This window comes from Toxotes jaculatrix, chromosome 12 (genome assembly GCF_017976425.1).
Source record: "Toxotes jaculatrix isolate fToxJac2 chromosome 12, fToxJac2.pri, whole genome shotgun sequence".
Lineage (NCBI taxonomy): Eukaryota > Metazoa > Chordata > Actinopteri > Toxotidae > Toxotes > Toxotes jaculatrix.
Window position 1 is genome coordinate 6,910,970 of NC_054405.1, and position 141,668 is coordinate 7,052,637.

At 42.0% G+C, this 141,668-nt stretch overlaps 7 protein-coding genes across 10 annotated transcripts in view; 4 read left to right on the forward strand and 3 right to left on the reverse strand.

The window, feature by feature from the left end:
- Window positions 1-11,198: 11,198 nt before the first annotated feature.
- Window positions 11,199-74,070, reverse strand: spns2 (spinster homolog 2 (Drosophila)). Of its 2 annotated transcripts, none has more exons than XM_041050871.1 (13): window positions 73,613-74,070; window positions 54,800-54,865; window positions 40,168-40,304; window positions 36,350-36,501; window positions 33,569-33,635; window positions 30,406-30,548; window positions 29,526-29,678; window positions 28,994-29,183; window positions 26,640-26,705; window positions 25,987-26,085; window positions 22,535-22,698; window positions 20,027-20,063; window positions 11,199-14,008 (listed from the first exon to the last, which is right to left on the reverse strand). In XM_041050871.1, exons 1-13 carry the CDS (start codon window positions 73,842-73,844, stop codon window positions 13,997-13,999), a joined length of 1,518 nt encoding a protein of 505 aa, XP_040906805.1. In that variant the 5' UTR covers window positions 73,845-74,070; the 3' UTR covers window positions 11,199-13,996. The 2 variants fall into 2 exon arrangements, with proteins under 2 accessions (XP_040906805.1, XP_040906806.1); XM_041050872.1 differs by having other exon boundaries at window positions 20,017-20,063.
- On the forward strand, window positions 29,591-53,271 carry LOC121190278. The gene is made up of 6 exons (XM_041050873.1): window positions 29,591-29,718; window positions 29,803-29,889; window positions 44,192-44,263; window positions 50,832-50,959; window positions 52,790-53,033; window positions 53,128-53,271. The coding sequence occupies exons 1-6, from the start codon at window positions 29,685-29,687 to the stop codon at window positions 53,196-53,198; spliced, it is 636 nt and encodes a 211-aa protein (XP_040906807.1). The 5' UTR covers window positions 29,591-29,684; the 3' UTR covers window positions 53,199-53,271.
- Window positions 74,071-82,313: 8,243 nt separating the features above from the next.
- Window positions 82,314-89,255, reverse strand: spns3 (spinster homolog 3 (Drosophila)). The gene is made up of 13 exons (XM_041051492.1): window positions 89,153-89,255; window positions 87,888-88,134; window positions 87,722-87,787; window positions 87,224-87,360; window positions 86,583-86,734; window positions 85,945-86,011; window positions 85,715-85,857; window positions 84,844-84,996; window positions 84,556-84,745; window positions 83,844-83,909; window positions 83,652-83,750; window positions 83,352-83,523; window positions 82,314-82,660 (listed from the first exon to the last, which is right to left on the reverse strand). Exons 2-13 carry the CDS (start codon window positions 88,111-88,113, stop codon window positions 82,587-82,589), a joined length of 1,545 nt encoding a protein of 514 aa, XP_040907426.1. The 5' UTR covers window positions 88,114-88,134; window positions 89,153-89,255; the 3' UTR covers window positions 82,314-82,586.
- Window positions 89,256-92,878: 3,623 nt separating this feature from the next.
- ube2g1a (ubiquitin-conjugating enzyme E2G 1a (UBC7 homolog, yeast)) lies at window positions 92,879-98,876 on the forward strand. Its single transcript, XM_041051493.1, has 6 exons — window positions 92,879-93,078; window positions 94,861-94,963; window positions 95,120-95,217; window positions 95,948-96,126; window positions 96,400-96,519; window positions 97,589-98,876. The coding sequence occupies exons 1-5, from the start codon at window positions 93,033-93,035 to the stop codon at window positions 96,484-96,486; spliced, it is 513 nt and encodes a 170-aa protein (XP_040907427.1). The 5' UTR covers window positions 92,879-93,032; the 3' UTR covers window positions 96,487-96,519; window positions 97,589-98,876.
- An 869-nt stretch (window positions 98,877-99,745) lies between these two features.
- On the forward strand, window positions 99,746-111,970 carry ankfy1 (ankyrin repeat and FYVE domain containing 1). Its single transcript, XM_041052323.1, has 25 exons — window positions 99,746-99,794; window positions 101,765-101,972; window positions 102,298-102,416; window positions 102,718-102,853; window positions 102,976-103,099; window positions 103,716-103,865; window positions 104,033-104,198; window positions 104,468-104,672; window positions 104,778-104,846; window positions 105,234-105,436; window positions 105,543-105,640; window positions 105,940-106,141; window positions 106,270-106,368; window positions 106,489-106,642; window positions 107,048-107,216; window positions 107,738-107,856; window positions 108,117-108,273; window positions 108,422-108,622; window positions 108,743-108,919; window positions 109,012-109,159; window positions 109,923-110,013; window positions 110,395-110,519; window positions 110,627-110,773; window positions 110,900-110,990; window positions 111,117-111,970. The coding sequence occupies exons 1-25, from the start codon at window positions 99,785-99,787 to the stop codon at window positions 111,247-111,249; spliced, it is 3,501 nt and encodes a 1,166-aa protein (XP_040908257.1). The 5' UTR covers window positions 99,746-99,784; the 3' UTR covers window positions 111,250-111,970.
- An 891-nt stretch (window positions 111,971-112,861) lies between these two features.
- On the reverse strand, window positions 112,862-114,285 carry LOC121191198 (neuferricin). Its single transcript, XM_041052324.1, has 4 exons — window positions 113,953-114,285; window positions 113,677-113,817; window positions 113,352-113,538; window positions 112,862-113,189 (listed from the first exon to the last, which is right to left on the reverse strand). Exons 1-4 carry the CDS (start codon window positions 114,206-114,208, stop codon window positions 113,015-113,017), a joined length of 759 nt encoding a protein of 252 aa, XP_040908258.1. The 5' UTR covers window positions 114,209-114,285; the 3' UTR covers window positions 112,862-113,014.
- A 76-nt stretch (window positions 114,286-114,361) lies between these two features.
- zzef1 (zinc finger, ZZ-type with EF hand domain 1) overlaps window positions 114,362-141,668 on the forward strand; it is a 29,564-nt gene continuing 2,257 nt past the window's right edge. Inside the window, exons 1-55 of one of the 3 annotated variants that reach the window (XR_005895073.1) lie at window positions 114,362-114,891; window positions 115,550-115,694; window positions 115,812-116,006; window positions 116,128-116,311; window positions 116,438-116,637; window positions 117,378-117,588; window positions 117,753-117,869; window positions 118,850-119,028; window positions 119,359-119,457; window positions 119,541-119,632; window positions 119,728-119,873; window positions 120,148-120,253; window positions 120,563-120,781; window positions 121,154-121,245; window positions 121,367-121,587; window positions 121,727-121,860; window positions 121,943-122,013; window positions 122,102-122,216; window positions 122,369-122,534; window positions 122,773-122,894; window positions 122,996-123,118; window positions 123,542-123,711; window positions 123,816-123,897; window positions 123,993-124,194; window positions 124,302-124,435; window positions 124,527-124,767; window positions 124,911-124,990; window positions 125,088-125,178; window positions 125,287-125,773; window positions 125,857-126,021; window positions 126,291-126,410; window positions 126,560-126,721; window positions 126,908-127,040; window positions 127,668-127,806; window positions 127,945-128,110; window positions 128,224-128,486; window positions 128,825-128,997; window positions 130,105-130,300; window positions 130,423-130,586; window positions 131,543-131,823; window positions 132,503-132,677; window positions 132,773-132,905; window positions 132,994-133,220; window positions 133,360-133,668; window positions 133,752-133,852; window positions 133,994-134,129; window positions 134,351-134,710; window positions 134,854-134,997; window positions 135,171-135,339; window positions 135,473-135,571; window positions 135,726-135,891; window positions 136,841-136,991; window positions 139,301-139,372; window positions 139,574-139,732; window positions 141,437-141,480. Coding sequence is in view for 1 of the 3 variants with exons in the window: in XM_041052321.1 (XP_040908255.1) it covers window positions 114,478-114,891; window positions 115,550-115,694; window positions 115,812-116,006; window positions 116,128-116,311; window positions 116,438-116,637; window positions 117,378-117,588; window positions 117,753-117,869; window positions 118,850-119,028; window positions 119,359-119,457; window positions 119,541-119,632; window positions 119,728-119,873; window positions 120,148-120,253; window positions 120,563-120,781; window positions 121,154-121,245; window positions 121,367-121,587; window positions 121,727-121,860; window positions 121,943-122,013; window positions 122,102-122,216; window positions 122,369-122,534; window positions 122,773-122,894; window positions 122,996-123,118; window positions 123,542-123,711; window positions 123,816-123,897; window positions 123,993-124,194; window positions 124,302-124,435; window positions 124,527-124,767; window positions 124,911-124,990; window positions 125,088-125,178; window positions 125,287-125,773; window positions 125,857-126,021; window positions 126,291-126,410; window positions 126,560-126,721; window positions 126,908-127,040; window positions 127,668-127,806; window positions 127,945-128,110; window positions 128,224-128,486; window positions 128,825-128,997; window positions 130,105-130,300; window positions 130,423-130,586; window positions 131,543-131,823; window positions 132,503-132,677; window positions 132,773-132,905; window positions 132,994-133,220; window positions 133,360-133,668; window positions 133,752-133,852; window positions 133,994-134,129; window positions 134,351-134,710; window positions 134,854-134,997; window positions 135,171-135,339; window positions 135,473-135,571; window positions 135,726-135,891; window positions 136,841-136,991; window positions 139,301-139,372; window positions 141,437-141,517 (9,123 nt within the window). In the remaining 2 variants the exon portion in view is untranslated. Of the gene's footprint in view, window positions 114,892-115,549; window positions 115,695-115,811; window positions 116,007-116,127; window positions 116,312-116,437; window positions 116,638-117,377; window positions 117,589-117,752; window positions 117,870-118,849; window positions 119,029-119,358; window positions 119,458-119,540; window positions 119,633-119,727; window positions 119,874-120,147; window positions 120,254-120,562; window positions 120,782-121,153; window positions 121,246-121,366; window positions 121,588-121,726; window positions 121,861-121,942; window positions 122,014-122,101; window positions 122,217-122,368; window positions 122,535-122,772; window positions 122,895-122,995; window positions 123,119-123,541; window positions 123,712-123,815; window positions 123,898-123,992; window positions 124,195-124,301; window positions 124,436-124,526; window positions 124,768-124,910; window positions 124,991-125,087; window positions 125,179-125,286; window positions 125,774-125,856; window positions 126,022-126,290; window positions 126,411-126,559; window positions 126,722-126,907; window positions 127,041-127,667; window positions 127,807-127,944; window positions 128,111-128,223; window positions 128,487-128,824; window positions 128,998-130,104; window positions 130,301-130,422; window positions 130,587-131,542; window positions 131,824-132,502; window positions 132,678-132,772; window positions 132,906-132,993; window positions 133,221-133,359; window positions 133,669-133,751; window positions 133,853-133,993; window positions 134,130-134,350; window positions 134,711-134,853; window positions 134,998-135,170; window positions 135,340-135,472; window positions 135,572-135,725; window positions 135,892-136,840; window positions 136,992-139,300; window positions 139,373-139,573; window positions 139,733-141,436 lie in introns of all 3 variants that reach the window. The other 2 variants (XR_005895072.1, XM_041052321.1) reach the window with 2 other exon arrangements.

Here is a 141,668-nt window from a genome sequence, read left to right on the forward strand (position 1 = left end):
CCAGGAGACACAACTGATCATGTGGTCATTAACTTTCTAGCTGCATGAGAAAAACATTTTTTTTAAGATGTACAGAGGATGTGGGAGAATGAAGCAGATCACAGTCTAATTTACAGTAATGTATTATGTTTAATTTTGAACAGAAATAAATCTGATGTTAACATGCAGAGTAAGAAAACAATTCATGAAATTTGAAAGAGGTGGCCACTGAATGCATTATGTGTCACAGCAATAAAAGGTTATCCACAGGTCAGCCCACTCTGACAGCTGTTGTGCTGACTGTGTGAAGAGTTTGAAAAAGTATAAAGGACTAAGTATAAAGAAACATGTATAACCAACTGTAATATAAAAACGGTAACAGGTAAGTGACAAATGAGCCAGATGAGAGTTCATAGTACTTCTGAAATTACCACCACAAGGTGGAGCCCTAACACTACATCTGAAAAATGAATATCTGCAAACAATAAAACATACAAACTGAGCTGAGATAAATGTGAGCATGGCTCACAGCCTAAAAATATCTTCCTGTTCCATCACTTCATTTATTAAAGCTGTCTTACTGTATGATGGGTGTGAGCTTACTGTAAATGACTACAACTAGTCCACACCTCCATCTCACACCCAGTCTGATACACTGCAGGTGCTACCCGGCACACACACTCACACTCACACTCACACTCACACACACACACACACACACACACACACACACACACACACACACTGTGGAACAGATTTCCTCACAACCTGATTCTTTGGTACTTAGATAATCAGATGCTTAGTACTGCAGATCATCCATCTTTCCTTGTAGTGTTATTCCATTGTGGGTGTAGGACATGTTTAAGTCATCTGAAAATGGTTAACTGTTCAATCGTATCTGATGAAATGGTATTACATTTTAAAATATCTCTATATTTGTCCAACTTATACAACAAATTATAATTTTCACATGATAAAAGTGGTCCCATCACAGTTAGAGATCCATCAGACAGATCTTTTTATTGTCTACCACTCCAGATTAAAACTAAAAACAGCATTAAATCATAAAAAAAAGCATATTGCACTTTGTTGATATATCAGGAAATGTGCGTGTAAAGAACAAGGATAGAAACCTACGCAAGTCAGGGAGACTTACTGCAGGAGTTCTATTAAACCCACAGCCATACACCCAGACATGAATATTACCCTACAGTCCACTAGCAAGATGCTACATTTCTTTCAAAACCAATTAGAGTAGATTAATAAATTTTGCCTGCATAGAGTATGAGAGCAGTGCAGACTCTCTCCTACGTGAAAATGAATATTTAATGTTTAGTGCTGGTGGGAGAGAGTACTGTGTGGATTACCCTGCTGCCTGCATCCCATAAATCCTCCTCAGTCCCATGAGGCTACTGTTGGTTGCTGCCTACTACTGCATCTGATGGATTCAGTGGTTGGAGATTAAGGCTGGGATAAACTTCATGAGGGTTCAGTTGTTTGTATTGTGTGTGTGTGTGTGTGTGTGTGTGTGTGTGTGTGTGTGTGTGTGTGTGTGTGTATGTCACTCCTATACACAATTTACTTGATGTTGTGCTAAAATGTGGAAACATAATCAGAATTCAGAGAGGTGTTGGAGCTGAGGAGAATTACACACCCGGCTCAGCTATTTGAATAAACTTGACCTGAAGACATTTATTTTTCTTCAGTGTCATTGTGACTCCAAAGCATTGTTTGCAGATAACATTCAACTCAGCCCCTCTGGATGTGAGTTTTCTTGGATCTGTTCCCACTCTTTGTCTGCACACTACTGTCCACAGGCTACAAGGCTGCACAGCATGCTAACATATTGTGGCATTTTGCCTGCTGCACAGATTTGGGTGGCCTTTTTCTCCTTCACAGTGAGGCCATGCTAGCATTCTGCAGATTCTCTCGTTTAGAACCTTTTCGCTCCGTCTCTTTATAGACACATCTGTTATCACCGGCCAATATAATTCTACAGATAAGACAGAAATCAGTGAAGGACCTTTCAAACACAGCCAGTCTGATGACTTTCACCTGGGTCACTATTGACGGTGTCAGAGTTCATTGGACATTCATTTTCTTGTAGTCTAATGTGGCTTTCAGTATGAATGTCATTAGCTAAATGTGTCCATATCAGAATCACTTCCATCGGTCATGAAACGAATCGACTCATTGATCAGTTGAATTGATCTGACACATTGTCAGCTGAAGGTAGGATTAGAAAATAGATTCCCCTGTCAGGGTGGATTTTACCACAATATCCAAACGAGAAAATCCTGTTGAAATTCCCACAACATGAGAATCTAAGATGCTGCTAATATCTACAAGATTTAATTGTTTTCGTTAGCTAAAACACTGCTTAGTTACTGTAATAGCAAAGTCTTCAATTAATTAACCGATTGCACAATTCTAAATATGTGTAATTGTCTAGTGTTTAAGTTGATTGTTTGTGCAAGTGATCACAAACAGGCCCCATCCAGGAGTTTTATAATTCCTCTGAATGTGACTGGGAACTTTTTACAGTAGAACTTGTTCTGATTCACACGTGTTTACCTGTTTCCTGTATCAGTCTTGACTTCCAGCTCACACCTGACTCATGGCTTGACCTCTCAGATGAATGTTGTTGAGTGTTTGTGCACTTATCTGAGCAGGTACATAAATAAACAACTTCACTGTGAAAAAGAGGTCAGGACCAGACTCAGTGCAAGAAGATTCTAAGAAATACAATAAGCAACAAAAGAATCATATACGTTTATTCTGTTTTCACCCGTTTAGCACATTTTCTATACGTCCATCCTGTACTGTTTATTATTGTGTGTCTCTGTTGCCTCATTTTCTTTTCTAATGTCATAATCCTAAAATAGGGTTTTAGGATTTAAGCACTATTTGGAATGTGGTGCTCATGAACGGGCAGAATTCGAGTCCATTTCCTGAGGTTTCCAAGAAAAAATAAATCTTCATCCTCTCTCTTTTACTGCCATATGTGAAAAGGGAGAGCACGCAATTCCTGTGGTATAATTAGAGAATGAGGTCATGTGAAGTGCATCACACTGTGCTTTCACATATGGTAGTGTGTATATTTGATGTTGAAAAACAGGATTAAGTGACAGAATCGTGCTACATGAGATTTGATGCAAATTAAGGAATTATTTTAAAAGGAAATACTGATGGAATCTGAATAAATCTTCTTAATAACATAGTAAACAGCTTTAAAATAATTGAGGAAATTGGACTGAGCTGAGTTTTACAAACAGACTTTTTGTAGATTGTGATATGGCTCTTGTCAATACTTTAAATTAGACTTCTTTATCCAGCTCCAGGGACTTTGCAGTTAAACCGTAGACACCGTTTGACCTGTTATTCCAATTTGCTCCATGTTTTTAGATGTCAGCCAGTTTTGCAGTGGAAATTAAAATACACTCTTTTTTTTGGTATGGACTGATCTGAGTGATGGGTGGCAAAGTGCAGCCAGTTTCATTGTCCAGTATGTAAGTGCCTGGTAGGTCACCTGCCATCATGAATAATCTATCAACCCCATTTTCAGCCATTTCGCTGCACTCATTCAGAGGCATTCATTCATTTGTGGTTAACAGCTCTCTGCTCTTATTCCTCTGGTTGTGTAAGAGGTGAGGAAAGTGAGAGAAGGGAGCAGAGCATGAAAAGAAGCCTGAGTGAGGCGAACCATCTTAGCTCTGCTGAAGATGTGGAAAGGGGAATGCCTGGAAGCTATCTGATACAAATGAAGGTTGATAGATGGAGAAGAACAGGACTGTGCTGATCCAGTATTTATTTGGATGCTTGAAGTGTTAGGTCTTGTTAAAAGGCAACCAATTTGTTCTCTGTTGACATTTCAGTGCAGAATTAAACAACAAAACTGCGATTCAGGGTGATTTATCCAACAATTGGATTTTTCTGCATTAGAGAAGTCTCTGAGCTGCTGATGGCACTAGAGGAAAACTTAGGCCCATATAATCACCAGATATATTGGACTTCATCATTTGAGCACCTTGATTATCTGTATTGAAAAATAGCAACAAGTTCAAATGAAGAAAAAGCACTAAGCATGGCTGTGGACATGCGGGTCTGATGCTTGTCGGAGTGTTTTGGCACTGAGAGGTTTTGCTGTAATAATTCAGTGCTTTGACAAATGGGACGTTGAGCATAGGTATTCAGATCACATCCTGCAAAGTATTAGAGCATAACTGCTTCAACTCAGTTAGAGAGCACTTAATTACCCAGGGAAGTGCAATATTAGCTGTATGTGTAATATATTCCTGGACCGAAGCACTCACACGGCACAAAATTAAGGAATTTCCTGGATTCATTTTCATTTTATCTATCTATTTTTAATGATGAGTAATACTGAAATTAGCTCTCTTGACCTCCTGTTCTCTTGTAGGAGAGTGGTTATCTGTGTGCGTCTTAAATGCTGTGTGCTCCTCTGGGTGTGTGCTGTTTGATCTATTCGTGTGCATCATATGTGTACTTGTGGTCTCTCAGCTATACACACCTGTGCATTACCTGAAAGAGGCGACTGTTTGTTATGTGTGTGTACATAATGTATGTATACGGTGTAACTTGCTCTTCTGCTTCCATTCACACAGAGCTGTTGCCATTCACTGCCTCAGCCTGCTTTCTGCACTGTGCACACAAGTCATTCACAAAGCCGCTGCCCTGCTGCTGCTTCACGTGTGGAACACATGAATGCAGATGCTACCGTGTACACATGGGCACATGCATAAATAGCCTTTAGACGTTTTTCTGAATCAGTTAATGCTGCAGTGGAAACAGTAGGTCTAAATATGGAACCATGTGAGCTAAAAACAGCAACTCAAGCCGACCAACATCATTCACTGTTTGCCAAGTCAAGCTTAAGCTCATGTTTAATTCAGAAAACTCTGGTATTCATAACTCACACTTGCTGCACCCGTGACACTGAACCCACTGCGGCGCAGTTGCGGTAACACTATTCCACTGTCAATTTACATTACATCCTTGTTAGTAAGCATGCAAATCAAATTAATCCCTCATCGCATTGGGGACCCCACTGGCACAGTTTGAAATGAAGCCACCGCTTCAAGGCCTGATGGGAGACGAGGAGTGATCATTGGAACTGGCTGGAGGGTAATGACGTCTTCTGCTACTGTGGCTCCAGTGACAGCAGGCCTGACCATTACTTACCATTTACGTCGTCTTGAATCGTTGGCGTTGGTTCCTTCATTGACATTGCTCAGCCCACCATGAAGCACATCTCTTATTCATTCCACATGGGCAGACAGCAAAGAGGAAGAGGACATCTCATGCTTCCTCTGGAACATGTGTCAGCTTCTTTAATGACACAGTAAAGCATTAATGCAGACTCTGACAGCTTAAGGTTAGTTGGCTCCTCGGGCCTGAACATTCATTGACACACGAAAGCAGCGATGCTCTGCACTTGGAAAGGAGGAGGAGGAAAATCTCTTAGCTGTATGATATTCACTGTGGAACAAATCTATATCTCTTCTGTACAATAAATGCGTTGATGTATATTATTATTTGTTTGCTTTCTCAAAAAGCAGCTGCTGTTGTACTGACATTGGTTTTGCTGTGTTTCTTTGTGTTTCTGTGTTTTTTACTCTTGTAGGAAGTCACGGTGGAACTGATTGTTTTGTATGTTGTTGTGTGTTTAAATCTTTAACAGTGTTGCGTATGAATTTTTAATTTGCAAAGTAATTAGTAACTCTGGCCTTTAAAAGTGTAGTGGACCAAGTTGTATTCCTCTAAGGTCAATGTGCAGAGCTGCATAGAAAGGTAGTATAACACACACACACAAATGGCAAAAAAGAAACAAATACAGTTTGGAGTCAAATATTCACTACAACAATAAGCACAGACAAATTTACAAAGCAACTGGCATATTTTTGGCACAAGTGTACAGCTATCATGTCATCCTTGAGGAGTTTGATCACTTTCTGTTTGTCTTCAAGTGTAAATTTACTTAAAAGACTTAAGATATAAATGAAGTTAAAACACTGCAGAAATATATTTATCCCTCCTTCTATCGTTCTCATTTTCTCTGTCTCCTCCATGTCAGAGGTGATGGGACGATCACTCGGTGGTTTGCTTCACTGTGTCTTCTTGTAATGACATTGGTTGAAAACATGAGCACGTCCCCGCCTCAAGTGAATCTCTAATGGAGCAAAGAGCTATTTTTGCCTTTTCCCCTCAATTGCACTAATAGCCTGGAGACTCATTTGTTGTTCTTCATTCTCTGTTCCTCCTTTTAATGTTCAGTCTTGTTAGTAGAAAGAAATATGTGCTACATGGGCCAGTGGACGTCTTAGTTTGTCGGATTGCATCTTTGTCTCGCACGATACAGTGTGTACTGAAGTCTTTGCTCATTTGTTCATGTTTTATTTCTGTGGAATACAAAAATGAAGCGCTGTGAACCATATACAGAAAAAGCAAATAACGTCCTCCCTAAAATGATATGAAAACTCTTAGGGGACTAGATCAGTCAATGGGAAACAGATCATGGATCTCTCATTCACATACAGATCACAGTATTTCACATCCGATGAGTCTGGGGAAAACGACAGACAGAGACTTCTATAATGTTTCCACCACACTTGCTTTAGTGAAGGTAACTGTGGTTCTGCCTTGTGAAGCAGGTTGGAAAAGTCGGTTGGGTGCTAACAGAGAGAGGTGAGAGATTCACAGTGGAGGTGTGATACTGCAAACTGCAGATACTTCTGTTTCATGTGTTCTTCTACAGACAGACTATTCTGGTCCTGTGTGATCCTATGTGCCGTCGCTTCCTTTCCCTAATCCGACCTCTTTTTGTGCTGTGATGGTAACTCTGCATTAATCATCAGGTCCATCTAATTACAGGGGCGTCTCTGCCTGCAACAAAACCTTTTGTGAGGAAAATGCAGACATTTCTACAGAGATTGTGGCAGCAATACTTTCTGTCCCATTTTCCAGCTCAGTAGGTTGGCAAATCTTCAGGCAGAAACATATAAACTAAATAAATTACACTTTTTGTTGAACATGCATATTGACTGGCGAATAGAGTGAGTCAGGCTTCCTGACAGATTGTTATTTTAAAGTCTCACCATGAAGAGTCACACAGAAATTAAATATGATTGCGGTTGTCACCACAACATAAACCTATTGTGTTCTAATTTTATAATGAGATGCTGCCAAGATGAGATGAGCCAGTTCCGGTTCTGATTTGTGATAGAAACAATTTTAGGTCTTTAATTTAAGCCTTTACATGTTTTCAACTTGTTGACAGTCTTCGGCCTAAAACAAAACAGACGATTTTTGGTCACTTTGAATGAAGCACAACATAAAGATTTTAAGGAATGTTTTTTTTTTTCTTCGCTGTAGGACTGACAGAATGCTCTGAAGGTAAGAAACACCACAGCCTTCAGCAGCATACTGCACTGCAGCTGGATTATTCTGTTTGGATAGGTCAAGAGTCTAACATACTGATACATAATTTAAATTACATGTTCTTAATTATGTAACTGTTTATAGCTCTGGCAGTCCATGACAGTTGTACATTGTGTTAGCATTCTGGGTAACGTTTCATGTTGTAGTCTGCAAATTACAGTGTAAATATTCTGAACATAGCCTACAAGGTAACAGGAAAATATTTAGTACTGTAAGAGGCAAGTAGTACAGGGAATAAGAGAGTAATAAATCTGTGGAAGGACCTCAAAATAAATTACACCATTGTACTATTTAGTTACCCAGTAATATAATTACAGTATACATACATGATATATTGACCTTCTTTGCACTTTGCACACACACTCCTAAAGGTGCCACAGTATTTTTTATACTGTATGTTGTCCAGTAAACAGCCATGAAGACCACAAAGAAAGATAGCAACTAATTTTATTTCATTCGAGTCCTTCTTACACACAGAGTTGTTACACTCACATGCCCTGTTCTGTTGTCTTTTTCCCTTGGACTCCCTAAATATTTTTATTGGTAACGTGTTTTATTGATACTCTGTACATAGTAAGTAGTTACATAGAGTGGAAATATGGACTGTGGAAGTTTCTAAACTTTATGAGCATATGTGAATCTTTTACAGTCTTGAAGTATGCGCAGGGAATATGTGTGTGTTCCTTTAGTGTTTTGATAAGCTCATCGAAAATTCATGTCCTTTTAACAAAACACATGAACACATTCAAAGAAATAATGTTGTTCTCAGGTGTAACATACATGTATAGTTGAAGTTTAGCTTTTCATCTGAGAGCATTACAAAGCGAACGTATTTTTCTGCTTGAAGTGACAACTAACTTTATGCGTCATGAACAAACGAGAATTTCAAAACAACAGGGAACTGTGATTCAAAGTGCAGGCTAACATTTAAAAAATGGATGGCCTTAAACAATGCTGCTTTTAAACCCCGAACAAGCTGACATTTTAAAGCCTCACATCCACTGGCAACTATTTTTCAACCTAAATTTACCCTGCGTGTTGTACAAAGTTTGCTCTCTGTGAATTTAAGTGGCAAAGTGCAAATGGAAATTCCAGCGCTCTCTAGAATGGCTCCCCTTTTCCTGTCTACGCCCCAGTGTTTCCTGCCTGCTGCATGACTAGGTGTGTTGACTTTCAGATTGGAGCGTCTGACTTTGGGGTACATATTGGTCTAACTGTGGGAAAGGGTGTTGGTTTCTCTGGGTCACCAACCAAACACTAATTCTCCACTTTGAGCTTCCTCTGGCTCCTGTATAATCTTCCCCTCCTCAAACTGAGGACATGCCGGATAGAAGGATCCGTTTAAAATGTTGCTCTGCCTAATTAAAGGCCTCGCAGTCAACATTTCAGGTCTTCTTTTGTTCAAATGCTGTGTATACTTACTCCCCGTGCTTGAGCTGCCCTGTCATAGACAGGTCCATTAGTGCTATTAGCTGCCATGTTAGGTAACTCTGCCCTTTTTAATGAATGTCAGCACACAGAGAGCCTTTAGCTGAGAACTTCCTCACTTCCTGTGAAGGTAAATATTATGGGTTTTTTTTCACTGCATCCACAGCACGGATGTCGTGTCTGTGATGTGTCAGTACGTCTGTAAACCACTCCGGGGACTGTGAGATTATTTTACAAACGGAGCCTCACAGAGGCCTGCCTGACTGCACCTGAACAATACAGTACTTCATTCACAGACTCTGGCTTTCTCTCACTGTGATAAAAATCAAGCCTTTGTAAGCCTCTGCAGCTTCTCCTCTGATGAGGAGGAGAAAACATGTTGTCCAGTCCTCAAAAATAGTGTTTAGTTCCAAATAAAATAGTTTTTGCATTAATGTCATGCCTTTGGCCTGACATCCTTGTGTATCTTCACTGTAATGGAGCTTGAAGTGTAAAAACTCAGTTTTGACAACAACAGATGACTTACAAAGAGCCACACAAAATGTTGGCTAATTACAAAGAAGTAAATAAGGAACAAATATGAAGTGAGAATACCTCTCAGCAAAGATGCTTTGGCTTAGATGCTGATCACAGAAGTCAACATTAAGGTTTTCAGCCAAATTGGACAATTTGTGTGAAGTTTCACACACAAGAATCCACTATATCAAAAATTAACTTTATAATGTGGCGATTTTTATAGATTTAAATGCTTCACTATGAATCATATTTAACTGCTGGAGATCAAAACTGTACAAAAGTTACAAACTACTGCTAATTAATAACAGAACAGACCTTGAAATAGTAGGTTAAAGAAAGAGAGACAGTTAATAAATAATAAATAATCTGTGAATCAACATGCTGACCCTTTTCTTCATCAGCTGCTTGTAGTTAACTCTAAATCAGCTGCTGATTGGCAAACTAACAGCTTATTTATTTATTATTGACTAATTACTTAAATGATAGTACTTTTGTTCCTCCTAAAGTAAAGTGATGCATCATACTGAGTAGTTACAATCCCTTATTACTTCATGATCCATTATTACTTTATGTCAAGTAAAATAAAAAGTTTCATCCTACAAAACTAACAAGTAGCTCCAGAGTTTTTCCTCATCGTATTTAAATATTTACCATCATATTCAGAGCACATATAAGTTCATATTCACATCCATGTGTCAAAGAATGTACTGTTATACATACTGTATATTTCTTATTAATGATCAGTTAAGGACATTAATAATAGCCTGTTTTTCATCAGCCATCAGTCCATCAGCTGATTTCACCAACCTGATTTCTAAACCTGCAGAAAGCTCCTCAACACTGAAGCGACTGGAAATTAACTTCATTCTCCACTAAATCCACTCAAAGATCTTTGTTCTTGATCTGTAAGGTAACATTTTGAAATAGTTTGGAAAATCTCGCCCCTGAAATTGGACCTGGGAAAACAACAGAAGAGGACTGGTGTCTATTTATAAAGCATCAGCATCACTAATGCTACAGAATATGACACATGGATGTGAATATTAGAAACAATAGTCTCATCTCACACACTGAAGATGCAAGAGTAAAAACATTTTTTTTTTAAATACCACTGGACAGAATTATCTTTGCTCTGAAGTGAAGGCACTCCTGGATGTTGATTCATTTGGATGTGATGAATGTTTGACAGAATGAAGAGAAACAGACAACACAGCGGCTTGAAGTGATTAAATAGGTTTATTTGATTTACAGACATGTACATTTTCTATCAACCCCCAGAGGGAGCATCACAGTTCAGTTCTAGAATAATATCCTTTGATTTCTCTAACACCTTTCTTGTACTGACTTGCTCTAAAAATAAAAATAACCTCTGTTTTCTGCTCAACATCAGAAATAGGTTTCTTTATACACAATTCTTGTATGACAAGAAATAGCATATACTCAAAACATCACTTCAGTGATTATTAACATAGAATTACTTGATACAATGGACTTATACTCCTAAAGGATTGGTGCTAAATCAACTAAATTTGGCAAAGTGAAACACAATTCATGACCCATCTGACCAGAGCCAACACCACTCCTGCTGATAAATGACAATATGTCAGCACTTACTGTGAGCATGAAGTGACAGACCTCTGCGGTAGAGGCTGTGAAGTTGATGCTAGGCTATGGTTCAAATAAATCCCTGAACATTAAGTGTGCAAAATGGTTTGATCAGTTGTTCAATAAAACAAAAAAAACAAAAATACAAGAGCTACAAAAATGAATGCAAAAGTATTGCACCCCAACAATGACACCCATAGGTTGTTTTAAAAAAAAAAAATCATCACATTGCAGTTATGTATGTGAGAAATATGGGTAAGATGTCCAATTCATGATCACAGTAAACAAGATGAGTCTTAGTGATGCAGAAAGGTATTGTGTCGTTTCACTGTGATACAAACAGATGAATAAACAGGCATTTATAAACCCGACATACAACAAAGTGTAGTATACTCAAACCTTAAACTTCCCTTTATAGATTATTCTTCATTATGATACAACAAATAAATACATTGCATCCAAGCCATCATTTACAATATATTAAAGTTGCTGCGTGATATAGCTATATATATATCTCTCTATTGTAGTTATTAGAAAAACTCATTTGGTAACATTAAAAAAAACAAACAAAATAAAAAACCAAAACAAAAGAAAACGGATAAAAGTAAGGTAAGAAGCTTAATTCATTAAGATGTAGGTGTGTAAACACGTCAGGTTGGACAGAATCACATTCAGAGAGCTCCACGCAGTTGGAGAGAAGCTAAAGCTAATGATCTGGCAACAAGGACACACAGCCCACACAGCACCCCACACACAGCCAGTGAGTCACGCTCGCACATCAATGCTACAAGAACCACCTGAATGTCTCCCTTTATTCCTATGCTAAGGTCAAACCAATGTTTTCTTGGAGGCCTGCAAAGTGCTTTTTTTTCCTCTTTATGCACAAGTTTCAAAAACTTTGACAATGTTGGTGGCTTCAAGGTTTCAGTAAAACTGTATCCACCAGGTAATATACAACAAAAAAGATCCTTCAAGGTAGTTTCTAATGAAGCTTTTACCTAAAACTTTGTACATACAAGAAACTAGCTGTAGTCATCCTCTCAGAATTTGCATAATTACATGTAAGACACCGTAATTAATGCATAGAGTGATAAAATCAAATCCAGATTCTCTGTCTATCGTGCACTTCTATTTCCTGTGGAAACCTCTATGTCAATTTCTGGTGCAGGTATTGAAAGGGACATCTGAAGACATGCTGGTCTGCTTTCAAAAGGGGATTCCTTGCTTATCCTTTATCAATGATAAGAGGCTGCCATCAGTCGAAACCTGGGGCTGAGGGATTTCCTGTTCCTGTCTGGGATTTTGATTTCCCTCACTCATAAACTGATGAGTGTGACTGCAGCTCTTTACAAAGGTTCTTTCTTCTAATCGTGGAATGGGATATCTACAATTGCGAGGGGGAAAGGTCTCTTTTCACAATGCCTGTTATTGTAACCAGCATGGACTGGACTGGAATCCATCATTAAGAGTGACTCCATCTCTGTGTGGGTGTGTGTGTCCAGAAATTCAAAACCTACAATCAGAGAGCCACCCCATTAAAGGGACACCCAGCTCGCTGATAAGGCAGTGTGGATAACGAATGGTTGGTTTGCACGAAAAAAAAAAAAAATTGTATTGCTTCTTATGTACACAAAAACACAGGTGTTCCTCCTTAAAAGCCAAAAGAGTAGCATTTCATTTACTTTTGGGAAAAGCATTTACATTATAAATGATAGAATATATAATCCAGTGTCCACTTTTAAAAGCCCTGATTGTTTCATCATCCCTCTGAAACAATCATAGACAGTAACCTCCAGTTTCAAATCCAACATCACACAGAAAAACAGAAAGAAATTAAAATAAAATCACAAGTAACCTTGTGAAAAGTAATGTGCAGAAATCTCTCATCTGTCATGTTCTCTGGCACTGTCTACTCTGATTTAAGTGCTAAGAGCTTAAAATTAAAACATGTTTGTGGGGATGAAAGGAAACAGCTGTTGATGTGAACGCTCCAATTTTTAAGGCTGATTCACTGACCGTTAGACAGTAACACTTTTTGGCTCTTGGTTGGCGGCTATGTTTACATGCACAGCAGAATTTTGATCGATTATGAGAATACTGCATTCATCATGTAAACACTGTATTAATGTTTGAAGTTCATGTTGTTAATACTGCGATAAAGATGTGCAGAGTAGTCCGAAATTAGTCACATTATTGGATGCTTGTTTGAACAGATAAACAACACTGAGAATTATACTCCTGAAGCACATTTTAACAAGTTGCTCCACATAACCCAAAGTTTACAGCTACTGTCAGTGTCATCTTCCAAGTGTTGACAGGAAAATTTGCATGGGAGCAACATAGACACCCGTGGAGCTTTGTGACTGCAGATGATCCATATAAACAGTTTAATTAAACTAATTTCATAGCCAAAAGCTGAATTATAGTGTGCATGTAATCATAGGCAGCGATGAAGTCATGAGGGTTGTTGGTGGTCAGTGCAAAATCTGAAGGAATGTAATGACACCATGGCACTTGGTGCAGATTGACAGCCAATGTAAAGGACAGACAGAGACAGACTGTTGGACAGACAGGCAGACAGACAGGGCAGGTTCATGATCAGCATTCAGTAGTATGGCATCAGGAGTCGGAGGGGATCACGGGGGATTTTGCCACCCCACCTCCTTCCTGGAAGGTTCAGTGGATCCTCACAGACAGAGGTGAGGAGGACACCAGCTGTCGGTTGGGTGACTTCAGCACATCGCTGTGGGTGTTCTCACCAGCCTGTGATTTAGAGGCAGTTCAGGAAGGGGCAAGACGCTCCCTGGTTCCAGTTCTAAGCAGCCTCCATGAGCAGGTAAAAATGAAGAGCAGCAGCAGTCAGGAGGAGAAGGAGGAGGGTGATGATCATGGCGGTGAGAATAGGGAGGATGGCATGGGTGTAGTTTTAAAGAGGTGGATCAGCTGCCCTCACTTTTTATCTTCATTTTCTCATCCTTGTTGAGTTTGGTTGCTCCTTCATGACTCCTCATTAGGTTGTCACCTGAATGAGAGAGAGAGAGAGAGAGAGAGAGAGAGAGAAAGAGAGGGCGGGAGGGGAGGAAACAGAGCAGTTAGAGTCTGGCCTCACCGCAGGACATTCTCATGTAATTAATGTTGAGGTCGAAAGCTCCTGGGCCATCTGTTAGGACCTTCCTGATAACGCCTCCACACCAGGACCAGCCTGTGACCTAAATATTTTCCTGCACACAGCATACCAGCACATACCCCCCCCCCCCCCCCCCCCCCCCCTCCACCAACACCACCACCACCCTACTGTCTCATCAAATTCAGTATGTTATTACGCATCTATACACAAATATTAATGACGGAAATGGTTTGCTGAAGTAGCAAAAATACAACGTGCATGATGTTCACTATCTGACTAAAACTTTACTTGCAGTTAAATGTCTCAAAGTAATCTAATGAAGTAAAAGTGCTATCTTTACTGTGTGCCAGTGGTGGAAGACGCATTTAGATCTTTTGAAGTCCAGTAAAAGCAGAATGACTGCAAAGTACTTGTTATGCAGCTGAATGGCTGCAGTCAGTGTAATGTTATTATATATTATGTTGGAGTTGGTCAAGTTTGACCTCATTTTACCAGCTTACATATACTGTTGGGTAGTTTCATCCATAAACTGATCATATTGTATGTAAAATGTTAATGTTCAAAGTAAAGAATAACTTTGGGTGTCAAGTAAATGTAGAGCAGTACAAGTATGAAATAGCACAAAATGGAAATACACAAAAATTTCCTTAAGCACAGGACTTTACTAAATATACTTATGTGCTTTCCTTCACTGCGCTGTGCCTCATTTCCATGAAATGAATTGCTTTGCATGCTCTCTATCCCAAGGACAGACAGAGCAAATCTCATTGCAAATTTTCTACATTTCCATCACTGTTCACTTGCATTGCCCTCACTCACAGTATAATAAATGGATTGTTTTATTCATGTAAAGACATGAATACACTGACAGAGTATTATTTTTACTTGTTCATGACAATTAATTTAGACTTCTTATTATCTCAAACACATGAGCACATAAACCAAGCTCATTTGTGGGGGAAAATGTGGCGCCAGAGGGAAAACTATACTGCATTTGGAGATTAGACCATTAAGCGTCCATGGTGCCATGCTTCTGATCTCTTTAGATTGGATGAGAGAGATGGCAGGGCGTCCCGCTGTTTGTTGTGGTCTGTCATCACAGTGCCCTGGGTGCTCCACTACATAAGCTACTACTGCTGCTACAATAGGATTAGTGCAGGGAGCTCGACGGAGCAATGTTGTGAGCCAGTGTCTTGCACTCAAACCCACAGACCCAGAGACATCTACAGACACAGATCTAGACATACACACTTGTGCATATGTACACATGCAGAAAAACTGCTCCATACGGACAAAGGTAATAAGCTAAAACGGGAGGATTAGTGGATTTTGGAAACAAAGTGGTGTGGTGCTATAGATGCAGATCCAGTCCCTCTGTGGGATGAACCATTTTCCTCAATTATTAGTGCAGTTGTTGCTGTAATCTCTGTGAAATTGTTTATGAGCCGCAACTTAAAATTAAACTGCCCAAACGACGGCATGACAGGGATAATGAGAGCTGTGAATGCTTTGATCTGCACAAGATTGGCCTGCCTCCTCACTGCTTCACTATTACTGTGCTGGAAACTGGTGTCTTCTCAAGCAAAGGGGAGGTCTGATTGGTCTGGCAAGCGAACAAACTCTAGTCAAACCGACTTGTAGTGGTTTTGGCTGGGAGGATGTAAATCGTGACTGAACACTGGCCAAGCTGACATTACTATAGATGTGACTGCCTTCACATTGGAGGACAGATGGAGAGAGCAGTGAATGGGCCTGTAAATGAGACCGGTGGTGTGTTAAAGAGAGAGCGCTGCTGTGGTTTCTTTCTTTTCATTGATTCATCTGATTATGAAAGAAGATCTGAAAGTCAAGGGGCTTTCAGAGTGTATTGTAAGCTGGTCACATCAGAGCCTGGCTGTGTGTGTGTGTGTGTGTGTGTGTGTGTGTGTGTGTGTGTGTGTGTGTGTGTGTGTGTGTGTGTGTGTGTGTGTGTGTGTGTGTGTGGTCTGTGGTTTCTGCCCTACTCGGCTCCTTGAACCCACTGAGCACTGCTGACTGAGGACCCAGAGCTTTTGTTGAATGATAAGAGTGCGAAGAAGGAAAGTATGTGCCTGCAGCTGTGTAAACACTTTTAACAGTTAAAGTTTGGACTGCAGCGACCAAATCAGAGTTTTGCCACATGACATAAATTTCCTCCCGGAGCACTACGGGATTGTGGTTACTGAATAAATGAGTGTGAGGCTCTGCTATCAGATCCCACGCTGATCTTTTGACAGCTCCCTGCTTGGGGAGGTCCTCTAGTTATGGTGCGATGTGGGGCGTATCTGGTCAGCAGAGGCTATTCCTCCTGCAGAAGAAGTTAATTGGATCTCAGTGTATCTGATCCCCGTCTGGGATTGCATCGCCGGAGATTAATAGCTTGTGATGTATAACATCTTAGACGATTACTGCTTCTCCTCGTCATTTATTCAGCGCTTGTGTGTCTTTTCTCTCCTCATCTAAATTCCTCTCCTTCATTTCCACTCCACTTGTCAGGGAACATTTTTCTCTGCAATTTAAACATTTCCCTTAAACTGCCACAGCGTTTGACAATAGGCACCAAATATCTATATTTGGCTTCCTCTGTTTCTCTCTTAATTCTCTCTGCCTCTAACAGCAGCATGTTGTACCTCTGGGTACAGGTCAGACTGAATGTGAAGGGTGGACGTCTGTCATCAGAGAGTGGGTGAACTGTGAACTGTATTGATCTATTGATCTGTTTGTCAGACCCAAGAGAGGAAATATTGCTTGTCACTGATTGGATTATCCTTCAAGACAAATCTGCTGAAAATCAGTCACTTAAGAGCCATTCAGCAGTTGCATGTTGGAATCGAAATGATCAGTTCACAGACGTATTCAACTCTGACCCCATGAAGCTGTAATCATCTATAATTAGCAGCTTTTGACAGCATGGGGAGAATGCTTTAGCTGCTGGGTGTGACAGAGGACTGATGAAACCCTGAGGCTGAGAGCACAAACTGCCACTGAAACCTGAGTACAGTATGTGTGGCAGCCATGTGGGAGCCTTTCATGTCACCTGTCATTAGCTGTGAATGCTAATGTGAACCTGCCAGTGGTAATAACTGAAGTATTTTACAGCAACCACACCAGTGGTTTTGCATATTTTAGCCCATTAACTACAAACTATGTAGCCCTAGATACTGCAGTAGACTATTTTTCAAAGCATACCACGATTTCTAGATTGATTTCCTCCCTTCCAGACTGCCATCGCCTCACATTCATCAGTGCACCATGCAAATTTACATGCAGAGTTTGCAGAGCTCCTTGTGAAGGGCGATCCATCACACCATTTTTTTGCATCACATTTTATGTGGTGATGCAGCTGCAAACACAAAGTGTTTGGAACCCTCATTGTAGTATATTCGATTTACTTTGACACCGCAGATTAGAAATTTGGCCAGCTGTGTGTATTATCTGTGTAATCTAATAATACAAGAAACAATAAAATTCACATTACCCTCTCACAATTTCTTTCGTCTTCTGAGACAGAATTCCCAGTAATATATCGGACTGAATTATTATCTCTGTCTTAAAATTTAAGACTTAAAGATTAGGAATCTTTGTTTTTGTTCTTTTGTTTTTTTGTTCGCTTTCATTTCTATATTTTTTCCTAAAATGTGTTGTACGGGGGACAATCGTATTTCATTGTGCAGTTCAGTATTGTAATGCAATACAGCACTGCACAACTGCCAGACTTTTACCTTGAAGGCAATGCTTTTAATCAGCCGATGCTCAAATGTCAGATGTCAGACCCTGCCCTTGTATGCACAGAGGAACATCTTTACAAGGGTCAGAACTGAGGTATGACAGACCGATAGACCACCAGGACACTCCTGAAAGTGTATTATGTTTTCCTAAGTAAAACCCTGCTTTCCTTTTCTGAGTTGTTTTACAGTTTCCCAGATTTTCCTTGTGCCCAACCCAAAGTCTGTATAGCCTCCCTGAACTTCTCCCACACCTGGGTTTTTGGGTCTGTGACCACTGCATCCGCAGCCCTTTTGGCTTGCCAATACCCATCTGCTGCGATGGGAGACCCCTACAAGTCCTGAAAGGGCTCCTTCTTAAGCCTGATGTCCTCCTTCACTGGAGCAGGTTCTCAGGTTACTGCTGTGACAGGCAACGTCAACCTTCTTAATACAGCTTCGAGCAGCCGTCTCTACAATGGAAAAAAATTCCCCTAGGATACCTGAGAAATTCTTTCAGAGGAGGGAGTTAAGGACCTCATGGACAGGGGCCTCAGCCAGGTGTTCCCAGTTCACCCTTGCTACACATTTGGGTTTAAAAGGTCTAGCAGTTTCCCTGATCATCTGCTCCAACTCACCACCAGGTGGTGATCAGTTGACAGCTTCACTCCTCTCTTCGCCCGAGTGTCCAACACATACGGCCGCAGGTCTGATGATACGACCAAAAAGTCGATTATACATGGCCTAAGGTGCTCTGAAACTCTGAAAAAGCGGGTGGGCCCACAAAATGGCCAGGCCAAATGTTTCAGGCATTGCCTAACTAGGCTCCATGAGGCAAGACCTGGCCACCATATGTCCTCTGGTGAGCCCCTCTCCCAGGTGTGGCTCCAGAAAACACAGCTTCCAGGATCACAGGGATACACAAAGCCCTCCACCACGTTAAGGTGGCAATTCTTGGAGGGGTATTCAGCCAAGTGTGAAGCATCTGGGATGACAGTCAGCATCTCCGGGTTGAGAGCGAGTTGCTGCCTCAAATGAAAGAGGATAAATATTGTGGAGAGCTGGAGTAGAACTGCTGCTCCTTTGCTTTGAAAGTAGCCATATGAGTTGGTTCGGGCATCTGATCATGGTGCTTCCTGGACACGCAGGAGAGACTATGTATCTCAGCTGGCCAGGGAATGCCTTGCGAAGGCTGCAGGGAAGAGGGATGTCTGGACTACTGTCCTTAACTCGCTGCTACTACGACCTGACTCTGGACAAGCAGCAGAAAACTAATGGATGGATTTAAGATCCTGAAGGCATCCCCTCCACTGCTCACATGAATTTGCCCCTTCATACTTTTTTTCACCAGTGTGATTAATGCCCAGAAATAGTGTAACTAGATGCAGTTGTAGCAGATGATCACACTGGTTTTGAAAGAAATCTTGATGGTGCAATTTTATTGTGTACATTTGTGTACATACACAAATAAACTCAGATAAATAAATGCAGATAATGTTGGAAGGACATGATTAGAAAGCTGTAAAACCTTGACCTCTTGGCTAAACATGATAACCTTTACAAGTAAGTCGCAACAGTTTCCTTGTCCTTCTAATCAGTGAGTCGCAGTTTAATCTTATTATTCTTTACAGGCAACTACAGTAGGTCCCCATTGTACTGCCACACAGAGTTGTCTGGTGTGCTGCCAATAATTGTGTCTTTTTTTTTTTTCTTCAGTTAATAATTAGAGAAGTTTTGCACCATGTGTGTGAGTCTGATAAAGACAGGAAGGAGGGAAGGCAGCTCAGGTCCTGATAAGATGCCAGATAGTTGGTCAAATAATCACCACTCCAAGAATGCCTGATCCCTCCCTGAGCACAATAGGATGGGAAATGGATCATTCATCAATCATTTGTATATCACCATATCTATCACCCCCAACGTTTACTCCACCATAAAGCTCTGGGTAGCCTCCAGTCAAAGTCTGCTTTAAATCCAGAAAATCTTGTTTTCAGATCTCTGTGTCTCGTAATGAAAGGGGCTCTACATAAATGCCGCCTGCCAGGTAATGAGGAGAGAGCTTTATAAATGCTAATGGTCCTGGACCATCTCTTTGTTATCAACCGTGTAAAGTGCTCGTAGAACTGCTGATGTGAAAAGCACTAAAGTGCAACAGCTTCTTTATGGGAAAAGGCAATTTACCTGGTCATACCTTGACTGAGGAGGGTGGTCGCGTCAGCTGGTTCAACCTGAGGAGAGAAGAATAGTTTTAGGAATGAAGGGAACACAAAAACTTTTAGACAGCTATTTTAAAACCACATTCAGCATTCATTATTCGCCTATTCTGAGTCTGTCTCTTTTTTTAAACCAGGTTTTTCCTGATTTCATTCTTACAAACTGTTTTTCTCTGTCTCTCAATCAGGCTGCAGTGCTCAGCCTGCCTTGACCCACACTGGATGTGTACTGCATTGCCACGGCAGATGAGACAGTTCTGCCCTCACACATCACTAAGTGTAAATGTGGACTGGGTGAATGTGTGGGGAGGCAACACGCACTGAACCCAAGCTATTAATGGCAACCCTGCAGCCAAAAAAAGCTAACAACCTAGAAATAATAAAGCACTCTTTAAGGCTGGAAATAGACAAGCGCGCTCCAGTGAGTAACTCGTTCAGCTCCGTGCCTTTTATAAATAGAGCTGAGTATCTGAGGACACACTCAAAGCTGCAAAATCCTCTGTAAAGTCTGAGAGAATTTATAAATGCGAGCTTTATAGCACGAATGGAATCTATACATATCACAGTCACAGAACAACCGTAGTCGTACAAAGTTGTGGATGTTGTCATTTTTCTTGGTCCCCGAGGTGCTGTTTGCAGCTTGTTACATAAGAGCTGCTGCTGGTTAAGTTTGATTTATTTTTTTCTTCACTGGGATGTTTAGTACAAATCTGTACACTTCTATAGAGGCCTTTCATAGACTATGTGAGGTATGCAACAGTATGTTTGCTGTGTGTACATACCTGGATATAATCCAACAGGCTGGTGTATGATTAACCCATTTACAGGTGAGGTATACAGGCAAAGGTGGATGGGAACAAGTCAAGTCTTTTGTTTCAAATATGATACAATCAATATGATATATCAATTAATAAAGTTTGGTATCACTTTCTAATAAGGCAGATTATTAGCATTTATAAGTGCAAACTTGATTTTTACTACCATTTTACTATTAAATGATATATTAACCATTATAATGCCTTTATAAAGGGTGACTTATCATAATAAAGATGGTGTGTTAGCTTTGAAATGTAGCTGTGTAATCTCTAAAACACAAAGCCGACCTCTACACAGTAAAGGATCATATCTGTGAAAAAGGACACACAGGAATAACCTTCCAGTGACTTCATGCGTGTCTGTTTCATATCTGGACTTTTTAACTCCATCTGCTGTTCCATTAGCTTTGCCCTACAGCATGTGGTGTGAAAGTCAAGGGGTTGTGGTTAGATATAGTTTGAGTGAACGTCTGCCATCTGCCCATGCTGTGCAATAATGTGGTCAAATAGCCTGAACCACATATTGGACCACAAACTACTATCTATTACTGCCACGACGGCAAGAGTGTGACTTTTCTTTTAGTCATTGTTTCACATTTCTTCCTTTCCCCCCCCAGAATAGACCCAACAGAAACATGGCTTACTGGTGGCAGCCATGGATGTGTACCTTTGCAAAAAGCCCTTTAAATCTGTATATTAACATTACACTGAGGAAATATTAACAGCTTGGATGGTATCTTGACTGTATTATAAAAAAATTAAATCCTCCAGTTAGTGGTTCAACAAAAGTTCCACGAACGTTGTCTGATGGCATTTCTTTAGTTTTTATGACTACAAAGAAGCTCTCTCTGGTTAAGATATGCTGAAATCTCTCCCATCTCTCCTAATGAAGGGTTTTGGCGTGGGAACGACCAGAAACCAACTCCACAGGGTGAAGAAAAAGAGACTGCAGACAGACGTCAGACATCAGACTGCCATCCTGTCTAAAAATGTCCGCCATCTTCTACAGGAAGGAAGTCATTTCTGAGAGCGCTGGCACCAGGGGAGCAAGTCAATGTGATAAAAAAGTAGGAAAAAATAGTCAGAAGAAACAAGGAGTCATGTCTCACCCTCTGAAAGACGATGAGTAAGTTTGTTTTAGCCTTTTAAGGCCATGACCAGCTGCCATGCCCTCACGTGTTCACTTCTTGAGAGAGGAAAATATGAATGCATGAATAAGAGGGGCGGTAGCTAGTAAAAGTCTAAGTAAGCACACTTTAACAAATTGATGACTAGAACAGCTTGTGTCAGCTCTGGAGCACTTTTAGCTGACTGGGGCTTTCTTTTTGCTCAAGGGCCTTTCTGAGTCTTGCAGGGTTGGCACCACTGTTGGCATCACTGGGCAACTTGTCTCTGACATGCGTCACACTCCAGCATCAGGTTAAAAGAGCACAGCGTTGTCCAGAAATGTCTCTAGCCTCTTTGTGTCTGCATGGCACTCAAACACTTAAACCAATATTATTGCTGCTTCTTCTGCTTCTTGCACTGAGGTGGTGTGTTTGGATTTTTGGAGCTCTCACTCAGAAAGTTAGTGGAGGACAACTCAAGCAAGTATTAAATATTTAAAGAATGAATGACTAAATAATAAGTGAAATAATGACTAGTTACTGAAACAATGTCTGAGTCACTTACTGTTTCTCAGCCTTCTCTCTGTCATCCAGGAAAAACAATGCAGTGGCCAGGAAAAACATGCCCCCCAGGACGATGATAAAGGGACAGAGCATGAGGGCATAGCCCAAACTGAGGAACTGCCACAGCGCTGACGTTGCATAGCTCTCCTGGAGGGCGTCGGAGATCTGCACCCAGGCACGCCACCACAAATACACAATGACAAAACATACACCCACATCCCCACCAAAACCACCACACACACACACACACACACACACACACACACACACACACACACACACATAAACACAGTCACAGACACAAGAGAAGAGAAATTTGGTTCACACAAATTATCCAGCAAAAAGTCTTAAAATATCCTGCCATGCTCTGACACACTACATGATGCTATGCTGGATACACACTCACAGTAAGCACTTTACCAGAGTGAGTCCTGCATGTTTCGTCATAGCAACAGATAACACCGACACACAGCGTGATGTAAGATGGCCTGTTTTCGTTTTAAGCGTGGCAGGATTTCACAGCTAGGAGCTCATATTGCAGCTGAAGGCTTGAGTAACACTGGCGGTCAGTCTGTCGTGCATGGCGCAGATGAAAACAACAGCTGTAGAACAGTGGGTGTGATATGATCATTTCTGCCTCCCGGCATCACTCACAGGGCAGCTCTCAGACACACATACATCACTGTACTGACAATTGTACGGAGAGGGGGCTGCTTTTAGCAGGATTGTGTGGAGGTATGCACAGCAGGAAGAGGGTGGGTGGGGGGGGCGCTGAGCGGCCATAGGTCACCCAGGCTGAAGCACATTGATTATATGTTAGCATCAGCAGAATGAGATTCTGGAGAACTGCTGACAGGAGGATGTCGGAGGGAGCGTCCGCGTGCGTACAATATGTGCATGTGCAAGGTGTGTGAGCGCATGCAAGCATCATGAGGTGTGTGTGACAAAATCTGGTGTATGTCCAGCAGCTGTGTGTGTGTTTGTGTGTGTTTGTGTGGCCCGTGCAGTGTCTATTTCATCAGGTACAGTAAATTGCCTGCACAGTACAGCTTAGCTAAAAATACATAGTGAACTGCTGCAAGTCTAATTATCGAGCCGGAAGGCATTTCTTGGGAGATTGCTGAGAGATTGTTCCTGGTGTTCCCCTGCCACTCACTCTGCCTGTGGCCATGTCCTATGCGTGCAGTACAGGAGGAGTCCATTTTGTGTTCCTCGGGGGATTCTTATGTGACAACTGCCTTGGTCTACGTGCTGATAGAGGAGGATCTTGGCTCAAACACAGGAGAATTTCAGATGTACTAAAGCACAGGGAGTGGTAGTTGTGTGGCATGTGGACACCGATATCTGCAGGCGTTCCCTCAAAAAGCAACTGTGGTGAATTGGAAACACCACATTGCTTTGTAGAGCTGAGTACATCATCTGCAGGTCTGTTTGGTGCAGAACCCAATTGTGAACCAAAAGGACTGACTCACTCGTTCACTCACTTTCTCCCGTGGTTGCTTAGCAATAACCACCAGGCTGTTTTTCTTGAGACTGTCTACTTTGCTCATTCACAGGATTTGTGCCAGTGTGCACTGGTGGCTCTGTATCTGCCTGCGCTCAGTGTGCGTCACGACAAGTCCATCGCACACGCGTGCTAAACCTCAGTTCAGGAACGGAGGCAGTGAGTGGTGACGCACTAGGAGCATCCTGTGTATCGTCGCTCTGCGGTTTGTGGAGGAGTGAGAAACCTCCGGACATTCAGTATGTCACTCAGAGGAGAGTCATGACCCCGGAGGCTGGATGGAGAAAGCCGGGGTGACTGGCTAACTGTGGGGCCGTGTCTGGGTAACTCTGGTTGGCAGTGTCTGTGTGTGTTTGTTCTGTAGGCTGCAGTACTCTGACATTTGGAGCTTGGACTGTGGAATATTATTGGAATATTACCAGAGCAGTGGTATTGTACAGTAGCCTCCCTTTTCCACAAATGCTATAAGATTGAAACTCGAGCTGCAAATGACAATTATTTTATTTATTTTGTTATTATTATTAGTTATTTTGTTATTTACTTTATCAAAATCAGAAAATAGTGAAAAAAAGTGGCCATCAAAAGTCTAATCCAACCGGAAAGCACCAATTGAAACATTTAAATCAGCAGAATTAAAGTGATTCAGACAGCGTCAGACAGTTTTTTTTTCAAAGAAATGCATCTCTAAATATGTCAATAGAAAATTTGCACAATGTAAGATGACACTGGGTTTTATTTGATCTGCAGAAACAATACAGCCCCAGCCTTTGAGCCTGATTCCGCGAATTTGGATTCTTTTTCAGTGCCAGTTTTGTTCAGTCTTTTGAAGAACTTGTCAGTACTTGGAGATAACTTACAGCTCCCTTTATCTGGCTTTGACAACACTTTAACATTTCCATTTTGGGAGGGTGGGGGGGGGTGCAGGACACTTTCAATGTAGCTCGACAGGCAGCTGCGTCTGTTGCCAGCCTGTCAGGCCCCGACAGAGGATCTTGAGGATCGGTTTGATTCACTAATCAAAGACTTCAACTGCCTTTGTTATCATGACCTCGGCTGTGAGCCAGAGGCATGACAGTAAAGCACTATGTAAACACATAACACTAAGGCAGTCTGTTCTCTCTCAGCCATTGACTGGCACCAAAACCACTTATATCATAAATACTGATATAAGTATAGATTTTGATGTGTTAGATTGATGTTATTTCACGGCAGCATGTGTTTGTGTCTTGTCTATGTAAAAAGGTAAACTTATCCTTTCTCTTTATAGGCTCAGATCTGCCATACAGAGTGGTTACCTCCGTGGAGTTACTGTTTAACTTCAGAAATGTTCATTGTCTGTTGTCTGGAACGATGAGAACGCAGCTTGACAGTCTGAGGTGAATCCTGTTTCACACTCCATTGAATAGCGAGCAGCACTTGTATTCTGGCTTCCTGGATATTATTCTTAGAGTGTGTGTGTGAGGTTGGAGGTGGGGGGGGGGGGGGGGGGGGGGGGGGGGGGGTGATGGGGGCTGGGGGGGGGGGGGTGGTGATGGGGGCTGGAGGGGGGGCTGACTGTGACCTTGAGAGGCCTAGTGGCCCAGTGAGACCCACTCTCTCATCTGCTAACCAGTCACATACAGTAACACTGGCCCCTCCTTCGAACCATGAGATTTACTAGAAAACGCCACGGACAGCCTGAAGAGCAGAGTGGTGAAATCACGGCTCTGTTCACCAGCTCTCCTGAGACTTGTGCTAAAAGCTCCTCTTGTACCTCACTTTGCACTGGCCCACTTAGAGCAAGAGCTGAACTGGTATCTGAATGCATCGTGTGTGTATGAATGGGGTGCTCACAGATATTCTGAAGCAGTACGTTCCTGCTGGGATTTATGACCCAGAGGTAAATCTTAAATATATTCCCCTTCACCACCTGATCACACCACGCATTGCTGCTTCTGGGAAAGTCTTACCAGGCCTATCAGGTACGGACTTCCCGCGTCACCCAGGAGATGCGAGGTGAAGCTCTGAAAGGCGACTGCTGTTGCCCTCCGCGTGGGAATAACGACAAACTGCACAGAGACAGGAAGAAACAGAGGGTGAAAAATACATGACACTGTGTGACGTGATGAAGATACAGAGGCAGAAAGATTCAGTCAGCCATGTTAGAACAATTCCTGCTGTCGTCAATTATGTACAAAGAGCCCACCTCTTTGGGTCAGGACACCTCAGGCAGACCTGTCAGTCACAATAAAAGAAACGGTAATGGCCTGTCTCTATCTCGACATACTCACCACAGTCTCCAACCTCATTACAAATTAAGGAGCTGACTGGTAAAACCCACCTTACTGGAAGTCTTCGCTCACTTAACCTGCTGTTTTCGCTTTTACATACTAAAACATACATGAGAGAAAGGGCTCCTCTCCATTTGTTTTTTCACAAGTGGTATATGAAACAGATTCAGTCCAGACAGTAATTGTCAGCTCCACCCAAACTGTAGCCTACCAAGTCCACTCACCCATTTAACAACTCCGAACTATTCCTAGTTGGATCACCGCCATTTGGAATTGTTTGTTACAGGAATTTCCAGTGACCAAGCGAATAAGTATAGGTTCTCGGTACTTACCATTAAAATGTCTGCTGTTATTGCCCAGTTCAGGAAAAGCAGCGTCTCTCCTATAAAGATGCAAACCTAAATAAAGAAGTAGAAATTGCTCAGTTAGTGGTGCTAATTAAGATCAGCTAATTTGTGCTGCACAGAAGACTGGTAACTGGACGTGAAGCTGAAAGAGGAGGTTGCAGATATTGCTCCCGTGTGTGGGAATCCGATGCTGAATAAAAGTGCTTTGGCTGTGGTGGTTTAAAAACATGTTATTATGTTGTGGCCCAATTATATGTGGATGTGCAGGCCTTCATTTTGGTCCCACTGAGCCGAGAATTTAGCCTGAGAGCTGAAAAACAGCATAGGATGATAAGGATTGTTTATTCTTGTCAACGCTGTATATTCAAAGTCGAAACATTTTCACACTTCCTACAGTTAGAGCCAGCTGCGAGATTTGAATTTATGTCCTGCTTCTGAAAGGGTGGAGCAGAAAATGTAAACTTTAAATTACAGAGTGGAGTTGACATATTTTATGTACATGTGGGCTACTGTATGTACACTGTATGTACACAGGCTGGAAGCATCTGGTGTTTCTATTTGGCCACTTTCTTAAAAACAGGCCCAGAGGGATCTGGTTGTAGTGGAATCTCGTGTATCTGTATTGACTGGTTTTGTCTGGCACAGTTTAACACGGCCGGGTGATGTGTGCTTCCTGCTGGGGAATAACCCTTCTGCGAGTGTGCCAGACCTACAGTACAGTACAGAGGGCTACAGAAGGCGTCTGACAGTGGAGATGTAGACAGGTCTGTTCTGAGAGCTGCGAACTAGACACCGTGACCGACATGCTGCCTCTTAGAAGACAGAAGCCCAGCCTTTCCTCAGATTAGCTGTGTGTTGACGAGACAACAGCTGCGAAGGGTCAGTCGGCCTCGACAGAGCAGCACCCACTGTAACAACCACGTCACGCCCTATAATATAACACATCTGTCAGCTCTTTGCCATGAAACCTGAGTCGATCATTTACAACTGCTGCTGCATAGAGAGATGATTTAATTTTGTACAGTCGAGTAGTCTGAGAAGAAGTGAAGTCTGAAGTTACGGCCCGTTACAGTTAAAAGATCATTATTTTTGTACATTTTCACACAGTGAAATACTTTGTTCTTGGATGCTAATCAGACTGAAAACGCTCTGTAAGATATAAAACATTTGACAGAATTAACCATCTGTATCTTTACACTTTACAACCTATAAGAAAGAAACCAAGTGTCACATGATTACATGAGCAAAAGGTAAAGCCTATTTCTGTCACACAGTAATTGTATGAAATTGAGTTGGACAGATCTGTAATCGTGTAATGAATATGGATCCTTCCACACCTCAGGTCTAATTGGCTGAGTCATGCCTCTGTCAAACACTTGATAAACCTGTACCTCTGACCTCGTGGAAGCTCAGATAAATTTTAATTTGTTAAATCAAAATCATTATTTATATCGGTAATTATTTGTCACTTAGGAACTACTTTGCTTGGCAGCTGTTGAACGACTGCAGTATATTAACCCGAACATACAAACATCATTGCATTCATAATCGCACAACCCACGTGTACTGTAAAAGAAATCCTGCACCGATCCAGCAGTGAGGCACAGTAAAAAGTCAGAGGCCAAACTTGCTCATGTCAGCCAAGGTCACATATTTAGGATGTGGAAGTCTGTTTGTTATGTTCCTTTACACGCATGGGAAATATTTTCTGTCTTTCCAAGCTTTCCATCATTGGTCAACTTGTTGAGAGTCAGTTCCTATTCCTTTGTCTCAGATAAGAGTGAGAAATGTGTGCTTGGTGAGTCCAACAGCTCAGAGTGCATTGTTTCAGGGCAGTGATTGTTAAGTTGTTAAGCCCTTTCCTGCTTCAAAAGTCAGGCAATCAGACACACGAGCTCTCTGCTCATTTGCCTGAGACTCTCAACCTTTGGCCAGATGAGGTATGAAACTCAGGTACATGCAGCAGCTCCTGAGGACATCTCAGTCTAACCTGCAATTAAACTATTCATTATGAGGAGCGACACCCACTCTCTGCCTCTGGGCCTGAGAGAAAGTGGCATCCTGATTTAAACACTAACACCACCCTGGTGAGCTTTTACAAAGCTTTGTCTTGTTAGAATGGTTACCATACTTTGTCTTTTAATTCCCAGTCCCTAGGGCTAATCTATAATTAACATACTGATTTCACTCTTTGTCAGGGGGACGTCTCTCACTGAAGATCTGTTGATTCTTGGAAGTAGGAAAACAAAGTTGGACTTAATCACAAGGTTTGAAAAGGAGGCAACTTCCTCCTGCAGACACAATAAATATACACAACAGCTACAAAAGATGAGCCTTACGTAAGCTCCTACGATGCTCTTCTTGGCCACCACAAAGATGAGGCAGATGAAGATGGCTGAGCCCAGCATGCTGACGGCACATACGAGAGGGTCGGCTCGCTCCGTCTTCTGGCGACACAGGCGCGTGGTGGCCGCCCCGATGACCACGCCTAACAGCCCTGTCACACAGGTGATCGCCCCGAAGATTAGACTAGACAGGAGAGCAGAGAAGAGAGGAAATATATCTGTTACTTCATTTATGTATCAAGCAACTTCTTGTTGCATTCAACCACGCAGAAGACGTTCAGACTCAGGTATGAACCCTGAAGAAACCGCACTGTTCAGTAGAAATGGAGGAACATTGAAACACTTCCAAAAATAAATATTTCTATAGAATATAATGGCATAGAGCCAACTAAACCCAGTTCATCCAGCTTTTTACATGTGGTTCACAAAGTATGCTGGTATCTATTACAGGTTTCAGATTGCAAAAGTCAAACAGAAGCAGCAGCGACTTCAAAGCCTGCTCTCTGTTTAGTCATTAACCTCTCACCTGTTTGTGCTACTGCAGATCTCTTTTGTACAGGGCTCTATCGTCTTCTGCACCACCTGGGCTCGAGCCAGGTACAGAGGGATCCACATACCAAACGCACCTGTGGCGAAGGACACCGCCGCTGACGCCAGGGATGAAAACACATAGCTCCGACTAGACATGAAGAAACACACGCACACGCAAAATCAAACAGGTGATTATACTGGCTTATGAAAGAACCAAAAGTAAACATGCTACTGTGATCTCTAACACAATCTCAAACATGTCACTTGCACAGGCTTTCTCTTTGTGAGACGCAGCCACAAACAAATAATAAAAGGATTCTGGAAGATTACCTGGTTGGACAAGATCATTATTATCTCAGGGGAGAGTTTAAAACAACTCTGATGCTAAATGGTAAGTAAACTGAAGTGAGATGCAGCGAAGGTGGACAGTTTTAAAATAACAAGAATAACACACTGTTTAATGCTTTTCATTTTCCATTGGTGGTGAATGTGTTGCTAAGAGTCCCACTGTGATGGGAATGAACGTGTGGCTGCTCAACTGAAATAGCCCCAATAAATCTTCATGGCTACATGTAGAGTTAATAAGATTTTTTAAAGAAATGTAGCCCACAGGTCCTATAATAACACTGGTCTACAGAGTCATGGATGCATGACTCCCTTCACAGTTCAGCAGTACTGCAGAGTGAATGATACTTGTTCACCGTGTCCTGTTTTGACATTTCCATGCTTCTAATAGCTACAACAGGTTAACCATGAGTGAATATATGTGAAAATGTGTGTATTTTTGTATCTAGAGCAGCAGGATAATTTTCTTTATCTTAACCATAAATTCGTTATTAGCTTATGGATCCCCTGAAGCTGGGCACAGGCCTTACTTCTTGGCGAGTGCCTTCATGTCACAGAACCAGGAGGTGCGGGTCTTGATGCGTCCTCCCATCTGGTCAGCGCTGCCTCTCTTTGGCTCAGGTACGAAGAGCAGGATCAGAGCCCCTGCAGTGATCCCTAAAACTGGGGACACCTACCAGGACAGGAAAGATATAAGAGGCTTCAGATCATGATGAGACATTATACTGACCGGATATTCATACTGGGTCAGACATGGGAGTGGTTTGGAGGGGACAGATGTGAAATGCCGGACAAAGAACAGTGTGTTTACAATCTGAATGGACGGTCACTGTGTTTGCCAATACGCTTGACATCCTATATAAGCCCTCTGGAGCTGAGAACACTCTATTGGTGTGTGTGTGTGTGTGTGTGTGTGTGTGGGCTTGTCTATGTGTATAAGCATACAAAACTCAAAAAGAGTTTGTTGGCTTTGAGAGCTGCCTTGTGAAGGTAAAAACCTCATACATGCCCACCTGCTTTTACATTCACTATCATCTTTTCTTCTGTGGGTTAGGCGGTAGCATGTTTGTGCATGTGTGTGTCTGTGCGGGGGGAGGCAAAGACAAAAGGCAGGATGGGATGTGTGGGAGAGGATTTGTTTGAATAGGACAAATCGCTCACAAAAGCAAAACCAATTTCCTCCATCTGAAGAAATTCATCATATTATATTTTATATTTTATAGTTTATAAAAGCCCATTTATATGCAAAAGTACTGTGGTACTATGAAACTTGGTTGTGTCTAGGTGTGTGTATGTATATATGTGTGAGCGTGTCCGCAGGTTTTTCATTGAGGGAGTAATTCTGAGCTTGATGTGGGTCATTACATGGCTGATAATGTGGCTCAACACAATGGTTACGGTCTCAAAGGTGTGAGCATTACACCAATACTGATTATTTCCTTCCCTATATTGTGTCTTGTCTCCACTTCTGCTTGTGTCGCGCACCTTGGATCAACATCCACATCAGAATCTTACGATGTGCTTTCAGAGGGAAGCAGCTTAATGGAATGGACAGAGCAGATCTCATTGAAGAGGAAAATAAATGTTAGTTGGTTTGCTCTTAAGTCCCCTCATAATTATTCACAGAGACTCCAGGAGTCTGTGACCCTTTGACCTTGACTCCCACAGGGCCCATTGGATACTTCCTGTATGGATGGTTGGCAATCAAACAAATTAGCCACTGCCCTCTCCTGCTCCTCATTTCTATTCATCTCCCTTGTTGCTTCTTATCATCCACATTTTCAGGAAGGTGGCTGGAACACGTAGGGCAAAAACAACCGGAAGCGCTGCGGTGTTTATGTCCTTAAAGCAGGATGCAGTCGCACAGAACCTGTTTCATGTCTTGGTATTTGTTTTCCTCTGCATGCCACACCGGTGATTAATTGGCTTTCAGATTGTTTTATTGGAATGCCATTGTAGCTGCTTTGGAACAAACTGCCCCGCTCTTTGTTTTTTTGTTTTTCATTTTTTTAATGTACCACCAAGTTATGAAGAAATAGACTTCCTGTTTCCTTAAATCCAGGGAGCTGTCATGTCCAGGAATCTCTTCCTGCACCACTTGCTGAGAAAATGTTGAACGTCTTCCTTTAATTGTCAGTGGGTTCATAAGAAGAGTCAGGTCATAATAAGTTGTAAGGATTTTAAGAGCTGACCCCTGAAGTCAACGGCTCCTGGGGAGTCCTGTTAGAGCTTTCATTGGCCCTCTCCCTTATGGCTGGTATGTCTTATGGAGCTGTTCACCTCTAAATGTTTTGTTTCACATACTCAGTAGAGTCCCTGTAAACAAGTGCTATGACAACAGTGATTTATGCTCCTGATTCAACACCTGCGTCTACTCTACTCCTCCCACACCAATAAGTGTACTGCTGCAAAAAAACAGCCCTCTATGTTTTTTTTCTCTGGAAGAAATACCCTGTTAAACTGGGACAGATTCTACAGATTCATTTCTCTTGAGAGTTTGAAATTAGCCTTGAATTAAGAGACCCAGCTCAGTGGCCTTTGTGCATCTTTGGGGCATTTTTCAAGCCAGTAAAGAATCCTTGTGCCAGGTAAAACTAAAACCCTTCTCCCCTTTCTGTCGCTGCCCCACAACAAAGCTCAGTGCTCAGTGGTTTAAAAATTGACCCAGTGTTGACTCAGTGTTGGTCTTCCTTGCAAATAACTGCTGAATTTACTGGAGGCCCATGGCTTTTGGCTAACATTAACCCATTTCTGCACCGGTGCTGGGTTAATTCTAAGCCAGGGATTTTTACTATGAGGTGATTTTTTCTTTCTCTAACTAGCATCCTCTCCTTCAATGCTTACTGGGACTTGGACGTCATCATTTCCCTGCCCATTGTTCTCCTTGCCGTAACAAGCTGGTGGTTACTGTTTTGGGGTTCAACCTGTACTTTTTGATGTAACATAAGGACAATTGACCAATAACAATCCACAGCACCTATAAAATTACCATGTGCAAAATTTCCCTTCAGCAGCTTCTCCCCTGTGCATGTGGAGAACAATGAAAAGAAAAGCAGAAACCATGACATACGCTTCATTAAGTTCCTGCAGTAAAAAAAAAAAAGAACACTGTAACCAGGTTGAAGAGGCACTGAGTTGCTTTACAGATGCTGACAATGATCCCGCTTCACCGGAGCTGACCTCCATGGGTAAAGTGTAATGAAAGATAAATGTGTTTACAGCAACTGAGAAAGAAAAAGCTAGCATCAGCCCTGATGTTTTAATAGAAATCCACTCTCCTTGCTGCAGCCATCGGCTCAGAACTGAGCTGCTATGGCATTTGGCTTTTTAGTCTGAACACATATTTGAAGGTGCTGTAAGAATTTGATGCTAAAATTTTTAGAGACACTTTTGGAAAGGCTTCTGCAGCACGCTGGAGGCTGAGCTGATGATGATGAGGATGTGTGCTAGTGGTTCGCCCTTTAGCTCGCTCTCCCCTGTCACTTCCCTGCAATGTCAGGGCCTGGACCGCCTGTTCAGCCATGTGTGTCCCCTGGTGCTTCTTCCACCGCTGACTCCCTCTGACCCCAGATCCATGACAGGCCTCATCACAGAGCCCAGCAGGAAGGGCTCTTCATCTGTCTTTGTGTGCATGTTTGAGTGTGTATGTGCACAGTTGGAGGAGGATGATGATGATGATGATGATGCCCTTACCCTCAGTGCCCAGTGCCAGTCTCCTGCAGCCACCTTGGCACTCGAGCCCAGGATGTAACCCAGCCCACTGCAGAGAGACACAAAGATTGTGTATTAGCAAGATAAAACATTATATATATATTGGTCTGAACCACATTAGAAAGAATATGAGTCAGTGTCCTGACTAAGCTCAGTCGTTTCCATCACTTCAGCTTATGCCTACGCTGCACACATCCTGTTTGTAGTCTGATTAAAGCTGTGTTGAGTGTTTGGGTACTTGACATGAAGAGCTTATGACAGCGTTACTGATCAAAGCACCGGTAGCAACTTGGCTACTTGGTCTGTTTGCGGACATGTGATTTGTGCATGTAGTCACAAAAAGCAGGTGCAAAGTTACAGCTCAGGAGCAAACAGAGCGCAGCGCTAACACGGCTGCCTGGCCGAAGGCTGTGTGTTGTCACAGTGTAATTGAATTTCACAACATTTTATCTTGTGTGTGTTTTTTTCGTCACAAAGGGAAATAGCAGTAAAATGCTTTGAGGGTAATGTTGTGAGATCAGATCAGATCAGATAAAGGGGCCCCTATGTTGTGATTAGCCTCTGCTGTTAGATAGCATCAGCATTTAAAGGACAAAGATGATCGGGGCAGTAAACTGAAAGTATGAGAGGCAGAGATTCTTTAACTGACAGCTGTGTACGTGAACATTATCTTCAAAACAGAAAGTGAAGAGCTGGTTTCTCGTTGACATTTGTCAGCGAGCGCCATGACTTCAACGATCTTCAATAAAGCCAGTTCGTGAGAATCATCCTATTTTCTAGGCTACACCTGAGGACACAAGCTTTCTATGAATTTCATCAGTCAGACTCTGGATAGTTTCCTTGAGACATCCTCACTTCTGTATATTTCTGATGCACTCCGTATAATTCTTTCCTTTTTATTGCTCAACAACATTGTTTGCGAATTACAAATAATGATCTGTTTAGGCTTAAGAAAAGTCCGTCTTTATTTTTGCGAAACTGTTTAACTTGCATTTGACTAAATAAGAGTATAATTAAGACACACGTCCAGAATGTCTTTGTGAAACTGGTCTCAAACGAGGGACTATCCTTTGGAGAAACAATGTTCATTGCACAAACAGTTCTGAAGAGTCTTTGCCGTGTAGCATCGAAGCTGCTTTGGAGGACCAAACACTTTATTAAAACACTTTATGTTGATTTTGCCTTTAATTTGTCACGTTCTCGGTTCTTCCAACAGTTTGTTAAACCTCTCCACTAAATTTTGTCTCAGCCACTCTTCCTGATTTCTTTGGACTCTTTGAACCTGTTTGTCTGCTTGTGCAGAGCTTCTGGCCATGAGATGCAGGATATGCTTTCCATTAGAATAGCAGATTGGTGCAGTAGATTGATGATTGAATGTAGCCAATGAGACTTTAGATTGAGTTCTTATCAGCAGTGGCTGCTTAAGGGCCGAAACATGTCTAACTGGTTTTACACACGCGCGCGCGCTCACGCATCTATACACTCAGAGCGAAGAGGGAAACAGTCGACCGTTGTGCTTCCACGATTAGTTCTCCAAAAATAACACCCCAGTATAAACAGGCTCAGACAGCATATGATATTTCCAGTGAGTGACTAACAGCTAATCTTATCAGAGTCCACCCAGAGAGTGTTTGGAAAGTTCAACACCAACAATAAAACTTGAGCATGAAAAATATGCTCACATCAAACACCGGCGTCACACAGCACCCGGTCTGTGGGGCCAACTATCAAAACTACCGAGGAAAAAAAAAATGAGAGCAGGGGAATCCATTTCCTGTGAATCTGGTCTAATTCCTGAGGTCATTTCCTGGAAACGGTCAAAACACCCTCAGTAAAGACAAACAAGTGGGTGGCTGGATAGGATGTTTGACTGCACTTTACTGAGGCCCACTCTTTCACCTTCCATTGTCTGTGTTGCTGGGCAGTTTACTGCGACCCAAACATTTTGGCAGCTCATAACACAACCACTCAAAGGGCAGTCAACCTTTCCTTTGCTCATCTCTGTCCAAATAAACACATACAGATTAGTACACTACACAAGTTATACAACCATTCGTCACTGTATTGTTCTCTGCAACAACAAATTTAAGGGGCATGTAATAATTACATGGATTTAAGGTAATGTGAATGTTTACAGCGTTGGAGAGGCTGCAGCACGTTCTCCCCTTTTCGTTAGCCTTTTCCTTCCGTGTGATTCTCTGTGCAGAAGCTGGAAAACAGCGCAGCATGCAGCTGCTCAGGCACATGCTGTTAAGCACCGTATAGAACGATAAACCTCAAGTGGCTCCCGCGCCGCATCCACTGGTACATTCATCTTTTATTACTTGGCTTTGTTTGTTTTCTCCCTGTGGCCCTTTTTCTGATTGAATGAACTGAAAAGGCTGGAGATTTAAGCTTAATAATACCTCCTACTCCCACATCCCCACGCCACATCTCTAAAAAGCCTCCCACCCTCCTTTAAGCTCCACACAGCCAATTGTAAGTTCTGCTTTTCTTTTTGCAGAGGGCCTGAGCTCTTTGTGCGGCTGCTGATGGGAAAAAAAAAAGAGCCAGATAGGAATGAGCTGGCCTTCACTGTGTGGGGATAATTTCAATTATCCAAACTAATGCTTCTGATTCCTTTGCACCTTGGGATGAAGAAGAACAGGCTGGATTGGATGGAATGAATAATAGATTTAACGTCACCAAGTTATATTTTTAAATACATCCACATCTCACAGAACAGATCATATATCTGTTTCCCGGCGTCAGCCTGGCTCTTACCTGCCCAGGGGGATGGCCAGGTAGAAGACAGACAGCATCATGGTGCGGCTGTTATTAGTGAACAGGTCTCCTATGATGGTGGGAGAGATGGAGGAGTAGCTGGACTCACCGATGCCCACCAGTCCCCTGGAGAGCACAAACAGCCAGTAGTACTGCAGAGAGGAAGAAAGAAAGAGACAGAGAAGAAAGACAGAGAAGAAAAATGAGTTTTATTATCACACTGTACAGGGAAACTTTCTGTGAGAGCAGAATGAAAACCCAAAGGCCACTTTTCTTGTTCAGAAGTCCTTTTCTTCTCCATCTTTTCGTTATGAATAATTTCCATCGGGCAAAAACTAAACAGCTCAACTTTACTTTCAGTCCTCACAATACAGTGAATGTCTAAATCAGGCCTCCAATGCACATTTGAGGTTACAGTTATAGTTTTAAATCTTCTTAAGTTTACTGATTCACCACTGATTTTAACAACAAACTGTGCTACAGTCACACAGGTGCTGCAGACACACCTCCTCTGATGCATCTCCATGATATTGCTGCTTTGGTGCACAGTACATGAATATACAAGCTGTCACACTGAGCTTTAACATCCTGTAAACGCTGAGAGGTTGTTACACATGATCCACAGAGTTGGTGGAGGTTATCTTGATGAATCAAGATAATTTAAGTTCATGGAACTGTGAAATGGTATCACATCAGCATGGAAGAGCTTAATGTGTTCAGTCTTGTTTAGCAGTGTTGAATTAACCGTGGCGTATTATCATCTATTGCATGTAATAATCTGATAAATAAAAAACGATGAATACTTAAAAGGCTTTTATAGAAGCGTGCACACTGGCAGGGACACCTGTGTAGGCAGCTGGATTTTTAACTGTTTCCATGGCAACCACAACTCACTGGACACTGGCTACCACGTCTGCCTTTAAAGCTGCAAAGAAATGTGATTCCCCTACATGGTGCAATGATGCAAATTGCAAATATTGGCCACGAAAGTGTGTCTGTCGGTCCCGTGAGTAAAATTAGTTGCATGTGGAACAACGTGAAGTCACATTGTTTGATGGCGACAGATAGTGTGAGAATTTCCTTTCTTGATATTTTTCTGTTTCCACGTCACACATAGCAGACTGTGGGCTCTAATAATGTGAGGCTGTGCTGTGTGTGGGAGTGTGATAAGGTTACACTCTGTAGGTTTGTCAGCTGTGAAACGAGATTAATGAAGGTGCTGTAGGTAGCAAGAGCTGACCTGAGCTGTCAGCCGTCACTCCAAGCCTCATGTCATGAGGTCATACACACACAGCCATCAAACATCCTCTGGAGACCACACACACACACACACACACCTCACTGTAAGATGACACTCAAGGATCCCAAAACTTTCCCATACATATCATTTTCAGAATGTGTTTACTGTTGCCTGTATTTTTTTTTTAGCCTCTGGTTAGAAAAATATGTAAACTACTGTGTTTATGATTGATCCCAACTGAGCTTTCACTGCTTTATATCTTTGTTTTTGTCACTTTTGTTTGAATGATTCACAGGCAGTCTGTTTTCTTCTTTTAACGGCCTGCTGTTTAGTGGGATCATGATTCTAGCTCTTTTTGTGTGAGTGTGGTCACCACATCATCATTGCCGCTTGGAACAGAAACGTTCGTAGCAGTGACAACAACAAATAAAATAAGGAATGGTGCCAAGGAAGAGCCACGAAAAAAGAGGTTTAGAAACTGTAAAAGCAGACTGAAGACTATAAAGAGATAAAAGAGAATAATGAGCCTTAGGAAAATGTACTTCACCTTCAGCTGATTTGGGGCTATTTTCATAGGAGTTTACAGCCGTGCTTGCAGCTCTGTCAGGCTGAACATAGGCACAGCTGCGCTTTGAGATAAATGTAACATCAGCATGCTAACATGCTCGCAGTGACATGCTGATGCGTGTTCTTATCGCTTAGCTTTTTGTGCATTTTATAGCACATAGTCTGCTTTAATGCACTGAAAACATGAGGCATCCTGCACATTGAATTATGCAATTTTGACTAAAAAGTTATTAACATTTTTAGACATAATCCGTTTCTTCTGTGCATTTAATGAAATCATTTGTTATGAAGTGCTATAATTTACTATCCACTTAGCCTCTTTGTTATGTGAACCCACTAACCAAAGCTAAATTCTGTCAGTCTGCACATGGACAGAGGAGAAATCATTTCTTCTGCGGTCAGCCTGTGAGGGATGTAACAGCTACTATATTCATTCATTATTTCAAAAGTATCATCAGTCCTTTCATCAGTTCAGTGGTCATTATCCTTATTTCACCCTCTTAATATACATAAGACTGAATGAAATGACTGCTTGCCTTAGGATAAAATTCTAAACAGAGATGAACTTAGAGAAAAAGAGTAATACAGAAAATAAATGAATGGTATCAAAGAGGCGTAGGTTGTTCTACTGCAAGATATTCAGCTTTTTGGCTCACAGTCAGTGGCAGTAAGCCACGCACGGCTGCTAATGTGTTTCAAATTTCAGATGATGTTACACGTTATCATTTTATGTTAAGTACGTGGGGCAGTAAGTGCGCAGTTTCACGATATCACCGTGGCAAATTTCTCTTATGTAAGATCTAAATCTGCTGCAAATCTTTCCAAAATGCCCCAGAGTGTCTTAAATGCTTAATGACAGGACTCAGTTGTAAGTGGTCATTAACATTTCATTACATGTCATGTCTTTCATCTCTCATGTGCCGTAGAGCTGTTACGTAAGAGCCATCTCCTCTTGTCTCATTTGATTGGCAAACTCGGAAACATGCCTTGAGGATGGAAGTAAAGTTTGGGGCAAAGGAATGCGGGCGCAGAGGATCACTCTCCATCTCCTCATCAGTGGCCTTTGTGTCTTTTGTCCGAGAGGAAAAGGCCCTTAATTTTATCTTAGCCATAAGCGGCCTGAATGAATTTCCTGTTTAGGCAAATGGCTGCCGTCTTGTCTCGTAGCACACGAGTCTATAGGGGATTTAAGTCAGAGGATGCCCTCTTGAGACCATCAACATCTCTGAGCTGTCATTCCCTTCCACAGCTCTGGGCTGAAGAGCTTTGGCAGTGAACAGGCTGCGGGACTCCATGATGCTGCTCAGCAGACACGCCACGTGCTGCATAAATTTAAATAACGTAGCTTCTAATGCCACATATCCCTGCCTGCTGAGCAAATTGTCAGTTTGTTAGATTTTTATTGCGGCTGTCCATCAAGACTTTTACGGGTCTACACACCCACACACACATGTACAGAGCCTTTTACAGTAATGTGATGTCTGCTCTCAGCGAGATACCCCTCCCCCCACATCATCGCCCCCCCCCCCCCCCCCCCCCCCCCCCCCACCCCTAAGAATTATGTCATTGTTTAATGCATCTAACACCGCCCAGCACACCGAGGCTTTTAGAGATATCAAATCTAAATCCACTTGTCAAGGGGCAGTTAAACTTATTTTCTAAAGCATTGTAATTGAGACAGCTCTGAGGCATGGGCCTTCATTAGTCGATTGGCTAGTGGCCAGTGAGAAAGAGAGAGAGAGAGAGAGAGAGAGAGAGAGAGAGAGAGAGAGAGAAAACAGAGAGGGAGGGAGATATAAAGAACATCTACAAAGGCTACGCGGGTGTCTGACTTAACAAGCGTGTCATTTCATTTCACTAGCCTTAACGTCAAGCATATCCACATCATAACAGAATAATTAGCGCGGCAGTGAAGACCATTTCACAGGCACCGCAGCCTAATAAAATAATGTTGGGGCTCTCGTGCTGCAGATCTTCTAGTGTTTCTACCAGAGCGTATGTGATGCCGTACCTCTTTACTGATGAAGGAGCTCGACAGAGTAACAATAGACCAGAAGAAAATGCCACAGCTCAGGATGACCTTTCTGTTGAAGCGGTCGCCCAGGTAACCGAAGATGGGAGCTGCCACCATGAAGCTGCAGATGAAGACTGTGGAGGGAAAAGGAAAGGGAGGACATGTTATGTAGGGACAGAAAGTGACTGTTTCTGATGCAGACATATATTTGTCGGTCATATTTTTTAGTCTCATGTGTTAATTCATTGCGTTTCGCTGTAAAAACCTTGAATGAAAACTTGAATTCCAGCTGGGCTAAGCCAAGTATTTCAGCTCTGTGGTCTACATATTAAGTCAAGACCTGTCCAGATCAGCTGTGTGATACCAGTCAGCCAGAGACTCAGTGAAGGACTGCCAGAGGACACATTCAACTCCAACCAATTAAGATTTCATTATACTTCACCTGCCTTAGCTACTGGCAAAAGAATATTAAATACAGATGATACAGCAGCGGGTAATGTCACTGAGAAAGGTGATGTGGGTTTATAGGGTTCAATTTGTGAAGAGTGGGGGTGAGGAGTTGTACAAATGTAGTGTGGAACAGCTGGGAGGACTGTAAGAAAAGCTGAAGTACAGTCTGGAGCATTTCCAGTACAGTAGACCTTCAAAGAGACAGAGGGAGAAGAAAGTGGCAGAGACAGGAACATATGCTGTCAGTTAGCTGAGATAAAACTAATCAAAAAGGTGGTGGAGCAAAAGTAAATGAAAAAAAGGGCTTAATTTAGTTTTACAGGAATTACTATTACACTCATGTATGCAAGACAGTTAACAGCAACACGTCACACACCAGCTCTGATTCTGTCCCACTCAGTTGTAGGGACAGGACCGTGGTGGCTGTGGGGCCATGAATAATTCCTCCATCTTAATTTCTTACACTTGAACTTATGTCCCAGTGAAACTAACACAAGCACTTTAAAATGTGTTTGCCTAATTGCCCTACTGTTGACCAGACAACTAGGAATCATTCCCAGGGCTTTTATTCACTATTTATGAGGAAGACCAACCCAAACAGACCTGAATTTTTAATGCTCTCAAACTGAGTTTTGTGTCTTTGCAGAGGAGAAAGGGCAGAGATATGACTCTTGACAGGGATGAAGGGAGCTAGGGAGGCAGGCTGGAGTGTTTTGACACATCATCAGCATAAACATACAAAGAAAGAAGGGAGGACAGGAGATGAGAGAGGAGAAAAGAGAGGAGGGGTGTGTTATATAAGACAGAGGCATCACAGTCCCACAGCTGCTGAGTGCAACCAGCAGGATAAGGGACAGTAATCAGATTAGTGTAGTTTTGAACATGTGATACTGTGACAAAAGAAAAAAGTCCTTTCATAACCCTATCCTGGGGAAGAGTCACCCAAAAATAGTGTAAAAAGAATTATTTTATATAACTTTATATAACTCTGAGCATGTTGTTAAGTCTGTTATGCACTGAACAGCATTTCACAATAACTGGTCCATGTTTTATTTGATCAATTGGTCGACCAGTTGTCTCTGCTCTGATTTTAGTTAGCTGACTAATGCAGCTCTACAAAAAGCAGTAATATTATTAATAATTTAAAAAACTTCATTTATATAGAAATGTAGTTCAAAGTGATTACACACTGCTTATAGAAATGCAGTGTTTTCCTTTATGGAAAAACAAAGGAAAACAAATATTTATTATATCACAAAAAATATTTAATGTTGGTGGCAGATAACTTTTTTTTTTTAGTAAAGATTCACCTCCCGATGAAATTAGGTCTTAATATGTAAGTTAATTATACAATGTTCATTTATATAAAATCAAAACTATGACTTAATTTTTGTTTAACTGCTGTTTTATTTAAGACACACGTATGCAGGTATCTTCTGCTGTGACCTCACTGTGTCATTGTGAGAAAAAATAAATCCCATTTCACAGTCATGTGAAAATGTAATCTGCAATCTAATTTAAGTCTAATTTGCATTATTATTAATGAATGAATCAATTACAGTTTGGGTTTTCACGGGTGCTGCTATTACTGTATCGGTTCATTACAGCTAATGAGTCTCTCCCACCTCGTCCCTATGTTTCCCCTCTCTGCCTCTCGGTCTCACCGCTCTTCCTCTTGCTGCCTGCACCTCCCACCTCGTCTCCCTTTCTGCAGCCTCCATCACAAGCATTTACGTGGCTAAGAGCTGCAGGTTTATTGTGTAACGCTAAATTACTCTGATAACTTTTGTGTGCAGGTCCAGCCTCTCTAAAGAGGTTTTCTAACTCACCCTGCAGCCACAGCACTGCTGGAGAAACTCATCTACACACACACGAACACACACACACAGAGAACTGGGTGTTCTGCATTGCATATTAGAGATAAGCTTCAGGAGAGGTCTACAATCTCTCAGTACCAGCTTGTCCACCTTGGTTTTAAAAGCCAGGGGCCAATGTTCTCACTGTTTAACAGTTTGTCAAAAATAAATATCCTCACATCATTAACTGGCTTATTCTAAGTCATTAGCAGGACCACACGTAATCCTCTCTCTGTGTGTCCCATTCCAAGCAATTTTGTGATTTGTTGATAAGCTACTCCATTTTCTTAAGGCTCATTATCACGTCTTGGCAGTGTCAGCACATGGGAATGAAGTCAGGTGTTGACAGTGTGTTCACATTTATGTAAGAATTTACACTGTTTATTAACATTACTTCTTTCTGAGCAAGAGAAATGAGCCTCATGTATTTATTTGGTTTTACATGTTTGGTGTGAGTTTATCTTTAGTCTACACGTAGAAGAAGAGACTGTACAAAGTAGAGACCAACTCTTTGGTGCAAAACTTGGCAAAAACAAAATAAACCAAATGTTTCAAATAGTAGTTTTACTTTTAATTTGGTGAAAACATTATGAAGTGTATTTGGACCCAACTGAGTGATGCAGGGCAAGTGTGCAGTGACAATGCTAAACATTTTCTCAAGAAGCTGAGTAATATGACGATGAATGACTGTCACGCATAAGTAACAATGAGATGATAAGTCACAAAGCTTTACTTTAAACAAAGCAAAGCACAGACGCCTTTCCACAGAATCAGGGTGTGTTACTTTCAGTACAGTGGCATTTTTTAAAAATCAGCTGGCACTGACGACCCTGCCGGCCTCTATAGATTCACAACCGAGACACCTGATTCTTTGAATCCTTCATGATGCCATTTTGATGTAATTAATCCAATGTTACAGTGGATGTATTACAAGATGGTGCACATTCAGTGTGGCACGGGAATAATCTACATGATCTAAAACGTGCTGTCACTGAGACAGGATGCACACTGCTATCTCTAGTAAAATTTATGGAGGCTCATCTGCTCCCAGGAAATGCCCTGTCACTACAAACACTGTCTGTAAAACAATCCTGCTGTTCTCCTGCCAGTCCTGACTGAGGGCTGCAAATCTACAGGGGCCCAAATAAAGACATCTGTCATACTTGGAAACAATGCTGTCCTCCCTCTAGCATAACTAATTTTGAGAGATCCAGTATGTTGTCTTTAAAAATAAACCAATCACCAAAATTTTATCCATGAGACTTAATCACGGTTTAATTACGGGGTTCTGTTTAAAAGTTTGTTTGGAGTTATCTTTATGCAAGAAGTCTGGGCAGTGCAGACCAGCCCTTAGACGTGTGGCTTGATTAATGAGAATAGACTTATTGACAGTAAAATAAATGTGTTCAGTCTTTTTCAAGACACTGTATGAAGGACAAACAAACCACGGCTAAGAATAAGTCTTCACAGATGCTAGGTCTCACCCAGCGCAGGCAATGAGAACTGCATTAATAGGAAAAGCTCAATGATTCATGCAGGGTATGTGTTTGCAGTCTGAAAGACTTTAAATGGACCTGTTGAACAGGTAGCTGGAAAGGTTTGGCATACAGTCAGCAGCTCTTGAGTATCAAATATGCATAAAGTTTTGCTTGTCCTCATGAGTCACATTCCTACACTGACCACCATTGTCTCTCTGTTTATTCTTGTTTATACAGTGGAACACCACAATTGTTTGTGTGATCTCCGCTGTGCCATCAGAGCTACGCCCTGGCTGATCACCAAAGATGGTAATCTTTCATAAATAAAAAAAGTGTATATGTAACAAATATGAGGCAGGAAAGCCCCGACAGCGAGGAGCTGATGTCTGGTGAGTACCACAGACATCCTCTGTGGATGTTTACACTACAGGCTAAAGGGGAGGAAGAGTTTTCATAACCTCATTTAGTAGGACAATGGTCAGCTTTGACTACTTTTCAGACAGCGACTCAAGCAGTGTAGAAGCAAAATTAACCTCCATTAATGACACTTCTGTTTACACCTGGACACAATAATTAAGACTCATTCATGAGAGCAGAAGACAATACATGCACTGAAAGTGTCACAGATTAAGCAAAACCTAAGCAAAAGGACAGGATGTATTCCTGGTAATTACAGTGTTTGCTGTTGGTGTGTAATTATGATAGTTCTATATGACAATGACGGCATTGCATAACCATCTATGTCTGAGGGAAGTGACTCAACCGTAGACTGGAAAATACTTTAACAGGCCGAACACTATCAGCTCTGCCTGACATCCTGCCTTTATCATTAGGCTTATGTAACATATTCCCCTCTATGAGCTTAACAAACACAAATTCCTTTGTTTTTTTAAACCATTGTTTATCTCCTCTTTGCGAGTCCATTCCACTCCAATGGCGTAAGTTAAGAAAACAGTTAATCAACAGCAAAGACATTGGTGACTCGATTATTGTGTACAGTTATAACTGGACATAGCTGTGTGGTGATTATGGAGACGATTCGTTATAACCTTACTGAGCTGTCTGAACCACTAAGGTCACTTGTTAATGTTTGCTCATCTGACTGCAGGCAGGCCAGTCTGGCAGAAGTGGTTTTGTACTTTGAAGCCTCTATAGAGTAGATGAATTAATCATTATTCCTCCTTATTTCATACTCTCTTTGTAGCGAGGGCTGAAAGCAAAAGAACTCAGAGTCTCTCGAACTTTGTGTACTTCTGACAGAATAGATAACAACAGTCCAACGAATCAAGTTGAATTCTTCCCACAAAGAATACAAAGCATTCTAATTTCAGTCTTATATGCGCCTCAGGTAGGAGTGTCAAAACCGCAGTGATGCTTCTCTTCTTCAAATTCCACATAAGATGCTGGGCATATTTCTCACAGTCTCTCAGCGAGCAAATGACATCAATTACCATAGTCTTAGGACATTCCACGAGAGGACAATGCCTGTGCGAGAAGTCTGAAAGGAGAGACAATAACAGGTATACTGGAGATACTGAAGCCAGGTATTCAAGTGTAACATTACAGTGTTGTTAGTGCAATGTTAGACACAGGATAATCATACAATGCTAATCATTCTCTTACAGATTACCAAAGAAGGGTAAAATATGTTATGAGTAAGCCAAAGGCCTGGTGCATTGTTTGTCAGTGTGGTTGTATAATACACAGAACCTCTCCAGACCAAAACACATGTACTTATAGCTTATGGATATTTAAAACTGTCTTCTTGTAAAGTTCTTGACCTTTAACTACTACAGTTTTTCACTTGACGATAAGCTATTCATTCTACACTCATTAATGTTAAATGGTATATGACAGCGAGTCCTGACTTGATCATTTATCTTCATTTATTTTCATCACCATCATCATTCATTATCTATCACCATTAGTGGCACCTTATGAAACACCTCATGAAATATGCCTCATGGTGAATTGGTACCAAAGCCTTTTATCGTTAATAAATTATACTCTGAAAAATGTCCGGCTGGTTAAATTGGTTGGAATTGGTTGGTCTAATTATCCCTCTTCTTAAGGGTTTAGTTGATTAGTCTGATGTTGGAAAATTCAACATTTTTTTATCAGCACATATTCTCTGTGTAGGAAACATTATTTTAAATATAACTCGTGAAAATCCTTTCACGACACATGAGTCAGAGCCTCTCAGAAGCTTGTTGCTGGGTAGAAACACGGAGAGTCATGACAGTGAATGTAACTCAACTCAGAAATGGAATACAATTTAGCAAGCTGTACCCCCATGGGCAGATCCCCCCTGAACACACACACACACACTCTTCTCCTTCACATGCTACACAGATGGAGACTAGAAACACCGGAAATCCAGTCCTCTCTTTGATTGGCCAGCAGAACAATGCCCTTGGGATGACTCACCCCCTATGATTCAATACCACTGTGAATAGAGCATCAGGAGGAGATGCAGACACACATATGTTGAGTGTGTGTATGTGTGTGTGTGTTCGATTGATATTCACTGAGCCTGTACAGATACATTTCCCTATGAAACACTAGTTTCCCCTGAAGAGAGCACCTGTGAGGCTCAGCATCCAGCTGTGGGATACCAAATGCTCAGCAGCCCATTTGAGCCTTTTTCTTTTTTTTTTTGAATGGTTGTATATGGGACAATTCACATTTCTCTTGATGGTGAGCAGACAGTGATTTAGATTGAAAAAGTGGAAATGAAGTCTGGAGAGGCACAAAAATATAGTACGGCTTAATCCCCGACCAATTCAGATGTACTCAGAAAGTATTCTGCTCCTTTCAAGTGCTCCCTGTAAGCTCCTACCACTGAGATCAGATTTTTGAAGTAAATAGAGTTTGTTACGGCTTCAAGTTGGAAATAACCACAAAAAGCAATCCCTTTTTTATTTAATATAGAAATCATGAGGAGCAGAGCCACTTTGTGCTACAGAGGCAAAATGCTGAATTGAAAAGAAACTCTCTCAGGGACACGTTTTATCCTTTAAGTTATTGAAAATGAAAATGTCCAACAGTACTTGTTACCTATATGGGATGCAAATCAATATCATAGAGCAATAATAAATTTCATTGTTATTATGCTCTCTACCCAGTAAAATTCAGATCTCATCAGTTTAGATCTCAGTTCAATTCCTACTTTCATATTCTTTTTAGGTTTGTCATTTGGGTATTTCCCACAGTCGCTGAAGGCGTCGTCATCCTTGCAGCTGTGAGACCTGACAGTCAGGACATGCAGTCTAACCAAAGGGAAGCAGTTCGAGGAATTCCAGTGTCCGTCAGCTGCAAGAGACAGAATTAGAGGAATAGGAGAAGCAGCATCCTGGGGGCAGGTCTGTTCATGTCTACAGGCTAGGTGTTGTCATTCAGTGCCATTTACAGCAGTGTCACTTTGACCTGACCGCTGTGGACAAGGTGTGTGTCTAGGTGTTAGAGCTCATCACATCGTAAACACGCTGCTTTCATAAACACAACTTCCATCTTCAGTGTCTGTTGACTCTCCTCCACCTTTGTGTCTCTGCCCTTTCTGTCATTACAAGGTTATCTGCTGCTTTCTGCATATTACGGCTTTGTAACTATGTTATTGCTCTTGTATTGGCTCAGTCCAGTTAAGCTCAGGCTAGTATGGCCTCTGTTATCATACAGTTTAGATAATACATTTTATGTAGTTGTATTCAGCAACTACATAGTAGTAGTTGTATTGCATTCAGTATGTGATATTTTGCTGCTGTGATTTTTGGGTGACATCTCCGTGTGTCGCCATGGTGATGTGGTGGCCTCACCCGAATGATGATACAGCACATTTGTCATTTAGGAGTCGTCTTATTTAATAGCCTTAAGGTCACCAGTTCAAGCATTGTGTAGAGGGCACAGGCACTGCTGTGGAAACACGACAGGTAACCCAACCCTGCATACCACTGTCACGGATGTCATCACGGGCAGAATATGTGAGGCGCTCAGACAATATGTAACCCTCCTCAGAAAAAGAATACCATACAGTCTGTTACCTCAAAGTTTGACTTTGCAGCAGACAACAGAGATGAACGTACAAAGTGGTCCATGGACGCATGATCAAAGACCTCGAAGTAATCTGTCTACCATATCGGACAGCCACTGCTGTGTATTTAGCGTGAGCTGCTGGCAGAAATGTCTCTGACAACGCCGCCCACAAAATCTGGAGCAAAATCAGACTCTATTTTAGCTCATTCTTAACACGATGAGGTGATTCAGGCTGATCTTGTACATATATGTACACATAGGAGAGAACCTGAAGCTGCCCGCTGGGACATGTGAAGCAATGTTTCATGAATCACTAGGACAAAATTACAGAAAGTACAGGTAGGGGAGGCCTCGTTCCAGGAAGGAAGGAGAAACTCCATAGTTGGAATCTTTTCTTAGATGTGCACTTAAACAGAGACTTTGAAGAAACTCTCTTTTCTCAGCAAGATTATTGAGGATTTCATTTATGCTTACTCATGTTACAGTACAGCACTACATTTAATAGTACAGTATAATGCAAATTTGCAATTATAGTAATACAGAGGCTGCAAAGGCATTGTTATATTTACTACTGAATTGTGGCTGTGGAGATGTACTGGCCGGTATTTGTTTAACAGAATGCAGCCTGGAGGTTTAGACCGTCCCCTGGTGTATTATATTTAACACAACAGTAAATCTAACACTGTTTACTGGAGTTCTGGGCCTCATAAAGGGTCTGTGTGTATCCATATGGAGAAGAGCAATTTAAACTAGGCTTTGTCTGCTCGCTGTGATATTCAGATGAAATACAAATGAGAGAAAATCAATATTCATCACTAGAAAGGTTGGAAAAGATGTTACATATATTTTATTATCTCGATTTTGCTACTGCTGACTGAAAATTGTTTGCAAAAACAGAGGATAATCACCACAACACAGATGGTAATAAAAAAAAAAAAACTTAGACCGCTGGCTTCCTTTCAGCCATCACTAGCCATTCAATGGTTTCCAGTGCACTAAGGCTGCACTGTGTTGTGTTTTCTACCAGGTGTGCAGTACGGGGGGGGGCGTGGCATCTTTGTTTCTTACTCTAATGATTAATGAGACTGGCGGGTGTGACATGAGACTTTTTTTTGTCCGACTGGGACACCAGAGCCGACCAGTGTGTCTTACTGAAACTCAGACATTCTCATACATCACTTCTCTGCCTCCTGGATTCCCCTTCATGTGTCGCCCTAAACACTTCTGCATTCCTCACATTTCTGATCACCACTAATTCTCTGAGAAACCCCTGCGCTCAGACTTCACCCGTGTTGGATTACAGATGCATTGGCTGCTGTTTGATAAATGCCATATGCAGCCTAGGAAATACCCATGCAGCTCTCTCCTCTTGCCTGTTTCTGTCAAACTCAGCAGCTAATTCCTGCTGAAGCTGCCATCAGGTGCCACCTAATGCCAACTTAAACCCCTTTTATTTTACTCAGTCTTTCAGCTTCTCTGAGAGCTGATAGCATGATCTCTCCACTACCTGCTCAGCTGCAGCTGGGGAGAATTACACGCTACTACAAATACCAGCCGGGCTGGCAGGAGTGCCCTGGAATACGATCTTTTGCACATTACCAGCACATATTATAAGCAAACACATATGGAAAGAATAAAAAAAGGTGCTTGCTTTTTTTTTTTTTTTAAATAACAAGAAATAGTAGTCAGATGCATGTTCATTCATGTGCAAGTTCCACACTGCAATCCAGGCTGCACCATGAATAAAAACAACAGTTATTTTTCCCCAGGAATACTTTCCTGTGGCTGGTGACATGGCACTGAGCTGAGATCCAGCAGCAGAACACTTGAGCGCTGGGTGAGGAGGTTTTTTTTTTTTTTCTTTTCTGCCATTTTCCTGCAGTAACTACACAAGCAGCCGACTTAATGACAAGCTCTGGCTGAAATGACAGAGGGCCCTACTTGCCTGTGTTTGTGTTCTTGTACACTACCCTTGTTATTGGGACTAATGGGATTGGAAAACTGGCCGACACACACATACAGCACATGCACATTTCCCCTTGCTCACACATACACATGCTTATTTGATGCTGAATGACTAAAGACCAAATGAGCAAGTAGTAGCCGTATCTTTGACCCCGACTTGCTGAGGTATGCATGAATGGAAAGCATGCGTTTGACGAGGAGGGTGTGGAGTGTGTGCATTCCTAATTGACCTGGTGACGTCACTCGGAGCATAAAGAGTTGACCTGCCTCCCAGTGGTGTCAAGCAATCGATCAGAGTTCCGCCTCTGTTTCGGAGAAGCAGGAGGAAGTATCCGTACTGTTGCCATAAATACTTGGTCACTCCCACGATGACTAAAAAGGGTTTATTTTCAAATGTGTGTGTGTCTGTCACAACTCCCCATCTCTCCTTTGTTTGAGCTCTCATAGAACATTTAGGTGAAAAAAGGGTTGACAGCATGCTTGTTTAATTGGCCATAAAATCCTCATTGGATTGGCAGTCAGTCAGCAGCAGTGCTATTGGTTCGTCGACAGGAAGTGAGGGGGAAGGAAACGAGGAGCAGGGTGCCAATCATCACCCAACAGCTGCCCTCCTCTGAGACATGGCCTAAAAAAAAGTCTGAGATGGAGACACACACACACACACTCTGTGATGTTGATGCATCATCGGGTCATCTTTCTATTCTTGTCACAGCAGGAAAGCGGCTGCTGAACACCATCGCAATGCAATTATTTAGCTTTGGGAATCAGTAGTGGAGAAGATTAAACCTTGCTGCCATGCATGACCAGAGGGAGGAAGTCACAGGTGGCTCTTTCTTCTCCCTTCATTTCCCCTCATGCCTCTATCTCCTCTGTCTCCTATAAGGTGCCAGTGGGAGTGACAACAAGCCAACAACAGCTGCCAAACTGCTGATAGAGAGCGAGAGAGGGAGAGAGAGAGAGAGGACGTACCAGTGGACACCAATGACGGCTGGAGACAAAATAGGAGCAGCTGTGAGTGGCCAAAACAGCTGATCAAGCACTGATTACTGAACTTCAGACTGTTTAAAGGAAATCAGAGAGGCCTCCATTCAACAGTGGGAATTTTTGATTGACACTGACCATAAACCTATGCACTCGGCCACACCTCAGATCCAGTAAATAACAGGTTCCAGACCTCCACCACTACAATACGGCACGGGATAAACCCTCTGAGGCAAAAACCGAACTTCTGCTAAGTACAATGCTGACTTCTCGCCGTTTAAGCCTAAAGCTTTTTTTTTGTGTGTGTGCAGTCAAAGTCTGATGTGTTAGCGGAGCTCAAGTCGTAAGTCTCACACAGCACCTGTGGCCGCATTCTTCACAGTTCACATACTGGCTGAATGGCAGACTGACACCATGTTAAGACTGGTGCAATGTCAGTTGGTGTATGTCTGTATGTGTGTGTGTGTGTGTGTGTGTGTGTGTGTGTGTGTGTGTGTGTGTGTGTGTGTGTGTGTGTGTGTGTGTGTGTGTGTGTGTGTGTGTGTGTGTGTGTGTGTGTTCACCGGTGTCACATTTCAGACTAGGTGGGCAGCCACACACAGAACAGGGCACAGACAGTCTGCGAGCTGTTTTGAGCGCCGGCTCCTTATTAAGCCGCCGCCCCACTGTACATCCAGCCCGACTGACCCCAATAACTCTGCCTCCATGCCGAACCAGTGAAGGATAATTACTATGCCAGCTTCCATTATGGGAGATAATTCAACCCATTAAGATTTTTTTTTTGCCGATTTGCCTCAAAGCACTTGAATACAATAACCTTAGCATGTTAACAGGAAGAGAAAACCTTCTCTCAGGTTTCTCAGTCTGGTTAACAAAAGGGCTCAAAACTCCCCTCATCCAAAGGTAATACCATCCAGGTGAACCCCCTCTCCTCGTCGTCTCTTCCATTAACCTTTCCTGGCCCCTCCATACCCCTGAGGACTGGTCCTGTTCACAGCTGTGTGTGAGTGTCACTCACTTCAGATAGCCGCTGCCTAAGGGACATTTTCAGTGGGAGAGCTGAGCTCAGGCTGTCCCGGTGCTCTGACAGGTCTGCTGAGCACAGGTGAGACCATCTCCACTTGCTGATGGACGGATCCTGAGAGCTCCAGGCTTAAACAGCGTGCCTTTACTCTAACCTGAGTGACAGCTATGAACATCTCATCCTCTCACACAGACAGCTGAGACCTCAGCTCCTCAGGCAATAATGACACGCGTGCACACACACACACACACACATACACATACTTCATGTCAGTTTGTGTTGTGTAAGCTGCTTTTCAAAGGGTCAGTGTTGCCAAATAACAGAAATAACTGGTGCTGCGGAGGCTGAGCTCACCACAAGTTATTTTCCATGTGTTGTCCTTTAACATGTAAGCACCAGTTTACACCATCGCATGGCAAAAAGCATCAGTCTTACCAAGCATCTTTCTAATGTAAATCAAGCCAAGGGAGAGGGGCACTGTTGTACTGGAAAATGATAAAAGAGATAAAAATGCACTTGATTCTCATTTGGAAACACACAGTCATCTAATACTTCTCAAAAATTGACTAAAGAGAAATAGATTTAAAATAGGTTTTTTGCAGTGAAATAATCAAAGCACAAACACTGCAGCAGGTCTAAAGGGCTCCTCTAGTGCTCAGTCAGGCTAGAATTTCCCAAAAGCAAACAACTTGTCAGTAAAGTGTAGATATGGGAAATTTTTCATTCCAGTAGTTGTGATCAAGAGCCAAAGAAAAGGGTAAAAACTGTGCTTTTCTCAAACTGAACCAGATCAGAGTTCATAAAGTGATTCTGACTCAGACTTGTGTTTGTTCTAGGACTTGGATCCTGCAGCGTGTGGTCAGTGTTTTTTCATAAGTGTGAGGGTGACCTGGCAGCAGAGAAAGCCTCAGCGCACACAACGCCCACTGCCTGTAAAACACCTACGTGGGCAGTTTGTGTTCCCAGGTGCACAAAAGCTGCCAGGACAGAGGGAGCGGGGAGGGAGAGAAGGCAGAGCCGGCCTGGCCTGCAGGTGCTCACAGAGGCAGGGATTGTTCCCTCTGGAGACGGAAGTGGCTGGTAGGGGTGCACACTGTAAACACACACACACACTGACACTCTCCCTTCCAGCACCCTGATTACGTCAACCTTCTAACCTCCTCTTCACATCTAGGCTCCCCGTCTGCGCCCACCCGCTCTCACAGCTCTAGGCCCGGAGACCCAGCATTCCTCAGGCCGGTGTGAGAAAGAGGTCGCCTGGGGATCAGGGGCCAAGCGGAGAGTATGAGCCATGACAAGCCAGGACAGGCCATGAAAACCAAACACACAGCACCCTGCTGCCTGGACGGCTGGGTGCTTCCCACAGACGATGCAGAGGGCAAATCAGCTACACATGCCACTCTACTAAGGTACAGTGTGTGTGTGTGTGTGTTTAAGTGTGTGTGAGTCTGTGCCAGTGCGGTTGTGTGCATAACCTAAATAATGAGCCAACACAAACAGAATTAAGAGTCAAACACCCTTCACGGTTTCCTGTTCCTTGTTAAGATTTCATACTAACCAAGACATCACCTTGAAGTGTTTTCACAAATACAGGCAGCGGCTGACTGAAAGACTAATAATGCCCTTTACTCAGCCTTGTTGTTTTTCTTGAGTTAAGTTCTTGTTTTTGATTCCACACATCAGAACCAGTACGAGTTTGTAAAGGCTGCATATGAAAAAAGGTTGATGTGAAATTAAGTGTTATCAACTGCCTAATTATATACACCTTTTGATAACTGCTGCCAGAAAAAAAAATGACAAAAACGTACCTAAGAAGATGAAGGAGGAAAATGTGTAAAGGAGAAAGAGTCGCTGATAGAAAATATAGTTTCTTCATACTGTTGAAAACTGGGTGGAAATGAGATTTGGAAGTGATGAAATGGCTTATTCACTGAAAAGCCAACAGAAATTACAAGACTGATTTCTTTTTCCTGGTAGATATTTTTGTCCTCAACACCCCATTCAGCTCACCCAACGTTGGTCTAAGAACATCAAGTGACGGAGGAAACACTGGGCTGTATTCTTTCACCCTCGGACCTCAGACCTGCCTGCCTGCCCTCAATGGCACTTTGTGTGCACGTTTGTAGGTGTTTGAATGAGTTTGAGGGCACATGGAGACAAGAGTGGGTCCTGTCCTCCAATGAGAGGGCTTTGCAAGGTATCTCCCTAAAAGGTGAATTCATCTGGGGTCGTGAGTGGAGCAGGAAACCCTGCCCTGAGCCAGAGTCCTCACACACACACACACACTCAGGGTACATGCATGCAGGCTCTCAGGAGAACAGTCTGCCTGGCTCCTGACTTTGTTTTGCTTTCAATTGACCTGCCCTGCCACTGCTGCTGCCGCGGCTCCTGACTGTGAGGAAATGCTGCTCCCAAAAACACCCTGACTTAGGTCAGCCTGTGATACGTTGGTGTTAAGTAAATGTAACCGGCTTCAATTTTAATACATTTACAAACTCCACACCCTTAGACACAAAAGGCTTTATGAAACTTTTTTTCACGTGTGTCATAGTTTTTATGTTTTCCTCTGAGACAACTCTCTCATTTCTACATTTATAGCAGTTTAATACATATAAGGAAGAAAAAGGAGAGGAATAAGTAAAACATTAGTGTAAACTAACTCCATAATGCACAGCACTTCTATCTGTAAATTGTTCCATCAATATCTCTGCAAAAGAAAGCATGAATTTCCGTATTGTAACACCAAAACATCCCAGCTACACAATGATTACCCTCATTACTTGGAGAATGTGTTTAGCTGTTGAGCTAACATTTTTCATGTGTAATTATGGGATTAAAGGGGTTACCTGTTTGCAACAAGCCGATTCCACTGTCTGATACCTCGTAATTCCGCTGGATGTCGAGCACAACACCTGTAAACAGGAGGAGAGGAAAAACATAAATGTGGTTTCAAGACTTAATAATAATCGTAATCACAGGTACTGAAACAGTCAGCTATGTTTGACTTATGGCTAATTTAATTCTGGCTTTATGGTAGTCTTTTGTGGCTTGTGATTATTGGTGGATATGATGGATAGACAGTACTCATTCACTTAACATCCCCGAAGAGCAATATAACATCCCTGGTAAGTGCTCTCTTGGCTGCCATACAGTGCTAAACTTTAGTAAATGGCTGCAAAGATTTCACCACAGGGTGTTATAGAGTATAAGAACAGTTTCTAATGTTAAATCACATCTTCTGTTAAACACACGAAAACACTCTCATAGCAAACACATACACACACACACTTTCTCCACCACTGGCTCATGTAAACAGCTCGGGGGGGGAACAGCTCCAGCACGGTCGACTCTCCAGTGACTGGAGTCGATTTTGGTTTTACCAGATGACACTGCAACCGCCTGTGTGAGGTCAATATTTCTGGTAGCTCTCAGCAGTCACACAGACATGCAGCAGCGACATAACATTGCTCCACTGTCAGAAACCACAAGGTCTTTGAAGCTGTCTTATTCCTGTTACTGTAACCCAAGAGCAAATTCACATTCTGTGCATGCCTCTAACGTCTTAATGAAGTGCATGGCACTTGATACTCAGCCAAAGGTAGGACAGGAAGCATATGTGAACAGCTGAATACTGGCTCATCACAGCCTTATGACTTATGTTTGTTCAACATTGCTGGCGTGTCACGCATGCACAAGGAACAATCATAAACTTTTTAACACATCATAAACATCAGAGGATCAAGATGAAGAAGATCAGAGAGAGATAAATTAGGGTTTAACAAAAATCCCTTTACGGCTACCATACAATTTTAAGCATCAGTAAACAAGAAGCAACAAGTTTCATCAAATGAATTCTGCTCCTCTAGAGACCACCAGCTTGGAAAAGTTCAAAGTCTTATTTTATAACCCAAAAGAAGAGAGATAAAGAAATAATATATCTCTATCCTGAGATCCTGGCAGTCCAGATGAGTGTGGTGTGCTTGGTAGTGCTATCTGACTCTCTCTGAAACTGGCAGACTGGTCCTTGGGAATTACAACACAGCTCATGAAAATGGAACAGCAGCATGACTAACATTTTAAAAAGCTGGCTGCGTCTGATCTGTCTGCGCCTCTCCTCAGAGCCCAGCAGACGGGTATAACCTAGCATAACTTGACCTCTAGAATCGTGCACCTCTGTACGTTTCAGAAATAACTCGTGCATAATGTCCTTGTCATTTCAGAGATTTTGCCTCGGAGGATGATGAGGAAGATCACAGCCAAGCAAGTAAGGAACTGCACTGCAGCATAATAAATGTTGTTGATCCTGCTCTCCTCCACACTGGCATGGCTTGTCTATTTGTCAACACAGACACGCAGCGTGTTTCAAAGGCGGGTGCAGGTTGGACTGTGACTGGGAGCAGAGACATAGGTCAGATTCCTGTCATCTGAGTCAAACCACCTGCTCACATTCTCACACTAAGGGCAGCATTCTTGTTATGAGTTATGCTCACAACTCTTTGCCTTCTTTCTCTTTCATAATGTCTTGACTTAAGTGTGCTCTTATGCTATTTATCCCCCAGTTTCAGTGAAACCCACAGCTCAGTCACCTACAGCATCAGAGATGAGGAGAGCCTGAATTCCCCAAGATTAGCATTCTCCAAAAACACGCACGTCGATTTGTAACATCACCTCTGCTCTGACATGTGGTAACAGCATTTCTTATTAGCACTTCCCACAGCAGTCAGAGCATACAGTAGCAGGAGCAGCTGTTCCAACACAGGTACAACTCAACTGATGCAATATTTGTATGCGGAGGAAGTCTCAGTCCATAGCCAGTCAAAGTTAGGATGAATCATGGATATATTTCACATTTCCTTTACACACCTTTAATTCTTTCAGGTAAGAGTTTGCTGAGCTGATTTGTCACCCACTAGTCACACACTGACACTAACAAGTATTCAGATCTGAGCTGTGAAGAACTTAGAGACATATGAAATGTGACCCTGACCACATACTGGTTTTTGTAAGACATCAGGAGCCAAAAGGTTTCAAACCACTGGTTTAATCTGTAACAATATGTTTTATGTATTTTAAAGCTTGTTATATTATCACTTGCTGGAAAATAAATGTAGTACAATACTGAAATGTACTTAGTTACTTTCCACCACTGCACTTGATACCACTTGTAATTGTAAAACGCATCAAGCTGTCATCCCTGCATGGCCTTAGCAGACACTACCCATCTCCCCACCCTCCACCACCCTTCAGTCGGCCTGTCAAACAGCGACAACACTGCTTAACAGTGTAGCGCACAACTGCAGCTGTACTCTAATTGGCCTCGAGAAGCATGCACACACACATACGCACAGCCTGCTGGGAGGGGGATTCCTACGCCAGATGGTGGAGCGTCCCTCCTGGACAGAGACTGCATTTGTCTGAGCCACACCCGTCTACACTCACCACACAATTAGCAGACAATTAATAAAGGTAGAGCTGGCCAAGTGTCACTTAGTGTAAGATCAGGGACAAGAGAGCTGTGGTGGTTAAAATATAAACTACAGCTTTGATCCTGTGACAAGTTCAACAAGATAATATCTATTAAAAACATGTGCTAATACTGTATGAGAAGTTAAAACTATTTACATTATAATGCTTATTCCAGCAGCTACCTGTAAGTAAGTCAGATCAGAGCAGCAGTGCTTATTGTACTAGATTCAAGAGCAATGAGCTGTGTAATGCTAATCTGTAAGGGATTACAGGGAGCCAGCAGCTCTGTGTTTGTGTAGCAGTGTATCACAACTATCATCTCTACTCTCAATGAGGCCTTTTAATATCTGATAATCAAACTCTGTCCTTTTGATTTCTCTCCCCTACTGTAACCGACATGTCTTAAAAATGCAGGGACATTCGGCGATGTATCTGAGAATGAGGCACCACAACCCTCGACCAAGCTGGCAGCACCCAGTTTAGTTGCCATGGCAATGCTGTACGGGCACTCAAAGAGATAAAGGTCAAGAGACCACAAAGGAACTCAGCTTTCCAAATCTGCAAATGGGCTCTTTCTAATCGTCATTGCAGCTGGATCCAGTGTTCCTGATTCAATATGCACATCAATATTTCTGTAACAGGTTTTTCTCACATGGCAGCTTCTGCTGAGGTGATCCTAAATTACACAGGTGATTATACAGGGGCAGAAATACCTGGCACGACACCATAGCAACAGTGAAAAGAGTGATATTTTACATTATAGCTACATCTTAGGTCACCACTGCCATTGTGACAACGCTGCACATATAACCCCTGCAGATCCATTTAATTGAACAATGCTAATGAGTTTCTCAAGTCGCAGGCCTCCTGGGGTCCGTGTGTATCTGAGCATGATGCCAGGCAAGAAACATCGCAGGAATGTGGATCTTCCTGACTGCACACTACAATAACACCAGGTACTTCCATGTGCATTCAGGGTAACAGCACTCAGACAGCAATGTACACTGACAGCTACCCTGAAGGCCGCTCCCTCCCTAATGTACCTGTCCCTCCTTTGTTTTAGCTTTATAAAAGAAACTAAAACATAGTGAGCATGCTTGAAGAAATGGGTAAATAATCAGTCCAGGATTTTTAAAGTTCTTAATGTTTTGTTATTTATTTCATACACTGACTTTGAATACACAGATATCCTTCAGTAAATTTGTTAACAGACCTGTTTTGTGATGTGTAATAACAGTCCAGAGCCACATTTATGTATTCTTTGACACTTAACTACCAGTTTCATGAATTTATAGGGATGATGAACTGTATATACTAGTGTACGTGGCTGCAGTCAAAACACAGAGTTGACACAGAGTCAGGGGCCAGTGTGGAGCTGACACTTATTCCACCCTCTCATAAAGTCTGCCTTTATGACCACTTTTTTCGGCGTAGCTTGAGAAGAAGTGACTCAAAATTGCGAACGTTAACAAACCACAAATGCTGCATTTAGAGCGATGAATGGTGAATGATCATTCTTCAATATGAATAATACTTTCTTTCAGTTTTTTGCTGTTTCCATCATCAGGCCACCACTGAACTGTTCATTTACTGTATGAACTATAATTTGAAGCTACAGAAAATAAATTAATCATTTTTGTGGAAAAAGAAGTATCTAAAAAAATAACACCACACAGTTTTTTTTGTTTCAACCACTGGAGGTGAAGTTCAAGTGTTAATTTGCCAGAGACAACCATACACTCACTCACAAATACACCATACACACACAACCATACACACAAATGCACACACAGAACTTCATCAGCTTGGAGAGGACAGGTTTCATATCAAATCCCCAACAGAGACTTGTGGATCTCCGGCCCCTCTGGTTCTATTTCTGCTCGGAGAAACTAGGCTAAGAGGAAGGAAAGAATAGCACTCCAGTTTAACAGCGATGGGTGTTGGTGAGAGACACAAAGAGACACAAAGACAGAGGAGAGGAGTCATGAGGAGCAAAGAAATAGATGTTGGCTACATCAGGTCAGTTAGGGCTGGATTGGATTTGTAAAGCATATGTTTCCATTGTTTATATACTGTATATAGTATATGTGTGTGTGTGTGTGTGTGTGTGTGTTCCCCTTTCCCCTGGTTTCACTGTGTGTGTGCGTCAGATTGAGAGGGAGCCAATGGATGGAAGTCATTCATTCTGGCCGGAGTGTGGCAGGCAGCGGTGAGCCGCTCTGCTGATGTGGCCAGATCCTTCCCCTCCATTCCTGCAAAGAGGGTGATTCCTTTTCATGTGTCACCCCCATCAGTATAAATAGTCCAGGAAAGGAAGAAGTGGGGGTGTGTGGGGGGCACATAATGAGTGAGGAGAAAGTGTGTCTTTTCTGGCTGTTCTTGTAACCAATTTTCAGATTTAAGTGTGTGAGAGACAATAAGAAACAGAGCAGTGCAGGGAGAGAGCAACAGAGTGCAGAGGCAGGCCAGGCTGCAGAGCGGCTCAGACTGCAGCAAGGAGAAAGGTGACCACAAATATGCCCGACTGTGGCCGGCGGGCTCCTGACCGACTGCTCTCCTCCCTTGCTATGCGGCCACAGTGGGCGGGGGAGTGCTTTTTCCATTCCACTTCCTTTCCCTGCCACACAGAAAGGAAACGTGCTGCAGATGCCTGGGAAACAGTGTCTAGAGCTGCCTGCACAGGAGAGCTCCTACAAGAGGTGGAGTCCTTAATAAAATCAGCAAGAGGTGAGGAGTGTGACCGTGTGCTAGAAAGTTCAACTCCCGAAAGTCAAAAACACGACTTTCTGTTAATCAGGGTGGAGGTAGAAGATCTTTGGAGAAGATCTGCAGTAAATTTGAGAAGTTTGACACAGCATATTAAGGCAGGAAAACACAGGACTCTGTACTGTCAATGGAGTGTGTCATTATCAGTTAATGGGAAATATTTAGAAGATTACCATATTTTTTTTTTTAGATATTTTCCCCCTATACTGCACATTTGATATATTTACTGTCAGTTCAAAGGAATAATCCTAAATGTCTCTTAAATTCAGGGCCTGTTCTCTCTCACGATCTTTCTGCACTCCTTCCTGGCACAGGACGGGCCCTGAATTTAAGAGAGATTTGCAACTACTTCTGCCATGCAAACATAGCGTCTTCATTCTTTAAGACCTTTAAGATCATTCGTTCATTCAGTTTACCTTACGATCATTGAAAGGAAATTATTGCCGCCATGACAACCGACCAGAGTTTTAAAACCTTTGCACATAGTGTCTAACCCAGTGTTTCAGAATCTGACAAGTTTTCAGCTCATGTGTTATTCAAACTGTACTTCCTGGATCATATTTCTTCTTCTCACTTTTAGCAACACATTCACACGAATGCAAATCCTATTTCTGTCACTGTCACTACAAACCCCTTGTTTGCACTTTGAAGAGTTGGTCCAAACAACAAGTGTAACTTAGACTTGTGGTTTCAGTTCATGTTCCTTTTTTTATTTTGCTGACTTTAATGTGTGGATGCCGTATCAAGGATACTCTAAACATAAGAGTTTTAGTTTCATTGGGACTATTTCTGAGAACTTTTCACTATAGTGAAATCAAAGCTGATTGTGAAACTCAGCTAATCCAAATGATTCAACATTTTGTTGACTCTGGTGTGGACGCCACATCAAGCCAATATAGCAGCTTAGAGATGATAGTTTACTAACCACCACTACACCACTAGCAAGATGAATAAATTCAAATCAGAGCTCCAGTCAGTGTGTGAGGATGAATATGCCATTGTTCCAGTGATACACTATGACATTTGAGACAGCTTTCACTCTAATCTTCTAAATTTGTGACAGCCAAACTAAGGATCAATCAAATTAAAAGGCCTGTAGGTCTGCCAGCCTCACCACTTTGATTAAAAGCTTTTTTTTTTTTTTACCCAATTTTCTTTCACTAATCAAAAGCTTGAATTCAGCTCAAGGCCCGCGCTGCATTAGTCCCAGCCAGTACGTGTTAAATATTTGATGGTAGTGGAGAGGATGCATAGTGAAGCATCAGGGGAGCAGACTAAACCTATAGTTCATCAATAATACATCCAGGTGCTAGCCCACTTGTTCGTATGAGATGATGCATTAGATGTATTGGAAAGAGATGCAGTGAAGCGAAGCAAAGGTATTTGAGATGAGATGAGATGAGACTGTGTGACTGGCAGGGGATCTCTGTGAGCTGCACACCAGCATCTCCCAGGAATACTGAACAGCAGTTGAACTCAACCTTGAATGTGGACCTGAAGGAGTGTTATTTATGTGGAATTTTGACAAGGAGCCATGTTAACCGGAGAAAATCAGGGCCTCTGAGAGCAGCGCAAACAGCGTCCAGTTTTATAGAGACGTGATATGGACTATATCCTTTTCACAAACCCACAAAAAAAAAAAATGTCCTGAGGTTTACATTCAATTTGGTTGAGTCTTAGACTATTTAAACACAATCCAGAAAAACAAACTCAACCAATAAAGAAAGAACTGTCCAGAATGACATTATGCCTTAAATAAATAAATACATACATGTATACAGCTTGAAATATCTGTTTGAAAGCAGCAATTAAAAGCAGGATGAAATAATGAGCTCTCAGATTTTTAGACAGTTGATATATTAACCAAAAGGTCAAACACCAGCAACACTTCTAATGTGCAAAGGGTCAAATTAAAACCCTTTGATGCTGCTGCACTTAGTAACACTGCTTTGAGCTAAATGCAAATGTCAGCATGGTATCATACACACACTAGCAACGCTGATGTTCAGCAGATAATGTTAGCCATCTCAGTTTAGCCTATCAGCATGCTAATATTTTCTAATTAACACTAAATACACAGTACAGATTTGAGCTAATGATAGCATTTGAGAAAAAATATTACAAATAAATAATGAAATAAAAATTTGAAATATACTCAAATAATGTTCTAATTCATACTGAGTTGGACATGAATACAAAATTTCATTGTATTCCATCCAAACTGAAAACACACAAAGACACACACACACACGCACATTTACAGCATAAACACCCACAATGTCCTTCTTATTTACATTATGAAACTGTGGAGTTCGGCGAATATAGGAACAGTTTGTCCATTAAAAAGAACATGAGACAGGTAAGAGTTCACTTACACCACTGTGTGTGTGTGTGTGTGTGTGTGTGTGTGTGTGTGTGTGTGTGTATGTGTGTGTGCATTAATGTGTGTGCACACGCAAAACAGCTACCACACAATAATCCCAGTGCTTTTTTTTACATAACAGCATGGGGGATTAAAGTCATTATGCAGTCTTTCTTAATGAGATTTCATTTCTCCTCTCCCACAATCTCCTCCGGTCTCGCTGTGGTTTTATGAGGATGTGGGGAATCCACTATGGGGGGTATTGAAATATCTTGCTTCATAATTATCATAAAGTGTATGTAAAATCAAGACAAGCTTTGTTAGATTAGTTTACTTAATGACACCCATTTACACGAGGCGTTTTTAATTACTGACAGATAAAGGGGAATTCTCTAAAATGCTGCTTTATTCATTTGAATACTTGATACTTCACATATCTACTTCACATATCTACTAGAACATTTCTATTTTCTCTGCTTGACATCTGACTCATCTACTTTATCTGACTCCCCTTTGATTCAGCCACAGAGTGAGCTGTAATGCATAATGATAAGATGTCCACAGGCCGTCAAAGTAACTGTCTAGACCTCAGTGCTTTTTGCAAATAGAGTGGGTCCAAAATGACCCCAAGACATGATAAAAAGAGAAGACAATTGGTGAAGATATTTGTTTTCAGCTCAATTTAACAACAACCAACCACAGCACAGCTATCTTCTCTGGATAATCGCAGTGCTTAGGCTCCACAAACCGAAGAATTCAAGGGCAGTAGGGGTCTGTCTGGCTCTTCCATATGGCTAAAATCTGTGGAACATTTTTCTATTTTTCATCAGAACACAAATCTGGGTGAAAATAGGTTTTAAAAATAGCTAGTTTAGATAGACGTTGGTTAAATTGATCTGTCATATAAAGAAAATAGATACTTTATACTTCATTGTGTATACCCTAGCTGCTCCTTTAACTCTATAATGACTCCCTGGGGGTTTATAAATGTATACATATGAATTTCAAATGTGTTTTTTTTTTCTATCTTCAGGCTTCTTCCTGAATTCCCATCAGAACTGCAGAAAGAACCAATCAGACATGTAAAAGCATTTTTATTCAGATGATGTGAAGGTGACCTCACTACAGCCTTACACACGCCGCCCATTATGTACAAAAGCAACCACAGCAATGCCACTCTCACACTGTGTCTTCATTTATGGGTGAAGTCATTTCCAGCGCAATTTCATCCCATTTGTGGGGATGGAGTTTAAGGCTGCGGGTTTCATCTTTCATTGTCTCATGAATTAGATATGCATCTCATTACTTCCTCTGCTATTTCATCAAACACTCTGAGAAACCCAAATATGTCTTTTTGCACAAACTTATAAAGAATGGCCTCAGGTGCTGTTTTGAATCTTTTCTGGGTCTCAAAAGGAAATTCTAAATAAAAATAGTTAGATTCCGTTGACAATGTGTTTGAAGTTATTTTACATGATAAAAAAAAAGGTGTGACTGCATTTCCAAACTGAACTCAGTCCAAGACCTCCAATCTAAACCATATGAGAATATGGGGCCATTTGCCTAACCCATAGACCCACAGGATGGATGGGTTTGTTGACCCATCCATCCATCCCGGCCTCCTGATTTCTCAGTCATGGGGAGTGACTGTGAGGTGAGTTTGAGTTCTTCTTGGCGTGCGCCAACACTAACTAACTATCTCCACATACCATCCCACATACATTACCTACAGCACAGTACGTAGCCTCAGGCCTTCCAGACTTATCAGTCAGTCATTGAACTATACTGCTCTGTTGTGCTGCCAGACAACAATGTGAATGGCAACACAGGTTACTGCAGCAGACTGCAGTCTTGTCCTAAACATCACTAAACAAAAATACCACAGCACTAAATGCCACAACTACCACATTCAACAAGCTGTTCAGCCAAACTGTATAATACTATATGTTCAGTGTTATAAATACATGAGATCAGAAGGTGCTGAGGAATCAGGAGAATGCTGTAATAATCCACCCAACCACTCTGGTGTGTGACAAACACCTAAACTGCACCTATCATTGTCTTATGGGCAAATTTTCCCACAGCGGAGGCAGAAACAAAAACCAAGAATGCAGTTTAGTCTACATTCCTGCTAATCAAAGTGTGCAGTGAAAAACATTGCTAGAATTGTAATGAGATGCTGGAGTGATTGGGAAAGATAATGTGATGCTGCTAGACTACAGCCCAACAGGAAGTGTAACAGCTGCATGTGCACATATGTGTTGTTCCTGTGACAGAACTGACGAATTGAAAAGACAAAACCATTGGCACAGTCTCACAGGAATTCAATCCTAAGTGTAAACTTTTTACAGCAGAAAAGCAAACTAGGGCTGTTGGAGTGTGTGTTTGTTTCCACCTCTGACCCACAGTATTAACTGATTTTGTTGTTTCAAATCTTTGACAGAGGTCAGCACCATCACTTGACCCCACTTCTTCCCACAAGCACAGTAACGCATACGCTAAACACAGTAATGAAAATCCAGCTGTAATCTCATCTAGCTCAGGCAACATGACAGATATCCACAAATAAAATAAAAAAAATAATAAAAAAAAGGAGCTGATGGAACATGTGAGGGAACGCACACACACACAGGACCTTATCCAGTGCCGGATTGGTGGATATAAAGGATTACATAATCCCTCTGCCAGGCTCCACTATTTACTCTATCACATGTAAATGGGGGGAAAGATTACATTTTCCTCAAGAAGGAAGGCTTTTCAAATATAGGGCTGCTGCAAATAAGCACTCTAAATATTATTTTAGCAGCTGGTGGGAGCTTCCAGGAGCTGAGACCTCATATTACTGCGAGTTGCAGGTCTACTTTCACAACTGCTGGGTGTAACCTGTGCTGCAAGCAGGTCAATATTAGATTCCAATCCTCTCAAGAACAACTTGTTGATGTGTCAGAGAAAAATCCAATTTCACTGTGTCTCAGGATATTACAGTTTCATCACTTGTAACAAATTCCAAGCTGCTCTGTTGATCAATATTCACTGTGTATGTGTTCACAAATAGATTGCATTTTCTAATATTTCCATTTCCTCATCACATGTATCAGAAGTCTCAGCCAAAGGCTTGGATGTAGCCTCAACACCACAGAAACTTCACTTGTTTGTGTTGCTTTGTGTTTCTCTCTCTATTTTATTTCTCTTGATGTGTGTGTTGAAATGGATGTAAGAGTCACAGAGTGCTGGTGGCTGGAGAAAAGGGAAATTTACAGAGTCGTCTGAGCAGTGAAAAGGTCAGTCGTCTAACAAAAAGGAAAAAATGGTCAGCGTGTTTTCGATTGTTCTACTCTGGAAAATACCTAGTACTGTTTTCTCAGTGCTACCCTGAAGACAGTTTTTTTTAAATATATATTAACATATTAATATAATAATATTAATGCCATAGAACTACCATTTTTATTTCAGCAAAATTGCTGCTCCAACTTTTCCTTTTTAATATTTGCTCTGATAACAAAACGGAATGCAGGGAGTGAGGAAACCACATTTTTTCCTATTTCATATTTTCAAGCAGGGATGAACCCTTATTTGACAGTGTGTCAAACACAGCAGTGTTCGACACTTCTCAAGTCTCTCCCCCTTCCTTCCTGCAATCTTTCCGACTGCCTAAAGAGACAAATTTCAGCTCTTTCCTCAGGTAAACACTCCAATCTTCTTAGATAATGAGGCAGGAAGGGAGCGGCACAGTTTTAACATTTAGGGTGGGTGTTTGGGAGGGGATGGATAGAGATTGGGAGAATCCCTGTGCTTTGGCTCATGACTCATGACATGTTGCTGTGATTCTAACATGTCTGAAAAGCTGGACTGAACTTAGCAGATAGTGTGTTTATCTCTGGGATGTAATCCTAAAGCAAACTCTTTACACCAAAGAAAACACCACTGCTACGTCCTTATATCCATACACACTCCTCTGATGACAAAGGGGAGGTCAGTGATCATCAGGCTACCACCCACCTTCGCTTCGAAGATCAACAGGCAGCTTGAGCAAGCACTGTTGTTTTTTACAAGCTGACTCATCACTCTGCTGGAAGTGATAGAAAGAAAGACGATTAGAACAAGTTAAGGATTTAAATAAACTACGAAATTGCACTGTAAGCTGAAAGGCCTGATGGTGGATCCTGTTAAATTATATGGGATGAGGTTTTGTTGCCATTGAGTCACTGAGTTAGCTGTGGGCTATATATCCACATTTTTCTGCTTATATTTGTTTACTTTTTGGCAAACCGACGTAAAAGTCAACACCCCTCCCAGTCTGCCACACTTGGTTTCTTCCCCTGTGAACCCCCTATTTAACCAAATAGAATGGTCCAGCTCAGCTTTGGCTGTTCCTGGTCTGACAGGGGAAGAAGTGCAACAAAGGAGACAGGTGAACACAATTTAAATTCAATAAATCAAATGTCCAGTCACAATGTGTCTTCTCCCCTTCACTCCCTCCTCCAAAGGTTCATACCACACACATCTCCCCAGCAGTTTCCACCAGGTATTAACATTTTGATAAAATCTACCTGACAAAGAGTGTGTAGTGTGTAGTGCATGTGCCTTATTTTAGGGCACGGGGTCTCCCCGTGACAGTGCTGAATTACCTGTTAGCACTTCCTGTTTGCAATTTACCTGTGATAGTACCATTGTGAACTATCAGTGGATTACTTGGACACAGTTTTATAGATGTTTATTCATCAGATAGGATGATATCCTCATAAAGTGCTAGTCATGCTGAATCTAAAAATGTGTGTATCATATATGTGTGTGCAGATCTGACTGAGTTATGTTACAAATTGCAGAAACTGGGCACTAAGGATTTTAAAGGCCTCCATGAGATGTGTCACTGCTGCAGCTCCAACTACTGACTGTGCTGGTGAGTAGGCCACACTAACTAACTAACTAGCTTCCCATTGTTTTCAGAACAGTGGGATATACCTGTCCCTGTCATGTCATACTGTATTTTTGCCTCATGTCCCTCTCTCCGCCCCTCCCCTTGAACTCACAATTTGAAAACCTGTAGCTTGGGGCAGCACTGAGTAAAAATATCCTCTCCAGAATGCAGCACATGTAATGGCCTCATAGCTGTGATGAGTGATATAGGATGCAAGGTTGGGGTAATGCCAAAATAACAGCTGTGGGTTGGGGAAGAGTCAAAGAGTCACCCCAAAGTGACCAACAGTACAGCCATGAAACGGTGCGTTCATAGCTGGAGGGTCACAGGGTGAAAGCTGCTGCAAGGGAAGTGCATCTACTCGATGGCAGAATCTGGAGTAGCCACATGAAAGGGCCTGCACTGGCAGAGGAAGAAACTCAGTCTAATTCCATCGGTTACTATTACAGACGTCGGCTAAATCAGAGCCTAAAGAACACACAGACTGTTTTCTCACAGCAGTGGGACTGGCACGCTAGGATATAGACATAAAGAGATTAGTGGGATATCTGTGGGAAGCCGGTCTGGAAAAGTCCACTTGGAAGGAAGTTGTGTAATTGTTCAGGACTCCACTTTAACATCTGTCAAATAATGTCAATATTTTGCTGTCAGCAGTGTTTTTGGAAAATGCAGAAATGTAGTAAAGCAAAAAGTGCAGGAGTGATGATGCTGTCTTTCAAAGGGACGTGGATTCATGTTGTACAGTACAATTCGTCTAATTTAAAACAGCTCCACATCAGACGGAAAAAAGTGCAGCAAGAAAGAGGCAGCAGCCCTATAAAGTAAATTACTAGAAGCCCTTCCATCGTTTTAATGCCTCTGCTGTTGTTCGGGGACCTTTAATGTGAATGCTGTAAAACGAGAGAGGGTGAAATAGGGAGAAGAGAGAGGGTGAAACAACCAACAGCTAAAACCCAAAGCAGCTTGAGCATGGCCCACACCACCTCTCACACAGTTTAGAAGTGAGAAGACACTTCCTGTATGACTGACCCTGACGTATTCTGCTGACACGCTGCATGTTACTGACTAAGATCTGCTGTGACGTGTTTCTACCAGCAGCTAAAAAAAAAAATTGTCGGAGACCCTCTACATTTGGGTTTTCCTTGCAGTGACACCACTTTCTAATATTGTCTTGAATCTGACTTATTTCCAAATTCCCCCAGCAGACACCTACAATATCTTCACTTCTCTGTGGAACTGAAAGTTTTGCGCTTTCTTGCATTCTGAGCACTTCCAGCCCAGAAAGAGAAAAGAAATGCTGCTTTTTCGTGGAAATGTTAACCCAGAACAGGCCAAAGGAACTGGACAAAGATAAGAGGAATCAATTTGCATAGCCCGTCAGACTGGATAGATTGCTACATCTTTTTGACTGTGTAACAAAGGCCTTGCCTTAAGAGGATTATTACCACACAGTCATCTGTGTCTATATGCAAGATGCCAAAAGTTCACATGCAAGGGTCTTGCACTTGTCCAATGGGAAGCGACCCTGTTTGGGCGTATTCCTGGAATTACAGCTTGACAGAGACAACTCATCTTAAGGTTGACTGGGAGAAGTATTAATCTGCAGCTCCCCAGTGTTTCTGTTCAGCTCAGATTAGGCTGCAGTCACTACCCCACAAATTGCCCCTTTGCTGGCTGAGAAGGGGGTGACACAGGGGGGTGGCTAGAGTTAACGCAGATCAGGGTTTACTTACTTAGCCAGCAAATAACTTTAAGTGCTGAGTGTCTGCCTCACATATCCTCATATTCTCTGAAAAACACTTAATCCCCTCTTTATGATAAGCTGTCGAGGATCTTGGACTGTCTGCTCTGGGACTACAGAGAGACCAGCACCAGGATTTAAGGTTCCAAAGCCACCTCAAATTAAATTAAACGCAGTGCCCCTCTAAATCTCAGAGCTCTTATGCACTCTAAAAAGCAAATGGAATATAAGTGCCGGTGGGTTAAATGGCTGCTTCCAAAGGCTGGACACAAGTGACCCAGCCAGAGCACCGTAACTCATCCAGCTGAACGGTCCTCCACTTCAATCTTGTATGGACAGATCTCCATCTCATTTCCTTGAATACTATTCTATTCTGAAATGCAGTGAGAAGCCAAAAGTCCCCAGAGATTCCCCATTTCTGCCTTGTCTGCATTGGAGACATAAAAACAAGCCTCTGGTGGAGCAGTCTACTCCAGGTCTCACCTACTGTCAGAACAGCTGAGCCTGAAATCAAATTCACCGCGTAGAGTTTGTAGCTGACTGCTGTTATTCACACCCTGCTTCTCTTCAGCAGCCATGAAACTCAATAGTGGTCTCCTCTGTGCCTGTTCACACTCGGATTTGGCCCAAAAGTGTGTCTGACAAAAACCAGATCATTGTCTGCTAATTCCACAACACCGAAATGTGGAAGTATGCAAAATGAAATTAGAACTGCTTGTGACCTTTTGATGATCCTTATTTGAACACACCGCGTTACACCAGTGAAACAGATGCTGAAAATGCATTTTAACTTCTTTATACTACAGTCAGTTTCAGTCCTTGTAACTAGTAACTTACTTTTTTGCTTCGTGATTCAAATGAACCAAAATTGTTTTTATTTTTTACTCATTCTAAAGCCATGCTGAGACCTAAAAACATACTTCCAATAAGCAACCGCTTCAGTCTCACATAATGATTTTGTTTTGAAGCTGCCCCCCCCCCCCCCCCTCACAAAGTGGTGGTATTAAATATTCAAGTCTTGTATAAAACATATTGGCAGTAAATCTATCGAACCCAGAACAAAACAACCTCCCATAAAAAAGACATTGTGTTTTCTCTCTTCTTTTGTGGTTCTTACCATCATCTTGGATAAGGCAAGTGTTGGAATCATAAACTGCAGTTTGTGTGTGCTTTATTTATGTGTGGGAGTGTGTGTGCGCGTGTGCGTGTGGCTTAACCTCTGACACCAGGGATTAACAGAAAGATCCAAGTCTTTGACACTGCTGCTGTGCATTGCTGGGTCCAATTTTCCCATCATTGTTGTGGAGCAGAATAGCCCCAGTGTCAGGACTGGTCACCCTCTGTCTCTGTGACAATGCTTTAGTGATCCACACACACTACAGTAATGGCTGTTGGTACAAAGACCTTTTGACGTCGCGGGGGGAACAGCATCACTCAGGCTCAATGCTGCCTGCACTCTGCGTCCACTTCCCTCTGACTGCCTGCCACTGCAGCAGCCAGCCCCTCCCCTCACAACTCCCCTCTCTCATTCAGCCCCTCTTGAAAATGGTGGGGAGAGTCTTTTCTAATACGTGTTGGTGTGCTTTCTGTGGGTGTGTGCTCATGCTTGCTTAATTGACATTAAGATCTATGAGTTTGGGTGCCTGCTGCTGAAGGGGTTTGAGTGAGAAGCAGAAAGCAGAGTGGACAGAAGCAAGAAGGGACAGAGAGGTAAGAGGACATCGAGTCCTGATGGTACATGAGGAGAAGGGAGGTGACAATGGAAAGTAGATAAACTGAGACTTGATTTCAGTTAGAACTGTTTAATAAGCTCAGAAATTGCATCAGGAGGCGAAAACATTCAAGCTAAACGTCCAATTTTTACAATAATTAATATCCTCTATGAAATCAAATCCAATATTATACAATATTAATTTTATATAATTTTATATTGATATATGATACAGCTATACATTACCCCCCCATACACACACTTGGAGTAGACACTGTGTGTTACCAACACAGACGCACTGCTTCCACCACCTAATTACTACTGCAATGTGGCTCACACAGCAGGAGAGCAGAGAAAGGCTTAAAGAGAGATAGAAGGAGATGGAGGCAGGAGGGAGGATGGCAGATCAGCTCATACTGTATGTTTTAGTTATGTCGGATGAACATGGTTGCTGGTCCCCGTTCTGTGTGACGGTCTGACGCACATGCTGCTCATGCATAATGCAACAAACTGTCCAGTACTTTCAGGTGGCAAAGATGGGAAGGGAAGGGACCCCCTCTGCACCGCTCCCCACGAGGGTTAGCCAAGGCTGCTGCATCCCCCACACCCACCTACCCACCCCCTTCCCCTCTGCCCCCAAAACCCCAACATCCAGCGCTTCCTTCCTTCTCCCTATTTCCACTCTCCCCTCATCTCTCTTTCAGTCGCTCTTCCTCCAGTCACAGCACAGCAAGCGCTCAGACATCCAGCAAAGTTAACAGCTTTGCAGAGGTATCATAAAGAGCAGAGGCAGATTAGAGGCAGGATCATGATGGAGAGGACAGAGCAGAATAGAGCTGTTTTTGAGCCCCTTAATGAGGGGTTTCCTCTGATCAAAGCATGAGCAGGTGTACGGAGACAGGAGTACAAATCGTCACTTTAGGGGGAGACTGGGAATGTGGCTGTTAAAGCTATCTGCTGTGACTGAGTGGTGCTTAATGACGCTAAGATTAGATACACCACTGTACATCAACACATTCTTGGTGTGGCTGTAGGTCGAGCAGCGAGAGCCTTCCCCGCTGTAACGATCAGTCAGGGCTTCCATCATCCACGTCTTTGTGGCTCGACTCCTTAAAGTTGACAGACTGGACCTGATGCCTTCAGGATGACGAGCCACAGGCATGCTGCCACTAAAGTGTGCACACTGTTGTTTGTATGAGCCCCTCCTTTCTGCCAGAGGCTACAGAGGGAAATTACACCCTTTTTCTGATTTATCAGTTTTCGGAATATTAATGTTATGTAACAAATAATGGGAGACGAGGTAAAATGGTACAGTCACAAGTAAGATTTTCAATAGGTTTCTGTTGTGTGACTGTGACATGAAAGAGTGTATCAATAGAAACCAGCAGTTTAACCAGGAAAGCATGTCTTTGTACAGAAGAGCCTACTCTGCCCATGAACACACTTCCCTGCATTCTCCATGCTGCAGCAATATTTTTAACCCATGCAGTGCCACAGTCCAACGTCCAAGCATTGATGATTAAAAAAAATCCAGTTACCAAATATTGGTAAAAACTAAGATGACGATAAAAAGTCAACCTAGTCTTTTTTTTATCTGTGCACAGTTATTAACTGTAATAAGAGGTTACACAGTTCAAACCATAATAATCAAATCACATCAAATAAAAACATCTCTCAAACACCTTCTTGATACACACACAGAGACTACAAACTGAACTCTTTTAATTGTAATTTAAATAATTTGATTCTACCTTAAAATGCATAAAGAATTTTTTTTTGCTCTAAAAAATCTGCCTTTTATCCAGCTGGACTCTTCTCCTGACTTTTGTTTTAACATCTATAATTAGTCGGTTAATGGATCAGTTCCATAACTAGGCTCAAATAAATGCTCTGTTCATTATTAAAAAAAAAAAAAAAAAAAAAAAAGAATTAATTTCCATCAGCACACTGTATTCAGTTTTAATGAAACATGGTCTGGGTCTCAGCTATAGTGAGGAAATGCGGACACTTGAGGAGGATTAACAGCACATGGCCTCATCACAGCATCACACAGAGAGCTGCCGCACAAAACACAGCCTATTAGATGTTGGACTAAATCGCTCCCAGAAACAGCAACGAACTAATCACTGCCTCTTCTTCTCCTTTCTTTCTTTCTTTCTTTCGTTCTTTCTCATTTGGCAGTCACTGAAACTGCTCTGACAGATGAGCTCAAGGCGACATCTCTCTCTCGCTCTCTCTCTCTCTCTCTCTCACACACACACACACACTCACACACACAGTGTGTGGAGCAGTCAGGTTCGCGGATGGAGAGTTGACCGCCCTAATTGATCAATCAGCAATTATCTACCAGCCCCGGGTAAAAATCATTAATGTCAAGCATTTTCTTGAGTGATAGCGAAGACATGCAGCTTATCAGTTTGATTTAATCACAGCACCCACAGTCTACAACCATGAAAACATCTATCAGTAGTGGTTTAGCAGATTGTCCACTGCGCTTGGGCAAACCCATTGTTCCGCCCGTCTGCGCTGAGGTGAGCTGCTCTCCAAGACTGAAACAGCTCACAGGCAATTAATGTATGTACAATCACTCCAGCAAATAAAGAAAGCCGCGCTAGTCTCTTTGCTGGGGACACTCACATGAAAAAATAATATTATAATACAGCTTTAATAGAAAGGGAGAAGTCAGGTCTCTTACCGACTACAGTGTATCTATCCATGTAATTCAGGACGTTCCCAAAACTGAGGATCCCGGCGGCAGCAGCCGGTGAGCGGCATCTGAGCAGCGCGGCGCGGAATTTCTGGCCGGGTTTGCACGGGTGAAGATCCGGGTTGGATTTCAGTCCGGGGCTCATGCTGCCCGACAGCGTGCGCACCTCATCCGAACTGCTGCAGCCTTCAATCTCGCATCCATCGCTCTCCACACACATTTTCTGGCACGAAAGATCCAGCGCAGGGGGAAAAAAAAAATCAGAGGAGAATGGAGAAGAGAATAGTTCAACAAGGACCAGACTCAGCGATGGTCTGTGATTTCAACTGAAATTAGTCGCAGTGAAATTTTTGTCTTAAGTCTTGAAGCGCAGGAGCGGCTCTTCCCGGGATCATATTTTTCTACCAGTGTGAGCTGACGGACGGATAGAACTGTAGTTTTTTTTTTTCTAAGGACCAAGTGCCATAGTGCAGGGGGTGTGACCTGGCTGTAACAAACTCCTCCCCTGAAGCCTGCAGCGAATGATGGAGCCGCACCTGATACTGTGCTGCAGATGTCGGGGCATGAAGCGGAGTGCGGGTGGAAAAACCTCTCTGTTATTTTTAAGGAGCTGACAGTGGTGGGAAATGGGTGGGTGGGTGTGACCTTATTTATTTATTTTTATTTATTTATTTGCTTATTGATTTATGCTGCCTCCTCTATCATATTTATACTGGAGAATTGACAGCTGGCTGAGAAAATATTACTAATATTACTACTGAGTATCTATAGGCTCATAGAAGTAGGTCACTAAAATATGTTGCACAGACACATTTAGAGATCAGAGGGAGCTACTGAATCGCCCCTGGTGTGCTCATATTTTTAGTAAAGGGTCCCAAATGCATCTCTGGATTTATCTCTATATTTTTTCCTCTCTATAAATATGAAATGTCTTTTTTTTTATTGATTTAGTATAGATCCCCCACACCCTGTCTCAGCCTTGAAAGAGTCTCTGATCAAAGCTTGGAACTTGGGACTTTTTCATTAAAGACTAAGTGTAGCTTACAAACATATTGCATCATTAAAAAGAAACTACAGCCCAGTGTGAAGCAGAATGAAGATTTGCTTCAAAGATCTCTGTGTGCAGAGATGAATTAAGGTACCAGATAGGGATGTAGGTCATTTGGGCTTTTCACTTGTATGCACATGACTCAGTAAATAACACGACTAATCAATAACGACTTCCTGAACTTGTGTCAAGGTGTGTGGAAAAAATGGAAAGAATTTCAGAGGAGAGTTTCAGAGGAGTGCATCCTAAAATCCCACTGAGCTTGTCATACGGGGGCAGAAAAAATCAAATACCATCAAACCCAAACATTTGATAGAGTAATTTAAGAACACAACAACCAAGAGGTATGATGTCCAGCCTTCTGCAACACTTTGTCACATTGTCTGTCCAGTTCTGATTGATTTGGTATCATATCATTCTTACTGAAAAAGGAATTAGGATTTTTTTTTAGGATTTATTTATTTATTTTTATTTATTTATTTTTTCCAGAAGAGATCCTCTTCACAACAAGCTTTTCGGGGCAGAGTGGTCAGTGGAGAATAAAGCTGGATGGATCCTGCTGTTGGACTTGTTTGTCTGTGGCATTCCCAGTGGTTACAGAATAAACTCAGCAAAAGAAATTCATCTGGTTTGGTTAAGAAAAGATGACTACAATGCAGCTGACAGAGTTCTGACAGTTTCAGCAGCCACCACTGTCCCCAGCTTCATTACAGTCTATAGCAGGAAGATCTAGAAAACCTTAAATGACTGCAGGGACTTTGTTCTTTGCTGATCCCATAAAAATGTGCATACAGCCGCCTTTATTAATGCTGCTGGGAGACATCTGGGTTTTTAACTAATTACAATGACAGATGAAATACCATTGAAGAATATGGCATTGTCCTGCAACACTGCACATCATGTGCATCATTTATTGTGTCTTATACATAAATATTGCTCTGTCTCTGGCTCTGATGTCTCCATCCACACTTCAATGATTATTTGAAATGCTATCACATGTTATGAGATGAGCTTCTGAAACAAGTAGAGGTGGTGGAGGCACCAGAGCTGTAAGAGTGTCCAGAGAAGGAAAATGAGCTGATTCTGAACGACTGGGCAAGGTCCAATCCTGCATGCAAATGAATGTTTCTGTGTTCTATCAGAAAGGAGTTAATATATCTCCAGGTAATTGCTAAATCGCATTGTGTACATGAGCAGCTGTACATCTCAGAAAGTGGAGTGCACTTCATTATATTGAACCAAGGGATATGGATATGGATGGACTTTGGAGAGAAAGATGAGAGGCAGAACAAGACAAGCTGAGATGCTGTTGATTTAAAGTGAGTACAGGGTTCAGTGTATGTGTGAAAGGTGGGCGTGCAGAGGAGGCATTCCTGACAAGTTTAGTTTGATTTTCCTGAAAGCCAGAGGGGACACTGGCCAATAAGCTCTTTTCCTGATGAACTGGGTTGCCTGCTAATGACTGTGTAACAGACATGCTGGTGAGGTTTTATCCTCCCTCACTGAAACAAAAGCATACATCCATATGCTAATCATCTTAAAGTGAAATGAAATCAAGCTTTTTTTTGTCTTTATCTAAACCAGTGAAAGGCTTAACAAAGTCTGGGGGATGGTAGATATGTAGAAGATGAGGGAGGCTGAATCCTGGCATCAGTCAGGGAGAAGGCTGGCCGCCTGCTAGGCTCTGCTGCAAAAGGAGTTTGGCATTGCAAGGGTATCAGAGATGAGGTCTGAATGCATTTGCATGCACTTAGTTGACCTGTATTGTTTTATTTAGACTGAAATGAAAGTTCTGCATGTAAAACCTAAAGCCTGCACAGGCATTTGTTTTGCAGAACTACTTTCAAAGCAATTATCCACTTACTTCCCAATAACTTTGATGTCTGAAAATCCCCTTCGTTTGAATCTGGAAAATATGATGCACATAGTGCAGCCTGGCAGCCTCAGTAGAAAATGATCAAGTGATACTGACAAGAATTGCTTTTGTAATGCTGCAGACTGACAGCCAGGGTAAGAGGATGCAGGAAAAGAGAAGAGGGCCAAACCAGCCAGTGGGCTCATGTGGAGGGCTTAGGAGGGGAGCCCCAGTAAACAGTTGTTCCTGTCTCCCTCTCTGGAGCCCCCACCTCCCCTCCTCTTTCTTTGGGATGTGTTTGATATGCTGGTCATGTCTGTGGGATCCTGTGTGTTTTTCCATCTTGCGGAGTGGTCTGGTGGACCTGGACCTATCTGTGGCATTATTCTGCTATGTGGCCTGGAGCCACTGAGTCACTGCCCCAGCCTTCCTTCCTGTTTCAGCTGAGGGCCAAGCCTCCAGTGCAGGATGGGAGATAACCTGCTAATCGGCAGGCCCAGTGCCCGCAGGGCGATAAAGCTGACGCATTCTGCACTCTAATAAGTGTCTGCCAGTAAAGTTTAAATGTCCCAATAACACGTGTGTCTATCAGCTGTGTTTCTGGTACACACGTCTCCACCTCCTTTTGCTCATGAAATTTGCAAGAACCCACAGTGTATCCATCAATCATGCTCCTCATGTTTCTGCTGTAATTCTGCAGTAATACTCAAGTAATCGAGCAGATCACAATGAAAATTGTTTTCATTGACTCTTTGTGAAAAAAAAAAATCTGAAATGTCAGTAATGGGGTTGGATAAGGTGGAATATTTTCCCACTTCTTGTTTTACTGGTTTATGGATGACTTGTCAGCAGTGTGTAAAACTGGTTCTGCTTTTGGTTATCTCATCATTCACTGTATGCAGATGATCTGGTAATCCTTCTTGTACTTCTGGTCCTCAACTCTTATAATTACTCCAGAACCTGCACACAGAGTCTGTCTGAAGTTTGTTTGCGTGTATAACTGATAGTAATGATGTTTCCATATGATTATTATAGCCTTTATTGTATATAAAGATCTATTTTATTTTCTATCATTTAGATTTTTCACCTATAGCCCCTGGAAATAAAGTGAATTTAGATTGAAATGAATAAACAAAACATTAAGCAAATAAACATTCGAGGACATTTTTGAACATAGTAATCACACAACAGTTTATGATTCACCCATTGTTCCTTCGATCAGCCAAGTTTATGTCCAGTTAAATAGACACACTTCCTTTTCCTGTACTAAGAACGAATTGTCCCTGTTTCCAGGAGTACACGATGTATGTTAAAGATCCTGAAGCAGCGAATGAACAGCCCTCCTCCTGAAGGTAAGAAACAAACAACAGTCGTACATTTGTAATTTCCAACCACTCTTACGTATGTAGAACATTTTGACCCTTAATATCTGCCTCCTTTGCTTTTCAGTACATTGTGCCCTAAGGTCACATTTACATTATTTTACACTGTTAAAAATTGGCTGTGGTGATGCCTTTGTCACAACTTTGGTTCCATTCATCAGCTAGTGACTGAAATTCACTTGTATTCTTGGAAGAGAAATGTTCTACTTCATCTCTGTTTGACCCATGTCATCAATTCACACAACTAGTAGAAATAGCTGACTCAGTGGTCACGCAATGAAATATTTAACTGGACTCATTTCACACAGGCCAGTAAGTAAACTAGCCTTGCTCCAATAATTTATAAAAAGCCAAACTGGTAGTATTAATAGGGCACGTCTTCAGTGGACTGATGCCATAATGACAACCTGCCAAGATATTTGAATGTGCCAAGTAAGAGACTAAGCTGTTATCATCAGCACTGTTACTTTGGACAGAGAGAGCTCGCTGCCCTCACTGATGTCTTGAGGCACTGGACCACCCCACTTCCACTCTCTTCACAGGGTTTTGTTTTTGGAACCGGAGCCGTCTAGGCTTTGCTCGGTCTTGAGGTGTGGGCTCTGCCATGCTGACCTTTTCTCATCAGCTGTGACCCCCTGACCTCTGGACTGTCTGTGCCTGACAGTAGCTTGCTGGAGCTACCTCACTCCCACTCACCTCCTGCCATGTGGTTTTCCAAACTCAAGCAGCAGAATGTCTGGCGGCAGAGCAGCTGAGGATTTGAATAGATCTGGCCTGATGTCTCCACTCCATGGAAGTCTGATCTGGGGGTTATACTATGTAGTGCAGCAGCAGGAGGAGGCAGAGAGAGAGAGCAGCAACTAAATATAGTGTTCAGGGGGGCAGAGACAGTGTCTTTTATCTGCTCATTTAATTATTTATTTGACAGCTCCATCCAAGCTGGACTACTTGGTCCTGGGTCATCAGTCTCAGTTGATCTGTCTGGAAGGTAAAACCAGCTCCGACTCCACTGTCTGCCTCAATATCATCACGTTGATCCCTTTTGTTTGAATTATTTTCCTCCAACTGCATCTTTTATGCAGCTGAAAAACTCGCACCAAGCTCTGCCTAATTGGAGAAATTTGACCTACCATGTGGCTGAGACTGACATGCAGATATGCATGGTGCTGCAGCTCATATTTATAGGCTGCATGAGTCTTTGTAATTACCCCATTGCCATGACTGTGTCTGTGAATCAGCTCTCTCCAGCCCAGCGGCCAGAAAGCCTCTGAAACAGGAATGCTAAATACATAGGACCAGAATGTTCATATGCCATTATATGGCAAACCTCAGATTTGGCTGCATTTTCGTTGTAGTCCGCGTTTGCCCTCCCTGCTCCAGACAAAGTTAGACAGAGAGAAAAGGCATAATTAGTCTGCTATACAGCCTATAAAACACTTAATCATACACGAACAGGAACATTGTTGATATATTATCTGAAAATATGAAACACATTGCTACAGCTGAAAATAGCACATTTTTTCACTGCGTTGTCTGTCTTCCAGTAATGTTTCCTTCTTTGACAGCAACTGGCTTCTTTGCATTTACAATCAGCAAACCACTGTGTTAATTAACGCCAACAATTTATAAACCTTGCATGTGTGTATGTCTGTGTGAATAACCCCCCCCCCCCCACGCCCCCCCGCCCCAAAATCCAATCAATGCATTTCATTTGGGCTTGTATCGCCCATCAAATACACACACAGCGGTGCATCTTAGAGATGCAACACTGACACCCTATAGCAGCGTGGAAATAACAGTCCTTTCATTTCTTTGGCGACAGTTCACCCTGACACTTCACAGTATAGATTTATCCTTGTTTGCTGAGGTGTACAGACAGGAAGGTCCATATGATGTAATTGTCCAAACAAGAGGCAGCACAGAGGGTGGAGAAGACTCTTCCTCTGTATGATGTCATGTCACTGCAGCAGTTTGCTGGCGATAAGAAAAGAGTGCAACTTCACGCCCACAAATGCGGTCTGACTTTCCTTATCATTCTTCTACAGCTCATCTGTGGTGGAAGGGTGAGAATAATACAAACATGGGATAGATAAGCTGCACTTCTCTTACAGTAAATATGTGTGATGCACATGAACCGCTCTGGTGGTTATTGATATCAAGACAGTGTTCTGATTGTGAACTACTGCCATATTGCATGTACCAGCATGTTGCTTCGTGTGACTACGTCCAATGCATGGCTGTTTTCACGACAAAAATGTTCCCCATCCCTGAGTAAACATGGACTGTATCCGCTCTCCCCCTGGCTCCTGGCTCCTGGCTCCCTCATTGATCGGCCCGGACAATTTATTAGCCATTGTGACAGTTTCCTGTGCAGCCAGGGTCGACAGGGGAAACGGAGCGGTATGCCGATAAAGTGCTCAGAAACATAACACAATACCTATTGTGTTTTAATTGCAGGTTGAACTGTTACCTCTAGAATGTTTTCGACATACCTTTTGGTGTGCGTGTGTTTGCTTGTTATTCCACATACATGTCCTGCTGCCCAGGCTATTCCCTCAGCATACTGAGTAATCACAAAACTTCTGGAAAATTACAACTTAAGGCTGAGGTGCTCAAAAACAAAAGGAAATACCAGAGCATTCCATGATAAAGCAGAGAAACCTTGAACAATGGCTGAGCGTCCTTGAACTGCAGCTTTCATCTGTCAGTAAATGTCAGACTCAGTCGACAGTTTCCGCACTTTAATGGGAACTATTTGGTCAGAAATGTCATCAATCAGCACATTAGTTCTGCTACAAGATTCCACCTCAGTCACGTTGTCCTTCTGTACAGCAGTTATTGAGACTGATCAATAACATGATGACAATGCAGCCCAATTACTGCATGACCTTGTACCTGAGAATGACAAGGGCAATGACCTTTGACCTCCCTGCCTGCTTTACTCTTGCACGCAGTGACATGAAGCTGTTGGGATTTGCCAGGTGATGTTAAGACACCTCTGCAACAGCTGTCTGAACAGTTCAGGAATAGACTGACTTGCGGCCGTCGTACTAGCGTGTTTAAATATGTCTGTTTGCCTGATCTGTGCTCGTCTTTGACGAGAGCAGCTCAGCTCAAGATGATGAATGTTACCACGTATCATGTTCTGTGAACTCGGCAGGGGTCACAGTCTCACACACAGTTTAGGGTTCAGTAAACACTCAAATGGAGTGCTAGTGTCAAAGGTAGACACTCATGTGGTTGTTTAACACGGTAACACATTACACACAAAGTGTAAGAGGCCTCAGTGTCAGTTTTATCCTGTAACGTCTGAGAGAAATGATTAATGAGTTTTATAGGTGTCCTGCTTGTGCACAAGTCCAAAACTGCTGGATTTCAGTCTGTGCTGTGCTCGTGTTACGTTCCTGTCACCAGCTCCTTGTGACAGCATTTCTTTACTTCTTACAGTAATGCAGCTGCGCCATCTTGTGGACATTCTCAAAAATAAAAAAATGAAAGAAAGAAATGTGAAGAAAATTGAAAGAATACACTTTTTTGTTAAATAAAAACACTCCTTACGTTGAGGACAACATACAGCCAGGGTTTTGAGACACTGCCCTGGAGTGTTAAGTGAAAACAGAGAGTAGAGAATGGACATCCTCTATCTTTAACTCCATTATGTGCGTATGTTGTGGTCCAGCCTGGGGCCCCTCTGGTCCTCATTAGGAGGCAGCAGCTGGTTGCTGGCTGGGACGTTCATAGATGGAGAGGTTAATCTGACGATCCTCAATATGGATACTTGGGCAAATTCAGCATATTCTGCCTAAGGTTTATGAACCAGACTGAGCTGGAGAATCTGCTTCCCAAAGTGGCCACATTAGCATTGATGGGTGTCAGCAAAATTGAGGAGTATTGTTAAGGAAAGAAAAACAAGTGGATCATAGCTGCATGGAACTGAACCCAACCATTTTGAAATCCTGCTGTCAGCAAAGCATTTCTCTTGAGTCTGGGCTGTTACATGCACAAAGCTTAAGGTTTCTCCAGCTGTATATTTCAGAATGTAATGGGCTAATATACCTGTATAATTCCATTACCTTTATGATTATTTTTGATAAGTCTGCTCAATTTCTGTTTCTGTTTCTGGTGCTGCCTGTAACTTAAACTGATGTGTTTGACAAAAACAGCTGGGTGCATAGTTATTAGTTAGTGTAGCAAATTAAAGCCTTTGTTCATAAACGGACTGACTGAAATGTCTACTCCAAAATGTCTAGGAGCCAGGCTAGCTGGGTAGTTAGTTTATGTGTGATAGATAGATAGATAGATAGATAGATAGATAGATAGATAGATAGATAGATAGATAGATAGATAGATAGATAGATAGATAGATAGATAGATAGATAGATAGATAGATAGATAGATAGAAGGGAATGCTTACAAATTTATTGAAAATTTAAAAACAACATTTTCATTCATAAAATAAAAGCATTTTCTTTTCAAGTATACTGCACAGTGTCCCTGAATGGGAGGTAAAAACATTTTTAAAAAGTATTTGATGGTCTAACAGTGTAAAATAATACTTTCTGTCATCAGTGTGTGGCTGTACCCTTTTGGGTCAGCTCCAACATTTTTTTCAGTAGTCTTTAACTTAACTTCAAATATTTACCAATAAATTGATTTCATGGTTTCTTTTGTTCAGCTTTACTCAGTACTCCTGTTGCTTAGGTCCATGGAGGACTCAGGTGCAGGACCCTGCTGTGGTGGAGGAGGAGTTTCTGGTAACAAACAAACAAACAAACAAACAAACAAACAAACAAACAAACAAACAAACAAACAAACAAAAACGTGTTTTAACATTTAAAATTTAAGTGGGAAACACTCATTAGAATCACATGCAAACTGAGTGACCAGACGCAAGTTGGTGCAGGATAGGAGAAGTGTATGTTAAGGGGGGAGCCAGCTCTTATCTACAAACGTGATGCCAGCTAAGGCACTATGTTGATGCAGCTGCCTCATACACCATTTAACAATCCAACAAAACGGAGAGAATGAGGTCAGTTCAGATCCAAAAAAATCAATGTTGACTTTATCAGCTTTAGCCCCTCTCTGCCCCTGAGTTGCCAGAAAACTAGACTGGCAGTGTATTACTGGGGCATGTGTGCAGATGAGGGGAATTAGTTCTTAACTGCATTAGGAGGAGTGCTATGGTGTAGTGAAGTGAGTTGAATGGAGGCCTGTTTTTTTTAGGAAGGACATTCCAACAAACAAACACAATGGAGGGGACTTAATCATGTGCTTGTGTGTCATCCATACAAATTCCTCTTCAGAAATACAAAATTAAACATTCTCAGCTCAAAAGAACAGTGGAATATGTATGAGGGTCGTTGTATTAGAGCCATGTTCATACTGTGTCACTGTTGAGATTTGGTGTTTTGTTAAATCACTAGAACTGTCCATTTCCAGTACCTTCAACAAATTGCTGAGCTGCCTTTTTGTCTTCAGTTACGTAGAGGGAAGTCATGAGGAAAAACAGGCCACCCAGAATTCCAACAAATGGGCAGACCAGGAGGCTGTACTTCAGACTGCGGAATCTCCAGTCATAGGTTTTAGGTTTAGCTTCGCGGATAGCATCAGAGATCTACAGGTGAAGATTCATTCTCAGTGATACATAGAAAAAGCTGTTTACTCCTGCTCATAGTGGTACTATTGATGGATCAGTACAGTAAAAAAAAATGTTGACTGTGAGAAAGTGCAAGTATTTCTCACCGTTCCTATTAAGTAGGGACTCCCAGCATCACCCAGGAGATGGCAGACTGTGATCTGGAGAGCCTCAGCTGTGGCCCTTCTGGTTGGTATAACAACATACTGAGATAAAAAGTAACACAGTTAAACTCATTAGCTCGAATTTTCAGCTAACAGTTTTATATTTTTATTCCCAAACACACCATTCAAACTCACCAGAAGTATGTCTGCTAGAACAGCCCAGTTAAGTGATAGCAACAGTTCACCTAAGAAAATGAATACCTGAAACGAGACATTTAGGACACCCAGTAAGCAACACATACATTCATCAGTTATTCACAGAATGACTTCACAGCCTTTGAATTTAGGTTTTTCCCTTAAAATGTCTTTTGTTCTGTATTTTTTGACATCATTATGTCAATGATCGGTCCCCCAATTAAAACAGGAACACGAGTCATGCTTACAGCTCTGTGAGGTTGTGTGTTGGCACAGCAGTGCTTTGAGGTAAATGCCACAGTCGGCCCTCTAACATGCTCACAGTGACAATGCTAATATGCAACAGACAGGAGTTACCACTAAAACCACCTTAATTTAGCTGGTTAGCATGCTAACATTTAAGAATGAGCACAAAACACAAAGCACAGCTGAGGATGATGGGAGTGCTTTTTGCAGGTATTTGGTCATAAACCAAAGTACTGGAAAACTTAAACCTTTGGCACGATGATGGCACTATATTAAAGGATCACAAATTTGGGGGTCATGAGTGTGTGAAGCAAGTGATAAGCCAGAAATTTGAAAACCAAATTTCATGACAATCCATCCAGTAGTTGTTGACATATTTGAGTCTATACTAAAGCAATGCAGACTTTACATGAAAACAATCATTTTAACTACAGGACACCAGCAAAGACAGAAGTTTGTCTCTTACATAAGTGGCTGGAATGCTTGATGATGCCACAAATATGGTGATAAAGAGGCATGGGGCAGATCCCAGCATGCCTATTGCACAGATGAGTGGGTCCGCGTTTGGCACCTTGTCCCTAAACCATCTGGATAAACCAGTGCCAAGACTCCCTCCCAGAACGCCTGTCGCCACTGTCACAGCACCGAAGATATAACTGTACAGGGAGCAGAGACAGCACTGTTAAAATTCTGCAGCAATTTTGAAGGAAACTAAGTAGATTAAGGCTGTTGCGGGTCAAAGGTCACATTGCACCTGTCTGTGTGGTCACAGGGCTCTTTGTTGCATGGCGGTCGGATTCCCTGAGTGACTTGAGCTCTGGACAGAAAAGTAGGCATCCAGAAAGCCAGGGCTCCGGTGAGGAAGGCCATCGCCGTCACTCCAAATGATGACCACACATAACTTTTACTAAGGTCAGAGCAACAAAACAAGATTTGTGAGTACTGATCAAAAATGATATCGCAGTAAACTCTGCTTCAGCCTTTCCAAAGTACAGCAGAATGAAATTAGAGCCTGAGTAATAAATCTGCCAGGGCCAGTTTCTTGACTGATATCAGCTCATTGTAGATATACTGATGTGCAGTACATTTAACTGATATTTGCAGTAAAGAAATGCCAAAAATATATTTGAGATCATTTAGAAGGGTGAAGCCATTACATAGTATGTCCAGCAGAGAGATCTGACAAGTCTATTTTTCAACTCTAAATGTGCTACTTGGTACATACTCTGGCCACGATCCTTTAATAACCATAATAATAACCAAATTTAAGTGATCATTATCAAAAATTTTGTTTTTTATATGTATTTATGTAAAAAAATGAACATCAGCTGATGTACTTTTTTTTTTTTTTTTTGTTAATATTCCCAATCAGACCGCCTGGTTAGCTCAGTTGGTAGAGCACGAGATTCAATTTCTGGGGGTTGTGGGTTTGAGCCCCACTCCAGGTGGCACCACCTGACATGGGCCTAGCACCCATGGGTGGTGCTGCAGGACTTCGGTGCATTGTGGACTGGGCAGCAGTTGCCCCCGCAACCTGGGCCTGGACCCAGATAAGCGGCAGATGATGACATGACATATTCTCAATCAATATCTGTATTGTATCAGTTTTAGTTTCCATGTCCTACTTTTTCAGAAGATATTTCACATCCTCCAGGTAAGAGCTCCGCTCTGTAACTCCTTCTCCATGAGTTTCTGCAGCACCTCTGACTGGGTTAGGGCACAAGAAAACCAGCAAAACAAGTCCCACTAAACCCAAGATGGGAGTGATCTGATAACACAGAAAAAATGTTAAGGTATGTATGACTCTATTTAAGTTAGTTAATATTTGCGTCACTGATAATGAAAACTTTCTCACTCTGAGAGCCCAGCGCCAGTCCCCTGTGAGAGTAGCACATCCTGCCCCTACTATGTATCCAAGACCACTGAAAAGACACAGAACGATCAAGACAGTTAAGTGAACACAATGATGTAAACAAGCTTAGTGATATGGTGTACATGTCCTGTGGGGTTTACACATAAAACCTGCTTTGCATGTTTGCATGTTAAATTTACTTTGAACTGTCCAAAGAACTGAAGGACTGACTGGATGTTACTCTACTGTTTTGTCATTTCATAACTTGGCAAGTGAACTCTCTTGGTTTATTTCAGCACACTGTGAAAGAATCGTGCAGAGACTTGATTTTGTTGTCATGCCTCTGTTATCTGTGCACCATCCATATTATCTTCCAAGTTTAGGTGCAGCATTGAACCAGGAAGCTCCACAAACTGGAAACTCCACAAGCAAACGTGGTTGCCTGTTGTTCATCTCTCTGTTTTTCCAACAGTAGTAAATGCAATGCTGTGCATTACCAAGCATTCCCTTCAGAAAACCCCCAAATTTCAGATGCCAGAGCTTCACACCAACCACACGCCAGAACAATTCATGCTTTCAGCTGCATTCCCACACAACGGTACATGATCTTTAGTTAGTTTTAGATTGAGTTAGCTTCTGACCTTCCTACGGGGATGAAGATGTAGAAGACACAGATCATGACGCTCCGCTGACCACCAGTAAAGAGGTCACTGATGATGGTGGGAGCAATGGTGGAGTAGCTGGCCTCTCCTATCCCGACCAGAGCTCGCAACAAGACCAGAAGCCAGAAATACTACAGAGATCAAGACAGCATCATTAGAAGTATTTCACCATGGTTCAGTCACAAATACCACAAGGGTCTTCTAACAGTTTAATATACGACATTCTTACATCCAAGAACAGTACAATTAATAAAACACTTATTTAATTCCAAAAGATGCTGCAGAATACAGTGGAACTGCTCTATTGAATTTTATGTTGAAGTCCATGTGGTGCATTAAACAAATTTACAACTTACTTTGTTTTCATGCCTTGTGTAATATTTGCTTAAGCGTGTATTAAAATGAACTTTGCATGTTTGTAGCCTTAAGGACTTAAGGCTGAGCCACAAACTTCCCAGCTTCTCACTGCACTCAAATTCAGTTCATTCATTTCCATTCAACGTGTGAACACACAATGAAGTAGACTGATAGATGAAGAAGAACCATTAACCTCAGGAAGTGACACCACATGCTCCTAATTTCCTGTAAAATGTCTGCAAGCACATCTATTTTTCACTTACCGATTCAGTCACTAAAGAGCTGCCGGCTGCAGTGACTAGCCACACACTCAAACCACCAATCATGATGTATTTCCGGTTGTAGCGGTCCCCGAGGTAACCAAACAGAGGTGCCAACAGTAAGAAACTGCAGATGAAAACTGTAAGTGCACTAAGAGAAGTTAATTCCTTCTTGATAATGTTAACTCATTCATTTACAATGAATAGAGAAAAAATACTCATGAAATATTTCAAAATAAAGCTTGTGTGAGGATGTGGTCAGTCAATACATAGGTATGAAAACGATTTAGGGACTAACTTTGTGTATATGTGTGTGTGTCTAATTTTTTTTTGTCTTGCATGAACCAACACTGCTCTGCAAATTCACATGAAGGGCATGTTGCATCATTTGATCTTAAGTAATTCAGGGTCAGTTGTGGGTCAATATGTGTGAGTTTTAAACATTAATCTCTCGAAGAGATAGTGTGTGAGTGTGTCTATCAAGGAGATGTATCATCATACCTGTTTGTAGAAGTCCAGCTGTACTATCACTTATGTCAAAGAATTTCTGAATGTTGCCAAGGACACCTAACAGTAAAAACAATGTAAACAACAAGTTAGAAGCAGTATATTGTGTTTGCTGACAGCCAGTGTTGTCATGTGTACACAAAAAAAATCATCTTCTAACCTGCTATTGTGTACCGTTCCATGTAGTTGAGCAAGTTGACGTAGCAAAGCACAGCTATAGCTACATAGGCCTGTCTGGGTGATATGGCTGGTTTTTCCTCTGCCTTTGATGTAAGTGATGCAAGGCTGTTTACGAAGGAGCCATAACGTAGCCCAGAGCCGGAGCCCAGACTCCATCGAGGCATTGGTCTGTCTTGGAGGGACGTCACTGATCCCTCTGGCTTCATAGTGAGCAGCTCTTTCTTAACCTGCAAGTGGAGAGTGTATGATCTAGTTTTAGAGGAATCGTTTACCCTCTGCACTCTCACCGATAATAGAGATCATAATGTTGTAGTCTTATTAGACCACTGAAGAAAGCTCAATGACTGGATTGTATTATAGAGTACTAGCGAAGGTCCCCTTCACCATGTGCTTGTCGGTAGGGGCTGATTTCTTGACCTGCTCTAACCCAGCTCCCAGCTTTCTTGAAAGCATCATCTAAACGACTTCACACTTGGCACTGCCCTTTTTTTAGTCTTCAGCAATATACACACAAAGTGTGAAGCTGATCAGATGAGCAGATATTGAGAACACTGAAATACAGACAGACAGACGGAGATTCCTCCATTTATAGTTGGATACTCAGTGGATACAATGTGCAGATCTTCTTGCTCTCATCTTCAAATAAGTCTAATTACATCAGAGAACAAGTGACTGCATTTATTAACCTAACGGCACACGGTGAAAAGTGTAATACATTTCTGAAGTGCAGCTTTTGAAGTCCTGTGCTCCACAAGTAATCTAGTTTGGTGGAAACCACTTAATGTGGTTTGTGGAGACACTTTAGAAATAGTCTTTATGACACAAAAGGCAGTTACACAACTGTATAAGAACACATTGTTGCAACTACTGTATGTCAGAATGGCCAAAAAAGGAGAAGGAGGATTTATTTCATCATTTCTGCACTGTCACAAAACCAAACAGAACACAGTCATTGGGTGATTGAGATCAGAACTCATCGGATATTTAAGAAAGTTAGGCGAGTCCAGGAGTACAACAGAAATATACAGACAAGTCACCATGCTTTCTGCTGTGACAACAGTGGGTCCACAGTTCATAAGATCTTTTCTCTAAACAACATACTGCACTATTTATCTTTTTTTTTTTTTTTATCACACTTACTGACACTGATACAGTTGTTAATGTATTCATACAAGTATAACGCTTCATTTACTAAAACTGTCTCCACAAATTCAAATATAAATAAAAAAAAATATCCTCACTTACGTGTTGATGATGTCTTGTTTATACAGTGTTCTCAGCTAATTCCATACTGGCAGTTTGTAGAGTACAGTGTGGTTCTCAGTGTGTCCCTGAGGCTTGAAGAAGCTAACAGACGCCTCAGCTCTAACATGCCTAAAGATATATTAAGTTAGCAAAAGGGACCAGCCCACTCTGGGTTGGTCATATGCTTTCACACAGATCTCTACTGTGATGCAACGCTGTAAAGAATATCATATCAGTTCTCTCCTGTCTTTGTTTTGTTTTGTTTTTTCACTCTTTCTTTTAATGGGCAGAAAAGAAAACAATGTTAGATAACATCATGTGCTACTGGTCTGATCCACCAATAACTTTTAACAGCCTCATCCACACAACAGAAGGATAAAAGGACTGAGATAGTGTGTGTGGGTGTCGGGTGGAAAGCTATAGATGAACGTATTATGGCTTTCATCAGTGGTTTGTCCACGATACTTTACAGCATCAGTCCAAATTTTTGTCTGTTTGTTTGCCTTCAAAGTCTAAGAAACAAGAGCCTTAAAATGCAGTTGAATTATGTAATGACATGAAGGAGGAGGAAGTTTAATTTAGGCACTCCTTTAGAGAACCAAGAAAACTGCTTCTTTATTGTCGTTTTCTTTATTTCTTAAACTATGGTCTGAAATCTCTGCAGGTGTTTAACTGGTGACATGCCAGCACTGCTCTGGTAATTTATGTTGTAGTTGATTTGATTTCATTCTTATGCATAAAAATAATATAAGCATGGGAAAAAGTGCAATGCAATGGGGCGTGCAGATGATGAAGTTTTTCGCCTACACATTTTTGTGCACGCAAACAGTTTAATCATTCCTAACAGTTAATTTATATTTTTTTTACTTCCATCCCCACAAACTCACAGTATACCACAAAACCATTCCTCTGCAGCTATTAATTTGAATTCCAGACTGATTATTTTAAAACCTGGGCAGGACTTGTTTTTTTTCTCGTCATCCTGTACTTCTCCCTTTTCAGTTCTCTGAAGTAATCTTTAGAGCAGTTGGTAACCTGTGAGATAACAACGCATTTTGAAATAAAATACCTCCATCTTAAGAAATTAACTGCCAAAATGTACGTTTTTGTCCGCTCACTCACAAAAAGACCGCAGAGATCTCTTGGTAGCCTTCTGTGATCACACAAAGCTTTTTGTCATTAAATCTAAAATCAGTGTCAGGTTCAGTGACATGGTAAGTATTACTAGTTAACCTGTACAGTAACATTGAACATGAAGGTTTTATAGTAAGCCTACTAAAATTATCTCTGATTCAAGAACCGACCCTTCAGCTGGTTCAGATGCTTTCTGGTCTCACTAAATCAAACATCACAGCCTCTGTGACACAAAACAGATCCATACAGGTTCATCAGCCACCTACGTAGCTACATGTGTGCTCACTGCTCAACAATCGTCTGCCATTCCTGTCAACTCTCTCACTTTGTCACTCATCACTCAAGTGAGAGAACGTTATCAGCCAGGGTGTGAAATTAATAATGCAAAGTAACCAAAGTGTTAAAAGAAAATATCACAGTCAGCATCTGTAGTACATATCCACTGTAAAAGATAAAGATCAAAAAATTTTCCCTTGTTATTCTTATTCTTATTCTTATTCTTATTATTAGTAGTTTTAGATATCGTGCTGATAACAGTCAGAACAAACAAAATGTATGTTCTTACCATTTTGTTGAGGGCTGTTAGTATCCCGCCAATTGTTGCCATCTAGTGTCTACTGTGAGTATGATGGTCCAGTGTGAAGCTGGCCCGTTTGAGCACAGAAGCTACAGGTGGTTAACCTGTATGGACACCTGGATTCCTAGGTTTTTAATTGTTTTATAACGTTATTGAGCGGTATTTGAATCATAATTTCTATAGTTTATCTATCATCTATATTCCAAGACGGGGGATAGTTTTGACCCAGGAACCCAGCAGTAATCTAGAAATCACCAGCACCATCACTGGGTTACAACCGCCCATTGATACTGTACAAAGTTAACCCAATATTGCGTTGGTGCTGCATTGACTTTGCACAGGGTCATTTTTAAGCCAGTGATTTTCAGTATATATTTTGAAATAAAGTCAGCTCATTAGAGATTACACAACTTCTTCCTATGAGAGAAAAGTAGCTTAGGGTACAGGTGATCACTGCATTTGAAAGCTATTGCTTTCAGATCTGTGTTGACAATGACAAATTGTTCACATAGAGTGGATACCCCTGGTACAAAACGTCATCCATTCTACAAGGATAATCCTACATATAGCCATATGCAACATTTCTACATTTATTATTTGACATTATCATATTTATTCTGGTGTTTATGGCTACCTTGTGTGGTGATAGTCCAGCTATAGTATTGAGGTTAATCGGAAAGCAAGAAGAAACCAGACATGAATATGAACACTGAGTCTTGAACTAGGTGATTTTTACATCTTCCTCTGTGCAAAAACATCCACACTCAAGGCTAATCGTTTTACATACAACAGAACTGGACATTTCATTGCTGTCTTGGTTCATTCGTTCATTCTTCATTTGTCCCAGCTTCAAAATGAGCGCTGTGTTTCACATTGTGAGCATCGACTATTTTAAAATACACTAGATTAGAAAAATGAGTTAGTGTGTTTTATCTATCTATCCCACAAATCATCTGTTTCATTCTCTCTCTTTTTTGTGGTGAACAGCCTGGCGCATAGACACATTGAAAAGCGCATGGCTTGTAGAAAAAAGCCATGTCACTTTTGTTTAGGTGGTCTGACAGTTTGCAGTGATCACTGCTCTGCGTGGTTAATTCTCGAGAGTTAACCACGAATGCAAACCGAACATTTCCTGTTGCAGCTAACTTGGTACAAGTATTACTGAAACAAGTTATGTTATATAAGGTTTACAGCATCCGTAATGAAGCAGAAAATATGAAACAAACAAAATGACAACTAATCGTTTGGACTCTACCACATAACAACCTCATCATAGCAAATTCAAAAACAGTCGCAAATACGATTGAAAAATCATTTTAAAATACACAAATATGAATAGAATTTCTAAATACATTTACAGTATGTATCCTAAAACTAACAGTGACTCCTAACTGGCTGTCAGGAGGAACTGTGTCCTTGTCTGGAATTCACCAAGACTAAAAAACACCTTTTGTTTTCAATCTTAAAAAAAAAATCACGTTCATTTTATTGGCATGAGTTTTGTTGAAATAGGTCGAATAAGGTGTGCAATGTGAGTAATAAATCACAATGTCCAAAAGAAGGAAAACTGATGGCTTAAATATTACCACCTAGAAGCTCTACTATAATAACAGAAAACATATTTGCAAACAAATCCATGAAAAAGCTAAAAGTACAAGTATAAATTAAATACTGATAATAAATATAATAAAAAATAATTTCAGTTTTATAATTTAAAACTAACAATTTCAGTTTCTTCAATATGACCTTCAGTAGACCACTGATTCTCGAGGAACAGTTGTTGAAGGGAAATAACCATGCAGGTACATTTATTCTGTATTTTTAAATAAATTATAGACTGAGGAGGTCGTAGACAAGATAGAAGTTTATTATATTTTACTTAATTTTATTTATTTTTATTCATTGTTTTTTTGTGAAGGGGATTGCAATGAATCTAGGGAAGTGTATATCCAGAAGATGGCAGTAATTCATCAGTAAGGATTCGTGCTACTGTAAAAGGGGAACGAAGAAGAAAGAGCAGCAGTAGCAGGAGAGGGCGACGCAGAAGAAGAATGACGAGAATGCTAAACGGAAAATAGAGGGGAAGGAGTACTGTTCGGTGAACGTTAAATTAACGCATTTACCTCGAGTTATTGCCATTGAACATAGCTGCATTACATTCGCTAAACTATGACAGAGCCTCAGTCAGCGCTGTTACTCAGGAGACAGCTTGCAGGTAATTAAACCTTGGAGTTAACTGATGCTGGCTGCCGAGCTAACGAAGAACCCTGTCGTTAGCTGTGATTCAAACGATGGTGCTGGCGCAAACTGTTTTCTTGAACCTTCCACACTAACGTTAAGGTCCCATGACAAATAAACTGCGTGGGGATTACTGCAGTGGATTGTCGACAGACACGTTCCTCTCTTGACATATAAACGCATTCAGTGTGCTGGGAGACCAGCACACTGTGTAGACGTGTGTTCGGCTTTGCATACTGATTTCAGTTGAAAGCCGCTGTCAGAAGTCCCAACGACTTTCTAGTATCGTTATAGCTAAAAGCAGCCTAACGTTAGCCTCGAGCTGGCTCGACTGACTCGATGTGTTTACATATATTTCAACCGGCATAACAAGGGGTGTTTCGCCTTTTTACGTATGGTGTTTACTAGTTGTGCTAACAATGTGATGATAGTCAACATTTTATTGATAAATCTAATTAAGGTTTCACTAGATGACCAGTTTCCCGTTGCCAACCTCACTGAATTGTTAACACATTTAGCAAACTCTAAAGGCTAACGTTAGCTGCTGTCACTGTTGTTAGCTTCAACACGCCAAGCTAACAAGCTAATGATAATCTCGCATTAGCTCTTTTTGTTGTTTGAGCAGTCAGCTGCGAAGTAAATTTAGCTACTCTAATATTACCCACTTTCCAAAAATAGCTGAGTTGAACAGACATCGAATAAGGTTTTGGGTTTGTAGCTCTAATGTTTGAGGTTTTGGTTGAGATTGTAAATTCTGTGCAAACTGTCAGGGACACAATGTGCTCTTTGTAGTTTTATTGTAATTGCCTCCTTAGTGATGGGTAATTCTCTTGGACTTGAATGCTGTTATAGTGGGATTGGATTGAAATGAGAATTAGCTAATGCCAGAAATTTTAAAGTATGGTTAGTATTTTATTACCTTCTTATACATACGTGGACCTGTTGTAGAGGATTTTGTGGGGAAAAAATAAATAAATTAGCAAATTTTTCATTGACAAATACATGTCCTTCATTGTACACACACACTTATACAATCATAGAATCTGCATGAATGTGCAGTAAAGCAGAATACCAGTTAGTGTACCAGCTAACTGAGAACCATTTTTTTTGAGAATTCCCTGAATCCAGTCAATGTGTACAAAATTGCTGAGAGAGAGACTCGTAACACTGAGTTATGATGATATAAATTGTTGCTGAAGTGAAAAGTGTCCCTCCATATATGCATGTAGATTAGGTTACAGTTGCTTGTTATGTTCAAGAATTATGACATCTTATGACTAATTAGCGTGGGTCTATAACAGTTTTCAGTAAAATAGCAGGGAATATTACAAAATTATTAACTTGGGAGTCGTCCAATTATGTTGCATATCAAATTTGATAAGCATTGGATGAATGCTTATTTGAAAAGCACCACAAACTGCTCTCTTAAGATTTCTGATTTCTGGTGATCAGTATTCTGACACCACTTTGTGGTTAAGTGGTAAAGGTATTTGAGAATGCAATTATCCTATAATGTACAATGTGAAATGAAGCTATGCGTAAAATTAGGAGTTTCAAAGAGCAATATCACAAGAAATGCAGTGTGATCCACTAAATATTAGATGATCCTAAACTATTATGGTGGTGTTTGGTTTCTAAGACAAGGGTTATGTTGTCTCCTCAGCAGTATCCAGAAAAACATCTGCCTGTTAAACATACTGTAGACACTATGTGAGCCATTGTCAATTTGACTTTCTTTAACATTTGTTTTCATATCTAGAGCTGAACAAAAACCCAGTTGAAGGATTCTCAGCTGGCCTGATCGAGGATAATGATCTCTACAGATGGGAAGTCCTTATTATCGGGCCTCCTGACACACTATAGTAAGCCTGTCACTATCTTATGTATGGGATGTAGTGGGAGAGATCTGTTATTATGTTGTGCTCTGGACGACTCTTATTACTTCAGTTTCTTGGGATGTTTTGAAACTTTTTCTTACCTATACATTGATTTTTCTCTTTGGTCTTTTTTGTTCACAGTGAAGGTGGTGTGTTTAAAGCTCATCTGACATTTCCCAAAGATTACCCTCTCAGGCCACCTAAAATGAAATTTATCACAGATATTTGGCATCCTAATGGTAGGTTCCCATGTACCACACTGTCAGTGGTATTTACCTTTGTGTGTAGTAAACCCTTTTTAAGGGAGTGGAAGTTCCATCTCTTTCAAAGAGACCATAGTGTTCAGTTTTGGATATGTTGAAGATTTTACATTTTGTGATGTATGTTAATACCAAAGAATATTTATATGCAGTTCATGTTAAAGCTCATTCCATACCCATTCATTTCAGTACGTCAGAATCTTCAGCTACCAATTTTAAATTAAAGAAATATTCAGAGAAGTACTTTAGCAAGGCCAGCAAGAATCTACCAGAGTAAACTTCAAACAGTAATAACAGACTGTTGAATAAGGATTAAAATTTTTTACCATACTTCTGCTGATAAAAAATAAATTGAAATATTAAGACTATATATTAAATATTTAAGACTCTCTGTCATATTTGACAGATTTTTAGTAGCCTAGCAAGGAAGAATTGGCAGGAATAGGACTATCCGGATATGCAAAGCTGATGCAGATCTATCCACATACTGCTACAAAGGGTGCTTCTGCTAAATATTGACTCAGAGTTGAGGCAGATATTTTTCACAGCCACTGTCTATAAACAGTATCATTAATTAGTTTGGTAGCTGATTGGTTAAATGTCATTTGTAAATGCGCATTAAAAGCAAACATTAACACTCATTATACCACAGGAATGGCGATAGCATTTTCTGCTTCATTAATTGTATTCTGCATGCTTTTTTCCACAGTTGACAAGAATGGAGATGTATGTATTTCTATTTTGCACGAGCCTGGAGAGGACAAGTATGGCTATGAGAAACCAGAAGAGCGCTGGCTGCCTATCCACACAGTGGAAACCATCATGATTAGTGTTATCTCTATGCTGGCAGACCCAAATGGAGACTCACCAGCCAATGTGGATGCTGCAGTAAGTTTACTTGTTGATACTTTATGTTGTAAAATTTCTGTAAAATCTAAAAATTTCCTGGTTTATGTTTTTGATGCCATTAAACAGTAAATGTTTGATTAAAAAAAAAACAGAATTTGTGAATGTATGAATTATATTATAAATAAATATTTTATTTTTATAAATAAAACTATTGCAAATATAATGATGAAATTTAAAAAAGAAGATATGTAATATACTGGAAAGATAAAACTTAAGCAGCTGAATTGTCTTTACCTTTTTTCCTCTCTGCAGAAAGAGTGGCGGGAGGACAGGCACGGTGCATTTAAAAGGAAAGTCGCCCGTTGTGTACGAAAAAGCCAAGAAACTGCGTTTGAGTGATATTTAGCAAGGATCTAGCATCATGTTTTCAGGGCAAGTATTCTTAACTTTAATCCTTTTAAAACCTTCAATTCATGAATCACAGCCAACTTCAGCTGTTTAGAAATGGCATGGCACCAAGTAAATTGTGTTGTAGTTTGAATGTAAGGTGCTCTCCACTGTCATGATTCCAAAGTTTTGTTTAGTTTTTTTTTTATTCTTCTTTTCTCTTTGACTTTAAGGCCATTTTGGAGACTGCAGTTTGTGGTGCCGTTTAATTTTATTGCATTGTACTGAGTGGTGTTGTGGTTAACTTGCACTCATTAATATAAATGGGGTGGGCAAAATAATAGAAACACGTCTCTGTATAATCAACACCTCTCTAAAACAGCTGCAACAAGAACTGAACATTAGAACATTTATAAAGTCTGTTGTATTAACTGCATCTGTGCGTTCACACATATGGATGCAGTAAGGAGTTGGCGATATCTGACCTCTGATGGATCTGTAATTCTGGTGTTTTGTTGTGTTAAGATCATACTCATTACATCCTCTGCTCCAATTGGATCGTTGTTATCTGACATATCCACAGCTGTCAGACACACCAGCTATGCTGGTGATTTGTTTCCATATGTCGTTCTTTTTTTAATGTCTGAGTAACTCATTGAAAATGTCGCAGAGATGTGGGAACCTGGAGGCTAGAACGATCATCTTTACTCCAATTTGTTTAAAGTTCCTTCGTATAGTGAAGTAGTTAACAACTCTGTGCTTCTACTGGGATGAAGATGATTGTAATTGGCTCTCGCCAGGCTGTTGCTCACACTGCATCAGAGGATATTTGCATAAAGTTAGCTGTTGTACTAGCTTTTTTTTTAATTTCTTTTGAAAAACTGGCAGCTCAGTGTTTAACTATGTTTTTTGCATTTCCAAAATCTCATTGTTCCAATATATTTATTATGTACATAACACTTAATGTAGATCCACCCTTTCTGCCTCTCTAGAACCATAAACTAACATTACAGTTACCAGTACGTTCAAATAATTCCCCTTTGACTCTGTTTTGCTGATTCCTAACATTTTTTTTTAAACATTTTTTCTGTTATTTGTATGTGTTTTCCCACAGGTCTCCAATTGAAAATCAACATGGCACTGTTTCCTGCACTCTTCCACCTGCCAGGCTTGTCCTCCTTTATTTTGGCAGGAACAGACTGGCTACTGTAGGCTGCAATAGAACATAACAGTGACTACCAAGGCTGACAGAAAACCGCCAAGCAAGTGCCAACTCAAAAACACAAACAAACCCAGAAGATGATAAAACATTTTTCAAGTCTATGAACTGCTTCAACATTCAGGAAGATATGTAAAGACATGTATATAGCACAGACTAAACCGGATAATATATAAGCTCCCTTTCCATCCATCAAGACACTTAGACTAAATGGATAGCACTGGTTCAGATAGATTTATTTTTGTCCACTTCCCCCCTCAACTTCAGCATACTTTAGTTCTCTTCATATTGTTTTATCAGGATGTCTTAAATAGAAAGAGAATTGTGATGCTGTTGAAGGAATGTCACCACTGAAGAGCTTGATTGATTCAAGTGAGACATGAATGACGTGACTGATGAAGGGTTTTTCCATATTGAATACAAAGCTGTTCTCATGGGTTCTTGAACACTCTCAGAATTCAGCATTGTACCTGAATGATTTTGTTTTTCTTCATCTTTTACAAGTCTTACCATCCTGCTCAGTTGACTTGAGAAAGGCAACGTACTCCTTAATTTTTGTGCATGCTAAATTTTGTTTATCTTTATTCAAAAGTGCCTCCTAATAAAATGCTTGGCCACTTCACCCTGAATTGAACAAGTGTTTAAAATGTTGAAAAAAGATGGAGAAATTGTGTACTTATGTATGAATTTACTTATTAGCCAATACACAGGGAATCTGTATAATTAGGTAATTGGTAACAATTTGGTGTAGCAATAACTCCCCTAGTATGAAATGTACACATGTTAATTTTTGATATCCTGATACAATTTGAAGTCCTTTTCTCCACTTTTCTGTTATTTTAGCAGCCTCTCTTTTCCTTGTCCGTGTCGTCTTCAGTAGGAATTGTTATGCATGCTTTATCTTACATTTTTGGTTTGTTTTTTTTTTTCCTTTTTTTTTGTTTTTGCTGAATGTTTCTGGGATTTTGTTTGCGAATGTTTGAGTGTTTGTGTATACAGTATGTGTGCCCATTTTGTTTTGTCACTCTCTGCCCTGATCCACAATCTCAAGATTATTCTGCTCACTGAACTATTGCAGTTTTGCCTAATGTACAAAGACAAAATACTGATGTATATTTTTCATGTTATGAAACCTGTTACCTGTAGTGAGTTCTTCTAAAATATGACTTTTTTTCAATATTTACTTGTGTATTTAATTCAGGTGTGTTTCGGATACAACATGAATTACAAATTGCTCATGACAAACACAACAGAAACCTTTCATGGACACAAATAACATATAAAATGGCCTTTTTTCCCCCGCATTATTTCAAACAAAATATCCCTTAAATATTGCAGATATTTGGACGGTTTATGAGACCGTATTTCTGGGGTTTAAACTTAAATGACACAAAACACATGTACGGTACTCTTACTGTGTGATGTAATGTCAGGGAACAGGCATGTGTCACAGTGTCGTAAGTGGCTCCAATGGAACAGACCCTGAATATACCCAGTTCAGCAGCTTAATTTTACAATGAACTTATGGACCTGAGGTGGAATTCATGGTGTACTTTGGTGTTTGTGGAGTCTCCTACCTCACGAATGAATGTACCTGACACAGTAGTACGACTTTTCATCTCTGGGGTATGAGTTTACGAGGAGCACCTGAAGGCAACACAAGTTTTACAGGGGTTTACTAGGTTTTGGACATGCATACCGTACTGCCTTGGGCGTTTACTCTTATCAGTAAAGACAATCCTCCATGTGCTCACACTCACTCTAAAACCATAAGACACTGCATGAGTTGTCACCCGGGATTTCTGTTTCTGTAGGTGGAAAATAAAATTTCTCAAGTCAGCACGTTTTACCCTTTGGTATGGAGAATTATCAACCTTTGCACCGACATGAATCAACTGTGAATTAAATCACGTGTGTAAAACTATTCCTAATACATTCGATTGAGTACAAGAAGAAGAAATATGGTCTTGAAACGGTCATGTGATTACCAATCTATTACCGTGTTTTTGAACGCAGCACCACTGCCTACTATATGCCCCTTCGTCATATCGCGATAGAGACCATCAGGCCACGGAGCTAACGCTGAGCAACATGGCGGAAGGTATGAGATTGATTTTTTTTGGACTATTTGGTACACTCCCTTTTTTACTCGTAGGCTTATTGAACTGTCGGACTGAATCAACTAGTGTCTTGACAATTTAATGAACCGTGCATTGTCTGTGGTTGAAAATACGAAGCACTGCGACACCCTTCTTGTCACACTCAGCTTGTCAGTGAGCAAGCTCCACCGTTTGCTCTCGTTAATGTTGCTAGCTGAAATTTAGAGCTAATAGTTAGCCGAACCGGGCAAGAAATTATGTTGGTGGGTTGGACTGCGGGGAATGGCTTTTTATTTGGGGGCATTGCTGCTTTGCTCCGTAAAAAAACAAAACAAAACCTGAGGCTAGCTCGCAGAATTTGCAGATAGTATTGATAATAGTGTCCAGCTAAACGTCAGCGTCATGGATGGTGTCAAACTGTCCACACTATCAAGCTATAATTTCGTAACGGTTAACGCTCTGTTAAACTGTCGCTGTATTGTTCATGAAGATGTACTTTTTAAAGCAAAGTCTGATGTCAGTGCTGTGAAGTGGAGGGTAAATACGGGACAGGACGCTTCACGGGACAGGGTAGGTGTCACTCCCTGTCAGGTATCATCGGCACCACCTGGCAGAAGTGCTGTGGCCAAGGGCACCACCTATATTTGGCCTAGACACAAGGGAACATCTGCTGCGTTCCTCCTTAAGGGAAATCTGCTTACCAACTTGAATCCAGAGAACAAACACTCCAACCTGTGGTGTTACTGTATGCAACTTCTCCATTTCTACTGGGCAGAGAGCATATTTATTTGGGCATACAAAATGACTGTCTGAGCCTTCACTAACATAAAAAAGTCACATGGAAGACAGAGGGCACATTGCATTTCTTCAGAACTGCTCTTACAACGCCGTCATTCTGTTGTCAGTGGCACAGTTTGACAGTATTTTCACAGTCTGTTTTGTATTTTGTATTGTGTGTTTGGAAGAGACCAGATCATCCTCTTTTTTGTTTAATGAAATGCATTTCATATGAGTTTTGTTTAGGATGTGTTGTTTTTGTATTGTTTGTGTATCGCTGAGAGTTTGTCATATACATGGTTGCCTCAGGAGGAATTTTCCAAAGCTTGAGATAAATATTCATTTTGGCAGATGCTTTTAGTGGGGTCTGTTAATTCTGCAAAACAAAGCTGGACAATTAATTAAAATATTACAGAATTCGTCCAGTGGCTGGTCTGTTGGTCCTAAGCTGCTGCACCAGCATACCACCCTTCCTGTGTTAAGCTGATCAGGTGGTTTTCAGAAACACCCCTTTTCTGTTCCTCATGACTGTACTATAGCTGTGCCAGTAACGGTTTACGAGGGAGGACAAAGTAACGTGCCACCTCAGCATTCTTTCTTCACTAAAACTTTACTGGTTTAGAGGAAGGAAATGGGCCTCACTTAAACTCTGTGGAGTCTTGGCTGAGACATGATTCAGTATTGCAACTCAGAGATTTGTAGAAAGTGTATTTCAGTGGAACAGGGAAAGGTTTGTCCAAACGAAACCACTAGATTTGCCATGGTCAGTTTTTAAAATTCAGAAATTTGGTTCTTAAACAGAAAATGATGAAAATCTGCTTTTTCTGTCTGACTGTCCAACTGTGGCCTGTATCTGGCCAACTGGTCACATGGGAAAGTGCTTGAAACCAGTGTTATGAAAAGTAATAATGTCAGAAGTCACATTTCTCATGCCATTAGTATTGTAGGTGCAGATCCAGCTCTCAGCCTTTATGGTTTACTTCTTCCTGCCATATTATCAAGGCCATAAAAGTCATCTTTAAACAGCAGTAATATTTCTGCAAAACCACATTTTGGAAAATAAACTGAAAAGGAAAAGTGCTTTAAAGAGTCTGGTTTTAACCTGTGTTCAGAAATAGGTCATTCTAACCTACTTTTTGTATCCATGCATTTTGTTTTGTCCTCTGTCTGTCTCCTCTACCTTGATGTGGGACAGAGGAGGTGGCCAAGCTGCAGAAGCACCTGGCCCTGCTCAGGCAGGAGTATGTGAAGATGCAGCAGAAGCTGGCTGACACAGAGAGGCGATGTGCTGTGCTCGCTGCTCAGGCCTCTGGCCAGGGCTCCTCCAGCCCTGCAGCTGGAGACACCTTCATTAGCCGTCTGCTGGACATCGTGGCTGACCTCTATCGGCAGGACCAGTACAGGTGAGGACCATGGTTGTAAGGGATGGGTACGGGTCTTTTTTAATCCAGCAGTGGTGCAAATGTTATATAGTTGTGTGTCTGCTCTGGTATGTGTTGTGTGATACAACCTGGTTGTGGTGCTACGTTGTTTCAGTTGATGGGCTTGTCACAGAACATCATGAAAGCCTGTGACTGAAGGACATGTCTTGATTGTTCTCAGCAACATGTTTGTACTTGAATATGTTGAGTCTTTGTTTCTTTGTTTGTTAGCTTCAGTACTATTAAAGACCTAAAATATTTGTGATGTATACTTGGCTTCTCAGAGATGAATGTGTTTGTTTTGCAGTGATCTGAAAGTGAAAGTCGCAGGGGAGAAGCTCAGTGCCCATAAGTTTGTGTTGGCTGCTCGCAGTGATGTCTGGAGTCTGGCTAACCTGGCCTCCACCTCTGAACTGGACCTAACTGGTGAGCAACCTCAGAGTGTTAAAGGCTTATAGCTTAAATTATAATTAAAAATCCACTCATTATTTACTCGTCCTTCATTCAGTCAACATGCTCGAGTTAATAGATGATGACTGAATATTTATTTTGGAGTGGACTCTGCAGATTGTCAAAGTCCAGAATTGGACTTTATTATTATTAATTATTTTTTTTATTATTATTAATTGGAAATTATTATTAACGTATTTATCAGTCAAAACTCTAACATGTTTGTAATCGATCACTCTGTGTAAATCCCTGACTTTATAATATAATTGATTCCCAGATTGCAAGCCTGAGGTTGCCATGGCGATGTTACGCTGGGCATACACAGATGAGTTGGAACTCAGTGAGGATGATGCCTTTCTTATTGACTTGATGAAGCTGGCTAACCGCTTCCAGCTTCAGCTGCTCCGAGAGAGGTCAGCACAAGTACCCTGCCTTTTTCTTTGCAAGCTACACTGAAACCTTAATTGCTGTGAGTGGCAGTGCTACTGTTGCAGAATATTCAGTAACACATGCAACGCATCTGTCTCCGGGACAGGTGTGAAAAAGGCGTGATGTCCTCGGTGAATGTCAGGAACTGCATTCGCTTCTACCAGACAGCTGAGGAACTAAATGCCACCACCCTGATGAACTACTGTGGGGAGATCATAGCCAGTCACTGGGTGAGTATCTTCACACAGTGATTGTTCATGGCCAACTGGGCAGGTTAGGGGGTGTTTATATGTGTGTGTGTGTGTGTTTGCATATGCCTGAGGGATGAATGAACTCTTTCATTTTTTTTTTTCAGTGGTGCGATACCATAACTTAGTTTGCTATCTGCTTTTAGCTGTCTTGATGATATGATCATCTACCTATCTTGAAGCATCAAAATAAGCATGCCGCCTCTGAATCCACCAGCCACTTTTATCCAAACATTGTGTTTCTCTGTGGGTTAATCTCCTCACTATGTTAACTCCTTTTTGATGGGTCAGAAATGTGTTGTCTCATCAGCATGTATTACCATCACCATTTACGATACAATAAATCCAGAGAGGCCACAGCTCAGTAGCTGCCAAGGTTATCTTTACAACTTTGGTGTAGAAAATGTTTACTACACCTCCGGTCTCATTTTTTTTAACATTCATTAAAGCAAGGAATTCTTTCAGCATTTTGATATTATGTCGAGGTCTCCGTCTGTAGTTTGGTGTGTGGCACTTGTTCTTGATGCTTTCCATCATGTGCCAGTTCTGATATTTGACACTCATGCTCTGTTGTGTTTCATTACCTGTCATTTATTAGGATGATCTGAGGAAAGAAGATTTCAGCACCATGAGTGCCCAGCTTCTGTACAAGATGATCAAATCTAAAACAGAGTATCCTCTTCACAAAGCCATCAAAGTTGAGCGAGAAGATGTAGTCTTTCTCTATCTCATCGAGATGGACTCACAGGTCAGTTCACCTCAGATACCCATGATTAACTGCTCATTAACAAGTGTTTGTTTTTTAGTTTGTTACACTGTAGCCAACTGAGTATATTAAATGTTTTTGTTATGCTATAAACAGGTTCTCTGTTTTGTTTTTGATGTTGTTATCTTTTTCTTTTCTTTTTTTTTCAGCTACCTGGCAAGCTAAATGAATTGGACAACAATGGCGACCTGGCGCTAGACCTGGCGCTCTCTCGTAAATTGGAAAGTATTGCCACCACTCTGGTTAATAACAAAGCTGATGTGGATATGGTGGACCAGAGTGGCTGGAGCCTCCTGCATAAGGCCATCCAAAGAGGTGTGGAGTCACTATTTTAACCTAACATTGTGTCACCAATGTGTGTTTCTTGTGCTGGTTGTGTCCAAAATAAACTTTTGGCTCAGCTGTCAAGATGTAAACTAACCTCACAAGAAACCCACTTGATCAAATGATTCAATACACAGTTTACGTGAAGAATCACTCTACCCATTTCAAGGCTTTTTTTTTCCTGTACAGACATTAGAGTTAAAACATGAGAGCAGAATTTCTCTCTTTATGACTGTCAGTCGTCCTTCCCCTCTTTCCAGGAGATGAATTTGCCTCCATCTTCTTGATTCGCCACTCGGCTCAGGTCAATGCAGCCACAGTGGGGGCCGTGGAAACCCCACTTCACCTGGTCTGCTCTTTCAGCCCAAAGAAACACTCCGTGGAAGTGATGAGCGGTATGGCACAAATTGCAGAGGCTCTGCTCAAGACTGGAGCCAACCCCAACATGCAGAACAGCAAAGGCAGGTAGGTCACAGGACTCTTGGTTTCTGAGCATCAATGGATTGCCGAGGTGGCCAACCACCCCGCAAAGTATGATGGTGGCTCAGCTTTTTCTTTTGTTGTTTTCAGAACTCCGCTTCATGAAGCTGTGGCGTCAGGGAATGAGCCAGTATTCAGCCAACTACTACAGTGCAAACAGTGAGTTACAGTCTGTTTTTATATGGAATTAGTGAGTTTGTTTCTGACCTGGAAAGTCACAGCATGCCGTGTGTTCAGTAAATTGAACTCCTGAAAAATGTTCAGTTCCCTCTTAGTTCCCTTTGAAAGTGTTTTTCTTTTTCTGTGCCGTTCTGACTAATAAGGGTAGACAACAGATGTAAGCTACTCTCATGGGCTGTGTTGTTTTTGAAAATCACCAGTATGAACCATGGCTAGTGAATTTAGAACATTTTAATTTCAGAATTTCTTGTAAATACAACAGTTTGAAGGCACCGATACTCATGTACATATCATGTCACCCTGGTCATCATTTACGTCCAAAGATAATCCAGCATGTAACCTGGTGTAATCTGTCCTTCCTGTTAGGCTTGACCTGGAACTCAAGGACCATGAGGGCAGCACAGCTCTGTGGCTGGCCCTGCAGTATATCACGGTGTCTTCAGACCCCTCAGTAAACCCATTTGAGGATGATGCACCAGTAGTGAATGGCACCTCATTTGACGAGAATAGCTTTGCAGCACAGCTTATCCAGAGAGGAAGCAACCCTGATGCACCGGACACTACCACAGGTGCTTTTTAATAACCTCACTCCCTCATAAGTTCTGTGTAAATGCAGTGGTGCTTAGGACTTTAGCACATTTTAATCTTCTTCTCCCTTCATTCTGTTCCCTGCAGGAAACTGCCTCATGCAGAGAGCAGCTCGAGCAGGCAATGAGGCAGCTGCTCTTTTCCTAGCTACTCATGGAGCAAAGGTCAACCATGTCAACAAATTGGTACGTATGAACATGAAGCCATGTGACAGCCAAACAGTTGCCTAGTATTCAGACCTGTATCATGCAGGTATTATGTCCTTCAGCAGTTCTGACCTTTATTATAGTGTCTCCAGGCCAAACAGTATAATTTTTCAAAGGTCAGAATAAGATGTCAAGTACCTCTCTAAGTGTTTCATTCAAATTAGGCCTGTGGAAAAATGACAAGCTTTGTCCCCCTTTGTCTTAAATCTTAATCATAGGATGAAGATGAAATTATTATTTTTTATAATTATCTTATTAATCCCTTTACCTTCTTTCAGGGTGAGAGCCCACTTCACACAGCATGTCGCTGTGGCCTGGCAAGCCTGACAGCAGAGCTGCTCCAGCAGGGGGCCAACCCCAACCTGCAGACCCAGAAGGCTCTGTCTGACGACACCCTTGGTGTGGCTATGCAGACCCCCCTCCACATGGCCATTGCTCACAACCACCCAGATGTGGTTTCTGTCATCCTTGAGCAAAAAGGTCAGCATAAGTTTTGTCTTGATGTGTTTGAATTCTTGTACCCAAGCTGTAAAAATACATTATCACTAACTCAGACATCCCAAAATGGATCCACTAAATTCTTCCTTGATCTATTGCATCTATTGCAGCCAATGCACTTCATGCCACCAACAACTTCCAGATCATTCCAGACTTCAGCCTCAAAGACTCTATGGACCAGACTGTGCTGGGCTTGGCCCTCTGGACAGGTACACAGCACTGCACTCAGTAAAACAGTAGATCCTGCATTTTCAAAACGATCTTTTGGAGACAGTTTACATGGTGATAAATGTATATGATGTATAATATGTATAATTTGGGTCTGTCAGGTATGCACACCATAGCAGCTCAGCTGCTGGGCTCAGGGGCTTCTATCAATGACACTATGTCCAATGGACAAACACTGCTACATATGGCCATCCAGAGGCAGGACAGCAAGAGCTCCCTCTTTCTTCTTGAGCATCAGGCTGACATCAATGTTAGGTAATTCCTGCATTTGTGCAGTTATGGACAGATTTTTTTTTAAGAATTATTAATTAGTCCCGGTCTTCTGTTATTCTTTTGTTATTTGAACCAGATTCAGTGACACTTGAGCAGTAATCTGCAGAAGTAACATATCACAACCTAAGGAGGAAATGGTTGATTTAAAGATTAAGATTAAGAGATACTTTATTAATCTCCGTGGGGAAATTTGTCATTAAAATTATGTGGCAGGAAGGTGCACCTTAATTTTGCCATTATTAGAGACAAATGAATTTCAGACATTATTTAAGCAATCTGCCACTATTCAGTTAAGAACTCTCAGGGGAGAATTTTAAATTGTTCTTACCAGAGTCCTACAGAGTTCTTCTGCATCTCATGTCTGTTATTTTTTCCCACCACTACAAGGACCCAAGAGGGACAAACAGCACTACAGTTGGCCATCAGTAACCAGCTGCCACTGGTAGTAGATGCCATTTGCACAAGAGGAGCTGATATGTCTGTGGTGAATGACAAAGGGGACCCTCCACTGTGGCTGGCTCTCGAGAATGGCCTGGAAGATATTGCATCCACGCTGGTGAGGAAAATTCATACACAACCAACTGATAGATGATAGTTTTAGTTTTAGTTTAGTTTTAGTTTTAGTTTCTTATTGATATGCTGTCAGTTGTTAACCCAAACTTTATGTAAAATGAAACGAAATCTTGAAATGACACCTCAGGAATAGTTAAATTAAATTCTAATAAAAAAGGAATTTGACGTTGGAAGACGTTATCCAAAATGGAAAAATTATATACTTACCCTTGCATTAATTGAAACAATAGTGATGTGAATATGTCCACATAACATCCATTATCCTGCAGATATTCACATCAGTGTTATCCAAAACATATGAAGTGAATAGAGACTGGTTCCAAAAAGAAAAAAAATAAAATTACTATAAAACACTGATGTTGTGAAGCAAAGAGTAATAAAACCATAGGGACTGGTGTTCATGCCAACAACACTTGTTATACACAGAGTATGTGTTTTATAGATTTCTGTCTTAGAAATAATAATATTTTCTTGCATTTCGACTTTATGTCTCCTCCCTCGTAGGTTCGCCATGGCTGTGATGCAACTTGTTGGAGCACAGGGCCCTCTGGCTGCCAGCAGACCCTCCTGCATAGAGCTGTTGATGAGAATAATGAGGTCTCTGCTTGCTTCCTCATCCGCAGGTCTGCAAATTCTCCTCACCATTAGGGTTAGGGAAAACAAGATGCTAACCGCCGATGCACATATTTGCCTAGACTGTGAATGTTTTGGATATGGGCAAATGATTAATGCTAAGATTTTAACAAAGTTTGTCAATGAAAATGATGGTAGAAATAAAAATGTAGTCAAACTAAAACTAGCAACCTTTCTGTTTATAAGCTTGATGTACTGAGATCAATGTATCTGGGTATCTTAACTCACTGTCTGTGTCTTGTGTCTTTAGTGGGTGTGACGTCAACAGTCCCAGACGGCCAGGCCCTAATGGGGAAGGAGACGAAGAAGCCCGGGATGGACAAACGCCCCTCCACCTGGCAAGCAGTTGGGGATTGGAGGAGGTGGTGCAGTGCCTTTTAGAGTTTGGAGCTAATGTTAATGCACAGGTCAGTCCCTTCACATCAGAGGGTCTATTTTTCTCTGATATTACTTAGATGTTTTCCTGTCACCACAGCATAAAGCGAATAAGAAGTATAAATGTCAGTTGTAAACATGCTCTTGTTCTCACAGTTAAATCCTGTGTCTGTTTATCAGGATGCAGAGGGCAGAGCTCCCGTCCACGCTGCTATTAGCAGCCAGCACAACGTCATTATACAGCTCCTCATTTCTCATCCAGACATTCGTCTCAACATTCGCGACCGTCAAGGAATGACCCCCTTCGCCTGTGCCATGACGCACAAGAACAATAAGGCAGCAGAGGCTATCCTCAAGAGGGAGCCAGGTGCTGCTGAACAGGTAGCACTGACAAAAATGCACCAGTTTGCCCTAATCCTCAGGATTACTGCTGCACCAATAAAAAATATGCACAGTTACAGTATTAATGTCTCCTTACCTCAAACTTCTGCTTCTGTCCAGGTGGACAACAAAGGGCGGAACTTCCTCCATGTGGCTGTGCAAAATTCAGATATTGAGAGTGTCCTGTTCCTCATCAGTGTCCAAGCTAATGTCAACTCCAGGGTTCAGGATGCAGCCAAACTCACCCCTCTCCACCTGGCCGTCCAGGCTGGATCAGAGATCATTGTCCGCAACCTGGTAGATTTTTGTTTCTCCTCCGCGTTTACTGTTCATGCCAATTTGAGTATTAATGAATGGAAGATGCAGGTGATGCTCTTTTCTTCTTCCAGCTACTTGCCGGAGCCAAAGTAAATGAGCTGACAAAACACAGGCAGACAGCACTACATTTGGCTGCCCAACAGGACCTGGCCACTATTTGTTCTGTGCTGCTGGAGAATGGAGTGGACTTTGCTGCTGAGGATGAAAATGGCAATAATGGTACTTTATGTCATTTTATCTTTGTTGTATCTTTGTGATCTTTGTGGGGGGGGGGGGGGCAGTGTAACCAGTGGTCATATTATGAATCCACTCAGAGCTCAGTCTTTCATTGTTACTGAGAAACAGAACAGTTGAGTCAGTTAAATCCTTAGTCATCATAAAGCGGGTTGCTTTCCAAGAATCAAAATCTTCTTTTGCCAGATAAACAGTGCAGAACATTTCTTTGACACTTCACTATGATAATGTCATTTACTTATTGTCAGTATGCAGCAAATCCAAAAAGCTCTGTGAAGGAATGTTGAAGAGCTATACATCTCTGTCTGTGGGAAAATATATCATCAGTGACCATAGGAACAGAAACCTAACCACCTTTTAACCCAGATAACAGCAGTCACATTTTGGAGCATGGATTCAACAAGGGCCTGTACTACTGCCTTGTTAAAGCTGACTATTCATCCATCTCTGATTTGCACAACAGCCTCAGGTGCTTACTTCTGTTTGTGGTTGTTGTATTTTAGTTTGCTCCATACGTGTTGAGCTATATTGATATCTCGATTATTAATGTTATGTCACTAGAATGTTTCTCAAGATAATGGCCTGTTTTATCTGTAGATATTACTTTGTTCAAATAAGTCATTGTTTTCAGCTTCAGGAATATCAGTTGGAGTTACTCTGTTCAGACTTGGGTAGTTGAAAATATGTTATTACCCACCATCACCCTTATGAATAACATTTTTCTCTGTTCTTCCTCCTGTCTTCCCAGCTCTGCATCTGGCTGTGATGCAAGGTCGCCTTAACAATGTCAGAACCCTTCTCACGGAGTCCAACATTGATGCTGAGGCCTTTAATCTCAGGTAAACTTTCTTTCTTAGGTTCTCTTCAGTCCTGGCATTAACATGTCTCGGATGATCCGATCATCCGAGACCGATTTCCCGCTCTGTATGCAAATATACATGTATATCAATTCCGTTGCACTATTGCATTTGAAATGTTCAGACGTCATGGGCAAAGCCAGCTTACATGATTTGTACGACTTGTGTTTGTTTACGAATGAGTACGTACTGCTTTCACAGAGGACATCCGTTGGGTTGGTGGCCGCTCAGTGTGACCTGGGATACATTTGCATTCACACTCTTGAATGCAAAGCGGCCATGTGACCACCTCTGAATGTGGTCTGAGTGACAGGATCTCAAAAGCGACCTTGTGTGTCTTCTTTTTATCTTACGTCTGCTTAGGGGTCAGTCACCGATGCACGTACTAGGCCATTATGGGAAAGAGAATGCTGCCGCCATTTTTGAGTTGTTCCTGGAGTGTATGCCTGAATATCCTCTGGACAAACCAGATAATGAAGGGAACACGGGTACTGTAGCTTGCTTAATTATTTCTGTTGTTCACAGTATACACATGACATAATAATAACAGTATTACAGTTGTGATGAAATGACTACGACCTGTATTTTATTGCAGTTCTGCTCCTGGCCTACATGAAAGGAAATGCAAACCTATGCCGTGCCATTGTGAGGGCTGGGGCTCGTCTGGGCATCAATAATAATCAGGGCATCAACATTTTCAACTACCAAGTTGCAACCAAACAGTTGCTCTTCCGCCTTCTAGGTAAATTTTTACACTTCATGGTGTTTCAAGGGTTGACCATACTGACAGCCCCACATTACTCTGATACAGTGTATTTGATAGTGATAAGTGATAAAGTATTTTATTTATTTATTTATTTTTGTTTAGACATGTTGTCCAAAGAGCCCCCATGGTGTGATGGGTCCAACTGCTATGAATGTGCTGCCAAGTTTGGTGTTACAACAAGGAAACATCACTGGTCAGTACTATGGCTTTTTTTATATGTGTACAATAAAATATATGTTTTATTAATTTCACTCATGTTTTCACTCTGTGTGAAACTGTAAGATTAATCCTGTGTCTCTTCCTCGATTGTTACCTCCAGCCGCCACTGTGGGCGCCTGTTGTGCCACAAGTGCTCTATTAAGGAGATACCCATCATCAAGTTCGACTTGAACAAGCCAGTGAGGGTGTGTGACATCTGCTTTGATGTACTAACTCTTGGTGGGGTATCGTAATGCACTGGCCCGGATACCCTCCATCATCTGGCCGTGCCAGGCCAAACTTGGCACAGTTATTCAGGCACACCAGGAGAAGGGACATCAGTAGCAGGACATACTAACAAGTGATTTCCCGGACAGTTATGGACCATGGCCTTTATACTATTCCAGTCTATGAAAAACTATTATTGTTCTAGAGGGACGTTTCAAATAGAAAGTGAAACATTGTCTTTTTTGTTTCTGTTTTGATCAAAGTATCTTAAAGTGAATATTAGCAGTTCTCCAGCTTGGTGACGGCTGGACTACGTTTGTTAATCAGTTTCCCAAACTAAAAAATGTGTTTGTACTGATGAGCTCTTATTATCATAAGCAGGTAAGTGCTGTACAGAGACATTTCAGTTCAGTGATAAACATACAAATGATTTAAATCACTTTTGGAGGGGTTTTTCCTCTTCTCTGTTGGGATATTTCACCATCAGCAGCCTTCATGCTATGTGACCTGCCCAAAGACAAAAATTCACTGCTACAAAATGAATATTTACATTCATACGAGCGCCGAGGCTGCTGTCATCCAAGAAAAGTAAAAATATAAAATGCGTCTAGATCACTAGATCTGCAAGGACTAAACTGTCAGCATGTTCTCTGTAATCTTTCATTATTCGCTCTTCTGTCACCCCAATTCTGTATCGACTGGATGAAGTGAGACAGGCAAGGAGGATTTAAAGGGAAAGCAGTTCAGTTTATTTTTAAATGAGCATCATTTCCAAATGAGATCTATTCTATTTAGTTATATTCAGAATTATAACATTGACACTGTATTACTGTACCATTAGAGATGATAGATGGCACAAATGGACAGAGATGAAATTCATGATGAAATGCGGATGTTCTTCTCCATGATTGGTGCATAGTGTGTCATGTGTACGCATCAGCCAAATGAAATGAATGAAATGCTGTTTTTAAACATGGCAAGTTGGGAAAATGTGGCCTGAGAAAAGCCTGTTTTATCATGAGAGGAATATAAATGTGGTGGCCAAAACAAAATTCTCTCTGCAGTCCTTCCCATCAGTTACGGAAATACTCATTATCCCTATGCATGTCAGTTAATTTGTAGCCTTTACGTGTCATGGTCATAATCAAAAATCATATCTGAAAATCAGTCACCAAATAAGACATTCCATTTTAGACGTGCCAGGAGGTCCTTGTAGGAAATTGTGATCATAGTCCCCACAATGTTGCCTCAAGTCAAGTTGTCGTCTTGACCCATCACATTGTATCGCTTCTTGATTTCCAAGCCTAACAGGTGCACTTTATCAAGATCACATGACATTTCTGATCATTGGGGAGAATGTGGAGTAGAGGGTTGGCCAGGTAGTGGGGGCCTCTTTAAGTATTGTTAAATTGTACAGATAAATGTGTGATATTTTTGACCACTACAACTGTTTTGTACTTTAATGCAGTTTGTGCTTGTCATTGTGACAAACCTAAATCTTGCCTCTGTTAATCTTTTATGCACATTGTTTAATCTTTTATGCACATTGTATTGTATCTGTATGCTCAGATATATCTAGCCTGTCTCTTCCTGGTGTATCCTTTTAGAGGAAGGGAGGACAACTTTACATAAAGGTCATCAAAATCAAAGGCACTGAGATTTCTTTATTCTAACTCTTTATTATGAACAGGTTCATTGCTGTGATTTATTAGTACAGGCCCCGGTGTTTTCCTGAGTTTTGTGCTGCTAAATAGTCCATGAATTGGTCCATGTTCTGGGCTGACCCAGAGACTAGTACTCTCCAACAGAGCATGAGTCAGCATGTGGAGGGCAGCCTTCATATTTCTGCAGGTTGGGGTCCTCCTCTGCTACAGATGGGTCTTCGACACAGACACAACGAACACCACTGGATCCTGCAGAGAAGAGCTTCCGTGGGACACCGGTCCAGTCTCTTACTACCCCACCACTGAAGAAAAATAAACAAATTAGGCCTGTGAATCCTGATGTATACCTGTAACGGCTACTGATGTAAGACATGTTCTGTTACAGGTATGCAATAGATCAAAACATTGCAATCATATGCCCTGAAGGCCTATTAATATTTGATTAGACCAGAATTATGTCATACCTCTTAGTGGAGCACCAGACTCTTCCTCCCCTAGAAGCACTCCACTCTGAGTTGCAGGCTGGGAAGTGTATCCTTTCAGCCTCAGACTGGGCCTTGATTCTCTTGCCTTCTGCTAGTGATGCTTCCACCTGCAACAAGGCCTCTGTGGGCTGCCCAGCCTCGCTATAGAACCGGCCTATCACCACACCTGAAATTCAAGATGGGAGCCAGATCTTAAAGAGATGCTTGAAAGATAACTGTTGACTAACTTTGTTTATGTAAAAAAAAATGTATGTACCTTCCCAAAAATTCTAATTAAAAGAGCTGTCGGACAAACATCACATACCTGCAGTCTGATAGTCCCTCTGATAGAAGGTCAGCCAGTCATACAGAGCCACCACCTGCAGGGGGGAGAGACTGGACACATCATCTGTCAGCCCACTTTCTGTGAAGTCTCCAGTGATGAAGGCCAGTGAGGCATCTTTGCCTGGAAATACAGACACACATATTTAGCACAGTACAGTATAAAGGATGCTGAAGTACTACAGCTGCTCTTATTAGGGTGGTTAATGTTCCTCATCGAGGTTTGTTGAGGGAAACTTTAGGAGAAGCCAGGAATCACCTGCCATAAAGTGATAGGCTCCACCTGGTCCATAGTGCTTGTGTCCCTTGTGTACATCAAAAACCTGCCCCAGTATGGCCAGGTAGAGGCCCTTGCTGCCTTCCTCCCCGTTGTACAGTGATAATTCGTGTCTGCTCAGTATCCGCGCAGGGGGGAGCTGTTTTGATCCGTTTCCAAATTTAACGGACCACTCGCGAGGAATGAATAACACTGCCAACGACACAGACAAAACCGCTACCAACACATAGCTGAGCATGCTGGTGTTTCGTCCTTTGACATCACATAGGATCCCACTAATTGAAAAACACTGACATCGCAGGTGCTTCCGTGAAAGGGAACACCACAGCGCGTGCGCAGAGGACGTTCCAGGCAGGCAGACGTACAGTACGTCAATGCGGTAGTAGTGAACGGCAGAGTTCTGGCTGTAGGTGAACGTTGGGGAGGTCTGACCGGCTCAACCGTTTCAAAACTGACACCCAGTGGGCCGCAGGGATTTTCGGGGAGGCCTAGGTCGGTGAAACAAACATGGGGAACGCAGAGAGCGGCTGCGGTGGAGGCAGCGGCGACGAGGAAGACATAGAAACGGAGAGCCCCGGCTTCGCGGAAGACAGTCCGGCCTCTGCAGCCACTGGCGGCGGTGTCGGAGGCGGTGGAGGCTCCGGTTCTGGGAGAAGCGGAAGGGGATCGAATAACCTGTCCGTGCCCACCGGTGGGCCACCTAGTCCCGGGGTCCTCTTAGAGCAAGTGAAACTGAGAGAAGCGGCGGCCCGTATTAGCGACTCAGGGGTCGCCATTCAGGAGTCTGTCCTGGCCGGTAATGAAGGTGTCCTAGTGCGGTGGCTGGAGGACCGGTTAAACCGAGGAGAAGAGTCTGTCAATGTGGAACAATTTTGTGAGATGTTGGAGAGCAGAGATGCCCCGAGAGATGAATGTGAAGAGGTATAAAGATATAGAAAAGTGTGCCTCTCACAAGTAATGATGATCATGATTTGAAATGTGTGTCCCAGGTATGAAGGTAGGACGGCTGATGGCTGTTGTCATGCCCATTTATGATGAGAGATTAGTAAATATGATTGCCTAGTGAGGTCACGAGAGGGGCAGACATGATATTCTGTTATCAGTTTTGTAATCTTAAGGGTGAGCAATGAAACCAGGGGAACGAGCTGTCATCATGCCACCTTTGCTTGCCAGTTTGTCACTTTCAGCCTTGGCCCCTTTGAGCATAACACAGTGCTTTGTTGTCTGTTGGCTGACATTTGTTGTTTAACCAAAGGTCACAAATGAATGGGTTAACTAATGAATGTGTACTTTAGTCTGCCTTTGGCTTTGTGTGGATAGACATGGAAAGCTACTGCTATGGAGGCTACATTTGTTCCTTTAAAATGAGCATTCAGATGTAGATCTCCTGCCTGTGTTTTTCACGTCAAATAATAACCTGTTAAACAGGCATATAATATGTATAACTTCATAACAAGTGATAGAAGTAGAGCATATTGATTTATAGCACATATAGGATTTGAAATGGTGCTTAGCAATGTAAGTTATTGTGTCAGTATGTAAAGTGTCACAATGTGTACTATCTTTGTCCCTGTCTCAGGCTTTTGGACAGTTCGATGCAGAGGGGGATGGGGTGGTAGACATAGAGAGCATGTTGGTTGCTCTGAAGAACTCCAATGGAGCTAATCTACAGGGAGAGCTGAGTCATGTGATAAGACAGCTACAGGCGTGCTCCCTAACCCCAGGTATGAGATGTGATTTGTTTGCGAGTCTAACCTTATTTGGATAGGTATTATCACCAGAAGGTAGAGGAGTTAACCCTGAAAACCAATATCACATCTCCTCTTATTGTGTTTCTACAGGTTTTGTTGACATATTCTCCAAGACCAAAGACAGGTTAGGGGCACATGCCTCTAAGATCCTTAAGTTCTTACACAGGAATCGTATTCCCAGCAGTGCCATCCCTTTCCCTATCTTAGAGGGCTACAACAGTATTTGCACCATGAGGTCCAGTGTGGTCCAGGACTTCTTGGAATTCCTCTTGCAGAAGGAGAAAGGTGAACACCACTGATGGACACGAAATGGCAGGCTGGTGTAATGCATATTTAGCAGTTCAGCTGTCTCCCTGTGCTGCACAAGTTTGAGGCAGTTGTCCTAATCTGTATTTGTTTCTTTCAGATTTAGATATCCAGTACAGAGCAGAGCTGGACCGTGATCCAGAGGTGGACAAGGTCAAAGTGGTTACACAGTGCTACAGCACAATAGAAGCTTCATCTAATGTTTCTGACATTTACAAGATGACAAATGGAGAGACTGCATCTTTCTGGCAGTCAGATGGCAGCGCACGCTCTCACTGGATCAGGTAATATGTGACTCAAGACTTTGCAGCTGATTGTCACATGTGCGTGATCCTTGACTTATTGAGGTTTTGGCCCATATGTATATCATCCAATTTAAGGTGGAAACCAATCTCTTTTCTGTTTCCCAGACTGAAAATGAAACCGGATGTGGTTTTGAGACGGCTGGCCATTGCTGTAGCTTCTAATGACCACAGCTATATGCCTCAGCTTGTCTCAGTTGCTGTGGGGAAAAACCGCCGTTCCCTGCAGGAAATCAGGGATATCCGCATCCCCAGCAACGTCACAGGCTACGTAGCTCTGCTGGAGAATGCCAACATCACACACCCCTGTGAGTCTGTCAATCTGTCAATCTGTCTGTGTAGTTGAGTGTTTATTTATCTTGGGCTTGTGTGTTCCTTCACTGATGCTTGCAGAGAAGCTTATTTCTCATTTGCTCCCCTCTGGTCAGGGCAAATCATGGTATCAGCTAAACAAGAGCAACGCTCGGTTCCTAGATAGTTGGGTGGTTAAATCTCTCACTTTTAAATCCACATGCGAGCTGCCATATGTCTACTATTGATGGAATACAATCCAGGGACTGGTGTTTATTTATTTATTTATTTTAAATCTGGTTTTAATTTTGTTTATTTTATTTTCTTAAAACACCATCTGTATAGCCAAAAGTCCACACATCTGCCTTATTAGAAGATGTCTAGCCACGCAGAAGCTAGCCTAAAACTGACATGTGAATGAATGAGGAATCAAGTGAGAGTCAGAAGCAGCTGTGAGGTTTAAATGATGGTGACAAATTCAGCAGTGTCTTTTGAAAGCAGTGCTGTGGTTTGCAGCTCTAACTACAGGCTGAATCAGTCACAGTCGTGTGTTTGTAAATGGCAGTGTGATCATTTCATAGATTACAGAGGGGAAACTGAAATCCTTTATTAGTTGAAATGATCTGTTTTATCCCTGGCTCCCCTAGACAGCATTTATTTCATATCCATCTTAGAAGATGAAGCAACTGACTATTGCATTTTTGCATGATGTATTCCATCAGTCGGCTAACTGCATTATCCCTTCACCAAACCCCAGACATCCAAATCAACATTAAGCGGTGTTTGAGCGACGGATGTGACACACGGATTCATGGCTTGAAGACTCTTGGCTATCAGATTACCAAGAGTAAAGAGGTGTCTGTCTCGGATGCTTCAGCCATCTGGTACCTGTCTCTCCTCACTTCCTTGGTTACTGCCTCCATGGAGACTAACCCTGCTCTGGCTCAGACTGTCCTTCAGAGCACACAGTAAGACTCACCACTCATGCTTTTGCATTTGTGTTTTTAAAAAGCAAAAAGAGTACAACGATCTTCGTATGGTGTTTCAGTTCTTATTGCACTGAATTCAAGTGTAGTTGATTTGTCTAGTCATTCCTGGGGTTCTAAGTTTTTTTTGTGTGTTCTCCTCCTAGAAAAGCCTTACGGCACATGCCCCCGCTGTCCCTAACACCGTCATCCACAGAGTTCCCTAAGTTCTTCTCTTTGAACATCCTGGAGGAGGTGGATGGATTTCTGCTCAGGATAGCCGAGTAATGGCCTGCAGACATTACATCAGCACACTCACTCACCCATCGCTGCCACGCTGAGCTCATAATCCCTTCATCATCACAGTGAAAACAGACTAAAATCAAAGTATTGATTGTGTGGGGCCATGATAGTATTAGCGTTCCATTTGAGATACTGTAAATCCTTCAGTGGTTTCAATTGGCAGGAACCACATGACTGAAGTAATCTCATCAGTCAGTTAATTATCATGCTATTGTGGGCTGCATTTATTCATGCAAGATACATGATGGACATTATTTGTCTTTACTGGGGTTTTTGCACTAATACAATATGAACAATCAACATTCAGTACAGCATTGAACAAGTCATGAATCATGGAACCCTCACACAATAACATTTTTCTCATGAGACCTTCAGCTTCAGTTTGATTTTGAACATCCAAACTGTTTTCGTGAAATAGTTTGTTTACCCATTGTTTTTTACAAATACAGGCTTCATTTTGCAGATATACTATATTTAATATAGACCCCAGTGTTGGCAGGTGGTCTGTTTTTTGAGTCTTTTGAGTCCACATTTCTCCCCTAAAGGTAGACACAGGACTAGGTTATGGGTTATTCGATGGATATTCCTGGAAATTACTTTGCCATTCATTCAGTGGGCGGCACGGTGGTGCAGCAGTTAGCACTGTTGCCTCACAGCAAGAGGGCTTCAGGTTTGAACCCAGGTCTGGGCTCTTCTGTGGAGTTTGCATGTTCTCCCTGTGCCGGCTTGGGTTTTCTCTGGGTACTCCGGCTTCCTCCCACAATCCCAAAAACATGCACATTAGAATAAATGGCTACTCTACATTGCCCCTAGGTGGTTGTCTGTCTTTGTGTGTCGGCCCTGTGATTGACTGGTGACCAGTCCAGGGTGTACCCCGCCTCTCACCTGTAGTCAGCTGGGATAACATTTAGCTACAACATAAATATCTGTGTTGTATGTTTGTTTCTTTGCTCCTGTGTAGCTGCTGTGTGAGTCCTGATGCAGAATTGACCCTCCTGGCCTTCGCTCTGGCCAGAGGCAGCGTGGCAAAAGTGCTCCAGGCCCTGTCCTGCATCAGTGATCATTTAGAGACCGAGTACAAGGCCTCCTCCCTCATCGTGTCTATGGCCTCCGTTAGACTGCGACTACTCTATCGCAACGGTAACGTCACCAACCCTCCTTTACTCTCATTCACATGAAGGCGTTGTGTTATTTATTTATATGTGTGCCTCAAAGCCGGGAGTCTCTGCAAAATTTCGTTATGTTCTCATAATGACAATAAAGACTCAGACTCTTGAAACCATAGACCCAGGAGAGAAATTGTTTATTCAGACAGGGGAAAACTGCTAATTCCGTTACAAAGCTGCAGTTCAGAGTGGTAATCATTATCTTTCAGTACAGGAATGAAATTAGAACCTTTATGGAGAAGGATCCAATGATTAACAATGGTTTCATAGAAAATAAGTTGTCCTAATTTCTGTTGCATTGCAGGGAAGCCCCTCCAGTTGCACTTACAGGCCTGTGATGTAAAGAGTAAAGAGGAGAAATCAGGACCAGAAAACATGCTCACAGAATCTTCCACTGGAGACGGTACAACTGAGACCAGCAACACTTTAGATTAAATACAGTACAAATATACGCCCAAGTAAAACTGAATGTTTGTTCCTCCTCAGGTTTTCTCACAGAGAGCGGCCGGAAGAAAGCCAGTGTCATCCTGTCCACAGAGGACCAGAGCAACTTCCAGGTCACTCAGATGAAGATCAAAGTGAGGCTTCCTGTGATTTCACAGAACTTGTAATAATACTTGCTGTGATAGGTGATTACTGGACGTAACACATGCTCTCTGGTTTGTGTGATAAGGTGAGAAAAGGAGCCATTGGAGCAAAATGTGGCTTGGTTTTTGCATACAAGGACGAAGACCCTTTTGATGCAGAGAAACATTTCAAGAGGTTTAAAAAGTATGACGCGTGGGACTACAAGGACTACAAAGAGTTTGTACAAGACAAGTAAGGACCCATCAGTAATGGTTTGATTTTTGTTTGACTATTCCTTATATTTTAGTTTAGTGTGTTTTTGTGTTTATGATCTTTATATGTGTTATCAGTTTACAGTTGTGGCTAACTATATTATGCAGATCAGTGTGGCACATCCATTCTAATGAGATTGCATTAGACAGTACAAGCAGTTTTCCTGTTTTGTGGATAATCCTCATCAGTGTTAGGGTCTGCCTTAGTGGTTTATGTGAATGGCTGACACACCACGCTGTCACCTGACCTGCAGTGTGAGGATTCCAGCACAGTCCGAGGACGAGCCAATTGGCTGGTTTGAGCTTGAGGAGGACTGGAACGACGTGGAGATCAAGCTGCAGCAGTGTCGAGTTGCAAAGGTACATACTGAATCCAGTTAAGACTAAGATACGCTTTTACTTAGTCCTCTTTGATCATTTGAACTTTGCTATTTGTGTTTTGAATCTCACCCATCAAGTAGTTACACCTTAGGAGATAAGATATTTGATGAGATGGTATTTTATCATTTTCTTTTTAACAGATAAACATGGGCACTGCAGTTTATTTTGAGTCAATCCCACAACTTATTTAACCCCTTTAAAAAAAAAGAAAGCATACATTTGGGAACAGTTTTTAATGAATTATGAATTATGTCTTCAGTAGGACCCTCTGTTTCCTTGTCTTCCCAGTTCCTGATGGTGAAATTCCTCGGCACCAGGCAGGACTCTGCCGAGCGCCTTGGTGTGCAGTCCGTCAGCTTCAGTGGCTACCTGTGCCCTGGGGCAGAGAGGCTGGGAGACCTGGATGACCTCAGTCCAGAGGGGGAGAGCATCAGCCGTGATGCTGTCACTGGCCTTTGTCTACTTAACAAGACACTATTCTTCATTCAGCAGCTTACACGAGACATGGTAACTACTGATCACTGCTTGAAGGTTGTACAGGATAAACATTTAAAGATCATTAATATTAGTATTACATGGTACGTTAGTGTCATTAAGATTAAATGCCATATTTCTATAGCTGAAAGTGCTGGAGGCTTTTACACTACATGATATATTGTGTGCCTGACATGTTATTTTTGTGGGAAATATGCTGAATTGTAGAAAAGTAGAAACATTCTCCTTTTAACAGGAAGAAAAACAGAAAAATACGACCGCTTAGCTTATTACTGGCTTGCAGCGTCTCCTTTACTGTACTGCTGAACTCTTGTGGGTGTATGACAGAGTGTGTCCTGCTTTATTGTTGAAGACTGTCAGACAGTTGTCTGTCTGTTTCTGTAGGATGCCTCTCACTTCAAGCAGAAGTATCTTCTAGACTTCAGTGGTCTCAGCCTCAGCCTCTTCTGGAACTTCTACAATAAACTCAGGGAGATGTGAGTAATAGCACAGTGTTCCCATACACTTGTTACAGCAATAATTAAGTTCAGTAGTCTTTAGGAAATATCCAGACATTTTACAGTCTCATTTGTCATCGATCATATGTCTTTGTCTCAGTGAGGGAGAGGAGGTGTTGAAGAGCGGCGTTCTTCTGCTCCAGTTGATGCAGAACTGTTTCCCCATGCTGCCCAACCCACTGGAGTCGCAGGGCCCAGAGGAGAGCAGAGTGCCAGATGAGGGAGCCGCAGCAGCGGCTTGTCCATCCACGTCCAGCAATGGAGAGCCTCTGAGTGACTCTGTTAGAGCTGTGTGGGAACTCTACACTCACCTCTGCCACAGTAAGAACCTGTCAGCCTTCATACACCTGAGAGCAGTAAAAAAGTGTTTGGTTAACATTTCTCTCTAGAGACTCACTGGACAGTAGTAGCTTGTGAAAATCAATGTAGCAATAATCTATTTTTCATGTTTGTGTTTTAGTTGTGGATGGTCCAGAGGGTGAAACATTGGTGGAAAAAGCTTTGCACAAGGAAGCGGTAAAGGCCATTCTCAATGGAGCTGCTGTTTTCTTCCCTGATAAACACGTCAGGCGGGACAAACTCTTCCACATGATGGTGAGTTTATAAAAACAGCAACAACAATGATATGTAATAATAATAATAACAATAATAATAATATCAGTAATCCCTTTCACAGAAAAATATTACTGAAGAGGACCAGCCAGAGTCAGTAAAGGTGACGTTTGAATCTCTGTGTAATTACTTCAGGTAAGCATACTGTGACTACTGTAAATAAACACATCATCGCACACACTGATCACAATAGATCATCAGCAGCTGTGTTTTATCTCTGCAGTGACCAAGATCCAAGTGGCCTTCTCCTGCTCCCACCCAAGGGAGCTCCGTCAGACTTTGACATCAGCCCCATACTGTCCGTCATGGAGACACTGCTACTGGTGGCAACAAGAGAGGTGAGACCTCTGTCTCACACACACACACACACACACACATTATTTACCATTTATCAACCCTCTCAACCCTCTTCATGTCTTGACCTGCAATCACACGTTTCTGTCTACCTTTCTGATGCTTCTCCTTGTTCAAAATGTCTCCCATGTCTCAGTGTGAAGTTATGATGGTGGATGAGAGTAGTGGAGCCAGCAGGACGGTGTTGTTGTCCTTGTTCTGGGCACTGCAGGGCAGTCTGCTCTCGTGGTGCTACCTGCAGCTCAAAGGAGGAGCTTCCACAGCTATCGCTATGGAACTGGCAAGAGACATCCTACTAAAATGTGAGATACAGTGACAATGTTGCATTGCTGACACAAATGACCTTCCTAAAGCTGTTTCCAGGGTTAGATTCTGTGTTCACAGTTAGACGGTATAACATGAGCACACAGTCTAATGATGATGATGAGCCAAGTGTGATCAAACAGAACAAAGACTTCCTTGATTTGCTGGTTAAAATTCATCTTTGAATGGACAAGAATGAATGAAAAAATGGTTTATTTCAACCTGCTCTTTCAATAGATGTGGATCAGTTCTTGGGAAGCATCAAGACTATCCTCTGTTCCCTGCTGGAGAGATACACCGGTGCTGAAATCACTGACAAACTAGGCAGCTCCATCCTAGCCACAGTCTTCAGACAACTCGTAATACACCCTTATCTCATGATTTTAAATTGCCCTCTTTTACAGTTATTGAGTTGACTGTGCTGAATGAATATGAATGACATTTGTTCTGGTCCTGGCAGATGATTTTCCTCCTGGAGCTGTGCTCTTTGGACATCCCTCACAGTGTGTTGCTGAAGAGCTTCTCCTCCCTGGTTGAGCTACTCAAAAGCCTGTCCAGTGACACTGGAGACATCTTTTCTAAGGTCAGTCCTCTCACATTACTCTGTAATCAATGGTGGTGGAAGTAAAAGTAAAAGTAGCATTAATGCAGTATAACAGTACTCCATAATAAATAAGTCCTGCAATAAAAGTGGCACTGAAGTAAAATTATATATGTATTATTAGCTGTATGTACTTAAAGTATCAAAAGTAATAGAAATGGCCTCTGTGACTGTGATACTGTTACATATTATAGGGTATTTGATTTGATATTAGCTCTCAGATAAATATAGTTCAGTAAAAAGTGCATTATTTCCCTCTGAACTATAATAAAGTAGAAGTCTAAAGTATCATGACATGGAAACATTTAAGTACATCCAATTTAAAGGAAGTACTTGAGTAAATGTACTTAATTGGTTCCTACCACTGAGTGGAACAAACATTAATCTCATACCATGTTTTGTTAGGTGGATCAGGAGAGCTGGCACCAGCCCCAGCAGCCAGTGGTGCTGAGGACCTGGAACATGGAGTCTCCTCACAACTATGAGAACAGCCGCCATGAAACGAGCATCTTTGCCTGCCCTGGCACTACCTCCTTTGAGGTGGAGTTTGATGAACGCTGTGAGACAGAGAAGAGGTGACCTATGTAAAATACTCAAATGAAATATTCTGTTTTTTCTTTTTTGTTTATCCCCTGCAAGTATTTTGCTTACCCATCTTCTACACTCTTGATATTCACAGATACGACTACCTAGAATTCACAGATTCTAGAGGTGGCAAAGTCCGCTATGACATGAAAGTTGGAACTGAGAAGTGGCCAAAGGTAGGACATGAGTAACCACTGAACTGTCTCCGTATGAAACCCTGATGTCACTTAATTCATTTACATTTGTCTGTTGTGTCTCTTTGCCCGTTCAGAAAGTGACATTTGATGCAGGCCCTCAGCTCCAGTTCCTCTTCCACTCTGACAGCAGTAATAATGAGTGGGGTTATAAGTTCACTGTGACAGCCCTGGGTCTGCCAGACATCACCATTTCTTGGATGTCGGACTTGCAGCTGCTAGTGGCTCGCCTGATGGGTCGTCTTGCATCTAGAACCCTGGCACTGAAATCTCCTCATGGTAAAACTGTCCTCCACAGCCTTTGGGAACCTTGTGGGGGTGACGGCATTGGACCATAGTCAGACCATTTCTAATCTAGTGCATTTGTGGGTTTTTGTCTCTTCCAGAGATACGCACTGTAAAGGAGCTTCCACAAGGAAAAATGTCCCATGTTCAGTGTTCTCCTTTATGGAAACCTATTCTGCGACACGGATTGTGTGAAACAAGGGAGACGAATCAGACCAAAACACCCACAGACCAGGTATGGTCAAGTCTGCTTACGTTATTGCATTGCCAGATGACTTCAGCTGGTAAATATTGCTCCACTACTATGTTGTCTTTCTTTGTGGTAGACAAATACATGGACTCTCGAGGAGCTGATGAGCTTCCTGGAGGACTTTGCCCGTTGGAATCCTTCACAAGAACTGACAGACAGCAGGACAGAGCTGATGCAAAAACTCATGCAGTCCTGCAGAAAACAGACAATGAGGAACGAGATAGCTGCTGGGTCAAAGACAGAGCAAGCTGTGAATGCCATTTGGGCAGCCATGGTGTACCACACACCAGCCCTCAACCATGCTCTGAAGACCTACGGTAATGCTTGGCTATAATCAGTGGTCACAGAGAAAAAAGTGTTCTATTTATTCAGTTTCTTGCACGGTAATTCTGAATGGTTGATTAACTTGGTGGACTCACTCATTTGATTTCTCCCTTCTGTTTTGTTTTCAAATGAGTAGTTAATCAGGACTGCAAGTCCTATCTAAATGAAGAGTTTGTGCAGGTGTATTCACTAGCAGACAGCATCAGAACGTGGATGGTGAGTGACGGGATTCATATCTCTGTTGATTGTCTGCTGCTCAATATATATGTGATCATGTAACTGGATTGTTGATGATGTCTTTTCTTCCTGTCAGCTGGAGATGAAGCAGAGATACCTCGTGAGCAAAATGAATGTTCTTGACGAAAAGGAAGGGGTTCCTGATGAGGTTACTATGGAGACATTAGGTGAGGACTCCGCCAAATGTAAAGTCAAAGCTCATCCTTTTTTTTTACTGGCTCCGTTGTTTCCTGAATGTTATTTTGCTGACTTCTGTTATTGTGTTTCTTCTCTAGCTGAGATGTGTATTGAGAAGAGCCTGTTGCTGTTCAGATTTGCCCCTTGTGGAGTGACATGTCAGGACAGTGACTCTTTCAAAGCTGCAGAGGGCAGCAGTGGTCTACTCCTCCGCTCAAGTTCAGTCTCGGAAGGGGACTTCCAGGCCAGCACCTCTCTGGGACCTCAGACTCCAGGGGCTGAGGAGGGCAGTGATGCCAGGGCAGGACAGAGCAAGACCCCCAGTGATCAAGCCCAAAACTCATCTTCTTGTGGGCCCAGCAGGCGAGGTCACAGAGGCTCCACAGAGAGCCTCTCACCCCAGCCAGGGGAGCCAGCCTCGCCTTCTGCCTTCCCCCGTAAACCCCCATTTAGTCGGGCTCGCCTACGCCTCCTGTCCTGTAGATCTATAGAAGAGCCCCGCATGACCCCCTCTGTGAAGGATCGCTACCCAATACTCAAACACATCCTGAACTTTATAAGGGACCAGGCTCTTACCACAGCAAGGTTACTGACCCTCCAGTATTCTGTTTTGCATTTGTGTAATTTGTACCATACGGGGTGAAGTAATCAGCCTCTTCTTTCTGTAGCATCCTGCAGACCCTGTCCCTGAACAAAGCCCAGGCACTGAGTGTGTGCAAGGTCCTGGAGATGGTTCAGCAGTGTTTGCAGTCGCTGGGAAAGCCACACCTCTTCCAAGCCCCCTGCATCCTGTTCCTGCAGGAGCTACTGGCATGCCAGAAAGATTTCACCAGGTACATCTGCAGGGAATCTTGTCAGTTCAAGTGTCTGTTTTAGATGGACTATGTTAATACTAAAGTCTAGCACAGCCAAATATATATTTGGGATTTTGAACAATGTTGTCCCAAAGTTTAGAATTATGAAATGACATTACAGAGTTCTGAGATGCTAAAAAGAGAGGGATTGTTCTGACCTCTAACACTGATGATGATATTAGTGGTGCCACATTTATGTCTCTTTGGAGATTGTTAGTTTTCCTTTTTTTTTTTTTTGTCTTTTTCAGTTATTTCTCCCAGTTGTCAGACAGTGGGCAGAAGCTAGGAGAGGAGGTGAGACGATCCTACCATCACTTGGTGCTCATGCTTGTGGAGGCAGTACAAGGTTTCAGCAGCCTCAATGAGAAGTAAGCTATTTTCCTTGCAACCCACCATGTTGGCTCATAACTAGATTTGCAAATTAAAAAAGCAATTGCAGCAGTGATTAGCTGCTAGATAAGATGTTAGATAAGTATATGTGCAGCAGTGTAAGCTGATCCTCATCACTCTTCTCCAGAGCTCTGCTGCCAGCCCTCTCATGTGTGCAGACCTGCTTGTTGCACCTTCTAGACATGAGCTGGGAGGTACACGACCTTCCTCTCTTCTTAAATATCAAGCTTCCTGATCTCCTGCTCAGCATGTCCCAGGAGAACATCAGTGTTCATGACATTGCCATCAGGTAATATCAGACCCACCTCAGAAAATAAGGCACCACACAGTGGAAAGAAATTGCTTTTCCTATTGATAGTATTGCTAAGGCTAGCAAAGGATTCAATTTTCACTTTTTACAAGATGTTAAATCATGTGCCAGACACTTAAATTGCAGAGATGATTGATTCTTTCTGTGGTTTAAATTCATCTTCAGTCAATGGACAGAGGAAGATGAAATCACAGACTACAAGAAGAACCAGGAATGGATGGACGAGTGTATGGATGGGATGTTTGAGAAGTGGTATGACAAAATTGATGAGGAGGACTCCATGGAGGACAGGAGAAAGGTACCGTACATCACAGTGTATAAAAGTCCAGAAATGATCCTTTGTTGGAGCAGTCTAGGGAAACAAATGGCACATCCCAGTGATAGAGTAGATATAGTCCTGCAGGTAATGCTTTTAAAGACAACCTGCAACCTTAAAGCCTGCCATTTAAAAAAAGATATTGTAATATCAATGGATATGTCTAACATCTGTCACCAAGGTTATATCAAGACTATGAGTATACAGCCATGCTAACAGCTCTGTGAGACTGTACTTATACACAGAAGTTATTTGAGCTGTATACTAACATTAGTCATTAGGCTCACAGTGACATAATGTATGTTTGCCAGCTTAGTGTTGCGTGTCACTGTCACATCACACAAAAGCATCAGATTAAGATGTTTTACAAGTGTTTAAAGTCATAATTAAAATTTCATGTACCGTATATCTGTTTAAGACAAACCCACACACATACCTGTGCACACAATACTGGTTTAGACTGAGGTAGATACTTTAATATTATATATAATATAATTTAGGTTATTTAGATAGAAGATTGAGCAAGGATCTGTGCAAAGGTTTTCTCAGCATCGGTAGGAAAGTTTTACAACAATGGTGTGTAAAAAATGTCCCTGGTCCTGTCCACAGATGCACATGTTCATTGCACGCTATTGTGACCTGCTCAACGTTGTCATCTCCTGTGACGGCTGCGAGAGGATGGCACCTTGGCACCGCTACCGATGTCTGCAGTGCATGGATATGGATCTCTGCAAGACCTGCTTCCTCAGTGAGTTCACATGCTCCACTACTCTACTCATACCATCGCTCTGTTCAGAGTGTAGACAAATAGGGTAACCACAGTAATCATAAGTTGGATTAAAGCCGTGCAGTGGACCTAACTGTGGATGTGTGTGTTTGTAACAAGGTGGTGCCAAGCCTGAAGGCCATGAGGATGACCATGAGATGGTGAACATGGAATATGCCTGTGACCATTGCCAGGGGCTCATTGTAGGCAGCAGGATCAACTGCAACGTGTGTGAAGACTTTGATCTGTGCTTTGGTTGTTACAATGCAAAGAAGTATCCTGACAGGTGACACATTTGAAGTTTAATCTAATGCTTATGTTAAAACACACTTATTTTGCAATGGTTTACCTCAGAGCTCTTGATTCAATTTTTTTTTTTTAAATTCCTAAAATCTCTAGCCATCTGCCCACCCATCGGATCACTGTATACCCTATGGTGACCATACGAATCAGTGACCGTCACCGCTTGATCCAGCCCTACATCCACAACTACTCCTGGCTGCTGTTTGCTGCTTTGGCCCTGTACACGTCAGAACTGAGCAGTGAGAAGCAGACAGAGGGAGAGTCCTTAGACAACAACACCTTGAGCCAGGCCTCAGCCCTGCAGATACGCTGCTCCCAGCTCATCACTGATTGCTTGCTCAAGGGGCAGACTGGCAAAGGTAACTCCAAACCAGAATTTTGTTATTAAAGGAATAATGGGAAGTATGTTTATTCGCTTTCTTGCCAAGAGTTAGATGAGAAGGTACCACCTTCATGTGTCTGCGCTAAATATGATGCTAGATTGAGCAGACTGTCAGCTTAGCATAAAGGCTATAAACTCATGCTGTCCAAGGTAATGCATCTAATCACCACAACTCTGTTTTTTCAAATTACTGTGTTGTTAAAGGGGGTGTTTCTTTGTTAATCCATTTGTCATATTGTATTTCATCTTCAAACCTGTATTTATATTCATGTTTTGTCCTTTCTCGCAAACCCTTCTGTGCTATTTTCCCTGTAGGTCTACGTTCCTCAGCTTTGCTCGCTCTGCTGTCCTCCAATGAATCGGCTTCTGATAGTGAGCTGTGTCCAGTGTCTCCGGAGTCTTCTCAGGAGCTGAGTACAGCCACTGACACCTCCTCTCTCCCTGGCAGCACTGCAGCAATCTGCTCCCCCTCATCTCCCAGGGACAAGGTGAGGAATAGGGGTCAGGTTCGAAAGCAACATGGAGACTGAATGATCTGTTTGGCGAGTGCATTATTATGGTAGCAGGAAGCACAACACACATGCAAAACAACACGCAGAGCATATACTTGTACCATACAGGGGTAAGTACATGGGCTCACAGTTGTTTGCATTTGGGCATGTTTAAGAGCTGCCCATAGATTTTCAGTGATGTTCACGTCAGGGGACTCTGAGAGCCGTTCCAACCGATTCAGCTTGTGTTTCTTGGAAGTAGCTCACGGTGGATTTCAAGGTTTGCTTTGGATCAGTGTCCTGTTGTAGAAACCAGAATCTGCTCAGTTTCAGTTTCTTGACTGACTACATGACATTTGCATCCAGAATTTGCTGATATTTAATGGAATCCATTCTTCCCTCTATCTCTGCAGTTTGCTTTGCATACTAAAGACACTGATTTTTGTGATGAGGTCACAGGTATGGTTGTGAAACAGTGCGCTACCTTTGCAGTGATATGGGGGGTTTTCTTTTCCCTTCTGCCCTGCAGATGTGTAGTTTATCTGAAAGTTTCCTTGGTCTTCCAGAGCTTGTCTTGACTTCCGCAGTTCCCCTTCACTGCAGTCTCTTAATGACATTTCAGACAGTGGAAACACTTTAATATCTTTTTATAGTCTCCTCTGCTTTGTAGGCATCAGTTAGCTTCATTTTCAGCTCCTCGGTCAGTTGCTTAGAGGAGCCCTTGGTTGTTGAGTGTCAGCACAAGTTTTGAAGAGTCAGAGACTTTATCAGCTCTGGAAATGTCATCAGGTGACAGTTCCTAATGACAGTTCTTGACCTGGCTTACGAGTCCTAAAGAGTCAGTCAGAGGGTTGGGGGGCATGAAGGTCAGAGTGTTTTACAAGTAGAAGGGTGTCCAAACTTTGCACATGCCACAATTCCTGTTACATTTTTTTCAGTTTTTGAGTTCATGAAAAAAGTAAAAGCTCATTACAGTTTGAAGGAAGGCTCACCTTTAATGTCTGATTGCTGCAGGGATTGTATTTATTATGCATTATAAAAGTTCAAAAGCTCATACTGTTGCACTGTCAGTCTACTGAATTGTTATTATCGTGTATCCACCAGAATAAACCATCAGGTAAGGAAAAGAAGGCAAAGGAGGTGGGCTCTCCTCCCCCTCCTCCTTCAGAGGTCCCTCTCCCCCCAAGCACTGGAGAGGGAGAGAAAAAGAAGTTAGTATCTCAAGACACCCTGGATTCCCCGAGTCTCAGCCAGACACCTTCTGTGTCCAGTGAGGACCCCCTCTCTCCTGTGGTCCGACGTAAGTACTGAGATTACCTCTGCCAGTCTGATTACAGGACTGTTGTTGCCCATTAGTGGTAGAGACCCTCTCTTAGCTGACTGGATCAGTCTTGTATCCTTTGTTTTTTTAATCACTCTCAGCCTCAGAATCTGGACCAGGGACAGCCAACTCCCCATCATCAGATGTTGTCAAGGAGACAGATGAGAGGCTGCCCCAGGTTCCCCTCCAGGAGCATGTGTTTTCAGAGTGTTCCAGAGAGAGGATCCTCGGACTACTAGCAGCCATGCTGCCTCCAGCTAAACCGGTATGTCAAACCAAAGACCAGTTTTTAAGGTTGAAATTCTATGTAAAGTGAGCTGGTGAACAAATAGTTTGACATTTTAGTAAGTACCCTTATTTGCTTTTATGTTGAGAGTTAGATGAAAAGATAAATACCACTCACACCTGTGAAGCTACAGCCAGCAGCCACTTAGCTTAGCATAAAGACTGGAAACAGGGGAAAACAGCTACCCAGGTTCTGTCAATGGGTAGCAAAATCTGCCTGCTGACACCTCTAAAGCCCACTAATTAAGATGCAGTATTATATTTGTTTAATCTGTACAAAAACCATAGTGTTAAAACAAGAAGTTGTGGTTTCACAGGGGGTAATGTGGCATGTAGTGTCTTTGCTGGATACACTGACTTTCCTAGAGTCTTATTTTCTCCAGGAGGTTGTTTAGGGTAAACCATCAACGATTTCAAGGAAGTCAACGGTCCTGTCTGAGAAATAGCCCTGCACTTTACCCCCCATAAAATCACAACCTGTTGTTTTACAGATCAAACAAATGGGGTATAACAAGTTCATTAGTTAGCTTTGGAGGGGCTGGAAGGTGCATTTTGTTGTTTTTGGCCTTCATGCATGCATGTATGGCCGTACCTTCACATTTAATGGACAAATATGAGTGTGGTAGTGATCTACTCATGTAACTCTTAGCACAAAACTCAGTTCTCACACTTTTCCTTTAAGTATCAACTTATTTTTAAATGTTTAAATGTACATACATTTTTAAATGTACAGATTAAACAAATACACCAAAATCAGACACACACACACACACACACACACACACACACAACAGGTTATTCAGTTAAAACACTGAATTATTTCTCACACAACAAACACTCCTGTTCCTGACATGTTCACTATTCACAATATTGCACCAATACTGCCTTAAAAAAATACATATCTACAAATTTACACCATCTTTCCTGTATCCTCAGGGCATCACCCTCTCTCTGCCCAGTCTGAGCTCCATCCTGCCCCAGCTTTTCAGGGCAGTCATTTCCAACGCTGGCTCTCTCAATGAGACCTTCCACCTCACCCTGGGACTACTGGGTCAGCTGCTGCTCCGAATCCCTCCGATGGAGGCCGACACTGCCGTCACAGAGGCCCTGGCTGACAAATTTGAGTTGCTGACGCAAGGAGAGGCCGCCACTTCAGACACTGAGGGTTGGAAGACCACTCAGCTGCTTTTCAGCCTAGGAGCCGTCTGTTTAGACAGGTAAAATAAAGAAAACCTGATGATACCAGGGAGTTTTTTTTAAATGTATAGATCTATTTTCTTGATGACACAGCTGCAGATATTAACACTGCGAGGGAATGCCTGCACTTGTTAACACCTACAAGGATTTTAGCCAGTCCAAAACAACTATGTGATATTTTCCTGCCTCAATTAAAAAAAAAAGTGAAAATGAAAATAAATTACTCACGTTTATACCTTTTTTTTTTTTTTTTTTTAACAAAGTGGGTCCAAATGGTTTCAGTTTTATTATCAACAGTATGGGGTTTTTACTTTGTACAATAACAGAATTAAAGTTAGCAGTTTTATCTTAGGCCACATGTGTTCCATCTTCAATATGTATAATGTTAAATGTTATACAAATGGGCCCTTTGATCAAGTTATTCCAGTGTGAACTGAACATGGGCTTTCCTGTGTTGATCCAGTGTTTCGTTTTCCCCATAATATATTAACTCCATTAACACCAGAATTTAATAAATAATGTATTAACAAATGAGGAACTCATCAATCTCTCTTAATCACACAGATCTTATTTGCCAGAAAGGTATTTTTCTAGATGTTTGTGCAGTTGTTTGTACTGTTGAAGAAGCATTTGCCATCTCATCATCTGTTCATGTTTTTTTGATATGTGAAAAACCTTTTCTCTTCCTTTCTTGTGCAGTCGTATCGGTCTGGACTGGGCGTGCACAGTTGCAGATATTTTACACAGTCTGAATGTGTGTCCTGAGTGGAGCACTGTCATTGCTGCCTTCACTGATCACTGCATTCAGCAGCTGCCACAAACTCTCAAACGAACCAACCTCTTCACCCTGCTGGTGCTGGTGGGCTTCCCTGAGGTAGGTAGAATACATACTGCTGTGCAGGGTTGTGCACTGATTCCTGGCTTTAAAAACCCAGTTGTGACTCCTGTGTGTGTGTGTGTGTCTGTCAGGTGCTGTGTGTGGGCACTCAGACAGTGTTTATTGACAACGCCAATGAACAGCACAACATGATCTTGCTCAAACACTTCACTGAAAAGAACCATGCTGCAGTGGTGGACATTAAGACACGCAAGAGGAAAACAGGTAAGTGCAGTGGCAGCACTACTGACAGCATTGCTTGTGTTCTGAAATAAAGATGTTAACCTTGTGTCCGCTTTCCTGTCTTTCACAGTGAAAGACTACCAACTCATCCAGTCTCAGGATTCCTCTACAGTCAGCCTCCCAGGGCAGTCAGAGGGCCAGGGATTCCCAAAGACGCTGCTCAGCCGCTACCTGAGCAATTTCACTTCTATCATCAGCCACCTGCTGCAAACCAGCCAGGACAATGGCTCTCCTGATGCTGTGGAGGCTTCCTGGGTCCTGTCCTTGGCCCTTAAAGGCCTCTACAATACACTCAAGGTACCTGCTCCAACCTTGGAATCTGCAGTAGTGGGGTGGTGATGTATTTTGTTGACATGTGTGCAGCAATATCTGGAACTGGCATAGGAACAACTGTTGTAGATAATATAAAGTGATTCCATGTTGTTCTCTTGTGTAGAAGCATGGAGTTGAGCAAGCTCAGGAGGCCATCCAGCAGTCTGGACTGACTCAGCTGCTGGTGAGGAAGTGCAGCAAGGGGACGGGCTTCAGCAAGCTGTGGCTGCTGCGAGATCTAGAGATTCTATCCATCATGCTCTACTCCTCTAAGAGGGAGATCCACTCCATGGCCCAGGACCCTGAACGTGACCAAAGAGAACAGGACAAGGAGCACGACTCGGACCACTCCAGTTGTTGCGCTGATGACACTGACGTCAACAGGCCCGACCCCTTGGAGGGTCTCGATGAGGAGACAAAGATTTGCTTCCAGGTGATGGGGGATGCTATCATAATACATGCATCTAAATATAATATGATAGTATATTAATATAAAGTCCCTTTTTTTCAATTTAGATCACCCATGATGCCTTAAATGCCCCTCTGCCCATCCTGCGGGCCATGTATGAGTTGCAGATGAAGAGAACTGACTCTTTCTTCCTGGAGGTGCAGAAAAGGTCAGTCAACTTCTTATACAGAATATCTTGTCAATGTATTGTATATATTTTTTTTATGAGCCATCACGGTGGAGGTCAGCTTTTACAATCAAAACCAGCCTCCTTTTAATGTATTGTGCCTTTGTGTTTTTCTATTTCCAGATTTGATGGAGAAGAGATAAAAACAGATGAGACAATCCGTACGCTGGCTCAGAAGTGGCAGCCTACAAGGCGGCCTCGCTCTGAGGAGAGGAACACCAAGGCTGTGGACACTGACATGATTGTAGTGTCCTGTGTGGTAGGTTTTTTTTTAAGGCTACCCAAAAGCAAACATTATGAATAGCTCAGTACACTACACTGCTTTGCTTGTTGTTTAGGACTGGCTGTTTAAAAGATTAATAATATGTCCATTACTAACTGTGACAACAAGAGACAAGATACAATGAGGGAAAATATGGAGGTGATGTTTGTAATAAGACAGTTTTCTTATATTTCCCTGTTATTGCCCTCCTCACACAGTCTAAACCCAGTCACTGTGAAAAGGCCACAGAGGAGCTCAACGTAGTGGCCCAGAAGCTCATCACCAATTCAGAGACCGACTTACAGCTCAGCTACGCCAAACAGAGGCGAACCAAAAGCTCAGCTCTTTTGCACAAGGAACTGGACGTGCGAAGCAATCGGGCAGTTCGTCAATATCTGGTAAAGGTCAACCAGGCCATCGCAACGCTGTATGCCCGCCATGTGCTGGCCTCGCTGCTGGCTGACTGGCCTGCAGAGGCTGCATTGAGCGAGGAGGCCCTAGAACTGAACGGTGCCTCACACATGGCCTACATCCTGGACATGTTAATGCAGCTGGAGGAGAGGCCGCTCTGGGAGAAGGTAGGCAGAAGAGAGGAGCTGGTGGAGTTTGTGTCGTGTTCCTATTGGTAAATGAAAGTTTGTCTTGCTGCTGATATGCACATATGATACATTTTGTTTTGCTTTGTGGATTAATGTGTTTGGCATATTCTTTTAATGATTAGATTCTCCAGAGGGTGCTGAAAGGTTGCAGCCAGAGTATGCTGAGCAGTTTGTCTCTCACTGCCTGCCAGTTCATGGAGGAGCCAGGTATGGCCGTGCAGGTCAGAGAGTCCAAACACCCGTATGACAACAACACCAACTTTGAGGTGGGTAAATTGCATATTTTCACCATCATCAGCCGTAGCTGAAATGTTTAGGGATTTCATTGTCCTCTCATTTATCATGCTGTTTTTTCAAAGTCACCCTTTGTCCTTGCCACAGAATGCTTATTGTGTAAATACAGATAACTCTTAGTTCAGCCATTTCTTCCTCTTTGCAGGACAAGGTGCACATCCCAGGAGCTATCTACCTTTCAGTAAAATTTGATTCCCGCTGCTACACAGAGGAAGGCTGTGATGAGCTTATCATGTCCAGCAGCAGTGATTTCCTCCAGGATGTCCACAATTTCAGTGGCTCTCCTCAGAAATGGTCTGATTTCGAAATCCCTGGTGAGTACAATTGTTATCATTGATTTATACTCTGCCCTACGTGTATGTATCTATGTGTGTGTGTGTGTGTGTGCATTTGACTATTATGCTTAATCATTTTTACCAACACGTGTACTGTGTGGGTTTCTCTCAGGTGATACCCTGTACTACAGATTTATGTCAGACATGAGCAACACGGAGTGGGGCTACAAGTTCACCGTCACAGGAGGCCACAGAGGACGATTCCAGACGGGTATTTTACATTAGAACAGATATTTTTACATTTGTGCAAAGCTGCTTCAGTAACTCTGCAAACTACTAATAGAAAAACGCAGATTAAGCTCCAAATGAATCCTCAGGTGGGTTGCGTTGTCATCCTCTCTGCACTTTTGCTTGTCTTTAATCAGGTTTTGAGATACTGAAGCAAATGTTAGCTGATGACCAAGTGCTGAGTCACCTGCCGCTGGCTGACATATGGGAGTGGCAGGTCGGTGTGGCCTGTCGCCAGACTCAGAACCAGCGACTAAAAGCCATTCACTTGTTGCTCCGCCTCCTGCAGTGTCAGTCCCAGACGTAAGTCCAGCCTTGTTTATACACTTCCGTCTCTTTCCTTCTATTTCTTTCTCAAGATTCCCACACTCTTTTATCATCTTTTAAAACTGTAGGCTTACACTGTCATCTATAGACTTTCAAATTAAAATGCACACATGCAAATGAACATTCTTACTTGGACATCAGGCCCATCCACTTTGACCTAAGTAAGGCTAATTTGGAGCCAGTGCACCTGTTTTCCCTACAGCTGCAGGATTGCATTTCCACACAGGGTTTGCATAAAGCCTTCATACAACCCTCATGTAGTTCCGTGGTAGTGGTAGTGGTAGCCACCACGGAAATGAGGTAAAGGATGTGCTTAGTAATTTCCATATGCGCAGAAGGACTTAGCCACTGTCTGGTCACAATGACAACATCACACAATTGTGTGTACTGTTTTCACATTCATCTGTTCAATTTGAGATTTTTTGAGATCACAACTGGTTTGGAAGCATTCATGTAGCATGCACCGGTGTGATGTGGAGATTTAAAACCTCCAGCGCACATAGAGCAAGAATGAACTTTTCGGTGACATAAAAGTGTCCAGTAGTTAAACTTCTGAAACAGTGCTATAGTATTTTATGTCTTAAAACATGTCTGGATGAGATCTTTAGTTGGCATTGTTCACCAGGACACCTTTCTCAATGGAAAAGTATAGAGCTCATGTCAGACCTTGGTAAATGTGTGTAAATTTGTATTTCTCTTACTTCACCATACAGATAAACAGCATAGTCATTTTTTTAATTTAAAAACACTACCACTCAGCCATTTGCCAGTCTTAATGGCTGTTGGATGTTACAGTATTTTGCACCATGTTAATGTATGGTAAATGAATAAAGAATCATTTTCAGCCACAGCTTTGTTGTTCTCAGAATCTAACTCTTTACTGTCCTGTTCTGCCTGTGTAACCACTGATTTGTTTACACTCCAGAGCCTGTGAGCTGACGCTGCTGCGACCTCTGTGGCAGCTCTTTATGTCTATGGAAAACAGCCTGAGCCAGGATCCCACCGGTATCACTGTGCTGCTGCCTCTTCACAGAGCCCTCACCGAACTCTTCTTCATTGCAGAGGCCCGGGCTATTGTGAGTGATGCACTCTCTCTCTCTCACACACACACACACACACACTCACATGTGCAGGCCATAAACAAAAACAGGTCATGTCTGGTACTGTAAAGGTGTTGTTGTTAAAGCTGGAGGTGTGGCTAAGTGACATTTTAAGTATTTGTTTTGTTGTGTTGGTTGTTTCTGTTGTGATGACAGCACTGTTGACTTTGTAGGTGAAAAATAAAATGGGTTCAACAAGACTGAATATGTAGAAACCATATTTTTAGTTTGCAACATGTCCATATTTTTCTTCATTCTTTTTGTTTGATAATATATTCAGTAGCAGGCAATTTTAATTAAATGATTACAGTGAAAAATACTCATTTTACCCATTTTATTCTTTACCTCTATCTTACCCCCTCTCCCTGTCCATGTCTGTCTGTCTGTAAGATGAGCATGTTTTTCTTCAACCCACCTGTTCTGTGCTGGGCTCAGGGCCAAAGCCCGGCCCTGCCATCTGCCAGACAGCACAGTGCCACACTGGCTCCCTGCAGACTGCTCGGGAGAGGAAGAGATGCTATCCATTTTGCGATGTGTACGGACTCTCTTTCTCTCTCAGTTGTCTTGAATTATTAATTAAGAGAGGTCTCCGGGATTATGAGAACGCCGTCAGCCAGGAGTTTCCCATCTGTGGATGCAGTTGAACCAGACAGTCCCAGAAAAGCATTATCTTTCCTGTTCTCTTCAGGTCTGGTCGGTGGGGCCTGAGGCTACTGATGTGACAGTAAAATTACATCAGCTGACTTGTCATTCATGATGGATTCTGTGCTCCCATCTGCACCCGCTGAATGTTGTTGCGTGTGAGGGAGAATCAGATGCTCAGGTGGAGCAGCATGTGTCTGCAAACACCAGGGGGCAGTAGGAGTACTCAGCAGTGTCGTGTTGTGCTGCAGTAGTTAGCAGCCTCCAGCTCCTCTTCCACAGTTTGAAATAAAAGAGAGAGACACGGATGAATTTTTTTTTTCCTAGTGTTTTACACAAGGGCTCACACAACGCTTGTTTCATAAAAGATAAGGTGACTCATTCACTTCTACCATCTAAATTAATTTTGCGTTGTTACTAACATTGTTAGTATTGTAATATTGTCAATTTGAAAAAAAAAATCACACAACTGATACCTCGTGTGGTAGTTTTTACACTCAGTGGTTGCTGGTGTTGCCCCTGGTTCAGGATGTGGTTTAAAGTAGTTTAAGAAATTTCAAAAAGTGGCTGTCAGCCGAAACTGAATAAAGACAATGAATGTGGTTCTAAACTAGGTTACACAGGCAGCGACTCAGCTGTGCACCATCTAAATTCAAATGAAACTGGACATAAAGTTGCTGTACTGTTCCAGGACTTCTTCACATCTGCCTTCGTCTAATATAGAGGGGGAAAGTTACTGTTTTACTATTCACATTTGAAAACCTTCATTAGCTGTAAGGATCACTGCCCTGCGGGATTTATATATGGACTAACGTTGCTGCTCCACATTTCATGTTGACATATGAGCTTAACTGCATTGACGACATGTAGCCTGAGAACAGCTCCATGTTGACACTGCTGTACTGTAAAATCATGAGAAGTTAAAGAGCATCTGGACACATTGTGGATCCTTCTGTGGCCGTTTTAGGTCTGAGCCTAGAACCGGCTTATTTTAAAGGTTAAGTGGCCAGTGCCGTTCACATACCAGCTCCAGTTCTTGCTCTTTTTATGCACAGCGAGATCACAGCCACGTCCACTGAGATTCAGTGAACTCTCTACCCCAGGAAGTGAAAGTTATATTTAGGAATCAAAACGGTCTGTCATGTGCTTCTGACTGTACAAATCGTCCTAGGATGTTCCCCAGCATAAACACTCGGGGTGCTGTTAGATGGATGGCGGACTGGGGCTCTGGACTGTGTCTCCAGCTCTGTAAAAGCTCCATTTGGCCGGTCTCAGTCCATTTAGCCTCTATGCAGTCTTATCTGTGTTCCCCAAACTCCTTGTGCTTATGTAACCCAAGGCACGTCTCTCCCGTAGGGCTTTGGTGGAAGCGCTCTTCAATTTGTTTATAATTTTGAATTACTTTTCCAACATTCCACAGTTCAATTTGATGCTGAGATGGAGATGGAGAGTGGTGAGGGAACCAGGCCTCATTTATAACTGAATTCATCCCTTATGTAACCTCTCAGGGTAGTCTGTCTCGGGAAGTTCCTTCTGTTCGTGACACTTATCTGGCCTGTGAGGTTATCTGTGTCTCTTTGCAAGCTGCATGCGGGAATGTTGCAGAAGAAGCATTTATTAGCAACCTTTGATGTGCTCCCCAGGCGCAGGGCATCCTCCAGGAGTACTTATTAGCCATGACCACTGACGAGCAGCTCCTCAATCACACTGCAATGGTAAGACTTTTACTCCTTTGTTGTCTTCACATAATAACCACTGATGCCTTCTCTAAAGTCAGAGACATCCCTCCAACCACACTCTCTCAGGTCGTCTTTGATGTTTTCAGTTGTGAATTGCTGCCTGACATGTATGATAGAAGTTGTCTGTGTACCCTGAAATACTGTGATATTACGCGGCTCTCTTTCTTAACCACACAGACCCTTGACTGAATGGTCTTCAGTCGCTGTGAGTCAGCTCCGTGGCTGGAGTCTCTTTTGCTGGTGAATCACCAGGCTGTTGACACCCAGCAGATCCCTTGGCACCCCCCTCCCCTTGTTTTGAATGTGTGTGGGCCGCACTCAGGACTAATGTATTTGGTAATTACAGTCCATTAGCATTTGTGGCAGTGCGAGCCGTCGCTCTGTACTGTGGACCCAGTAATACAGCAGAGGAGCCTGAAGGCAGTTAAGAGGAGCAGAGGATGCTGGGTGGTGAAGAAACATTGTGGGTGGTTCTGTTGAGCAGTTACCTAATACCTGTCAGGTTGAAAAACAAAACAATAGGTGACTTGGCAGTAGTCATAACTATTATGATAACAGTAATGTACAGTCCAAGAGTAAATTCGCTGAGGTTCAGAGGACTAGAAGAAAATGTTCCAAAATAAAACACTTTCCATTACTGAGGACTACGTTTTCATCAGGTTGTTGTGAAGACTTTACCTCCTCTTGTGCTCTGTTTGTCTTGTTTTTTTTATCAGTTTGTTATACCACCACACGAGTCGCACAGTGTTGAGAGGATCATGTTCACTCCACTACTCCCTGGCTTTTTACTTTTCCTGTTCTTCACTCAGTTAAACAGTGTACCTGTGTTTTTGAAAGGACATTTGTGCTGCCCACTAAACCATCTGGGCATGTTAACAGCTGAATCAGCAGGTACTGCTATGCATCAGGGCGTCAGAAGCTCTTAGCACCAAGGAAATCACTGGGTGAGGTGAACTTTTTATGGAGTCTGAATTTTACTGTGTTCGATAATTGCAAATTAGTGGACAGCCACGAGAGTGGAAGTGCAGAGAGGAGCATGGTCATTTGCCCTCAGACCTAAAAATGAATTAATTTGGTCTCTTCTGTGGAAAACTTTTAAAGGAAATAAGGCTGGGAGACAGCTGTTGTCACTGAGTTAACAGGTAGATCATGTAATGTTCAAATTTTTCGTAAAAGTTGCACTAATATATATTTTTATATTAACAATAGATCAAATGAGTGTGTGATAAACCCACAGAAAATCATCATCTGGTACTGTAGTCCTGGTAAACCCACAACCAGAAGTACAGAACCAAACCTTAGACAAGAAGTAATGACAGACTAGCTGTTTGCATTTAGCTAACTTAACTTAACCGGAATGTTCAGTATCAGCATAGCAGCTGTATTCAATTCATTAAATAATGAATTAAATCATTCAATTTCATGTCATGTAAAATTCCCGTATTTGCTGTGTACAAGTGGTAATGTTGGCCTGAAGATGACGATAATGAAAAGGTCAGAGAACTATGAAGGACATGAGCATTCATTATCCGGGGCCTCCACAGTAATTGAATTCAAATCTAGCTGCTCGTCTTGGACCAAAGTTTTCATCAAAAGGAGATTTTGACCTGGTAGTGGCACTGATCAAACATCTCAAAACAGGAGACACCAAAACCATAAAAAATGCTCCTCTGGAAAACCAAACCAAATGAAATGGTATTCTGGTTTCATAGGGAGGGAAACAATTACAAATGGCCTACATCACCAACCTGCAGCTAGGGCTGAACAGTCGCCAGTGAAGAAAGCAAATGCACTTACGGGTCGTACCATCTGTTAAGTACTTATTAAATAAGATGAAGTAAACCATACAGAAGTACTTGCTTTGCTTAGTCACCTTCAATTTGCCTTTTTATCTTAACTCAGAGCAGAGCTCAGCACAGATTTCTCCCCTTTCATCATCTTATCGCTTCACACTGCTGGATTTTCTCTCCCTGCACCTTTTCTTCTGTACTGCTTTCACATACTGATGCACTTTTTTTTATCATTATTATTATTACTTAGGCTCTGAAGAACATCGCTGCCATCAGCCTGGCTATCAATTACCCCAATAAATCTACCAAGCTACTCAACATGTCCCCCTGAGAGATCTGCAGAGAGAAAGGAGGACAGCAACCTGACGGGGACACATCCTGACTCAGCTAGTTCACTTTGAACAAGCAGCAGAGAGGTGATGGAGAAAAACCTCTCTGACCACCCAGTGCTTACCTTCTGACAGGACCCCCCCTCCTCACCG

Coding starts and splice junctions, on each gene's coding strand:
- LOC121190278 (XM_041050873.1), top strand. CDS start 29,685: ATGAAGAAACACACGCACACGCAAAATCAAACAG. Junction 50,960..52,789: donor GAGACAAAATAGGAGCAGCT/GTGAGTGGCCAA, acceptor TGTTTGTTCTAG/GACTTGGATCCTGCAGCGTG. Junction 53,034..53,127: donor TCTGGAGACGGAAGTGGCTG/GTAGGGGTGCAC, acceptor CTTCACATCTAG/GCTCCCCGTCTGCGCCCACC.
- spns2 (XM_041050871.1), bottom strand. CDS start 73,844: ATGTGTGTGGAGAGCGATGGATGCGAGATTGAAGGCTGCAGCAGTTCG. Junction 33,636..36,349: donor CTGGCCATCCCCCTGGGCAG/GTAAGAGCCAGG, acceptor GTCTCTCTGCAG/TGGGCTGGGTTACATCCTGG. Junction 29,184..29,525: donor ATCTGCAGTAGCACAAACAG/GTGAGAGGTTAA, acceptor TCTCCTGTCTAG/TCTAATCTTCGGGGCGATCA.
- spns3 (XM_041051492.1), bottom strand. CDS start 88,113: ATGAAGCCAGAGGGATCAGTGACGTCCCTCCAAGACAGACCAATGCCT. Junction 86,012..86,582: donor ATCTTCATCCCCGTAGGAAG/GTCAGAAGCTAA, acceptor GTGTCTTTTCAG/TGGTCTTGGATACATAGTAG. Junction 83,910..84,555: donor CAAGCATTCCAGCCACTTAT/GTAAGAGACAAA, acceptor GTCTCGTTTCAG/GTATTCATTTTCTTAGGTGA.
- ube2g1a (XM_041051493.1), top strand. CDS start 93,033: ATGACAGAGCCTCAGTCAGCGCTGTTACTCAGGAGACAGCTTGCAG. Junction 94,964..95,119: donor GGGCCTCCTGACACACTATA/GTAAGCCTGTCA, acceptor TTTTGTTCACAG/TGAAGGTGGTGTGTTTAAAG. Junction 95,218..95,947: donor AGATATTTGGCATCCTAATG/GTAGGTTCCCAT, acceptor TTTTTTCCACAG/TTGACAAGAATGGAGATGTA.
- ankfy1 (XM_041052323.1), top strand. Junction 102,417..102,717: donor CTCTGAACTGGACCTAACTG/GTGAGCAACCTC, acceptor ATTGATTCCCAG/ATTGCAAGCCTGAGGTTGCC. Junction 108,920..109,011: donor AGATCATTGTCCGCAACCTG/GTAGATTTTTGT, acceptor TTCTTCTTCCAG/CTACTTGCCGGAGCCAAAGT.
- LOC121191198 (XM_041052324.1), bottom strand. CDS start 114,208: ATGCTCAGCTATGTGTTGGTAGCGGTTTTGTCTGTGTCGTTGGCAGTG. Junction 113,818..113,952: donor AGCCTATCACTTTATGGCAG/GTGATTCCTGGC, acceptor CTGTATTTCCAG/GCAAAGATGCCTCACTGGCC. Junction 113,539..113,676: donor GAGGGACTATCAGACTGCAG/GTATGTGATGTT, acceptor CTTGAATTTCAG/GTGTGGTGATAGGCCGGTTC.